The sequence below is a fragment of the Strongylocentrotus purpuratus genome, unplaced genomic scaffold (genome assembly GCF_000002235.5).
Source record: "Strongylocentrotus purpuratus isolate Spur 01 unplaced genomic scaffold, Spur_5.0 spur5_scaffold_1, whole genome shotgun sequence".
Classification (NCBI taxonomy): Eukaryota; Metazoa; Echinodermata; class Echinoidea; order Camarodonta; family Strongylocentrotidae; genus Strongylocentrotus; species Strongylocentrotus purpuratus.
Window position 1 is genome coordinate 31,462,522 of NW_022145594.1, and position 125,626 is coordinate 31,588,147.

General features: G+C 37.1%; 3 protein-coding genes and 1 long non-coding RNA gene across 6 annotated transcripts in view; 3 read left to right on the forward strand and 1 right to left on the reverse strand.

The window, feature by feature from the left end:
- LOC100891249 (zinc finger protein ZPR1) overlaps positions 1 to 646 on the forward strand; it is a 24,254-nt gene extending 23,608 nt beyond the window's left edge. For all 3 annotated transcript variants that reach the window (XR_004062713.1, XM_030978055.1, XM_030978056.1), the window contains one exon: positions 1 to 646. This exon is cut by the window's left edge. The gene's annotated coding sequence lies outside the window, so the exon portion shown is untranslated.
- Positions 647 to 42,168: 41,522 nt separating this feature from the next.
- LOC105440221 lies at positions 42,169 to 54,144 on the forward strand. Its single transcript, XR_004062898.1, has 4 exons — positions 42,169 to 42,296; positions 51,049 to 51,169; positions 51,965 to 52,203; positions 54,104 to 54,144. It is a non-coding gene; the product is annotated as an uncharacterized LOC105440221 (long non-coding RNA).
- Positions 54,145 to 56,331: 2,187 nt separating this feature from the next.
- On the forward strand, positions 56,332 to 79,120 carry LOC100892938. The gene is made up of 9 exons (XM_030978688.1): positions 56,332 to 56,512; positions 57,216 to 57,401; positions 57,757 to 57,921; positions 59,468 to 59,602; positions 60,395 to 60,549; positions 61,464 to 61,611; positions 65,925 to 67,016; positions 67,945 to 68,097; positions 78,992 to 79,120. Exons 1-9 carry the CDS (start codon positions 56,404 to 56,406, stop codon positions 79,006 to 79,008), a joined length of 2,160 nt encoding a protein of 719 aa, XP_030834548.1. The 5' UTR covers positions 56,332 to 56,403; the 3' UTR covers positions 79,009 to 79,120.
- Positions 79,121 to 89,557: 10,437 nt separating this feature from the next.
- Positions 89,558 to 119,691, reverse strand: LOC105439348 (MAM domain-containing glycosylphosphatidylinositol anchor protein 1). Its single transcript, XM_030978057.1, has 12 exons — positions 119,276 to 119,691; positions 114,282 to 114,366; positions 112,377 to 112,502; positions 111,446 to 111,646; positions 102,531 to 102,725; positions 100,698 to 100,820; positions 99,775 to 99,937; positions 93,243 to 93,343; positions 92,534 to 92,697; positions 91,589 to 91,775; positions 91,133 to 91,186; positions 89,558 to 90,064 (listed from the first exon to the last, which is right to left on the reverse strand). The coding sequence occupies exons 2-12, from the start codon at positions 114,355 to 114,357 to the stop codon at positions 89,952 to 89,954; spliced, it is 1,503 nt and encodes a 500-aa protein (XP_030833917.1). The 5' UTR covers positions 114,358 to 114,366; positions 119,276 to 119,691; the 3' UTR covers positions 89,558 to 89,951.
- Between the last annotated feature and the right edge of the window lie 5,935 nt (positions 119,692 to 125,626).

The following is a 125,626-nucleotide window of genomic DNA, read 5'->3' on the forward strand; positions in this document are numbered from 1 at the left end:
TACTTACAATCTCCATTTTGAAAATAGAAAAAGGTATTACTATTATTTACATTTTGTTTGTCTTCTCTCTTTTTGTCATGGCCGTAACATTTAAGATAATAGTAATGATTTTGTGTTATTGTGTCAAAATGTATTGTTTAAATTTCATGATCTGCTTAGAATCTATTTATTGCCATTTCATTGGCCTTCTGCAAAGCAAAAGCTCATTGCATAGTAATGTTTAAATAAAAGACAATTTTCTTATGAACAAAACAAAACAAAATCCTCATTTTGTTAATTCATATTTCAAATCACTTTGTTCTCGATTCGGATATTTGCGACCCTGTACTTTTACAAAGCACATTTAAGACAATATAGAATTTTGGTAAGGCCCCCACATTTTCAGGCTACCAAAATTTATCGTATGGCTATACAAAATCATTTCATTATGTTAAAAGCAATTAAAAAAATTTCTGGTCTGAAGATGGTACATCATGTATAAAGAATCATGGCATAACAAAATGCATGTGTGAGCATTGTTTTGAACAAAAACCTCTATTGAATATCAGGGTCAAGCGCTAGTCTGAATGCTGTATCGTACAAAAATCGGGGCGCTGCTTATCGACTCATGATTTGCCAGTTGTCTTAAAAAACGTCCTCTTCAAAAATAGTTTCTTTATATGATGTTTCTTTATTCAGTGTTTTTGTCTAGTCTGAATGCCCCTTCCGCTATACGATGATTCTATAAAAAAAAAACGCTTCTTTGTACGATTTTTCATATGAACTTCCTATAATGTGAACAGGCTATTACATGTAGTTGGAAAAGGGGATAGCTGAAAATCATGGAAAACCTGAAACATGAAAGTTCCTGTCTTCCAGTCGGGGTTAAGTCCAGGAATTTGTGAAAAGCCACCCAAACAAGGGAAAAATTAGGAAGTTTAAAAAAGAAAGTCGTTGCTCTCCTATATTTTGTTGCATGTCCGAACATCATTTCCAATATATAATTGGCTATTGTGTCTTTATATGGAGTGTTAAATGCCCCCTTGAGTGATCCTGGAATTTTAAAAACTCCATCAGGGAAAAATCTGGGAAAATTGAAGAAATTTTGTTTTTTTATGAAGCACTGGGAACCCTGAATACCTCTTTATGTATGCATTTTAATTCATATTATGGCCAGTAAATTCTCTAACAATTGTTTATACATTTATTAAGAGTTATAAGTCCTAAAATACCTAAGAGTTTATTTGAAGTGGTTGTTTAGAGGGTTGAAGTGTACTAATCACTTTAAAAAATAGCTTATGTCCAACTAGAATGTTTAAACTTAACAGAAAAGAACTTAACCTGTCATTCTGAGGGTCAACGGTTAACTCATATCCTGCCATAAGGCTGAATGCACGCTACCGTTATAGTGCTTTGTACACACGAGCGCGCTATCGATTGGCTGCTTAATTCACGCGAGCGTGCCACAGCTTAGCTGCTTTATGCATGCATGCTCGCATTCGTAATAGCAGTTATTGTTCATGCTCATTATACTTTCCCGAATGTTTTGCACGCGATATTGATCGCACCATCAGATTACCGGTATCTCAAAATAAACTTGGCACAGGGGGGATTTGTGGCTTGGCACAACGGGGATTAGCCCTGTGGCACTGGTCTGTATTCATTATGGCAGGATGACAATAAAGAATAACATTAAACAATATGCACAGAACCCAACTCAATGTTGTTTCTGTGCAGGCCCTTTATATATGCGAGTACGTACGGATACGTCCACTAGTCTACTCACAAGTCACCTTAATTTTAATTGAGAGTGTATTCAAAATTTTAATATCTATAGATTGAAGTACATGTAATATTTGGAGCTCATCTCTTCAGTAAAGTATGGTGACGTGTAACCCCTCACATGCAGAGCAAAATTTTTGTGGTGATTGGTTAATGGTACACTTTAATTAAAATACATATGTATATCACAAGCAATCTATGTAAGTTCTGAGAATGATGAATCGTGAAGCTACACCATGAATCGTAAGATTGAAGTTGTTTGTCTTCTTAAAAAGTTAATTGTTGACTATTGAATTCCCCTTTTCTCATAGCCATAATACAGGTATCACATGATTAAAGTCAATATAGGTCAAATAGATATTTGTTCAAAAAGTATTGGTCAAGTGAAAGAATTTTCCTCAATCTCCTTTCAAATGGTCAACAAAAAAGTTTCTTTCTTATTATTTTGTCCCATATTCTAATTTTGGGTCATCATTACACATGATATACTTGTAGTATATGATGCTGTTCTTCAGAATACATTCAAATTGGTATTATGTATTAAAAGCTTGGCCTTTAATCTCATCTTTAGTCTGTGACTTGGGTGTTGAGTTTATAATTAGATCTACAATGTAGTTACTCATGGAATTTTACATTTTAATCTTCATCATCATCCTCCTCATTATCCTCATCATGTCTGTCATTGTTGCCATCATCATCATCATCTTCATTCTCACCATGATCATCACTTTCATAATCGTCATCACTTTCGTCGTAATCATATCTTGGACATCTCCATATCAATTATCATATTTATTTTCATCTTCATTTTCATCAACATCTTCATCTTCATCATCATTATCATCATCATCATCTTGCATCATCATCATCATCATCATCATCATCATCATCATCATCATCATCATCATCTTTATCATCATCATCTTTGTAATGTTTGATCACCTTAATCCCCATATCTTTAAGATCATCATCATCACCACAGTCTTCATTATCACCATCGTCATCATCGTTGTCCTTTTTCATCATTTGTATGATCAACATCTTCATCTTTATCTTCATCAGCTCCATTTATATTTTCTTTTTCTTGCGCACACACACACACACGAACGCACATACGCTCGCGCACATAATAATCGCTTATGATACCCTATTTTCCCCAATGATAGAGACAAAGAGTGAGCAATTCTACATGAACAATTTTCTATTTAGCACATAACTTCTTCCAATTTTTGGAAAAATTGAACGGCACTTGAAATCCATGGCAACAATATGTAATCCATATTTCGACCTCAAACTGAACTAACCTTCATTATAAATGAATTGAATTGAATGCACTTGAGTTTAATTGACCTTCGTGACCATATATACAAAATTGAAGCAGACATTTTTGAGTCCAGCTTTGGAACAAATCTTTGACGGTGTGAGATATTTCTAGTGACGGGTGCCGGCAACCAAATCTACCGATTTTATGAGTAATTTTATAATATCAAGAGGGGGGAAGGGAAGGGGGTTAATACATGGGGAATATTTTCTGATTCATAACCCGTAATCTGGAGTCTGATCAATCACAGAATGAAGCTCTAAACACGAAGGAGGTGCATTTAAGTACCGTTGGATCTCTTCAAATTCTTTGCTCTTTATCAGGAGCAGAAGAAGAAGGACTTCTTCTTATTCTCCTTCTTCTTCTTCTTCTTTTATTTCTTCTTCTTCTTCTTCTTCTTCTTCTTCTTCTTCTTCTTCTTCTTTTTCTTCTTCTCTTTCTTCTACTTCTCCTCTCCTCTCTCTTTGAATACTGTTATACAAGGTAGCCAGGTGCGTCGGTGGTTACTACTCATTCCCCGCGCCATATATCAAAGAGCTTGCCTGGCCTGGGGATCTGGATCCAATGCAGGGGGCGTTGTAATTCTAACTCATAATTTGTAGGTCTTCGTCATCATAATTTTGACCTTTCCCTCCGAATCTCGACATAGAAGATCATAATTTTTTCTTGATATCTTGAATTAATTTACATTCATCGATCATCATCATTTCCGGAATATGAACATAATGATGAATGAATGAATGTTTTCCGAAAGAATTTATGCACGAGATATTAAAGGTCTATACATTGAATCATAAGGCGGGACAATTATTGTTATGAAAATGTCCCAGGCCATCGAAGGAGACTATTTCTATTGACACAAAACTAACATAAACACACAAACAAACAGCAATTAAATCAAACTGTTAAATTAGAAACCAAATTTATCCCAACAAGAATTCAAGGGTCAAGTTTTGGAGTTTACAATCCCGGCACCGTTTCACTCTGGATCATGTCCAGTCAGTCACACCAGGCGCGGATCCAGGATCCGAAAAGTCGCTCAGTGGGGGGGGGGGGGGGGTAGTGAGCACATTTTTTTTTTTTTTTGATCCTCAATTTTTTTTTTTTTTTTTTTTTTTTTTTTTTTTTTGCTCCCGAAAATTTGAAAAACGCTCAGTGGGGGGGGGGGGGGGGGGGGGGGGGGGGGGGGGGGGGGGGGGGGGGGGGGGGGGGTAGTGATCGCATTTTTTTTTTTTGATCCTCAAAAAAATTTCAATTTGCACCCCCCCCCTTGAGCGCCAGGGGGGGGGGGGGGCCCAACCCCCAAAAAAGGTAAAAATCACGTGATTTTACATGATTTTTTTCTCAAGGGGGGGGGGGGGGGGCCCGGGCCCCCCGGGCCCCCCCCTGGATCCGCCACTGAGTCACACAAGCCGTGTTCCAACCAATTCACACTCTACCAAAGTTATATCTCGGTGCAGTGTCTGGGCTCGAACCAACGACCTTCGCATCCCCGAGTAAAGTCAGAGTTGGACAAGACAGTTGACTAGACAGTGCGCCCCAGAAAAAAAAACGAAACCGCATGAGTGATTAAAATCAATTTGAAGAGAGGGAACCAGAAAGTCATTTGGCGGACGGTATCTGAATTTCAAAGAGAAAATCACATTTCTAGAAAGTCTAGTTTCTGACCTTTCATATGACACCTCAATCAAGAAAAATGAGCGAGGAATACAAAAGTTATGTTTGTTTAAAGTGATGCTTGCATTTCCATAATTTTGATTAAACGAATTCGTTTTCACTGGCTGCTGCCGTAGCAACAAACGGAATTGACAAAAAACTTAACTCCTTTTGTTAAAGATCAGCAATAGACGAAAGACTTCATGCATGGTCGATTGTCACCGGAACGGAGTTGAGCTTTTTGTCAATTCTGCTTGTTGCAACGGCAGGCAGCCAATGAAAACGAACTTAAGATCAATACTATCGGCGAGTAAAAAGAGCCAAGCCATCGTCTTAGTCGCAATACCACCGGATTATTAAAAGAGTAATATTAGGAAAAATGCAATTATTTAAATGAATTAGGAATAAAAAAAAAATTGAAAATGATACCAGGAAATAAGAGATGCAATATCCTATAAAATGTGTGTATATTATACAATAGAAGTACATTTAAAATATAATTGTGAGTATTTCATTATACGACCGGTAAATCAGTTTTGTTCTTGAGATGCATGGGTACCCCCCGGATATTTTCATTTGATAGTTTATAAAAATACACCCTTATATTATTCTTTGAAAAATACGATGTAATGAAATTTGTGTTCAGTTTTTTGGCGTCAGCACCAGGGCTCAAATTAATTTTTTTTTCCACGGGGGCTCTTCCAAAAAAAGAGCCCTCGTGAGCCTTCTCACGGGGGCTGTTTTAGTACTGACGGGCAGGGACGTAGCCAGAGTTTGATGTTTGGGGGGGGGGGGGGCACATACATGTAATCGATCGACGACCTGGGGAGGGGTCTACAAAAGTTCAACCGATCTTGGAAAAAAATTGGGGGGGCACGTGCCCCCCCCCCTTGGTTACGTGCCTGCTGACGGGGGGCTCTTTTTATAAAAATTTCCATTGACTAAGTAGTTATGACGCCTCTGACACCGTCATATCTCTGTCATAACTATTTAGTCGATGGGCAGCGCCATCACATGTCATTTATTGGGTAGACTATGGCTGGCAAAAAAGGACAATAAATCCTCCAACTATGATTTTTCTACACACTCACTTAAACAATGAGTTATCGTTTTTTTTAAATATTTGATAACCTTTTGAAAATATGTCTTGTTTATATCTAAGGATTTTCCCACTTAAATAAACTGATTACACGCCTCTATTTCCACAATGTAAAATCCTCGAAAGGGGGTATTCTGTCACGGCAAGCAAACCATAGTCAGAAGTGTATTCTCTAGTTTTCAGACCCATATTAATGTCGAGATGATTTCTATCTTCAAATGTGTAAAGTGAATGGTTTAAACATATGTTTTAACGTTTGGAATGTTGAATTTTTGTAATTCTGATAATGTGCTGACGTCTAAAACATTGGACACAAATTTCATTACATCGTATTCTTCTAAGAATAATATATTGGTGTATATTTTTTTTATAAACTATCAAATGAAAATATCTGGAGAGGTACCCATCTTAAGAACAAAACTGATTCACCGGTCATGTAATGAAATACTCGCAATTATATTTTACAAGTACTTCTATGGTATAATCTAAACAAATTTGGAAGTATATCGCATCTCTTATTTCGTGGTATCATTTTCAATCTTTTTTTTAATTCCTAATTCATTTAAATAATTGCATTTTTCCTAATATTACTTTTTTTTAATAATCAGGTGGTATTGCGACTAAGGCTATGGCTAGACTCTTTTTACTCGCCGGTAGTATCGATTTCACGAGATACTAGCTAGTAAGCTCTTCGTGAAACAGTTTAGGAAGATCAGAGACATCTCCGTAGTTGGCGGATAAAGTTATGACTGTCTTGTCGTTGGTTTCTAGGAACGGGCCCCGGGTGCATTTAGCTAGAGTGGAGGGCGAGGAGTTGTGGTATCACTTTCAGCTTAGCCAGGTAAGGGTTGTTTTACAATCAGGGTACACACTTTTTTCTCACTTGGGGTGAAAACAAAGTTCCTTTGATTATTCTGAATTTTTGTTTGTGTGTGGCATACATGTTACTGGTAAAGTCTGTACAATTTCAGGGCTACAAGTGTCAAACTTTTTTTTCCAACTATGAAACATGTCATCAATGACAAAAATAGAGTCAAGTGTCACCTGATGACATTATGCAATTTTGTTTTTCTTTGGGTGAATATGAATGACATAGTTTGATAACCTGATGATATGAAATCAGAATACAACTCAATTGTTTAAGTGGAAAATGGTTTCATTCATGTAAAATTAAGTTTTGCATCTTTTCATACCACAAAATGATGGACTGACAGCATGAAGTTACTGATTAAAAAAAAAACACAGAGCTGTTCGACCCTGTATTTTGTTCTGCACAGCTACGCATGGTTAGGATGCTTTTGCATACCAACTTCCAGAATAAAAGGATAAACAATTCTTGATATATGTGGCGTCAGAAAATTATTCGGAGAGGACAATTTTTTAATTCGGAGAGGACTTTATTTTTGACATGCAGTTGGAACTGCCTGATACAAATATAATTCATTATTTTATAGCATTGATGAAACTGGATATTTATGTAAGATTTATTAGAACATATTTTATTACTGTTAGCACCGATTTGTGATCTGCATATACATCTTCAATCACCCATCGTAGAGAAATTATCTTCTTCCTCACTTTAAGACTTACCAGTACTAAAAACTTGATTCACATTGAACTAAATATTGTCAGAAGGTAGCTGGACAATACTGTGATTCTAAAGTTACAAGTTTTTTAGGAATAGTTAACCATATATCAGAGTTTTGGAGATTTTTACATGATTTATACTAAAATTAGAAGAGGACTTTATTTTTCGACATATGATTGGTTTATGCTCGTAATCCATCTTTGCTGCATCTTTCATTATAAACACAACCATTCTATGTGTGCAATTTATGTAGAATCTCAGACAAAAGTTTTATGTCTCATGAACATTTATGTTTAAAGGGGACCTAACCTCAAAGAATAAGTGTAGGTATTCTGAAAATCGAGATGAATTCTTGCCTGTTGATGTACAATAAATCTTACAAACGTGTACATGTGCAAGCGATGTATAAATGAAGATTTCTTGGCATGATGTAATGCCTTTTAGCATGACATGGGCGCAGCCATTTTCCTTGAAAATGCGACACACCAGGCGGAGTTGTACATGCATCATGCACAAAGCTTTAATTGGAGAGACTTTTTAATTTAGTAACAAAACATTTACTTTTCAATGAGGAAAACCATACCCGAGAAGGTAAAATGACATGCCTACATCATAATCCAAGATGGCGGCTCGCATGTTTTGCCTCTTCTCTTAGACAAATCTTAACAATATCAACAAACATGGTCTACAACAACTCCAAATGACAAAATAATTCCAGCTACTCATGTTTTTTTTAAGCATTTGATAGCCAAAAACTTGAACATTTTTGGCATTAAAACAAAACTATGCCGATTTTTTTCCCCCGATCATTTTTGTTGATCGCGTATTAGCTATCAGAAATTATTATCCGATCTCACCTGATCGGCCAACGATCGGCCCCCGATCCAATGATCGATTTAAGAAGCCTCTATCTTTATACCATTTTAAAGCTTATGAATGACAAGTATTTTTGAGCTTTGGTAAAGTGCATTGGATTGGTAAGACTATTGCATGAGGCAGTGATTTTACTCATGACAAACCAGCTGTAACAACACAACAATGCATCATTCAATGCTAACAGTCAAATTTAACATACTATACAACATAATGTTAACAATACTACCTTAGAAGGTACCTAACTTTTAGGCTAATACATTAAAACACAACTAGTGAGAACCTAAACAATCTCATTATATGTATCAAGAACATTCTTGTACTGCAACAGATGAAAACTACTACCTTCATTATAATGAACGTACGTAAATCAACTACAAGCTCTTGAACACTTGCTGAACTGCATCATAAAAATCGTCATTGAAGCGGTAATGTCGAAGGGTTATGGGCTTTGGTGGTGTATGAGGACTAGGACAAAGCATCCCCACACCCAATAGTAACAGCAACAAATTACCAACTTCAATGTAATTAACCTGAATATGAGGACTTTTGACGGAAGCAAAACCAAAGAGACTATGTATATAGATGGTAATCATAGTATCATTTCATCAGTGTATTGTTGATTAACAGTACTGATAATGTGGAAAGGTATAAATACACACAATAAATGCAATTATATGGATGGAAAGTTTAATTATTCAAGATATACATTACATCATGGAATGATAGGGGGTGAATGTAGGTTGTGAATGGATAGAATTTAAAAAAAACTCCCATTAAATAACAGGAAGATGTTAGATAGTTAATACCCATCTCTTAATGAATTAAAATCAGGCTATTTTTTAATTCATGCACTTGTACACTGTTGTTTCAGTCATTTATCCTTCTACTGATTATGGGTCGGAGAGGATATTTTGTTTTGACACCTACAACATCAGTGTGAATATTAAACTAAAGAAACATTTTCTTTTGCACATGATAAAACAATGGTTGGTCTACTAATAACATAAGTTGGTTTCAAAATGTGGCTCTTCTTGAAGGAGTGCTGATAAAAAATGTCACTTTTTCGGAGAGGACACTTTTTGGCACACCCCCGACAAATAACTTTCAAAAGCGCATTTACCAAAATCTGAGTAAGTGTGGGAAAAGTTAATATCATAATTGTGTAGGATATTAGTGACTCTTTTCAAGGAGGAAAATATAATTCATTGAGTGCAGTCTTACTTAAAATTATAACGCTGGTTTCGGAAAGGACATTTTTTGACACATTTTGAACCTCTTTTTTGTTGCACAGTCAAAATTTGTTGATTTGCCAAAATCTTAGACCCAATCTAGATCTTAAATAGACTTATTGGAAGAGTTGATTCTGATAGTTGATAATGTTTATTGGGTACCTATGTCGGAAATGCACATGTTCAAATTTGGCAAAAATTGAAATGAGACAGTGAAAATGCGAAAAATGGCATATAATTACGTACTTTAAAAAGTAGTTGCTTGTTTCAAACAATTTCTTCGCTATTGTAGGTTGATGTAATGGTACCGAATTTTTTTTTTTTTTTTTTTTTTTAGTTTTTTTTAAAGTTTTTTTTAAAGTTTTTGTTTAAACGACCATCAAAGTAACTTTTTCTATTGTGCTGTAGGCCTACCTTGATTGTAATGTAAACCCACTCAGCATACTGTATATATTTATTTTGTTTTATGAAGTTACCCCCTTATTAAAACCTGAAGATGTACAAGTATGATCTATTTCATGAAGATGTGATCTAGCCTAAAAGCAAAAAGGCCTCTAAGTCTCTAAGTCTAACTAAGGGCTTGATGAAAATATAAAATAAAGTAGTTAGTTCAGTTTTGTATAGCGCATAATACGTTATGAAATAACATCTCTATGCGCTTCCAAAGAGCTTTGGACTGTACCCTACCTTTAGCTCCGGCAGCCTTATCAGCGCACAATGCATTTCAAGGAATAATCCTACCAGGTACCCATTTACCTTACCTGTCAATAACATTTTTCATTTGATCTTAGACATGTAAATATACATTTCGACCGCTAGATTTTAGATGGTGTGTTATAGATATGTTAATTTAGTTTACTAAAAAACAAGGTGTTACCTTTAAGTAGTAGGCTCTTGGTAATGTTGGTATGTTGTATTTCATTTTTTCATATATTTCTCTCACCACTTTTCCAAGGGGGAAATCACTATATACGTTCATTACTGTCTTGTGGGAATGCTGTTTTTGATTTTTACACACTTCAAACAATTTTTATGGTTTCACAAAGAGTTCAGATTTGCTTATCTTACATAACTTGTGCAACACCTGTTGAACTTTGAAGCCTCTTTCCAAGTAAAGGTACCAGTATTGTTTGACTGATTAGGGATATACAGAGAGAATGAGAAAGGAGATATAAAGAGAACAATTAAAGATAAACTTTCTAATATTTCTTCATTTTTCTTTCATTTTTAAAACATTATTTTGATGTCATATGACTGTCAGTCTGATCACATTAATGAGCGATAAGTGTGAATAAAAATTGTTAAATGGCTAGAAAGTATGGAAGACTCATTCATGAATCCTGTAGGCCTATACTAAGGCTTATGGTGTAAACCTAATGAAACATGTAGGGCTCTTGTTTTATTCTAATGGATGAATAGTACAAATATTTTTTCATTAACTTAAATAATTGTACAAATTCATTTCAGAAGAAAAGAAAAAGAACCCTCTTTCAAATTAAAATGCACTATGCTATGTAATGAACACCCAAACAATAATAAAGAGTTACATATGAAGTAAATTATAATGAAACATGTAGGGCTCTTGTTTTATTCTAATGGATGAATAGTACACATATTTTTTCATTAACTTAAATAATTGTACAAATTCATTTCAGAAGAAAAGAAAAAGAACCCTCTTTCAAATTAAAATGCACTATGCTATGTAATGAACACCCAAACAATAATAAAGAGTTACATATGAAGTAAATTATAAAAAAAGAGGAAATCTCTACAAATGCTCATTTTTATATATTTCTACAATGCTAAATACAATATTTACATCATTGTGATATCTTAACTTCAAAGTCCAAACATAATTTCTCTTGTGTTCAGAGTCAGAGGTGCATTAATCGTTTTTAAGTATTTCTGATACCCTTCTTGATACCCTTCTGGCTCCAAACATTTGGATGGGTCAAATATAAAAGCGGGGCAAGGTAAACCCATGATGTATCCATTCAACAAGGATTAAAACAATGTTCTTTAGTTTCCCTTAACTAACGCGGTTTAACCTTGAAAATTTCAATTAAAAATTAATGTAATAGATTTATAAATACAACAATACCACATTCTCTTTCCTTGATCATAAATGATTCAATGATCACAAGTGCTTATAAAGTGAGTAATAAAAGAATTATAGAACATGATTGGCTCTGTCCATGATCACAAATGAGTCATTGCTATAACTCAGGCAAATGGGCCCCTTACCTAAATGCTATGACTATAATAATATGACCCGTCTATGATGGCATTCGTGTACTGTGCATGTAGGTTTGCATTGTATGTGCTTGGCCTAATAGTTTATATGATATTATGCCAATGTAACATGTCCTTTACTTGCTTTTTAAATTTGCATAACTCATGCCCTTTCATTGAATATTCAATACCTAATATGAATCATCCATTTATTGTTGGATGTAACATCTGGACACCCTGCAATCAAAATTTACAGGGTAGTAGATTTGAGATGTTTACTGGTTAAGTGGTAAGGCATGAAATAGACAAAGAACAACCATTTGTTGTATTAGGCCCCATGCATGGGGAGGGAATGGGGAGAATTGAAATTTCAAGTATTTACCCTTAAATAGCATGTTTACCGTACATAAAGTAGTAAATGGAAGGTTTTACACTGACATGTATTTGTCACAATAGCAGAATAACTTCTGAAGAGAATAGTAATGATGGTAACTTTGATATCTTTATCCTTCCCATTGTGTCCTGATTTTTATTCCAACATCTCTTAAAGGCATCGTTAACAATGTTAAATCTGAGATGCACGGCCCTACATGTTATCAGTGTCTGTAATGTGGTGTTATATTGAAGCCCTAAAAAATGCGCTTCAAAATGATCAAGAAGTGCCTCGAAAAAGTAAAAAATCTTTGAGTGACCGGTTTTACCATACTCGTTTTCCGAGTAGTGTTATGAAAACCGTTAGGAAACCACAAATTTGGTTTCGATTTCCAATCAGAAATATCTTGATAATCAGACAGGCGATCGGCTTGTAAAAGTCATGGGGTTCCTGACGGACCTAAAGGTTTGTAATTATTATTGTAGCATGAGCTAAATCCTGGATTTTGTTTCAGAATCTGAGACAAAGTTACTGGATCCCTTAAATTTATTATAAAGCAGTAATAATAATAATAATAATAATAATAATAATAATAATAATAATAATAATAATAATAATAATAATAATAATAATAATAATAATAATATTTAGCTTTAATAGAGCGCTTAATACAATGTCTCTAAGCGCTTTACAAATATACTATTATCACGGTCATTGGATTCAGTGCTTGCCCGCACACACTGTGTGCACAATCTCCACTCACTTACTTGACGCTCAAAAACTGGCCAGCAATGACGGTCCTATCCTACCGGGTACCCATTTAACACCTGGGTGGAGAGTAGTAAGTGCAGGTTAATATCTTGCCGAAGAATATTAGTACATATTCTATTGTAAACATGCAAGCCCTATCTACATAATTTCATAACTAGCCTATACCAAAATAGCTATTAAATTTAATAATATCTAACAAGATAGCCTACTTTATCTCCATTGTGTAGGTTAATCAATTTCACACAAGTGCATGTGCCCGATAGGTTGACAAATGAATCATACAAATTAGTTTGTTTAATTATGTCTAACATTGTACTACCCTTATATAACTTGTATTACTGTAATATACATTGTATTGTATTGTATTATTGCAAATTATGTCCTGAAGTATGTTAAACTGTAACTTATATGTATTTTACTTTCTGTCTTGAATTACTTGCCCACAATTATACAACTTCCACACAACTGCGCCAGGAGTGTCATTTTTGACAGACATGGCGCATTATAAATGTTCACTATTATTATTATTAAGAATAACGTGAACTCTAGGCACTACATTCTCCCTTCCCATTTTTTCTCACAGGTGGCTGTAGGAACAGTCAGGTTCAATTTGGTTAGGAATCGCCACCACGGCCCTTCTAATGGAGTTATGGAATAGTATCATGTGGAGAGGCTCAGCGGTGCTACTGGTTCTGACAGCCTTGTATTTTACGACAGGAGATGCTAACCTGTCATTGGATGTGGATGGTAGCCATGTCTGTACAATAACGGAGAGGTGCGCAGTTTACAGGATCTTCCCATTTGACCCTGGATGTGGATATTTGAAGGATTCAGAAAGTTAGGGATAACAAAATTAGGGATTAAAAACAATTTGTGTATTTTCTCATGAATTTTCTCATGAAATTTGGCAATTTGTTGAAAATTGCGAAAGTTCCCAATGGAGAGTTATATGAATTAGCAGCATTGAATACCTTGTTAATTATGCCTTAATGTCTCTGAAGGAGATGATAATATTTGTATGAATATTATGATGTATTAAAGTGATCGTTAAACAATGTTAAATCTGAGATGCACGGCCCTACGTGTTATCAGTGTCTGTGATATGGTGTTTATTGAAGCCCTAAAATGTTCAAGAAGTGCCTCAAAAAAGTAAAAACCTTTGAGTGACCGGTTTTACCAAACTCGTTTTCCGAGTAGTGTTATGAAAACTGTTTGGCAAACCCAAAATTTGATTTCGATTTTCAATCATAAATATCTTGATAATCAGACAGGCGATCGGCTTGTAAAAGTCATGGGGTTCCTGACTGACCTAAATGTTTATAATTATCATTGCAGCATGAGCTAATTGAAAGATTTTTTAAAAAGGATTTAAGACAAAGTTACTGGATTCCTTTTAGTATGTGCATTTACTATAAATGCAGGCCTATAGTGTTCGATCCACTTTAATTACAAAATATTCATGTGATTTCTTTGAATGCTGATAAATTATAATTATTAGTGGTGTAAAATGACCGATAGTTTTCATCTGCTAAATTGCTCTGGCATCTCACTTTTGAAGTTAGCTCTTTGGTATTGGCTGCTAATCTCCTTACTTCCCTTCAACGCCTCCCCAGGGCTGCTTGTTTTACCCTCATTCCTCTCCCTGTCCTGTCTGGGTATTATCCCTCCTGGCCCTGCCCTCCTCTTGTTCGGAGTAAAACCCCGTCTTAACCGGAAAATAAAGTCGCGGTGTCGTCCGGACGTTGTCCGGATGACATTCTACCCCGTTCCTGTTAAGACGCGTCAATCGGGGTAATTTCCGGACAATATCGAGGTGACATCGAGTTGAGTTTCAACCTAGTCGGGCCAGGGTGATATCCGGATGACATCCTGATAAACGGTCCGTTAAGACGCGCGCGGAACTCTACCCGGGTAGAATGACGTCAGGGTCGTGAAAAAATTTATACATGTACACAGCGCGCGCCAGCTAATCGCGATGAGGGAGGTGCGGTTGTTATGGTAACCTACCCGGGTGGGGTTTTTGCGGATGGCTAGTTAAGACGGTGTCCATGAGCCTGGGAAAAGCTCACCCCGTGTTTTACGATTAGACCCCCAATGTTTCTCATCCACATGTCGCTCGGGTGAGATCTTCTTGTAGCTACTTGCTTCCTCTATATAGACAACTTCCCCAATCGGTGCATGTTGACCCCCCATGATCCTCTTTTCTTATGTTAGTTGAGAGCTGAGTTAATGAGACAGCCACTTGTCAGTGACCTGGCTGGGTAGTCTAATCCCTTCTGGCCCAGTAGTATTGACGGTCTTTAAGACGGGGCTTAAGAAGCAAAGAAAAGGATCTCTTTAGTACCTTCAGTAGCACATTATAAAGTTCATGTTCTATGAGAGGTCTAATATTAGACAATGTGTATTATGTGGCGTGAGTGTGTGTGAGTCAAGTTTTGTCCAGACCCCATGCTGTGTATAATATCATCATATTCCATGTAATAATCATTGGCATCAATTCATCTTTGACAGATTTCTTCTGCTTACCTGTTAGTCGTCCACTATTAATATGTATTAGCATTTAGTAGTAGAAACATTCATCTCTTTAATTACTGATTACCATACCTATTACTGTACTCACTCAGCTCTTGACAGTACATGTACTTGATATGAAACAAATTAATTGGTGAGCTAGTAAGCTGCATGAGGAAGATGCTCAACAGGTGCAGTTTGTGAAATGTAGTTAAAATGTTGATACATATTAATGGTAACTTTTTGACCCTGAAGATGATGTACATGTACTTTCACATTTCTATGAAGTATGAATGTAAAGGAATTGTATGGGGAAAGATCGGAATATGACCCATGATTGCAAGGGTGTCGATTTGTATCCTCGGTTGGGGGGATGATAGGTGCCAAAATATTTTCGGCAATGGATCAAAGCAACCAAGAGGTAGAGGCGTGTGGCAGGTTGCACCCCCACCCTTCCAAGTTATTAACTTTTTCAAGTCACCCTGAATAAAGATAACATTTTAGAGAATATGGGACCCATGAGGGTCCCACATGGGCTTGCCACCTGGGTTATTATCCTATCGAGCATATAGGTAGGATTTTAATTTAGGGGGGGGGGGGGCGGTAGTGAGCACCTCCTAGGGGATGGGTGCAGGGAGGCGTTTTTTTTTTTTGGGGGGGGGGGGGGTGGGGGGGGATGACCGCCCCTACCACCCCTGGCTACGCGCCTGTATCCTCTCTGTCTCTCATTATCTTCTTTTTTTGCACTTTTGCGCTTCGCGTTTAACATTTATTAAGCTCGTTGCTTTTTAACGCTGCGGCTTTGCATTTGGCGCACTGCATTTCTATGATGCTGTTGATTGAATAAATTGAATAAATTGATAAATTCCTGATGAAGCCGTATGAGCGAGAATTCAATTTATTCTTGTTTCATATACGGTCGTCTCATTTACTTCGTTTTCTATTTATATATGTATGTATTATGAAAATGAGATAGCAAAATGTGTATATTGATGGTCATCTTGCGAGTAATAACCATTGAATTATTGGGGGGGGGGGTGATGATTGTACATGCCACCCCCCCCCCCCCCCCACCTGAAAATATGCATGATTGACAGGAAAGAACCTAGGGTTGACATTACACATCATTTTCATTTTGATTTCTCTAATTCGCATGTAGCAAAATAGTAACTAAGTTCTCAATATATGTTTTGATTTCTTTTGACAGTTATTTCCAGACTATGACAGCGTCCTACAGTGTGCCGTATTATCAGACTTACTATGCTAGCTGTTCAGACGTCACAAGCTGGTTCAGGTGTGCCAGGAGAAGGTAAAATTAATAGATCATAATAAAATGATGTTGTGACAATATATGGTTGTCATTTACGATGTAGTGATAATTATCAAGATTCAAAAACAAACATGAGGAATAAATTGCCCTTTTTTGTTTAATTTTCTTAAATTTATTATAAATGTAAATTCAGTTTAATTCATCTACAGGGTGTACATCTCAATGAAAAGCTCTTCAACCCCACCCTCATTTTTCCAACCAATTATTGATGAATTAACTGTGCCTATCTCACATGATCTACAAGGATTTGTCCTGGAGAGATGTTGTCCCTGAACTACAGCTTTGTACAAGATATTAATGATAATGATCATTGTCAGAGAAGATACACATCAAAGAATATCAGAGTGTGACTTTCTGCGGTTCTGTGGTATAGTAGTTTATAGTTGCACTTGTGAGGTTGAGGGTCCAAATTTCAGCCCAGCACAAACGTTCTTTAGCAGCACTCCTGATATGCCTGGGTGTGACCTATTGACTTTAAGACTATATCCTGGGTATCAAAAGTGGAGCACCAGGAACTTCACTCCATAAACATAAACACTGTTAAAGAAGACACCATTATTATTATTATTATTTTATTAAAAACCTGGTAAATATAGAAATTTAAAGTTTTACAAGCCTAAAAGAATGATATAATTTTCCTTCATGTAGTTCCATCGAACCAACAATTTAGTAATTTGAATGATCATTTACAAATTCTACAGCTAGTACTTGTTATCAAATGTTGAATAGTTGTAATTGAAATTCACTTTTAGTATGAAATGTACCTGACTTGTACCCTTAAACTACACAGACATGTACATATACATCACACAGTGATATACAGTGTGAGTCAAAAAAAAGTTTACACCTAGAAAATTGCTAATTTTTATAAAAATCATCTATGAACAGTAAATTATTATACATTTTACGAAAGAGTGTTTTATCCCGAATCAATTGGTATCCACTAACTATGGCTGCTCCAGGAAGGTTGTGCATTTATAAATTACATTCTCTTAATGTTCGTTTACTTATATTTATATTGTTATATTTTTTGTGAATTGCCGAATAAATGATAAATAAATAACAAATAAAGAGAATCAGGATAGCTAGGGCTCCTAATTCTTCAGTGCAGAAGCCTTTCCTACTCCATATAAACAAGAAACGGTGTCACATCCAGTCAATGCATGGGCTCCAAGTAGATTGGGGATGATTTTCTTGTTTTTCTTGATAACCTCATTGATATCTATGACTGGTCGAGTGGGATATGTTGATTCCATTAGCCATTATTTTCGAAATGTAGATGGTGTGCAAGAACGAACAGAATATATGTGTCATCGCACACAACTTTTATAGGTGATTGACCATTCTTAGCCTCCTTTATCATGTGGTAGGCCATTATTACATCTGCTTCTTCTTCATGTGCCCCAACACCAACAACTAGTGGATGCGGATCAGGTTCAGTTACGATCAATCGTTTGCCATCTTTTGCTTGCATGGAACACTACTGATCTACGATCATCTTGATGACTTGTTGCTTGTTTGCAGTTGCATTTAGGATGACGTTCTGTTTTGGCAGATGATACTCACTCTTCAGCTACAGGGCTGCAATCTTTTGCAAGTGCTGTTCAGAAAACGGACTCGATGCCGCTCTCGTAGTATCTGTCAAAAACCACATGAATAACTGGACATCTGACATATTGCATGACCTTTGCTGGAGAAGCAGGCCAAGGAATGGTCCAAAGAAGAGCACATCCATCAATAATGATAACATCATATCATATTTAAAAAACTGGTTCGGGCACTTTCCTATGGGGCCTAGCCTGGACTATTTGTCAACAAAGTCGGTCCTTAGGTCCACTCATATTCTTGTACATGTAGATCAGTATGTACACTAACATACAGAGTTCTCTTGAGACAGAAATATGCTGTAATTGTAAGCTGTCATACTGAATGATGTGGCGTGAGATAAAAGAGCACAATCATTTTAGATAATATATAAAAAGGACTTATCTCATTTTCTGGGTTAATAGTTTTGTCACATTTTGATATGTATTCAGTTATCTCACATGATAAAGAGTACCCTGTTTTACCTTTTTTGGGTTCCGCATTGTATTTAAATTTTTGATGACTTTGATTTTAATAGTTAGTTCTTGCCATGAAATTTAGTGAATCTATACAATTAAACTAAAGCTTATTAAAATATTTTTCTTCTTTTTCAGACTTGACCACATGCATCCACAGATATTCATGTATGGGAATGGGGTACATTATAAAAGAACCCTTATCAGGAAAATCCAGGCTTAGAATAATGAAGGAAGGAAATAGAAGTGCCAGTGAACTAAACAATTTTTCTTTCGAAACTCCCACAAATCCTGCTAGACATGAAGTGATAGGATATCCGTTTAAAAACTGTTTCACTCTGTTTCATTATTTTTTTTAGCCTTTGCATTCAACTGGAAATATCATCACCATTATAATTATGATAGTTACTTATGATAGCATAACATTTCCGGGTATTTGTTATAAATGACTAGGCATTTGAGAACAAAGAATTTATAGGGTTATAGATATAAAGAATGGAATAATTGGGTTAGAAAAAAGAAACATGCTGAGACCTTCAGCGATGCAGTTCCACAGCACCCAATACTCGTAAATCAATTCACATGTTCTATGACTACTGGTATATGTTCCTGTTTGTTGTAAGTCTGTTTAAAGGTAATACAAAGTTTTGGTAAGGGGTGATGAATTTGGTTCAAATGAACATGTTAGAAGCATATTATGTGATTTTACAATATTCAATGATCGTTGTCGCGGTTGAAATCGAGTCTTAAGTGATGAAATTGTAAATAATAAACTCTCTACATGTATGTTGTATAGCTCCCTGTCAAGACTGATATTACTTTAGCTTCAAAACAATGTTTCTTGACTACAATCGAACGATTTGCTTTCCGGTTTGGAAATCATGTATCAGAACTCCATATTCTGAGATTTTCATGGACGCAGCTACCATGGAATTTCCGAAAGCGCTATTCTAAATATTTGAAATTTATCGGGAGCACCGGTAAATTTTTGATTATTCAACTTCTCGAAAGCAGAAGTGTTTTAGGGGCCACTGTAAACTGAAGCCCTGCACGGGATGAGCGCGTCTTTGCCTACAAAACATCCACAGGGGCATCCAAATATATATTTTAAAAAATTATAGAATTACTTACCATCCATTTTTCTAAATTTCCCAAAACTTTGCATTACCTTTAATTTGGTCTGAAAGTGTTACCCCCCAAAAAGAAAGCCCATTGAGAGGGCTTTTGAAATAATTTGACATAATGTGATAAAATTATTATCAAGAAGATCATATGATTAAAACTTTATATGATAATATAGAGGACTATTTTGTATATGAAAAGCTTAATTCCAAAAGGAGCTAAATCCACTTTTGATGAAAATAGAGTTATTGATATCACAACATTGTTCACTTCAGTACCCGTCTTTGAAAAAATTATTTACTTAAATTTTTGGAGTAATTATGAAAAAAATGCAACTTCTAATATCACTTTTCCATAGACGCCTGTACAAAATCTGGTAAACAATGGCTTTTTTCTCCGAAGTTATACAAACATGGATTTAGCTCCTTTTGGAATGAAACTCTTCATATGTAGATGATAAGAATTCCTTATACTCAGGCACTGCCAGTTTTAGCGATACAACTTGAATGATCTATTAGTATAAAATGAGATGGAAAATTTGTGAGAAGACTCTTGGGACAGACTTTTAACCTGACCTGCCCTTAGTACTGGGCGTATTGGTTCACAGTCTGCTTGTGTTTGATGTCTTCATTGTGAGAGTATTTGAGGGAAGAAGCCTACATTTCCAGATACAATGTTTTTTATATTGAGAAGTAACATAATTATATGCGAAATATCTGCTAAGAATTATTAACAATGTGTACATTTGTGAACAAGTGCAGATCTAGGACCTTGTTATAGAGGAGGAACAATATTTCAAGAAATCTCCAATAATCAAAATAATTGAAGCGTCATCAAAATTCAGAATTTGAAAGATTTTTTGTTTTGAAAAAACTGAGAAAAAAAAAGAAAATGGAAAGAAAAGATATCCACATTTTTTAAATTGTGCAAAAGTAGTATTTTCGACAAAAGAGAAGAAGATTATATTCTTGAAAATATTAAAGATTGTGAATGTATGGTAACATCAAGTGTTTTTGTTTCCCAGGACAATATACAGGGTTGGGTATCGTCGAGAGGTGAGGACTCGCTATCGCAAGATGAGACTGTGCTGTAGTGGGTACAGTCAGAGAGACAATATGTGCATACGTGAGTAGAACCTTCTATTAACATACCTACATGTAGGATGGTTTAGGGCTATCATGCTATTAGTCATACAACAGCTGTACACAATATATTTTCAGTTGCCACAGATTTCTTGAGGCAAAATTTGAAAAAAAACTGAGAGAGGAGCCATCCAATGATTATTCCTTAAATAGAGCATGAGAAAACTTTGTTTTTCAGTATGATATATTTCTCTAGGGCAATACTTTTTCTTCTTGACTTACATGTAAATGCACATCTGCACCCTAAGTTTTGGTCAATCCTATGCAGTTTATCATCTGTGATGCAAGCCTTTTATTCCATCAAGAAATAGAAAATGTTGTGATATGCCTATGGGTTGACGTTTCGTTTTTTGTATCACTACCACTAGCCAATCGTTATATTTAGAGATTTTTCATTTTTCATGAAGAAAAAAAATGGATTAAAAGACGTATGCATATGGGACATATTACCTTTCAGTGACTTATGCTTTTCAATTCACAAGAAGGGCAGTGTAAGCATGACTGTGCAAGCGACTCTGGAATTATTCATTTATCTTCACCATTGGAGACGGTCCACGTCTTTTTAAAGACACCACAAATAGTCTGCAGAGTGCAGAAATCAATGCCAAGGCGCTCTTACGTTATGGTGTGAATTTAAGATTTGACAGCCTTGAATGAAATAGTCATTTCTTGATATAATTATTCTTCGGATAAAAAATTCAAAACAATTTTCCAAGGGTTCGGTTAATAGGAAATACTTTTAACCAGCGCTAAAAATACACGGGGGCGGTGGGCAATTCACCCCCGTGAGCTCCATAATCGCCCCCGTCAGGTTGCTCACAGGGGCGATTGCAAAATTAAAAATCGCCCCCGTGGAATTATAAAATAAAGATTATCTTTTCTGATTTTCAATTTTCAAACCTTAAACCAATGAAATGGAACTTATATGGCGCTTTCTCTACCATCTCTACTCTACGAGTATTACCGATACAAACAACGGAAGCTCGCGGTGGGGCCGTCAGCACAGTGGCTATACTGCGCTGGTAGTACCGGTGTGCACACAGACGCCCAATATCTGCTGGAGCTGGATATCGACGATCGCGCAAGGACTGAAACATGGAGAAGTTTCCCCCCCCCCCCCATTCAGGGTCGGAATGACCGCATGCGTGTTGCCAAAATGTCCGGTAAAGGGGTACTTTTCGTGCGACAAAGTCCGGCCCGAGAATTGTAAAAAAAGGGGTGTATTTGACTTTTCACCCGGAATTTTTTTTTAAAAGGGGGTGTTTTTTCTTTTTTTTCTCTCATCTCTTTGGACTCCTCAGAAATTATTCCGAATTTAGGGGGGTACATTGAGCATTTTTCCTGATTTAGGGGGGTCTCCAAGGCAGGAAAAGCCTGCAAAAAGCCCGCGAAAGGGGGGTTCGAAAATGTTGGCAGTTCTCAGATAGGGGGGGGGGGGAGGGCTTTCAAAAAGAGGGAACGAGCATATGCGTACCCTAAATAACACAGAGTGGGGGGGGGGGGGCGGGAGTTTTGTGAAAAGTTTGAATCCTCTAATATCTGGTGATTCTTAAAGACCAGCAAATAATGTAACTCGACCAGTAAATCAATATTGAGAAAAAGAAAAAGGCATAAGATGTTGCAGGGGCGGATCTAGGCGGTTTAGGGGTTTAACCCCCCCCCTCCCCCTTGGGCTGCCAAGGAAAAATGTGGCCGCATGTTAGTAGATGCCAGGAAAACACCACTTACGGGGGTTCAAAATAGCAACAACAAAAATCGCCTCGCCGCTACGCGGCTCATGAACGATGCTCCACATCATATTTGGGGTGGCCCCACCCTTAGCAAAAAGCTTGATCCGCCCCTGTGTTTTAGAAGGATATGGTAAAGACTAAAAGTAATGAAAGAATGTAAATAAGGTTGCCCTGAATAATGAGGAGGAAATTATGTGCAGAACGGGAAGAAATGTCCTCACGGGGATAAAAGTCAATAACAGCTATGTAACAAGTAAATTTCTAAGAGGGAAAATACCGACTTAAACAAATGACATAGATAAAATACCAAGGAGTTTCACGGGTACCAATTCAATGGAAATTTGTATGAAATAAGAGCCCCTGTCAGCACTAAAAGAGCCCCCGTGAGAAGGCTCACGGGAGCTCTTTTTTTTTTGGAAGAGCCCCCGTGGGCAAAAAATTAATATTGAGCCCTGCTTCTAACTTTTAATAATCATTTAACTTTGGGTCTGTAAGTCAGACTAATACATGCCTGGCGGCGTAAATATTCATAATTGAATGATAAACGCCAATAAAACTAAAACAAAACAACAACAACAAGGTATTCAACATTTTGGTTTCAAACCAAAGGTTTTTTTTATAGGGATATTGTCCTCTTCTATTGAAGTTTGAAATGTAAGTTCAAGTGCTGTTTTAATTATAGTGGCTACTTGTATAGCGCACAGGTCCACCTTTCGGTGCTCATGGCGCTTTGAGAAATGGACATGTAACAGACATAAGAAAGAAAAACATCAATAAACCGAAAAACAAAATTCGAAATTCTCCTAGACATGGTTAATTATAATATTACAATATTTACAACGAAAGAAACAAATAAGTTTTCAGTTGTAGTTTGAATGTTTATGTTGACGACAGTTGGCGTATTTGTAGAGCGAGCTTATTCCAGAGTTTTGGACCCATTGCAGAGAAAGCCCGATCGCCCCAAGCAAGTTTTATTCTGGGTGTATTAAGTAATAGCGTGTCTGATGAGGAGCGAGGACTTCGTGTGGGGTTGTATTTTGGAACAGAGTTGCTGAGTTTTGTATTGAGTTGCACAGAGTGATGATAAGATTGAATTGCCATGCGTACACACCGAAATGAAAATGATAATCGCTAACCATCCAAGATTTAAAAAAGTCATATTACATCCTCATGTCAATATGACAACGTAACAGTAATTTGCCTTTATATATACATAAATGAACATTATATGGTCTTGACAACGCATTTCAAGGCCATTGTATTCCTTGGTGTTTACATAATAAGATACATGTGTGTATATTGAGAGGAATTTGTAAAGAAGGAAAGTAACGAGATATGTGACATCAATAGCTCCTATTGTCATCGTGGAAAGCCCAGGTTTATTTCTGTTAATGTTCTATTCAGATAATATTGTTAGAAGTATTATTTCCTGAATGGCTGTTTACTTCCAAAGGTTGGAGCGATGTCTACTTTGAAATTTGACCCTATATTTCCTTGAAAGAAAGAGGAAATGTAATCAATAAAAAGGATTTTGACCCTATTAAGAATAACGTTGAATTCATTGCCAATTTTCCAATTTCTTTTTAAGGGTTTGGGAAATGGGTTTGTAATTCAGAGGGGTTGAAGGCTATATATCCAATAATTCCATATGGTCAGTCATTAAAATATTTTCTGCCAGAACTCTTTATTGATGTTAGATACACAATAGTCAGAAATATAAAGTGTATAAACTGTATTATCATTGCATGCATGTACAGACAATGTCAATCGCTCTCTCGATCTCTTTATTCCCTAAATCTTTATATCATATTAGTGAAGAACTTTCTGATATTCTGTTACTCTCTTTTCCATATTATTTCTTTCAGCCATTTGCTCCAATCCTTGTGTCCATGGGACATGTTCTGCTCCAGATGTCTGCACATGTGGGGCTGGATACAGGGGAGACACATGTGAACGTAGTAAGTACATCTAGTTAACTTGGGTGTATCTTTGAAAAATTCGCATAGAATACAATGCAAAACAAATTAAAGAGTGTTAGTTTCATGCAAGCAAGCTTGAAAAGCAGCCCCGAAATTTTGTAGATATCTTTTTCTTTGGTAGTGACATGGATTCCCTAGCATACAAAGCAAAGCATGTTTCTGTTATTTGTGTTAGTATCCTACAGTGAGGGGAAAAAATGAATTTACGTAGACTGTCTTCAATACTGATGAGGAGTAATTGTTTCAGCAAATACGTTCTCATAATACATTCAGAAAGCTCTTTTACATTGGGGATGTTTTATTTAGAGTTAAACAAAATTAAATCCCATGAATGTGTTCAAGGGGGAAATCTCTCATCAATTAAATCAAATCTATTTATCTCCAGCAAATCATACCTCTGTATGAAATCCTGCATGTGCAATCAAGTTTTTTTTTTCTTCTTGTTTTGAAGTGTATCAACTATGAAGCAGGCTTGAGGGTACCTTCTATATCTTCTTGTACTGATTATCTATCTAGAAAACAAATTTAAAGGTCAAACAAAACAAATTTAAAGGTCACTATTCATTAACTATTTATTGCTTTCACAGTGACTGTTAAATCAATTCCCTAAGGCCCTGCTTCTAAAACTTAAACTTGATGCTGTGCCAAAGCTTGGTCTAAAGTCAAGTTTAGACTGAATAATCCTTTTGACAATTTAAAGGTGCCGTGTTGACCAAGTTGTGGGATTAACTGAATTAGTACTTTAGTAGACTAGGCCTGTGTTCAAGTGTAAAAAGCGAGAATAAAAAAGGAGAAAATAGCAAAAACATTAGACGCACAGTTTTTTCTTTGTTACATGTATTTCCATTTAAGATTTCATTTAACCTTATCTCAGAAATTGATAGTCACTTTGTATTAAGATTTGTGGTGAGGTGCTTTAAGGTTTATGTAGGCAATCATAACAACATCCGAACACCCCATGTCCATACACCTCACAACCTTTCATGAATATTATTTGTAACCATGACAGGCATACCACAGTGTTGCATGCAGTAAGACAGACCTGTGTTAGGAGGAGGTATTGTGGGAAAAATCTATTACACTGTACACTACACTAGAACACATGTTGTTGCTGATAGTGTTTTTATGTAGAAAATTCAATTTCTTCATATTCAGAAATAGTCTGATATATAATTACTTTCAGTGTAATTTTTTTTAACACTCAACTGATTTGTTTTGTATTATTTTTGTTGTCTTTTTAAAAATCAATCTGTTTTACTACTTCTGTTATTACTCTTTCTTGGGTTAACAAAGTGACATATCAACATCCCTGTAGGCCTAGATTGGTCAAGCAGTGAGCCAATAGCACACAAGCCTGAGAGCTGATTCCAAGTTATCCACACTGATCCACCTAAAGAGAATGATATGGTTACCAAGAGTGAAGGAATGTGTGATATTCATGGGGGAGATATTTTCTTAGGGACCATTAATAATACAATCTGGTCATCATATACACCCACAACAAAAAGTGAGTCACCCTTACTCAAATTGATGAGTCACTGGTTTGTCCGTACAGTGAAACACTTGAAGGATCGTGTGAGTCACTATGACTCGATACAAATGAGTATTGTATCGAGTCATAGTGACTCACACGATCCTTCAAGTGTTTCGCTGTACGGACAAACCAGTGACTCATCAATTTGAGTAAGGGTGACTCACTTTTTGTTGTGGGTGCATCATGACATAGACCCCCCTACTCCCTAGGCCTATCACACACATACCATACCATGCCAGAGTCACTGTCCACATTTGCAATGGAAAATATATCCTAAAATATCACATTTTAGCGATGTAATAGGTGGTCTCGCTACCCGAATCTGAAAAATCTACTTTGTACGCACTAAATTAAGCCTTAACTTGAGATTTATTTGTCACCCATACTGTCACGAAACAATCTTGAATTGATTCGTTTTACATCAAATAACAAGGATCTAGGAGTTTCGTTGTATAAAACAATGATGCAAGATCATGCATGTTTTCATTCGACACGGCTTCGTGCGATACAGTAGAATCTATACACTATGAACATGACTGACAATGAGAGCGGACAAAATATACAGTTCCTCAGGTAGACAAAGTAACATCCCTTCACAGCTATTATGTGTTCTACACATTTTTACATAATAGCAGTGAAGGGATGTTCCTTTGTCTACCTGAGGAACTGTATATTTTGTCCGCTCTCATTGTCAGTCATGTTCATAGTGATAGTTAAGTTACACACAGCCTCATCAACTCGAGTGCGGATATCGTAAAATGAACGCATGCATCATTTGTATAATAAGCCCACGAATCCAGTCATAAAAAGCATCGTTTAAAACCATATGAATAATTATGCGTACCAATTTTTCACTAGCTGCAGTCAAAACTCTTCTGAATCCAAGATATAAGATGGCGACGTCGCGTCGTCGACCGGGAATTCAAATATGGCTCGAGAATGCGCATTTTGGATGACGTAACGAAAGCATGCGCGCGCATGCATACAGCCTCACTTTCAAGTTGACTCACTTTTTTCTTCTAAAATGCTCTTATGTCGATCTTGACTCATTTTTTACGACCATGTGAGTCAGTCGAAGCATTTTGCAAATGCTTCAGCTCATGATTGACAAACTGGTGAAATATAAATGAGTCAATAGAGACTCATTGGTTGTTACTAATGAGTCAATTTACACCTGACTCACGAAAATTATGCTTAAATGTGTCAAATGACTCACTTTTTGTTGTGGGTGTATTCTGCCTCACCAGACTCAAACTCGTCAATCATAGTTTGAGGAGAGATGAGTTTAAAGAAAGATGCGTTAGTCTTAGGGTCTAGTCCCATCTATTAAACTGAAATATGACTATATATACTTGATTAATGGTAGGCCCTAGTATTCAACTTTTCAATAGTACAAATAAAAGTGGTTGAAATTATCAACATTAATTCATATTAGACAGCTTAAAATATATATAAAAAAAGATTCAGCACTTGATATCATGTTTTAACTTTGTAAAATAAGAAATTTAAATCTTTTATATTTCTTTAGCTCCTGAGTGCATTTTTGGAAAGACGTGTGTAAAATACCCAAAGCCTTTCAAAATGTATTTGTTATAAAGATAACCCCAAACTTTTGTATCAGGTATTTTATATTAGTCCAAGTCTTCAAGGATAGTTATCTTTATCATTTAGGTGAGATCGACTAGGCCTTAACTTTGTCATCCTGTAGTGATGATCAGGTAGTGCATGAAGATGCAGACAAGTGGAGAAGTGAAAGTGAAGAGTCAAATTGGCCATCTGCATTCAGGAATTCTCACCATATAAAAATCTGTTTTTCGAAATATGGACATGACTTTAAACTTTGTGTGTGTGTGGTTATTTGTGAAGGTTGGAAGTAATTGGAAGGATGGTTGAGGCATGAACCAACTCAATTCAGAAAGATAATATCTATAGTAATACACACATTTTGTGTACTGTTGCTGACAATTAAAATGATGAAAACATTGTAACAGGATTTTTTTATTTTTATTTATTTATTTATTTATTTATTTTTTTTTTTTGGGGGGGGGGGGGAGGGTTGATGTACATGTATAACAAATTCGAATTATACAGTTTCTCTAATAAATTACAGAGAGTTAAATAATTTGAATTTTATTTATTCATTTAAAAACGGTAACTCTCTCAGCCTAAAACTGTTGTTTTTGAGAAAGTCTGTGTTGACTGAATAAAAAAATAAACAAATTATATCACAAACAAAATCCAGTAACAAAAGATAACAAAACATAAAAATATGCAAAATAATCGAATCAAATCAACAACAAAAAACAAACGAAAAGGAAACATGAATTATTATAATGTACAAAATAAAAATTAACAATAATGAATAAAAAGTAAATAATTAACAGAGAAGTGTATTGTAAACCGAGAGTCGGATTGACATATTGCTCCGATTGTCTCATTTTCGCTCGCTGGAACATTGCCAACACAAACCACTGACCTCTACCTCCTGGACGGATCATCGCCCATACCCATTTACTATACGTTACGTACTAAAAGGCTGTATTGTCTGATCGTTCATGAATATTCATATTTTTGCTTACCTCGGCAAAATGTTTGCTTTTACTAAATGGAAAAATGACGGTGGGTGGTTGGATGAAATTGACATAATGAACCAAGTAGAAGTGATCTACGATAATTCATGCTTCTTATCCTTCGTGTGCTTGACCTATAATCTTAAAATCGCTTGGCAAACTGAGTCCAAAGTTCGACTTGTTTCACATGTGCATTATAGGCAATGACGAGCTTGCAACCTATTTTGATCAAATTACGATGGGTGAACTTTCAAAAGTCAATGGGACATGAGGGTTCCGATGAAAGAGCTAGTAATAACGTAAGTTGGGGTGGATGTGCTTTTCGTTTAAACAAAAAAAATGATTTTTTAACAATTTGTGTGTACCATTCCATAGGCTAACATGTATGGCTGCTGACTCTGACGATAGGGGGCGTTGTGAAATGAGACAAAACGGAGCTATATGCTCTCCTCCCAAGGGTCAGCCCCCCCGCTACCTAAGTGGTGACATGATGTTTGTTTTTTTATATATAATTCTCTATGTTTTTTAGTTCCTGTAAAATTGTGTTCCAGCATTTCGCCCCTCTATAACTTAAACTCCTTATTTATAATTCGTTTGGCCTTTAGGTAATGCGAAATTATGAAAAGAGTGTCGGGTATTATACACAGGTTGCGCTTTTCAAAGAAACGTAGAATAGGTTTTGGTGGATTATTATAAAATATTTGGAGCATCCCTATTAATGTCCTTAAAAATAAAATCTTTCTAAAATGTTATCTAAATTCAAAAGTAGGAACAACTGATCTGTTGGGAATCTTGGGTCTTTCTTCAAAACAATTTTTAGCGCTTTATTTTGTAAAGTTTGAAGTTTTCTTAAGTTCGTGACCCCTGTATTTGCATAGACTATATCACAGTATTCAAAATGACATTGTATCATGGATTTATAGAACAATTATGCCTGGTGTTGTGTAATAATCGGACGAATTCTCCTTAATATATATAATTCAAACAAAACTTTTCTTCTTATTTTGTTGATATGTAGGTTCCAACTTAGATTCTCGTCTAGAATTATGCCAAGATACACGATGAAACTCTCAGAATGGGTTTACTCTCTACTAGTAAATGTATTTTAGGATCAGGTCTGTTTAACTTACTCCTGGTATCTACAACAAGAAACTCACATTTCTTAACATTTAATTTCAGCTTGTTGCATTTTAGATATTCACATACGGATTCTAGGTCTTTGTTTAAGGTCGTTGTCAAATCTTGAACGTTGTTACTACTGAAATATAAACACGTATCGTCAGCATACATCAATACCTTAGAATGCTTCACTGCAGTTGGTAGGTCGTTATCATATATTGAATTCCGCATGTAAGCTCCTTAGTATTCGAGCTTATACCATTCATTGTAATGAATTGCTTTCTCCCCATCAGATAACCTTCAAACCATTTGGTAACCTTTTCAGACACACCAATGGAACGTAATTTTTGCAGAAGGATGTGATGATCAATGCAGTCAAATCCTTTTTGTAAATCGATCATAATAATCCCTGTTGTGCACCCTTTGTCTATATTATCAAATAAATCTTCTGTTCAGGGGCGGATCCACGTAGCGATTATTCCGGCCCGCCCCCCCCCCTAGCCCCCCAAAACGATAAAAAAAAATAGGATAATAACGTAAAGTTAACCTTTATAAAACGAAAAACAAAAGCGCGCCCCCCCCCGCTTATTCGCCGGCCGGCTGAGTAGGCACTAAATTTTGTATTAAGATTTGGCTACCCCCCCCCCCCTTGACGCCGTCTGGATCCTCTGCAGGCGCGGATCCACGGGGGGGGGGGGGAGGGGAGCTGACAGGTCAACAACAACAAAATTAAAAAAAAAATTCTCACGAATTAGGTTAAAAAACAAAAAGACAGTGCCTCCTACCCACTACCCCCCCCCGCTTATTCACCGGTGGCTGAGTCTCAACTAGTATTTTCTCACAGATTGCCCCCCCCCCCCCCCCCCATCTTCCCGCCGGCTGGATCCGCCACTGCTTCTGTTGATATTTAAAAGTGCAGTAGTCGTTGAGTGATTTGGCCGAAAACATGAATGATTATCACATAGTAAGTTGTTGTTATTTAAAAATTCATATATCTGCTTGAAAACTATTTTTTGTCACTTTTGCTAGTACTGGAATAACAAATATTTGTCTGTAATTGCTTTTTTCTTGTTTATCTCCCTTTTTATGAGTTACACGTGTCATTTTCCATTGAACCGGAACAATTCCTTGAGTCAAGGACATATTTATAATATGACACATTGGTTTGGCAAAAATTTTGAGAAATCATCTTTATAAACAATGCTGGGATCTCATCTGGCCCTGTAGCCTTTTTGACAGAAATGTCTTTTAATTCCTATAAAACAGTGCTTTAGGAAAAATATGCAAAATTGAATTCGCCAGCGGAAACATCAGAACAATAATGTTTAAACGTCTGGAGAAGGACAAATTTTGTGGGCTTGTATATGTTTACCTACTGAAACGAAATAGTAATTTAATTCATTCAAAATTTGTTTATGGTCATAAATAATTTCTTCATTGATAAGTAACTGTGGAATATTATTGCAGACTTTCTTCTTAGTAGGTAAGAATTGCTGCATAAATGAAAGAAGAGTATTGCTATCAGAGCTGTTTTCAAAACAATTTCCAATATACTCACGTTTTGCTTTCCTAATAACAGCAGTGACTTTATTTTTAAGGATTTGTAAACGCGCCAGTAAACGTCATCTTTTGACTTTTTGGCAGTCTGTTAATAGCAGCATTTTTCTCTTCAATCGAATCTAGGATGTTTTGATTAATCCATTTTTATGTTTAATCCTTGATTCTCATTCGTTTTATGGGTGCTATATCATCTAATATAGAATTCAATTTATTCTCGAATGCTCGATACGCCTTTTGGGGGCAAACATATTCTTGTACTCAATCAAAATTAATACGTTCAATGCCATTTTGCACAATGTCGGGCTTCAGTTTCTTTTTATTCCTCATAATTCTATATTTATGCATTACATTACAATTAGGAAGTTCACTCTATTACGAGCTTCATGAAATTTAGTTTTATTTGTGTTTGATCTCACTTTACAATATCTTCTATACAGTTTAATTTTGCCTTCAATTAATTTTAATAATTCAAAATTAAACCAAGGTTTTTTACATTTCTTTTACTTTTGTTTGGAATTAGTGTTAAGTTTTTTTTCATAATATAAGGTAAATTTGGTTTTAAATTTCCTGTAATCAATTTCTGCATCGTTAGAAAAAATGTCACTTATCCAGTCTTCGGTCATCAAATCTAATTTCAAGTTTTTCATGATGTTATCATTAATCAGCCGCTTTTTTACATTCTGCACAGGCATATTAGATAAACATGTAGCATGATTGGTAATTTGAAAAATTGGTAAGTGATCCGTGGCATTGTTGTAAAAAATCCCAGAAGTAATGAAGGAATTGATATTATTGGTAAATATATTATCTATCAATGTTGCACTACGAGCAGAAAGACGAGTGGGCTTGTCAATTAATGGCAAGAGTTGTGACGAGTATAAAACTTGTAAAAAGTCAACACTATTTTTATCATTAGATTTTAAAATATCATTATTAAAGTCACCCATAATGTAAATTAGTTTATTTTCTGTATTAAGCTCCGGCAAACATGTGTCAAAGTCACTTATGAAACTATCGATTCTGTTCTTTGGTTGCCTGTAAGGGTTCCCCTGATTGAACAATTATTTAGATTTTAAAATATCATTATTAAAGTCACCCATAATGTAAATTAGTTTATTTTCTGTATTAAGCTCCTGCAAACATGTGTCAAAGTCACTTATGAAACTATCGATTCTGTTCTTTGGTTGCCTGTAAGGGTTCCCCCTGATTGAACAATTATTTCAATTAAAAGAAATCCAATGCCATCAACATTGAAATCAATATCTTTTCTAATTTTAAAATTGAGAGTATTTGAAACAAATAATGCTACTCCACCTCCTCTGCCATCAATGCGATCAGAATGTATGAACGAATATCCCTCTAAATTAAAAAGCATAGGTGTTTGAGAATGAATCCATGTTTCTGAGAAACCATACACAGAAAATAAAAAGGACAATGAAGAAATACAATTTCACAAAAGTTCTTATTTAAGCTACGTGCATTGAAATGTAACATACTAACATTATTATTATCTGATTTAGGCAAGTGTATGAATTCAGTTTCAATATAATATTTACATTCATTCATTTCTCCTTGTAGATCATACTCATCAATATTGCTTATATTATGTTCAGTTTGTCTTTTAAAGAGACTTTTCAATTCATTGACATTAATTTGTTTAATTGTACCAGACAATGAAAGAGTATCAATAAATTCGTCATTGTTTAAGCTATAAAAAGAGCTATAAAAATATAAAGACAGAGAAGATTCAATACATACATGTTTGAACAAGCAATAAATCTGCATATCATCGGCATAGTTCATTGTTGATAAGCCTTGAGAATTGATCACTTTTTTCTGGTAGTTGAGTGAACATTGAAAATACCAGCGGCCCAAACGTAGTCAAATGTGGGGGCAAATGAATCAGAATTAATTAATAGGATGAATCGGGGTTTAATAAAAAGACAAAACAGACTGATGAAATTTTGGTCATTGAACCGAAGTATTCTAATTATAAATTTATTTTGATGCTAACTGTTTTTATTCCTGGCTTTAGGGGTTAATGTCCGTTTCTGGTCCATTTTTAGGCCTTTCTTTCTTCCTTCCTATCTCCACTATCCTAGATCCTACAAACTTCTAATACATTCCTTTAGATAGTCTAAGAGATGTTCTTTCATCTGCGACGTGTAACCTGACCTTCAAAATGCCATCTTCGTACTCAAAATTCAAATCCGAAACCGACTCCATCAAAAATCTCTCAAATTCTTGAAAAATTGACCCGTATAAATCTAAAACTGCCATAAATTTATCATATAAATTCCGTTTTGTTTTTAAATCTCACCGTATCCTTATGTTACAAATGCGCATAGTCATGCTTAATTTCACGCTCCAATAACTATGCAAAACATAAATAGCGCCCTCTAAAGTTCTGGGACTTGGCTTTCTTTCTGTGGCCGTATCTCTATTGTGTCTTGGCAATCCCGTACCTTTTTTTGGATTTAGATACTTGAACATATGCCCTTTCCAGCCATATACAAAATTAAATACCCTAATATTGACCAAATTTGAGAAAATTGCCCTCAAAATTCGCCATTTTCAAGAAAATTGCGAAATAACTTCAACTTGTTCTAAGATTGCGATCATTATACCCACAACAATGAAATTTAGCAGACACATGTATCAATATACGTGACAACTGTCCATTAAGTTGTGTACATTTTAATGACGTCAGCGCAAAGTTATCGCTAAAAATGATGAATTTACTATGCATTACGTAATAGCGTGTTAAATGCGTGCAATACATTGCGTGCCAATGACAATGGTGTCAACCTGACTGCAATGAAGTGCCCTTTCGATTGATATCAAGTATGGTATATGTTCACACAGAAAATTTAGATTAAATCGCATTTGAACAAGGGTCACTATACGAATTCCGCCGAGTTTCCGCCCAATTATAACACGTATCGACTATGACGTCATTTTCCAGACTGATTTTCGCCCCCTAAACGTTCTTTCTTTTCCTTGAAAATTTGCAGTGACATTTCGAGTTGCAATACGCAGGGCACCTTAAAGCCCGATTTTTAAAATTGGTCAAGGGGGTCATTTTGTCCTATAAATCTTTTTTTGCATCTTTTTTGCATCACGTGTTTCGATAGGATTATCATAGCAAAAAACTAAGTGGTTTACAAAAACCACCATGAAATTCTCTTTACAATAATACTTAATACGGTCCATAAAAAGACATAAAGAGAGAGCCGTTACAAAAAATGTACCATGGTAACCATGGTACTTTTGTCCAAATTACCATCCACCATGGTAACCATGGTTATCATGGTACCAAAACAATGAAATACATTGTTTAATGACCCAATTTATTTCATTGTTTTGGTCCCATGATAATCATGGTTACCATGGTGGATGGTAATTTGGGCAAAAGTACCATGGTTACCATGGTACATTTTTGTAAGGGAGAGAACAAAACAATTTAAATCCGGTCATAATACAGATCCTGTACGTTTTCCGCCCATGCATTACACGCATTGTCTATGGGGCAAATCGGGTTCAAGCTTTTGGCCCCCAGAACGATCTATGCGAGTTAATCGCATTTTAGACACCATATTATACTGTTTATGATTATGTTAGTATAGACGACCGTTAGTGCCAGATCGCCCGTCATTGCACGCATATCGTTGTGCCACGATTGCAGGTCTAGTTTATGTTCAGATGTTAGTGGCCACTTACCCATTTTCTAGTCTCTACTTAAAAAGCTCTAATAATAATAATACTTATCAACCTTGCTCATTTCGCTTTACTCGGAAATACTCAGATGATGATATAAGAAATTTTCAATATGATCTTTATCATGACGAATGGACTAATATTTATATTATGACAAATGCTAATGATGCATATTCCTTTTTTATTAACTGTTTTACTTAATTTTTTGACAAGAATTTTCCTCTGTCAAAAACTATACTAAAAGACGCATGAAAAAACCTTGGATTACAAAGTATTTATTCAGATACATAAAGAAGAAAAATCGTTATTATAAACACTTTCTTCAAAACAATACATTGGATAATGAAAGAAAGTACACAAAAATCATACTTTTCTAACAGTTTAAAATAAAATGAAATAAAACTAAACAGACTCGGTCAGTAATAAACTCATTACTAAATAAGCCTAAAAAATCTTTACCTGAATAATTTTTTTAATGGAACTGAGAAAGTTTGTGATCCACAACATGTACACTGTTGGTCACATTGGTGGAATAATTATTTTTACCCCAATTTATTGAATGATTTTGACAATGATTTATTCAATAATAGATCTAGATAATAGTATACATTCTCAGATTTTATTAAATGGCAATTGGGGAGTGTTTGTTTTGCGTGACTGCTTAAAGCATGTGTGTGCTACAATGCTAATCAACTAGGGGACCTACGTCCTTAAGTCATAACTGACAGTAATGGGGATTAATACCTCATAAAAGGGCACTAATATAGCACATCGACACGGTTTTGATCCTGGGGGCTCACAGGGGCTCACAGGGGCTCACAGTAACGAGGCCATTGCTTAGTCAATGAATCAATTAATTATAGGCCAATATCTATTCTGCCGTCTATATCAAAGTTGTTAGAAAAATTTATCTATAACCGATTGTATTCATTTTGTTTTAAAAACGAAATTCTCACAGATTCACAATATGGCTTTAGGAAAAATCACTCTACTACATATGCTTTGATAGAATAACAAGATAAAGTTTTGTCAGCAATTCATACCAATACATTTTGCATTGGAATTTTCATGGACCTTTCTAAGGCCTTTGATATTGTTAATCATAGAATATTTTTATCCAAATTAGGACACTATGGGATTAGGGGTTTACCAAAATCTTGGTTTGAAAGTTATATTTCTAATAGATCTCAATATGCAGTTTATAATAACAGTTCCTCAAATTCTTTTTCTCTATTACACACGGCATACCACAAGGTTCTATCCTAGGTCCTCTACTGTTTTTAATTTATATGAATGATCTTACATATTCTTCTGATAAATTGAATTACATTATGTACGCTGACGATACTATTTTAATTTACACCCAACCTAACACTCATAACTTACAAAATTATATCAATACCGAATTACACAAAGTAACAAAATGGTTCAAATCAAATAGATTGTTGATAAATCCTAGTAAAAATAAAATACATTACTTTCTTCCATAGGCAGTCAAATTCCACTATTTCGCTTGATAATTTGTTTATAAAAATAGATGACGTTCCATTAAATGAGGTTGAAAGTGTTAATTTTTTTATTGATTTTAATATGCAATGTCAATAAAGTCACTCAAAAGGGATCTAAATTTGTTGGTATATTATACAGATTAAAAGACTCGTTTCCACCTTCAGCGTTATTACTACTTTATAATTCATTCATTCATGCTCTCATATTTAAATTGCAAAAAAGCCCTTCGCGTTTGCCTTGGATGTCATTATCGTGCCCATTCTGCCCCAGCGTTTAGAAAATTGAAATCTGTTAATATTTTTGATTTGTACTTAGTAAAAGAAACCGAGGAGTGCAATGGAGTAATAGTCTATTACTCCATTGCACTCCTTGGTTTCTTTTACTTTCAAAATAAATTACCTGTTAATATTTTTTCAGATGTTCACTCTTAATTACCAGATACATAATCACAATACCCGTTTTAAGGATTCCTTTCACGTATGGCCAGTAAAAACAAATAAGGTTATGAAATCAGTACGACATAATTTCCCTGTGATTTGGAATTCCATCCTCAAAGATGGTTCTGATTGCAAGTCAGCTAATTCCTTTGAAACAAATTTGAAGCAGTTTCTTTTTTTCAAATATGTATAGATGTTTATCTTATGTTTATATTTGTGTTATTTGTTTTTTGTTTATTTTGTTATTAATGTTTTGTTTTTATCTTTGTTTTTGTTTATCATGCTATGAATGCTTTGGGAACTATGCTTGTACAAGGCATAAGGGCCTTTTTTTATGTAGTTCCCCATTTCATTTTCTTAATTTGTTTATCTTTTGTATCAATGTAATTTTTAATCGAGAATAAAATAAATGCGAATTAAAATTGAATTGAAATTGAATTGAAATTCATAGCGTGATCTGTGACTATAGTTGGGGGTTCACTGCTAGAACATGAGGCACAAATGGTGATTAAAGCTCTAGTGGGAGTGGTAGGCTTAGAGATTAGATGGGATGAAAATAGACAAATGAATCATACAATGGGAGGGATTTTATGAAAATGTGCCCGACTCTGCTAATAAGCTTGTTTCATCATAAACTGACAATTCACCAAAGTTAGTGTCAATGCCTTACGACTAACATGGATTTATTAATTTCTCTCGTGTGACATACGTGTACTGTAGATGGCAAGGATCTTCAAGGATGGTCACCATCTAAGGTTTTTTTTTTCTCTCCGAGCCTACATGCAGTAGCTAGCCTATATGAAATCAGTAAAAAGGAAAATATAAAGCTCTCCTTTTTGTCGATAAAAAAAGTGATCTTGTTATTCCTGTATTAGAAAAAAAAAATTACCACAAATCGAAGCCTACATGTTCAATCATACAAACAAGTTGTGAAAGTTACTAGGCGATTCTATCAGGGTTTTTTAAAATTTAAATCAGTGATCACTCGGAGTGAATCGTTTTTGGATAACCTTGAAAATACAGAAATGTTGTATATTTTGTTTTTAATAGAACAGTTGTTGTTGTTTTTTTGTTGTAATGGCAATCCTGTCTATTATCACCAACGCCTTTCTTTTTAATATTAATTTCTTTCTTTCTTTTTTAAAAATAAAAGTATCAAAAATAAAAATTAAATATAGGATTCTCTCTTTTTTTCTTTTTCTTTTTTCCCCCTTAAAATGAAATGAAAGAGAAAATAGATGAAGAAAAAAAAATACAACAAAATGTAGATTTTTGTATCCTGTAGGTTACCGCGTAGTCCTGTCCGTTCTAAGACACCGTCCAGACACCGTCCTGTCTCTCGGGTGTAAACAGGTGGCTCCCTTTGGGATACATAACGTTCCTGCTTTTATATACACCCGATGGTCAACTCTGCAGTGAAAGTTTTTTTCCGGTGACCTGGCATAGTTTTAAGATGCTGTTTGTTTTGCTTATCTGATACCGGATCCCTATATTTATTTAAATCTTAGTTTTCTGTATCTACCTAGGCGGAAATATATTTGACCAAATATGGATGTTAATGGCCATGATGTAGATCATAGATAGTAGAGTTATATTTTCTTCTTGTGTCCTAAAATATTTGTACAATATACATTTTCATTGCATTAAAAAAAATATTGCATGCACTTTAGAAATTATCAAACCATAGAGATTCTCCTCTCTATGTTTTTTCTTAATTTGGGGGAATTTTCTTTGTTTCTTTCGCACTCTTCTAGACCAGGGCCCCGTCTTACAAAGAGTTACGATTGATCCAAATCCATTGCGAGTCCTCCAATCAATCGCAAGTTGCAGTCTCCTATCTCTTATGTACATAGTTGCGATTGATATCAATCGCAAATAAGTTACGATTGATATCAATCTTTGTAAGACGGGGCCCTGTCTTTCGTTATTCTAATATTATTGCCTTGTCTTTCTTCTACTCTTGATTTTATGTTTGTATATCCCTGAGCTCTTACTTTGTTGTAATTTCCTTATGTTTACTTGAAAAATCAAATCAAAAGAAAAAGAAGAAATTTTACTAAGATAAAAGTAGGGTCAATAATAATCATATCAGCAGTAATCTAACTCTATTAATATCTCAATATCTCAACTTTCAATGGTTCTGCATATTGTAAGAAAATATTATTGTTTTATCTTTTACCAGCTTGCCCAGATCAGATGTGGGGCAGTAAATGTCTTAAACTTTGTGGGTGCTCTAACGGAGCATCATGTGACCCTACGGACGGAAGCTGTACCTGTCAAGCAGGTTTCTCAGGTAACCCATTTATTAACTATCAGAAATGACAATTACCCTAAACTAATATTTATCATTGATGCATATTGTTTATATTATTTCTATTGAATTTAGATACATCTCTTCTTTTAATCATAACTCTATTGTAAAAACAAAATTGTGCAGAGTTTTACTTTAGTAAATTGAAGTTAAATGCTCAAATAAGAATCGAGTTTGGCGAATTTAAAAAACGAATGCAATACTTATACTGTGTACACACAGTCATAAATAATTTCATTACATACAAATGGCTCAAGATATTACTGACACTAAAGAAAACATTAAGTCTAATAATAATAATAATAATGTGCCATAGTTAAGTAGTGCATATCACAAATATGTCAGTATGCGCTGTAGGTTATTTATGTTATTCCTCAGATACTACGTGTCTGCCATCCCATCTGCGGTGAGCCTCACACCTCAAGTTCAGTACATCTCATTTGATGCAACCAGGTCCTACTGGGCTTTTCAAACTAAATTACCATCATTAATAATAGAGCACTCCCTAGAGTGTAGCATGCATGCATTGGTAATGCATTATTAATAAATTGCTTTGTGTTAAATGGTAATGAGATGGTGATGAAGCTCCATCCAATTGAGTGAAATTTTATTTAAATATGAATCATAAAATTTTAGCAGATACATGTCTGTCGTTTTGTAATGATTTTTACTTCCGTTGTAGACTGACGCTGGGCTAATGACCATTGTACACCTTATGATGTGACTATAACTGTACAACTAGAATTGGAAAGTTAAATTTGGCATTTTAAATATGGATTATTGTATCCAACTGAGGTCCCCAACGGTCTTTTACAAATTGCATGTTATTGAAGCCTTGCAGTAGGAAAGATATGTTTATTTTGCTTATGTGCTGCATGATTTGCTGCAGATCATGAAGGACTTTTCTCTAACCGGAAGGCTTGCAGTACCCTGAAATTGCAATTTGACAGTTCGGGACACCTGTTATAGGAAGAATATACATTTGTAAAATATTATATCTCATCTAATTTCAATTATTTTATTAATCTGATTTTGGAGGGATCTTACAGCAATAATAAGGTGATGTTGTGGTCATTATGACAAATTTCAGCTGACAGTCCTGTTGCATGGTTGAACAGATATATGTCAATTAATTTAATTTGTATAGATGATTTTGTAGTAGTGCTTCATCATTATCAATAGTGATCTGTCAGTTTATTCCAGGTTCAGTGACCCAATCAAAATTTTATATCAATTGTCTCTCCAAGTTCCTCGGTTTTGATCCATCCGTTTCAGCATTTCATACCCTGTTGCTCCACATTCTGTAATTACATCGTCTAGAAAGCCTTTACGAGGTCTTCCCCTCTTCTTTTTTTCCATGAAAACGACCTTCTATGACTCTGAGCATCAAGCCCTCATCATGCCGCATTATGTTTCCAAGCCATTTCTTCTGTCTCTCTCTAATCGTTTGAATCAGCACCCGCTTTTCTTGAGCTCGACGCAACACCTCTTCATTCGAAACTCTGTCCCTCCAAGGGCGTGTTTATGCTTAACTTTTTTCCGGCCGGAATCAGGCATCTTCTTACGCGTTTAGTTTAAAACACGGCTGCGTCCTTTCTCACTTTTGTAGAATCACCGAAAAACGGCGATCACGATCGCCGATCGTAAACTCACAAAAAGATGCGTTTACAATTCGTAAACGCGTTTAAATGGGGTCAAAGCACTGATCTTTAGTGGGTCAACGTAGCATGCACAGTGCAGATTTGCGAATCCCGCTGCAAGGCCAATTAAGGCCACCCAGGGAGAATTGCCTGGAGGAGCCAGAGAAGTGAGCATAAACAGTACACCGTGGAACTGCGGTTACGTACGATGAGCGTTACAAATCGCTCATTCTGCCTTCAAAATTTAAACTTAAACGCACCCATTTGCGCCAGCACCACATTTCGACCGCCTCCAATCGCTGCATGTCCCTTTTAGTGAGTGTCCACGCCTCCCCTATACAACAGTACACTCCATACTAGAGACTTCACAAGACGCTTTCTCAAACTAAGGTAACACCTTTATCAATAATTTTGAAGCATGTGATACCAGGCTGATAGTGCGGTGATCCTCGCATCTGATTGCCTTTGTAGTCTTATTAACTGGCTTCTTGTCCAATTATATGGCCAGATTCCCTGTTCATATATATGTTGACATAGTTCAGTCAGTGCCGTTATTCAGCTTCCCCCATATTCTTGAGCAATTCAGCCGTAATGTTATCTTCACCAGCCGCCTTTTTCTCCTTTAACTGACAGACTACAGCATGCACCTCTTCTCATCCGCCATGACATAATCTTCCCTTTCCAAGGGCAGGGCGACTGGTTTATTGTTCCTTGCATACAGCTCCTCTACGTACTGGCGCCATCTCTCCTCTATGTCCCGTTGGTTGGTTAGCAGTTCTCCATTCACATCCAGAACCCCTAATGTGTTGTTCTTTCCTTTCCCTTTATTGATATCGAATTTTCCTTTTATTGAACATAAGGTCTGTTCTTCCCCTGCGGTGTAGATCCTCTAATTCCTTGCATTGTTGTTCCCACCATCTAGTTCGTGCTGTGTCTGTAGCTCATCTTAGTAGTGCTTATCATTATCTTATTTCCACTTGTAGGTCCCACCTGTTCTGACCCATGTCCAGCTAACACCTATGGCTCAAGGTGCCTCTTGGAGTGTCAGTGTGAGAACGGGGGTAGATGTGACTCTGTAACAGGTGCATGCTCTTGCCCCCCTGGATATCGACTGCCTCTGTAAGTACATCTATTAACATATTTCATATTTTATGTCTAGCATATACTTACGAATTTATATTTTGTTTTATGAGATTGATCTATGTTCGTTTGATTTTTTGGTAGTCAGGGTTATAATTTACATTCATCGCAAGTTATAACAAGTTCAGGAATAATATCTTCAAAAACAGTTAAAGGGTTTGTACTTAGTCTTACCGTCTTCATGGAGATTTATAGACAATGAGGCATTAATTAATGTGTTATTTATTAAAAGGACCTCTTCCTAAGAAAGCTTTTAGTTGTGTTTGAAAATTTCTGAACGACATACAAATGCATGTATGCAGTACTTATCAGGAAAGATTCACATGCTCTGGTTGATTGTATCCACCATTTCATCAACGGAAGCATTCCAAAATGTATTTTTAAAGAACGAAAATGACATGTCAATAACTGCATGGTCATCGTAGAAACAATACCAGCATGAAGGTGAAAAATGATATCAGGTATCTGAGGAACATTGATGCGAATCATATGATACCTTTGTAGCTGCAATGATGGTCACGTCTTCTGAATTTACAGTGACTGTCATGATTTCTTTGTTTCAATACCTCAAAGCAATTTTCTGGCTTCGAAATTAAATCAGGATGGGTTTTACCATGCAGGGTTAAGATTCATTAGTGTTCGTAAAAGCTATTGATATTTCATCAACAATTATACCTGAACGACATTTGAATTTATAACAATTCGCACAGCATAATTTCATGCACTGGGGGGTTTATAAGAAATGGTCTTGGAACGCTATCCAGTATCCATTTCCCATTCTGAAGTTGATTGTTACTCGGGGGGGGGGGGGGTTCTTGAAGGGATACTACCTGGTACATAAAGAAAGCCTGGCACAATCGGTGTCCCCTCGGTTATTCCTGTTGATATTGAAGTACGATAGTTTCATGATGTTTGCAGGTATGATTAAGATTTTAAGATGTAAGGAGTATTATGCAAAAGAATCGGGAGATTATAAATTTTAGTCCAAGTATCGTCACTACTTTGGGCTTTCAACTCAGGGGCTCATGAGAGATCATGTGATATACATACAGTTCAAGGGTATTGAATGAACACTAAAACAGTTATTGGATTTAGAGAGACTGTCGGAAACACACTGAAGATGGTTAAAGCAGATGATACTGGTAGTGATGGGATTGATGATGTGGTGAGACAGGTATGTACATAGGCCAGGGATGTTGAATAAAACATGTGCGAACTATGATCTGTCTTTGTTTACCAGAGCCAGAACCATTGAGAGTATTATAGGCCCGACATTGCTCAAGCTTGTTGTAGAATTCCTGGAAAAGTCATATTCCATGTTTTCAGGCTTCCAGCATTAAGATTAGCAACATTATTACATATTGCACATATATGCTTGTTAGATTATTATGCTGCTAATTAGGCTAATTATACTACATCTACATGGAATCTTCTCATGAATTAATGATTAGTCTTTCAAAAGTGATTTACAATGTTGCATTGCACCATTATTAGGCTTTATAGATGAACAATGACACATGTAAACAATGCGTATTAGCTCATTATGCTAATTATGCTATTTAAGAAAATTGCATTACTTGGAATAAATAAACTGTTGTCGTAAATGAATTCCTCATCATAGAAAACCCTTGAAAGGTCGTATTATCCATGTTTTTAGGCTTCCTGGATTGAGATTAGCAACATTATTACATGATATTACACATATGCTAATTAGATGATTATGCTAATATAGCTATTTAAAAAGTTGCTCTAGGTTGCCAAGCTGGCAACCAAGCTGAATTTACTTCAAAACCCATCTAGAACACAAATCAACAAAAAAAACTTGAACTTTTCCAGGTCTGAAAAATTCTACTGGACTACATCAGAGATTCATCCGGATAGAGAGTAATAAAATCTGAAGTTTTCTGCATTGTTATACAGATGTCAGGTTTAAGCCTTTAAGGTACTTTGTGTTGTAATAATGTACATCTGAAGACACTACACATTGTGCTAGGTCACATGACATAACAATTGAAATGTATGTAGATAATTTACATACATGGTATTGTGAAACAAGTTTCTCTCCTGTTGTTGCCAGAGACCAGCTCCCTTGCGGACTCATATTACATATGGGTCTATCCTTGGTTTTTCCTGGGTTTTTCCCAGGCTGATGAAGTGAAAGTTTTGTGTCGTGTCAGGTCATATGGCCACCCTGTCATGTAATTTGATCAATATCTGTACCAAACCAGTGACATTTTCTGATCTAAGAGTCAAGGACATTACATATGTGGGGCATATATACAAGGGACATGACATATTATGCAGTAGACTGTCAAACAGAGAAGATAACATATGGGAATGTGTAATATATGTGATATGTGACAAATCACATGGTTGTTAATCCAGTTATTAAACTTTATGCCATTCATTTTTACAAAAAGGGTACACCTGTTGTCCAAAACAATTTCACAAAAGTGTTGGTATATCTATGGAGGATTTAGGAAAAGGACTGCATGAGAGAAAATGTATTTCTCGCAATACCAACTTATCTATCAGAAAATGTTTTGCAACAATTTTGCCAATCTTCTTGAATGCATGTGGTACAGTAGAATAAATCTAAACATTTGAATTACTTCACAGACAGTCTGTGAAGTATTCTTCTTACCGCTTATCTTTGAAGAATGAAAAGATAAATCTTAAAACGGTATGTTTGGGGCAAAAAAGTGACTTTTAGACATTTCATATGTTCCCTAGTTACATTTATCTTCACATGATGATCGAGAGTTAAGCATGATGTGATTTTTGTTAGATATCCTTGATTTTCTCAGGGTATGGTTCTATTGTATCTTGTTTGTCTTCTCACTATATAAACTTCTTCAAATAACCCTCTCAGAAGCTTGGGTTTCCCCGAGCAATCGACTGGTCTATGAAAGAAAAGTGAAAGGTACACAAATGGGTGGGAATAGTTTCCTGCACTGAATGTTTTTATCTCTCAATCTTTCTTTACACATTGTTTTATGGTACCATGTTGATGTTGCCATGGAATTGTTTAGTTTTCCTTGGTTGTGCTGCTCCAACGTGATGATTCACTTTATTATGGGAGGATAACTCTATAAAAACATATCATGAAACCCATGATTACATATTCATACTTCAAACAATACAACTTTTTAACAATTTATGAAAAGGTGAAACAAAACATTCTTCTTGTGTCAAAATGTCCTTCCCCTCTTTCCGAGTCCTAGAAATATTATCTAATCTTACTCGAAGAAGGAAATATGTTAGCTCACTCACTATCCCTAATGAAATGAAATAAATTTGAACTTCGTGTGAGGTAGAAGACACCTTGGTGAGATATACAAAGTGAGTCAGAAAAAATGTCCCACTTTTTAAAAGTTGTATTGTTTGAAGTATGAATATGTAATCATGGGTTTCATGATATGTTTTTATAGAGTTATCCTCCCTGTATATTTAGGTACCATTTTCATTTAAATCTCTGCATGCATGAATGAACATTAGACAATCTTTACAAGACTGTCAGATCTCACTTGCGCCAAGTTACTGGTTGAGGAATAAAACAGTGCATTGAACAAAGACAGTCAGACAAACAGACACACACACACACACTCACACACACAAACGCACACGCACACATGTAAACACACACATACACACACACACACACACAAAACACACACGGTGACAATTGTTTCATAATCTTCCCTTTTCTGATTAAGTATTGATTTTTTATCAAGATCGCTGAATGTCTTAGGGTGCGTTCAATCGACACATTTTCACCCTAGAATCACGATTTCATGACCAGTTATGGTCATGCGATTGCATTGTGAAAGAAACGTTGTGGAATCGATCAGAAAAGGTTGATCATCTAGCATCTAGCATCTGCAAAGTTCTGGAATCGTCAAAATGATAAGAAATTTGGCCCATTCTTCGTAAAGTTACAAGCACTATACACAGAAAGATGTATATGGGACTACTCTATATCTCTCACAGACCAGGCGGTTTCCCGGCAATTTTTTTTTATCATCATGTATTAGTCAAAACATATTCTTTCACATGATTGGTAATGAGAGCTTCCATTTCATTTTTTGAAATTGGGGCGTTTCTAATACTGGTCTTTACCTTTAAAACACGTTGTGTTCGAGCGATTCTTTCGTCGGTCGCAAAAATAAACGTGTTTAAAAACACAAACATGAAACGCTGAAAAAGATGCGTTTTCAGTGTATCATTATTCTGCAGAATCACTGTCGCTAAAGTTCGATTGAACGAACGGAGATCTCAATCATGATTCTATGGCGTCATTATCGTAGCCCGTTCCGGTTTGGGTAAAAACCACGCGCCTGCTTTTCATGCAATGTGCGTACACATGCCTGTTCCGTTATGTTATTCCTTGTTTTCGTTCTATCATTTTCTCCTTCTGTTTTTATTATGCTATTCTTCGTTTTTCCATTTTTCTTCGTCTCTTTTATCTTTCCATTATAAATTCTTTATCGTTTTCTCTTTCTGTCTTTCCTTATGTTATTTTTTGTTTCTTCCTTGTATCACCTTCTCTTATGTTATTCTTTGTTTCATTATTGCGATCTATGCTCAAAACAGCAACCGACAGTCGGCCATAAACAATTCCAGAAGGCGCGCCGAATTCGACCTATACTTCCTTGGTCACACTGCGAAGTGTGATGCGCAGTGGCTGGGCTCGAAATGAGCTAGAATCAGTGTTGATGAAAAATAGCTTGAACGTTATCCCGCAGTAACCGTGTTTTGTAACGGCGTTTTGATTTGTGATTCATGTTTGTGATTCTAGCTTCAAAAAAATCGCTTGAACGCACCCTAAGTGGCATAATCCTGACAAGGTTCCCTTTAGTACACATTTACTACCACCATCATGACATCATAATCATCATTGTCAACATCATAATCTTCATCATCATCATCATCATCATGAAGCACAACATCCGCTAATAGGGACTTTAGAATGAGTGGACGAGAACACGACGAACGCCAACTGACCATGCGTGTCAACGTACTCAACTGCCCATGACTGTTGACTACAATAAGAAATCTTTTAGATTGCACTCAACGATATACATGCATGTAGGAAGTAACACTATATGAACATGACAGACAAAGAAAGAGGACAAAATATACAGTTCCTCATTCTACTCTCAACAATAGGCCATTTTCGTAATGTAACCAAATTTAATGCATAGGTCTTTGTGAAGTGCCTCAATACAAATTATTTAATTCACCTGATAGGAATAATAGTATTTCAATAGTCAGAATGCAACTGCATATATTAAGTGTTGCTAGGTAGGTCAAGCCATAATGTTTGGCCAACCTAGCTGGCAACAACTATAATGTATGCAGTTAGGATTCTATCTATTGAAATACTATTATTCCTATCGGGTGAATGAAATAGTTTGTATTGAGGCACTTCACAAAGACCTGTGCATTAATTTTGGTTACATTACGAAAATGGCCTATTGCTACGTGGTAGAACATCCCTTCACTGATATTATGTAAAAATGTGTAGAACAGGTGAACATGCATGTGACACCTGTTTTACACATTTTTACATAATAGCAGGGAAGGGATGTTCCTTTGTCTACCTGAGGAACTGTATATTTTATGCGCACGCGGCATATACTAGTACCGTACTATATTTAGGAAAATCAAGGTTGACGCATTTTCGATCGCCGACTGAGACGATGTGACGCATGCGCAGTGCCTTAAAATGACGTCACACGTTGCAGTCAAGGCTGTCAACGTGCAATTCTAAAAGTCCCTAATACGCACCAAGAGGACAACGGCCACTCAACTTTTCGTACGAGAAGAAGAATTCCCGACAAAAAGTAACAGTTTGGGTGGGCCTTGTCGGGAATGGAACGCTCATTTGTGTGCGTGTGCCTGTATCTGTGTATGTATGCGTGTGCGTGTGCGTGTGTTTTTGTCTGTCTGGCTGTCTTTGTTTAAAACACTTTTTTATTCCTCACCTAGCAACTTGGCGCAAATGAGATCTGGCAGTCTTGTAAAGATTGTCTGATGTTCAGTCATGCATGCAAAGATTCAATGAAAATGATACCTAAATGTACTGGGAGGATAACTCTATCAAGACATAATCATGAAACCCATGATAAAACATTCATACTTCAAATAATACAACTTTTAAAAAGTGGGACATGTTTTCTGACTCACTCTGTATTATGTCTATTAAGAGCTATGCCCTACTTAGATTTTGGAGCAGTTTTGTTCATGCCTTTGTGCTGCATTTAATGTAGCTTTATAATTATCATCTACAGGTAGGGTTTAACTTCACAGATTGATTATTGACAAAAACGTAATCCTCAATTGATGTGCAGATTGTTTTATTATTTGTATGGTTGTCTGTTATCATGGCAATTACAGACATTTAGAGCAATATGACACTTCCACATTTCAGCTCAGTTCACACATCATCTTGTCACCTGTTCCTCAAGCCTAGCTCATACACCTAAATTCCAAATCAACATGAATTATTTTGAGGCAGAACATCTTTATCTCTAAACTGGCGGCTGTCTGTATGGCATTTCGCTCTAATATGTAGTGTGGAAGGGGTAGAGAAGCCGATTGAGTCTGAAGTTTTCATTCCTCCCAGCCTGTTTCTCCCATTTGTTCGGAAACTCTGCAATGACTATAGACAGTCGGAGGGAATGAATTATGTATTAAATCGGTCTACCTTCTGCTGAGGATCCTTTCAAATTAAAGCTATGCAAGACAAGATTGAGCGCCTTATCATAACTTTATGCACACGGTTTAACAAATGTATACATGTATATTTAATATGGGGCCTTCAATAGTAGGCTTTACTACATGAAGATATCAATCAAAACATACTAAAGCATTTTTACTGATTCTTGAAACAATTGTTTAAAGTATCAGTATTACCTTAATCCATGTGCTTCATAATTATGGGGCACCTCCACACATTTTGCCTTTTGTAAAAAGTAATGGTGAAACCTTATTGTATGGCCGTAATGGTTAAATCTTGTGTTCGTTGTTTTAAATGACAATGATTAATGGACACTATATTCGTACTTGTAGATTTATGTTGCCTGGGACATATTACACAGGAATGACAAAACGATCATCCATTTAAGAAATACATTAATATGATCTGCAGTAATTGACTTCATCAAGACCATCGCTATCACTATCATTTCATACATACATATTGATATTTATATAGCGCTTTTACATAAATATGCTCAAAGCGCTTTACATTAGTAAATAAAACAGAATAATTATTTTGCTCTTGGTAGGGAAAATCACAAAAAAAGACAAAGTTCGTTCTTGTGATTTCCTTTGTTTCAATGCCAAACTTTATATACTTTACTAAATCTAACATGTAGTTCAGGAAATGTTTAAGTGGTGAAAGTTTCTCTACTTGTGGCATCCACCTTCCGAAACTTCCTTCCTATCCTAAGAGCAAACTCTTACTTTTTCTCTCTTATATTTTTACTTTCACATTATTAAGTTTAGTAAAATTTCCTCCATTGTTACATGAAATCTGACCTGAGATATGCTCTTGAATCATTTAGACCAAGTGATCAATCAGTAGGATATGAGACTTTCCTTTCCAATAAAATAATAATAACAGTTTATCGTTTGCCTAGAAAATTTACTCGACAAGATCATTGTTGTTTAAACGAAAATTTGGGGGTAGGCAAAGACACCGACTATGTATTCTAAACATTTTACATTTTGCTTAGATTTATCATCTGTTCAGAGCTAGAAGGGCGATAACTCCTGTCATTTAGTACAGACCGAACACCCTTTTAGCTCTTTAATACCAGACAGATATTCTATGAGTCCTCTTATCAATTAAAAATGATATTGATTACACAAATAATATGTGTGTTTTAGTTTAAACTTTCAACTGTTTATATGAGGCTATGCATATAAACAACTTTCATTTCCGTGTCTATTTCCTGTCTTGCCTGGTGATCGCTATCCCCAGGATTTGTTACTATCTTGCGCAATTTCATTCTGTCCATTTAAAAAAAGAGCTGAATTGTAAAATTATTTTTGTGGTTACATTTGAGTCACCAACATTTAACCTTAATTTTTTGTAACATGCTGACCAATAGATGTAACAGATGTACTAATTATTAATCTTATGATGGTATCAAACAAGTACTTGAAGTATTATCCTTATTTAGGCCTAAACATTGAATGTAATTGAAATTGAAATGTGAAGTGTGAAAATACAATAACGTGTATCTTTAAGATCAAACATGATTAGTATTTTAAACATGGAAATCTTTTACCTATCTTTTTACCTAAGTAAATATCTATTAGACTATATAATAATGACAGGCTCTCCCACTGTCCTCGTTTCCTTTCCTTGTTTAAAATTGGTATACAAAATTGTGGTAACTTTTAAAACACCAATATGCAAGGAATTTAAGTGTCAATTATGGAACAAAAAGTACCATTAAGTTTGCATATTTTGCCTGATACTATTCTTAGATGAAGGGCTAGACTTGTACACTTCATTGTACAATTATCATAGAATCTGAATTGAGAAATATAAAAGATCCATTGCAGTCTTGGCTTGGCATTTACCGAGAGATTCATTTATTGGAATATTTCAGAAGCCAGACATGTACGTTTCTTTGTATATAGTGTAATTCTGCAGCTTAAACAGGCTAAATGTCACTCGTAATGATTTGCATATGAACATTTTATACTGATGCAGGTGCCATGATTATTGTCCCGAGGGTACATATGGACCAAACTGTGCCAGCCAATGTCAATGTCAGAACAATGGTGTCTGCAACCCAGCTACAGGCAAATGTACATGTAAACCAGGATGGAAGGTATGAAGAAATGTAGCAGTATAATCTAAGGAAGTTTCATGGGAAAGAAAAGTATATATACCAATGTTTAATGTCTGTGTACACGGTATGTCCCTTGCCAGAGATACCCTTTCTGTGAAGTATCCAATTAATTGTGTAACATTTGAATGGAAAGAAGATTTTTCTTCTTCTTCAGAACTGGATAACAAAATGAATGATTTGGGACCTACACAATAATGTTGAAGACTGATTTTGTAAATTTGTTTGTTCTGATTTGTCTTTAATTTAGTTAATTCCATTACTCAGATTGATAAAAATAGTGGACTTGAACTGTTGAAAGCAACACATTACATATTTGTACATGTACAAAATCTCTGTACATGGGTAGATTCTGGCATTGCCTGAAATTAAATTGATCAAAACAAGAGCTTTGATCACCAACTCTGCTTAACTGTTAGAATAAGTAAAAAGGATTCATAACAAACAGCAAGTTCAAAAATTGTATTACAGAGCCTGTATCACTTGAATATATAACAGATGAATTTCAAACTTGTTTTTCCGTCGTGAATCGTGATAAATATATTTTTTGATACTGTAATATAGATAAATCTTTTCTGAGAGGGAGAGTTATGCTCCATATTAACATGTATTCTGTGATTTATTGAATTTCTGACTGTCGTATTTAATTATGATGCCAAATGTACTGTAGTTGATTAATTTCCAACTTAGATAGAGTTACAGCTATACTCCATTTTATAGTAACACATTCATTCATCTCCTGACTGTGTACATTAATTGTAACTGTTTGCTCTGTAGGGCGGGGTGTGTGCTGTGCCTTGTCGCTGGGGCCGGTATGGCCGGGAATGCTTGAGCCGTTGTGCATGCTTCCATGGTGCCTCCTGTAACCCTGTCAATGGCACGTGTCAATGCCCTGTGGGATTCCAAGGAGACCAATGTGAACTGCAGTGCCTGTCAGGAACCTATGGAGTCAACTGCAATCTGCAGTGCCAGTGCCAGAACGACGGACGCTGTTCTTCGGTCGATGGCAGCTGCAGGTAAGGCGAGGCGTCAAAAATATCGATACCAGCAGGCTGCCGCCTCACGTATTGGCGCATCGAGGCTGCAATTACGGCCGAAGCCTGGCTGGGGCAATTATTTTTCACTTATGAGCCCAGTCGGCTTGCGCCAGGCTGGGATCTAAGGCTCGGTTTCCATTCGAAAGGCGGCAGCCGGCGCATGCTTTTGAATGCCACTTCCTACCGCCAGCGGTAGCCGGCTGAGCTAATTTAAAAAATGCAGCCAGGACGCACAAGTGCAGTTAGCTGCCGCTGGCTGGTATATTTATTTTTGACGCTTCGCCTAAGCAGAAACTAAATTAATGTGTTAAGATTGTGATCAAGAAAGAACATAGATGATTGTGAACAGTTGTCATGGCATCTTTTTTTCAAAGATATTGCTTTGTTATAAAACACCTGCTTGCACATCCAAAGGACAAAAGATGGTGACATTGATAGGAGAACTTCTTGATCTCATGCGTACTTTCCTTGAGACATCTGTTTTGACAGAACAGTGTAGAGCAGAGCATGATCAACCATAAGGGTGCTCATGTGCATCAGTGACCATTATCTATTACAGTCTGTGCCGCGTTCATAAAGCTTAGATCGGTAGCATGGTAATGGAGCCTAAGCTTTAGGGATTGAATGATGATTATATTTCTAAACACTTGCTTGCAGATGAATTATATATATACCTATTTGTGTTACAAATACTGCTACTTAGGGCACTTTTATTCATCAGTGTCTTCATGTGGTCACGAAAAATAATTTGCTTACAAGATATTTAACCAATTTGCTATTTGCTATTCGTTTCAATGGATGTTTATGAACCAGTAGTGGAAAATCCTGCTTTGAACACTTTGTGTTTTAGGCATTCTTGTGGTATCTTTTAATATTGGAATTCACAATTTTGTATCAGTGATTTACAGTAGGTACTTCAGAACTAATTATGTGGTCTATGTGATGATGTTTAAAGCAAATCTTTATCTTACTATCAAACAAACTAAAATATAGATGGTAATTGTGTTTAGTCTATAGTTCGAACATAATACTGAAAATGGTGAAGAAAACTTAGTATGAGGGAGGAAAGTAAACTAAGGAAGAATTCTTTGGCATAGATTACAACACAAATCTGCCTCTCTTAAAATGACATCATTTTCCCTCTTGAGATAGGGGAAATTCACATGCATGTACCATACACAACCGCAAACATGTTTACAGCCACCAATATTTCATATTGCATCACAAAAAAGTGTTTAAGTGAAAGGATTGAGTCTTCGGTCAGCATTCATATCTAGGTCAACCACAACTCTATGTAACAATGTATGAGCAGGGATATGTGAGTAATGTCCTTGATATGCTCTCATTCTGACAGCACTTGGGATGATGTCTACGTCATGCATGCACCAACCATTCTCTCATCTTTCGACCTACATTTACCATATAAGTCTATATTACTCACTCTTTTGCCCTCTTTATAAATATAATTCTATGCCATCTTATCTAATTTCATGATTTCTCATTTTACAAATTTGATCATCCTATAACTGTACTATCTGTCCTGACATCTGTCAGTTTCTCTTGCTCACTATGCTGTCTTTGCACTCTCTCTATCTCTCTCTTTTCTTTATTTTCTATCTCTTCTATTTCTTTTCTGTTCTTCCGCTGTTCTCTTTATTCTGTTTCCTCCCTCCTCTCTCTCTCTCTCCATTCCTCTCTCCCTCCCCTCTCCCCCATTTCTCTCCCTCCCCTATCTCTCTCTCCGCCCCCTCTCTCCCTATCTCTCTCTCCCTCCCGCTCTCCCTCATTTTTCTTTAGTTCACTTGACCTAAGAGAAATCAAATACATATTACCATAATTAATGTATTTTGTATTTCTCCATGTATTCTATTTATTACAGTTGTCAAGAGGGCTTCATTGGAAAGTACTGTGGAGAGAGTGGTAATTATTGAACTATTTTGTAAACTGTTAGTCTTAATGAACTTACCTAGAAAACCAGTGATAATGTAGTATTTAGAATTTATTAGATTGATTGCTACTTTTTAATTTAAGCATCAAAAACATGATTTATACTTCCAGGGATTCAGTGCAGTTCTTTGTCATTGAGCTTTAATACAACAACAACAACTACTACTACTACTACTACTACTACTACTACTATTAATACTACTACTTCTACAACAACTACTACTACTACTACAACAACAACAACAACAACAACTACTACTACTACTACAACAACAACAACAACAACAACTACTACTACTACTACTACTACTACTAATACTATTTATTATTATGATAAATATAATAATACTCCTTTTAGACATTTTTATTCCTCAATCTACCCAGAAATTCTATTACGAAGCGCACAAAGAAAAATTATGAGAAATAAGAGTCCTAGTGAATGACATATCCTCGGGTCGTGGATTGCTAAAATCTGTAAATTATAAATTGCGATAATTTGAAAGCGGTTTGAAGGAAATTGTCCAAGGGGTAGTTTCCATGTATGATAGCCGTCTGAAAATAATTTTCCTAGGGGTATTTTCCATGAATGATAGCCGTCTGACGATAAGTGTCCTAGGGGTAGTTTCCATGTATAGGGGTAGTTTCCAAGTATGATAATCGTCTGACGGTAATTGTCCTAGGGGTAGTTTCCATGCATGATAGCCGTCTGAAGGTAATTGTCCTAGGGATAGTTTCCATGTATGATAGCCGTCTGAAGGTAATTGTCCTAGGGGTAGTTTTCATGTATGATAACCGTCTGACGGTAATTGTCCTAGGGGTAGTTTCATGTATGATAGCCGTCTGACGGTAATTGTCCCAGCGGTAGTTTCCATGTATGATAGCCGTCTGAAGGTAATTGTCCTAGGGGTAGTTTCCATGAATGATAGCCGTCTGACGGTAATTATCCTAGGGGTAGTTTCCTTGAATGATAGCCGTCTGACGTTAATTGTCCTAGGGGTAGTTTCCATGTATAGGGGTAGTTTCCAAGTATGATAGCCGTCTGAAGGTAATTGTCCTAGGTGTTGTTTCATGTATGATAACCGTCTGACGTTAATTGTCCTAGGGGTAGTTTCCATGTATAGGGGTAGTTTCCAAGTATGATAGCCGTCTGAAGGTAATTGTCCTAGGGATAGTTTCCATGTATGATAGCTGTCTGAAGGTAATTGTCCTAGGGGTAGTTTCCATTTATGATAACCGTCTGACGGTAATTGTCCTAGGGGTGGTTTCATGTATGATAGCCGCCTGACGGTAATTGTCCTAGCGGTAGTTTCATGTATAATAGCCATCTGACGGTAATTGTCCTAGGGGTAGTTTCCATGTATAGGGGGAGTTTCCATGTATGATAGCCATCCGAATGTAATTGTCCTAGGTGTTGTTTCATGTATGATAGCCATATCTGAATGTAATTTTCCTAGGGGTAGTTTCCATGTATGATAGCCGTCTAAATGTAGTTGTCCTATGGGTAGTTTCCATGTATAATAGCCATCTGAATGTAATTGTCCTAGGTGTAGTTTCATGTATGATAGCTGTCTAAAGGTACATGTAACTGTCCTAGGGGTAATTTTCATGGATGATAGCTGTCTGAAGGTACATGTAACTGTCCTAGGGGTATTTTTCATGCATGAAAGCGATCTGAAGGTAATTGTCCTAGAGGTAGTTTCCATGTATGATAGCCGTCTGAAGGTTATTGTCCTAAGGGTAGTTTTCATGTATGATAGCTGTCTGAAGGTAACTGTCCTAGGGATATTTTTCATGCATGAAAGCGATCTGAAGGTAATTGTCCTAGAGGTAGTTTCCATGTATGATAGCCGTCTGAAGGTTATTGTCCTAAGGGTAGTTTTCATGTATGATAGCCGTCTGAAGGTAACTGTCCTATTGATAGTTTCCATATATGAAAGCGGTCTGAAGGTAATTGTCCTCGGGGTAGTTGACCCTTGGATTAGTTGTTTGAGAATCATTGTTCTTAGTCAGGGCTAAATTTCCAGGAAGAGGGCTTCGAGAATAACAACCCACTAGGTACTGGTCCCAAGAATAATGGCCATATAATAGTTCAGACCCCAACCTTAAATATTTTTCATTTTATAATTTCATATTGATTTCATCATTTTCTCGTCAGTCATACAGTGTCGTCGACTCGAAACACCACCTCACGCTCTCCCCGGACCGTGCTCTCCTCCTTACAACACCGGCAAGATGTGCACATATTCTTGCATGGCAGGATACATGAAGATTGAAGGAAATGACAGCAGAGTGTGTGACGAGCATGGTGAATGGATTGGGACTCCTATACGCTGTGAGCAGGGTTAGTTTTTCAATTCCTAGTCATAGATAGCGACCTCAATTTCAAAGATATACGTGCCGAGTTGCATGCAGTGACAATGTGAACTTCTGGCAAACCAAACCAAACAAGGAGAATTGCATTAACGACTTGCCTGGTTTCTCTTTCATCGCTTCGCTGTTATGAGACATCTTTTAATGTCATATATCTTGAATGAAACATTGACATTAAATAATAGCGCAATGCCTTGAATTTCTAAATATTTGGTTGAAGGAAAAAATGTTAATGGCTATAAAAAACTGTCCTAGGGGTATTTTTCATCCATGAAAGCAATCTGAAGGTAATTGTCCTAGAGGTAGTTTCCATGTATGTTAGCCGTCTGAAGGTAATTGTCCTAAGGGTAGTTTCCGTGTATGATGGCCGACTGAATGTTATTGTCCTAGGGGTAGTTTTCATACGTTAGCCGTCTGAAGGTAACTGTCCTATTGATAGTTTCCATGTATGAAAGCGGTCTGAAGGTAAATGTCCTCGGGGTAGTTGACCCTAATTGGATTAGTTGTTTGAGAATCATTGTTTTTAGTAAGGGCTACATTTCCAGGAAGAGGGCTTCTAGAATAACAACCCAAAGGTAATTGTCCCAAGAATAATGGCCATATAATAGTTCAGACACCAACCTAATTATTTTTCATTTTATAATTTCATTTTGATTTCATAATTTTCTCGTCAGTCATACAGTGTCGTCGACTCGAAACACCACCGCACGCTCTCCCCGGGCCGTGCTCTCCTCCTTACAACACCGGCAAGATGTGCACATATTCTTGCATGGCAGGATACATGAAGATTGAAGGAAATGACAGCAGAGTGTGTGACGAGCATGGTGAATGGATTGGGACTCCTATACGCTGTGAGCAGGGTTAGTTTTTCAATTCCTAGTCATAGATAGCGACCTCAATTTCAAAGATATACGTGCCGAGTTGCATGCAGTGACAACGTGAACTTCTGGCAAACCAAACCAAACAAAGAGAATTACATTGATGCCTCGTCTGGTTTCTCTTTCATCGTTTCGCTGTTATGAGACATCTTTTGATGTCATATCTTGAATGAAACATTGACATTAAAAAATTAGCGAATGCCTTCAATTTCTAAAGATTTGGCTAAAGGAAAAAGTGTTAATGGCTAAAAACGGAATCATATTTGCATGATTGTGATGATTTTAATTTTGTTTATCAACTCACGTACTTAATCTATTGATAATTTATCATCTGCAGATTCTGGGACTCGAGCCCCTTCATCTTGTAATCCCGACCTGGCTTTCCTTGAAGAACCTCATAATTTAGAAGCAGCTGAAGGAGATCTATTAGAGCCAAAGTGCCGGGTCAGCGACCAAGATGCGACCTTGACATGGTTCAAAGACAGGCAAACGTTGGATTCAGGTGGGGACATCATCCAAAACCGATTTTAAAAAAGTAACATGGTACAAGACGGTATTCCAGAGACTACATTTAATGATAGCAAATAAAAAGTAAATCGTTGGTTATCCTCAAGAAGGCCTTAAAGGTATAGACCAGTTTTGAAAACGCCCCCTCTCAAAAAATGACATGGAAGCTCTTATTACCAATCAGGTGAAATTATATTTTTTGACTAATACGTCATGATACAAATTTTGCCGGGAAACCGCTTACTAATTGATATAATTGGTAAATTATGATATCTATCCGGACCGGATAGATATCGCGCACGTGTCGCGTAGTCCCATATACATCTTTATGTGTACAGTGCTTGTAAATTTAACAAAACTGGGCCTAATTTCTTATCATTTTGATGATTCTTATGATACTTATATGCTTGACGACCGACCTTTTGTGATCGAGTCCGCAACGTTTCTTTCACAATGCAATTGCATGGGTATATAATAGAGGGCAGCACACGGACGTACGCACGGATCGGAGTGTAGTGTTATGAAGTGAACGCCCAGTTGCCTACTTCACGAACGACTATATCTTTAAAGATAAACTTGAGTTCTGGTAAAATAATAATTCTCACAGAATCAAACGAAACTTACACTAAATGTTCAAGATTACAAATCATTTGCCAAACAATTTTGGTAGAAAATGTATACTGGCTGAGTAATGAGCATAAAAAGATAAGGAAATCAAGGTATAAATAGCCCCAACACTATTTGAGTAATCCCATATACATCTTTCTGTATAAAGTGCTTGTTACTTAACTAAGACTGGGCCAAATGTATTATGATTTTGATGACTCCAGAACCTTGCAGTATACACCAATACTTACATGCTACATGATCAACTTTTTCTGATCTATTGCACACCTTTTCTTTCACAATGCAATCGCATGACCAGAGTTCAACTTTATTTTTAAGTCCCTGTATTTTCCATGAAACGTACGGCCTTCTTGTGGGAAGCCGACGAAATGAACAGAACAAAAAATAATAGTAAAATTATGAATTGAATCAGTGAATAGTAACATTTTGCATTGCATAATTTCAATGAAATTAACTAGATAGGTTATAAATCGAACGAACATATTATTGCAAGCACTGTTTCGTAAGTTCGAGTACTTTAGAACGAAGAGGAAAAACACCCCCACAAGAGAGACAGAGAGAAGCACACCACTGAAAGCCCGAGAAAAATTAAATAAGGGCAAGACAAATTGTAACAATAATAGTCCCAGATAATTCTGGAGTGGAGATTTTGCACACAGTGTGTGCGGGAAAGCACTGAAACCAAAGACCAGGGTAATAGTATATTTTGTAAAGCGCTTAGAGACATTTGTATTAAGCGCTATATAAAAGTTAAATATTATTATGGAGTCGATTTGGCGGCGTCACTAGGTGTTATGTGTTTATTTTGCTTTCTTGCCAATCTGGTAAAGATGTAACATAGTGATACATTTTCAAGAAATTTCAACCCCCCCAAAAAGCATAACGTGGTTAGTTTCTATCAAATCCGCCCTAAGGTGCTGTGAATGGTATCTTCGTCGACCAATACAACCAACTAATCATTCCAAGCTTCAATGCACGACACGCAGGACTCTACTCATGCGTTGTATTCTCCGGGGACAGGGAATGCATAAGATCTGAGGCCAATATAAGTAAGTCCCTTGTTCTCAAATATCGATATGATAGAATGATTGCCTTAGAATGATAAAGTATTAAGTTGGTTTATCGATACTAAAAGTAAAGTTTATTGTTCATACAAAAAGAGGTGAATTGAATGAATTGTCTCTTTTCTACCTCCTTCACACAAGCGCATTTGAAGTGGCAAAGGGAGAGCCACCCCAGAAACACATCAAAATTAGGAAAGAAAAAAAAAGAATGATCACATTTACTGTCATATGATAATAATAATTATATTGGATATTTATATATCGCACATATCCACCATGCATGGTGCTCGAGTCGCTCCAACTACTACCCTGGCTCTGCTATAGGCAGCCGAATTCGGCGCTCACAACATTCAAGGAATTCCTTCCTACTGGTACGATATCGTCGATCTCGTCAATCTCGTCGAGAAATAATTGGCGATAAAATTCACGACGTCGTCAAAAGACGAAATCGCGAATTATTCCATTTAACACCTGGGTGGAGAGTGGCAAATGTAGATTAATATCATGGGTGTCGATCCGTAACTGATACCTATTCATCAGGGGGATGATCTATTCATTCATCCCCCTGATGAATAGGTATTACGTAAGTATCGACACCCATGATTAATATCTTGCCAAAGGACATTAGTACATAACATTTTACAAATCAAAATGGACCATCTTTGTTTTTGGAACCTTTCCGAATCCTCCCCCCCCCCCTCCCCGACGCCAATGTCTAGATACGCCGCTGTTCCTTCGTTTCATGCCATTCTTTGCTTTCATGTACATTGCTGACAGCTTTCAACCCCCGGAGCTACTTCGAATTCGTTCCCGAGAATGCGTATGTCAATTTTGGTGACGATCATCAGTTCCAGTGCTCTCCCATAGAAATCGCATGGAGTGTCATCTGGGAGAAGGATGGGCGACCGCTGGAACAAGGAGACGTTTTCATCGTGAGTTGCTAATTTTCTAAATTAATGACAGTTGCAGACTGGGGTTTCATGCATTCAATAGTATAGATATAATGACTGCTATAATTAGAGGAACAGTTGTTTTATAGGCTCAAGGGGATGTCACATCCTGATATAGCAAGATGCAACGTTCCCGAGTGCCTATAAAACGACTATTACTCGAATATTAAAGCAGTCATTATATATTTTATATACCGTAAAAAGGGTCATAGAATACATGTGCGATTGTGCTCCTGTAGAACAGGAAACAAGGAAAATGAACAAAGTTCAGTAACTTTTGTCATAAAACTCCATAAAACTCCAAATTCGCAACATATTAACACAGACTGCGAGAGTCTAGACTAGTTGTTGTAAATGTTTACAATGCAGTTCAGGGTATTGAATGTAGGCCTAGGGGCTTGGACCTGCTGGCTTGAAACGAGGTCTGTGTTGAAAACTTGTTTTAAGCCCGTCACAATTTTTCGGTCAAGAAAAAAAAAAATACGTGTATTACGTGTACGACCAAAAATAATTCATATTCATGAATTAAACAATATATTTCCTTGCATCACTTATTCCGTGGATGTGAATACATTCTTCTTTTTTTTTTAAACTTATCTTGAAATATTTTGTATATAAATATGTATATATATATAAAATGTTTTAAATGAATTTGGGCCCCTCTTCCTCTCATGAATTCAGTTAGGCCTGTACATATAGGCCCAAATTCACAAAGGAGGTTTGTCGACAAACCTTGGTTTTCGTACGTCATATGACGCGTTTTTACGCGTATTTTACAAACCTGGTTTGTTAAGAACAAAAGGAGGTTTGTCGACAAACCACCTTTGTGAATTCGGGCCAAGATGTATTTCCATAGATTCAAGTGCTTCTATTTATTTTATTCTTCTATCTTGCAGCGTCGAGGAAACCTCTATCTGATAGATATAAGGGAGGGAAATGAAGGGCAGTACACTTGCGTTGCTCGTGACCAGTTCGGGCGAACCAAGGGTCGAGTACATGCCTGGCTTTATTTGACTGATCCACCTCAGATTGACATTTCTACAGGTAGGGCTTAGGATCAAATCCTCTGATACATGTCGACAGTCGCCATCGTCGTAGTAGTTATCGGCTGCGACACCCCTGGATAATTAACCTTCGGAAATCACCCCGAGGACAATTACCCTCGGAAAATACCCACTAGAAGAGTTACCGGCCGTGGACAATACCACCCCCCCCCTCCAGGCCAATTACCGAAAAATGTTCTGCTTTCATTAAAATCAACTTATCATCAGGGTGGACTTTCCCTGTAAGAATAGGGTCTATTCGCTATTCATAAGGACCGCTATTCACAATACGAAATCGAGGTAGCTATTCATAAAACGAGAAAAGGGTCGCTATTCATAATTTATATTAGGGGTCACTACTCATAAGGGCCGCTATTCATAACACGAAATGAGGGTTTTTTATTCAGAATACGAGGATAGGGTCGCTATTCATAAAACGAAGAGTTCAAGTTCATTTTATTCAAAACCACACAAAACATGATAATCTTTTACATTAAAAAGAGACTGGTAAAAGTACATTAATCAACATATATTAACTTGATTATATCATAAAATGAATGGTGTTAGGACCCTGTAGACGCTAAGCTTGTGAGCGGGGCCCCATAGTCAACAAAATACATACACTACATGTATATACAAGTGATGGAAAAAAACTCAAGTAAGCTACAGAATATAGAGCACACAAATACCCACACACACGTGCGCGCGCACACACACACACGCCCACACACACAACAAACACACTAATGAGTAGGTCGATCCTTAGTGGTCTATGAGCATTTGAGACTGAGAAATTATTAAGATTATGTCAGTCTTCCAAGTAGGTACGTTTTAGATAACCTTCTAAGCCTATAAAGAAATTTACTATTTTTTTTTTATATCATCAGGCAAGCTGTTCCATTCTTTGATGCAAGAGATATGGACAGAGGTCAGGGCCCGTATTCAATAAACTTCTAAGACATTTTTCTTAAGTCTAAGAAAATGTCTAAGAATTTGTCTAGGTTAAGAAAGTTGCCTTAGCCGTATTCTAAACACGTAAAGCAGTTTGTCTTAGCTAAGACGAAAGATAAGACAAATTCTTAGACCCGATGACGTCATGTTGGAAAGTTGATGTGGTCGACTCGAGCGAATTAATTGCAACTCGATTTGCCTATGTAATTTGCGTGTTAAAATAAAAATCGCACCGCACGAAAATTATACACTAACATGTATGGGAGAGCGTAAGGGAGGAACGATGCTCACATAATTATTTCGGGATTGACCAACTGACACTAAAACAGTCTAGTCAAGACCACCTGAGGCTAGATCTAACATCCACTGTAGGCTTTTTATACTTTTCTGTCAAACAACTCCGAGGAGCCCAACCGGGCTTACTTATGTCGCAGCACCGCAGGGTCTGTGAGTATGAAGGGAGCGCCGTCGCTAGCCGGCCGACCAGCGCTAGCATTGGATTTGGAGCTAGATCTACCCTTTCAATTGTTTTACATCGTCTACTGTTATGATATGGCCTAAAATTAATCAAATGGCTAGATGTAACCTTTATCAGACTCATACTATAACAAATTTTGTCTCACCTAATATTATGCCGATTGCACATTATTCCCTGTTTCCATACTTTAGCGCCAAAGACTAATAAAGTAAGAGACGGTTTCTTTATATACGACAGCCATGTCATGATTTAGTGTTATGCATGTGCCACTACTATACTCGTACAAACAAACATACATAAGTACAAGTACACAGAGCCTATGGCGCTCCTGCGCGCTGCGCCGTCGACGCTGTATTACGCGCGCGAAGCTTACGTTGTTATATAGGTCAACTGATAACCTGCGCTCGCGCTGCATGCATTGTTTTTATTCCATTTGATCGAAACCCGAAGCGGTTGAGCTGCCGGTGCCAAAGCCCCATTTAAGCATCCTCGTAGTATGCTTAAATATAGGGTAGATTTCTTACTTATCTTAGATATCTCGATTGTATTAGAATACGACATGCTACTTAAGTCCTTTTTCTTAGATAAAATCTAAGAATCCTTCTTAATCTTAAGGCAAATTTCTTAAGTCCCCATTGCTGTTATAGAATACGATTTTTGGCTAAGATTTTTTCTTAGCCAAAATTTAAGAAAAAGTACTTAGATTTCAAGCTTAAGAAGTTTATTGAATACGGGCCCAGAGTGATATTTGTTCTTGCAAAAGGCTGAAGAATAAGACCCCTTTGGCGTGTATCATAATCATGAATTTGTTAGTTTTGACGGAATAAATCTTTTAACGTACATTCATGAAGCATAGACTGAGTTTAAACATAAACAATATGCAATTGAATGACACGAGTCCACCTAGTGGTAATATTAGGGACTTTTAGATTTGCGTGGACTGAAACGTGTGACGTCCATTCAAGACAGTGCATTAAAAGGACGTTGATCATAGCAATCCGCATTGTCTTCGTGCGAATCTAAAAGTCCCTATTCTAAGTCGAATGAACAATGGAGAACTTGGATGTCTATAATTAGTATTAGTAATAAGCCTTATTGCCTTCTTCTGCAATACTCTGAACTAATCAAGATATGGCTTACAAGGGTTTCCCCGAGCAACATTACAATATGTCAAATAGGGAAGAATAATTATATAATGTTATCAGCACTCTTTCAGGTAAAATGAATTTTAATCTAAAAATGACACCTACACTTCGGGACAACTTAGTCCAGCATCTAAATGATAGTTCAAGATAAATGCTCATCCATAGTTAACCCTAAGAACTGAACATCTTCACTTTGCGCAACATCATAGCCGCCAACATTAAGAAATGTAATACCATCTGGAAGCTTTTTACCCTTTGATGCTTTTTCAACATTCAATAGAGGGTCACTATTCATAATACAAGGAGAGGGTCGGTATTTATAATATGAGATGAGGTTCGCTATTCATAAAACGAAAAGGGGATCGCTATTCATCATACCAAATGATGGTCGCTATTCATACAACGAAATGAGGGTCGCTATTCATAATAGGAGTAGAGGGTCATTATTAATAAAACGAAATGGGTGTCGCTATTCATAAAACGGGAAGAGGGTCGCGATGCATAATACGAAATGAGGGTCGCTATTCATAATACAAGGAGAGGGTCGCTATTCATAATACAAAATGAGGGTTGCTATTCATAATAGGAGATTTATAATAGGAGTAGAGGGTCGCTATTCATTATACGAAAATAGGGTCGCTATTCATTATAGTAGAAATGGGTCGCTTTACTACTAGTAGTACTACTACCACTGCCAAACCGTTTTCTGCTGCTACTTTCTCCTCCCACTACTTCTACTACTGCTATACTACTAGTACTACTGCTACTGTTTACTGCTTCTACTACTACTACTACTCCCGCTACTGCTACTACTACTACTTCTACCATTTCTACTACTTCTACTCCCTACCAGCCTCTACTATTATTAACTTATACATGGTTAAGGAAAACTGATATTATGTAGGCCTAAATATAATATATCGGTGTATTTGTTTCACTCAATGGGAATATAGTAGGAGACCAGCCTGTAGGTTCCGTGACCAATCTCTGGGAACAAAGGTTTGAAAGTGTTTTTGTGTTCCCTGATGAATATCGAACAATTTTGACTTGGGCTGCCCCCTTGAAAATCCCAGGCATTTTCGTGAGGGGTCAACACATTAAAGGTCAAACAGGGGTGGAAATTACATATATTCCAATCGTGTCGATATGCATATCAAATTACTCGTCCAAAAATGTATAGTTTGCTATACCTCCGACCTTAAATGAGGGCGCTATGGTCAAAAAGGGCAATGCACTTTAGAAATTCACCAACACAGTTAACATCGTCCGATTCTAATGATTTTAGGGTCTAATAATATGTTTTCTGACATAACAAATTCAACTAGGCAACTTTTAAAAGTAAAAGTGCTTACCTTGACCATGTACATTCAAAATGGCTGCCGTTTCGGTGACAAACATTTAACAACTTCTTATCTATGGGTTTGGAGGAAATTTCAAGGTTATGGCAACCATTTTGTTATTTTAAATGTTGCTTAGTTGAATTTGTTATGTCAAAAACATATTATTAGACACTAAAATCATTAGAATCGGACGACGTTAACTGTGTTGGTGAATTCATCGGGGAACACAAAAACTCTTTCAAACCTTTGTTCCCAGAGATTAGTCACGGGACCTACAGGCTGGTCTCCTACTAATAACCCGCTACTAATTTCACGTATTGAAATACTGAAAAGAGCTTCATTGCTCACTACTTTTACTAAAATGACCATAAATACTTTCTTTTTGTTGTTTTATTTCTAGTTTGCGGCACGATTACGTACTGGAAAGAGAGCAAAGCTCAAACCACTCCCTCACCAGCGATAGTTGCTAGCACCGAGGCCGCCGGTATCGACGAAGATTCAAGCAACTGGAGCAGCGAAAGTATGAACGTAGCAGGCAGAAGCTCAGGCCGTGTGACCGGAGGAAATATAGCAAATCGTGGTTCGGCGCCCTATATGGTCCGGATCTGGGAAAACAAACCTGAGAAATGGGATCCATGGACCTTTACCTGCGGCGCGACACTCCTGGACCAGAGGTGGATTTTGACTGCTGCGCATTGCATGTTTGACAAGCACGGAAACTTGATTACAAAGGAAAATATGAATTTATTTTTCGGAGATTATGACTCAAACGTACTAGAAGAGTCGGAAAAGAGCCGACAGCCAGCGGAAATGATTGTGCATGAGGATTATGACAAGACGAACTATGATAATGACATTGCCCTGATACGTATCGACCCACCACTGTGGGAGTTCACTCCTTACATTCGTCCTATTTGCCTGGCTCCTGGGGTTCTGGCCAGTCGTATCATGGAGACCAATATCAACGGACGTGTGACCGGATGGGGACAAGAGTCTCTCAAAAGTCAAACCAATCAGTTTATGAAGGAGGTGGAGTTACCTATTGTTGACCGGCAAACTTGCGAGGAGAGTGTTGACGAGGATGAAGGAGAGTTTACTGACAACATGTTCTGTGCTGGTTACCACAGTGCGCTGCAGGATGCCTGCAGTGGTGACAGTGGGGGTCCATTTGCTTTTCGTCATGATGATGGACGGTGGTATCAAGTTGGTATTGTAAGCTGGGGCGTCGGGTGTGCTAAGGAGGGAGAATACGGGTTCTACACAAGCATCTCTAGATATCTTCATTGGTTACGTTCTAAGAATGTAACAGTTGCATATTCTCTGAAAGTAGAGAGACAGTTCAACGAGAGTCAACTCAGTGAGACACTGTTCTTTACAGTGAGATCTCCTAGCAATTTTACTGTTGCAGCAGGTAGCGTGGTCGACCTAGAGTGTTTCCCTAACAGATTTGATGCGTCCGTTCAGTGGTTCATAGGGAATAGCATCAGACCAGGTAAAATGTTACTCGATCTCTACGTAAATAATATTTCTTGTCAGAATGACATGTTTTGATTCCAAGCAGTATTAGATGGGTGGTAACAACAAACACGGGTTATCTGACATTTGGTCCTTTCAACGACATGTTCGTCTAATATTGAGGGTAATGCCGACACCACACTAGACCGACACCAGCTAGACCAAATGCAGACGAAAAAAGCAATTAAATGTAACCCAATTAGCCCCAAAGTGGTCGGTTTGGAGTCAGTGACAGTGTGAAGTCGTTTTTGTTATAGCATCAAGTCAAGATGTACAGTGACAAATTCGTCTAATATGCCAAAAATGTGACGTACTCCCATTAACGTTTACAGTCATTTTGTGTTAGTTTTAGAGAAGTTTTATGTTTTGTTTTGTTTCTTTAAGGCCTGGAAGTTCCTGTCAAAGTGAGAAAGGCGTTTCGGAGCTTTTCTCATTTGTTTATCCCTATAAAGCAGTGGATTTGAAGTGTATTCATGCGTCGAATATGACTAGAAATAAGTCACAATAATTTTGGATCAGAGGCTGATGCTACATAATGTATAGTCCCAGGTACCCATGTCTGTGGCCATTGATTTCAAATGTTTATGATTTTAGTCAATCTGTCATAACTTGATGATTCTAAAATTCATGCCCCACAATTGTTTGTTTTTACAACATTATTAACCGCCTTGTCCGCCCAAAATAACTTCTAGATTTTCATGACAGGTACTCAACTTTGTCTTTAAAGTTTGACACAAAATCATGATGCCTTTTATACTTTATAGTATATTACCGGAAAATTAATTGAACCTTGATATTATGCCCATTGAACCTTGTGGTGTTAAATGTTGTTTCTAAACATTTGTGGTTCCAATCTGACTTTAAAACTCCTAAAATCCTTTTAATTACTCTCTTGTTATTCGCAGTGAGAAACCTTGTGGAAGGAGTGCGCATCCTACCTCCTGGACTAGTCTTACACTTTGACGCCGTAGAGGATCGTTTCTCTGGAATATACTCGTGCGAGGCCAGGGTCGATGATGAGGAGGGGGAGCAAGTCATCAGGGCAACCTTCCAACTACGTAAGTGGCTTGGTGGAACCATATCGCCGAATACAAACAGATAGTTGTGATACGCGCGCGCGGTCATAGGTTAAATCATTAAAGGGAAAGTTGAGTTTTTGTTTAAGACTACAAATGCCTTCAAAGTTCATGGTTATCGCTCTTATTCTTATTTATGACATTTCTAGTGTCTTTTTAGGACCTAAAATTGCTATGAAGGTTATTTTAGACCCCGAAATGTGAGAAATTTAGATTAAATCTAATCATACTAATTCAGCTCCACTTGAAAAAAATATGGTTTACCGTTAATCTATAATCTATAATAGTAATACGCTAAGGCTCCGCGGGGGGCGCGACGTCTCCGCCGGCCTTTGTATTCTATTGTTTTTTAATGAGATCGCCGACCCAAGTTGGTGCGGCTATCTCCTCCTGAACCCTGCCCTCGGGGTACCGGTGACCGGTGCCGTCGTCCGCGGGAGAGTCTACTCTAGCGAATTGGCTATACTCCGCCCGAGGTCCTCCTCCGTGTCGACGTCCAGGGCGAAAACAGACGCGACATGCATAATGCAGGATATGCGTGACGACAGAGCTACCTCATGGATATTCAACATGACATCCGTAGACACACGACCGATGACTGTCCACTCACATTAAGTTGCGTATTAAATGCACGACGCACAGGGTCGGGCTTACCCGAGTAAAGCATCTTTCTATAGGATATCCATTGTATAGTAGCTGCACGAGCCACAGAGATACACACGAAGCTTCCCGTCCACGTCCAAACTTAGGGACCTATTTCCATCATTATTGCCGCGATTTTTATATAGGTGTCGTGAATGGAGGTATGAAATGAAAGCTTATTTTGTGATTATTACGGCCATGCTACTAAATTTTGATTATCACTTTCTAAAGGAAAGTTTTCACAAGAAAACCATTGGACTGACGGTTGCAGTCGCAAGCTGCCTTCAGTCCTCACACACAGTGCAGTGTAACACCGGCACCGCGCTCCACAGGCTTCCGAGGCCTGCGGCGTCGGTGTTCGAGCTTCATGGAGTTACGCTGGAGTGTGTGCGAGTTCGATCAGCTGAGCTGAGCTCGAGTCGAAGAGATTTGACACTTTGAAATTGTTATCTGTCGGTTTGCATCACGATTTCAATATAGTTTCGTGAATAGATTTACGAAACCTGAGCTTAGAATTAGTAAAAGTATTACTAATGTCTACGTTTTTAAACGACTGTCTGATTTTCTTGTGAAAATTTTACTTTGAAAAATGATTATCGAAATTCATGGTCAGAAATAATCACAATCTAGATCTATTAATTAGATCTATGTTACAGTTCTTGCATCAAAGCAATGCATGAAAACTTAGTTATTGAACTAGAAAAATGTTGTTTTTTTAAATAGGCAATTAGACCTATGAAGTATTAAGCCTGAAACCTTCGCCTACTAAACAAATCTCAACAAAGTGTAGGCCTATCCTTTTATGAATTAATGAAAAAGTAGCCCCAGAAAAGAGAGCCCCCGAAAGTTGAAAAAGTAGCCCCAGAAAATTTCCCAAAAATTTGAAATGGAGCCCCCGAAATGAAAAAACTTAATTTTTTGCCTGCGCACCCCCTCTATAATCCCGCAGATTTCCGCGGGTCCTGAGTTGAGTGTATATATAATATAGGCGTGGGGTCCACGGGTTTCAAGGGGCCTTAAACCCCCAAAAGCTCGGGGGTTACGTTTTTCAAAGTTTGGGGGGGGGGGGGGGGGGGGGAGAGATCAGATCGCAGCGAGTTGAGTGTATATATAATATAGGCGTGGGGTCCACGGGTTTCAAGGGGCCATAAACCCCCAAAAGCTCGGGGGTTTTAGGCGTATAGGGTCAGATGAGCATATTTTTAATACTTTATTTTTGACACTTGCGGGTCACTAATTGGAGTGGGGTCAATACGTAGAGTTGCGTAGTGTTGCGTAACAACTACGCTGGCCTACATTACTATATGCTGAGGGACGGAACTGGGTACGCAAGATGAACGAAAACAATTCAACATGTTTAATTTTTTTCGCGTACTTTCGGCGTAGAAACTTGACGTAGAAAGTACGCCTTTTTACATACGCAACACTACGCTACATGCCTACGCAACAGTATGCTACCCTACGCCAGATCGACAAAGCAGTAAAAGCTTTCCACACAGTAAGCAACCATAAGCAAACCTGTACGCCAGCCTACGCATAACCTACGCAGGGACTATTTTCTCATTAATACGTGGCCTAATTTCTGCGTAGTCGGTACGCCACACTACGGAACTCTACGCAGTTCCAGTGGCTTGAAGAATAACTACCGGTACAGTTGGATCGTTTTTTAAATTTTTATATAAGGCCAGATTTAAAAAAAAACATGTTTAGCGTCCTGTTTTTTTCGAAAAATGGGAATGAGGAGGCCCTTTTTTTTTTCTTCTTTCAAAATGGCCGCTCCATACATTTTCCCTGACATTCGGGCTTTTTTTCAAGATGGCGGCCGACAATTGTTTTTTTTTTTCTTTTTTAATATCAGAAATAATTTTAGCAGTGCTTTTCATGTTTTTTTTCTTTCAAAAAAAAAAAAAAAAAAAAAAAAAAAAAAAAAAAAATAGGAGGCGGCCCCCAAAAAGGAAACGGACAGGACACTGTTTTATTTTCTTTAAAAAAAACGACAAAAAAACAACAAAAAAAAATCAAAAAAATTTCAAAAAATAAATAAATAGGAGGCGGCCCCCAAAAAGGAAGCGGGCGGGGACGCTAAACATGTATATTTTATTTAATGGCCTGAATGGCAAATAAAGTTCTTGGTGGTTTTAATTTAAACACTCTCTATATATCTATTTACACCCCCCGCCCCCCTCTAGAATCCCGCGGATTTCCGCGGGTCCTGCTAGTCTATAATAGTAATACGCTAAGGCTCCGCGGGGGGCGCGACGTCTCCGCCGGCCTTTGTATTCTATTGTTTTTTAATGAGATCGCCGACCCAAGTTGGTGCAGCTATCTCCTCCTGAACCCTCCCCTCGGGGTCCCGGTGACCGGTGCCATCGTCCGCGGGAGAGTCTACTCTAGCGAATTGGCTATACTCCGCCCGAGGTCCTCCTCCGTGTCGACGTCCAGGGCGAAAACAGACGCGACATGCATAATGCAGGATATGCGTGACGACAGAGATACCTCATGGATATTCAACATATTGCATCCGTAGACACACAAAATTGTATACACAAAAATCGGTCGTAAAAAAACTCGAACCATATTCCATACCTTACCTGGCTTACCATGTCGCACGCAAGTACGCCAAAACACGTACATTTTCGCAGTTGCGAGATCGAGACGGAGCGTAGGGCTCGAGTTTTTGGCGGTCGATTTTGTTTCGGTAGAAGCTGAATCTAGACCATGAACCACTAAACATCGATCGCGAAACTGCAATCAATTTCCATCACGAATTCACGATTGCTGCAATATTATAAAGTTTCCATAAATAGAGGTATGAAATAAAAGCCTATTTTGTGATGTTCTCGCCATGTTTACGTAATTTTGATAATCATTTCTTCAAAGTAAAGAAAATCAGACAAAATCACCGTAACTGACAGTGCATTGCCACGTACTGTGTACTGTGTGAGATGAGCTGAGTTGCAGTTGAAAGTGTGTGAGTTGAATTCGAGTCGAAGAGATTTGACACTTTGAAATTGTTATCTGTTGGTTTGCATCATTATTGCCGCGATTTCAATATAGTTTCGTGAATAGATTTACGAAACCTGAGCTTAGAATTAGTAAAAGTATTACTAGACTCTAATGTCTACGTTTTTAAAAGACTGTTTGATTTTCCTGTGAAAATTTTACTTTGAAAAATGATTATCGAAATTCGTGGTCAGAAATAATCACGATCTAGGGTCTATTATGTTACAGTTCTTGCATCAAATCAATGCATGAAAACTTAGTTATTGAACTAGAAAAATGTTTTTTTTTTTTTAAATAGGCAATTATGAAGTAGGAAGCCTGAAACCTAATAGCCTACTAAACAAATCTCAACAAAGTGTAGGCCTATCCTTAGACCTATATGAATTAATGAAAAAGTAGCCCCAGAAAAAAGAGCCCCCGAAAATTTCCCTAAAATTTGAAATGGAGGCCCCGAAATGAAAAACTTAATTTTTTACCTGCGCACCCCCTCTAGAATCCCGCGGATTTCCGCGGGTCCTGAGTTGAGTGTATATATAATATAGGCGTGGGGTCCACGGGTTTCAAGGGGCCATAAACCCCCAAAAGCTCGGGGGTTACGTTTTTCAAAGTTGGGGGGGGGGGGGGGAGAGATCAGATCGCAGCGAGTTGAGTGTATATATATAATATAGGCGTGGGGTCCACGGGTTTCAAGGGGCCATAAACCCCCGAAAGCTCGGGGGTTTTAGGCGTATAGGGTCAGATGAGCATATTTTTAATACTTTATTTGTGACACTTGCGGGTCACTAATTGGCGTGTGGTCAATACGTAGAGTTGCGTAGTGTTGCGTAACAACTACGCTGGCCTACGTTACTATATGCTGAGGGACGGAAAGGGGTACGCAAGATGAAAGAAAACAATTCAACCTGTTTAATATTTTTTCGCCAGCCTACGCATAACCCACGCAGGGACTATTCCCCCATTAATACGCAGCCTAATTTCTGCGTAGTCGGTACGCCACACTACGGAACTCTACGCAGTTCCAGTGGCTTAAAGAATAACTACCGGTACAGTTGGATCGTTTTTTTGATTTAAAAAAAAAAACATGTTTAGCTTCCTGTTTTTTTTAAAAAAAGGGAAGGAGGAGGCCCTTTTTTTTCTTTTTATTTTCTTTCAAAATGGCCGCTCCGTACATTTTTCCTGACATTCCGGCTATTTTTCAAGATGGCGGCCGACAATTTTTTTTTTTTCTTTTTTAAAATCAGAAATACATTTTAGCACTGCTTTTCATGTTTTTTTTCTTTCAAAAAAAAAATAAATAAATAAATAAAAAAAAAAATAAAAAAAAATAGGAGGCGGCCCCCAAAAAGGAAGCAGGCGGGGACGCTGTTTTTTTTTCTTTAAAAAAAAAAAAAAACTTTTCAAAAAATTTCGGAAAAAAAAGTAGGAGGCGGCCCCCAAAAAGGAAGCGGGCGGGGACGCTTAACATGTATATTTCTTAATGGCCTGAATGGCAAATAAAGTTCTTGGTGGTTTTAATTTAGACAGTCTCTATATATCTATTTACACCCCCCGCCCCCCTCTAGGATCCCGCGGATTTCCGCGGGTCCTGCTAGTCCATATAATAATACGCTAAGGCGTCGAGGGGGGTATCCGGGCTCCATTTTACGGCGCCCAAATCTCCCCTCCCGCTCGCCCCCGGGCGCCGCCGGGCGGTCCCGCGGACGGACGGGGTTTCAATCTACGGAATTGGCCACGTCCCGGCCCGGTGCGACGTCCCGGTCGTCGTCGACGTCGTCGATGCGTCCGCACGTCCCACTTATCCGTCACGAATTTCATGCTTTAGCATGAAACGGAAGTGGACGAGCGGTCTGAGGCGCCGGTTGCGTTCGATTCGCCGGCAGCTCTTGCACTTTTTGCACGCACGGGTTCGATCCCGCCTCCGTCTCAAGTGTTTTTTTTTTCTTCCCCGTGTTTGTTTTGTATATTTTAGATGTTGTAATCTTTACCATTTTTTTATTTTAATTAAAATGTAGACCTCATATTTAAAATTTAAACGAGTCGAGTCTTTATTTGATATTTATTAGCTTATTTCATGATCAGCGCAACAGATGTCTTCCCATCCACGTCCAACTTAGAGACCTATTTCCATCATTATTGCCGGGATTTTTATATAGTTTTCGTGAGTGGAGGTATGAAATCAAAGCTTATTTTGTGATTATTCTGGCCATGTTTACTCAGTTTTGATTATCATTTATTAAAGGAAAGTTTTCACAAGAAAATCAGAGAAAAACATCGTTCAGTTTCAAGAGCTCTGCCGTACGCGTACAGTGTGTAGTGCAGTGCAGCTGCGCTGGCTGCTCGACTGAGCTGAGTGAGTGAGCTAGCTATTCAGAGTCGAAGAGACTATGAAGGGCCAAACATGCCAATATTCGACAACTATACGCTATATTATGTATCCATCCATGCGACTATTTATGTCTATCCATTCATTGAAGTAGGCCTACACGTGAACACAACAGCGGGCAGGCCGAAGTGCCATAAGATCGTTGGGGGGGGGGGGGGCAAAATATTTTTTTTGCATCTTACATGTTACAAAAAAAATCTGCATCTTACATGTTACATGCAGACCCCACAAAACATTTTTCAAAGTGTGGGGGGGGGGGTCAGGTAGATAGAAGCGAGTTGAGTGTAGGCGTGGGGTCCACGGGTTGTGGGGGGGGGCGAGGGGGATCAGGTAGATCGAAGCGAGTTGAGTGTAGGCGTGGGGTCCACGGGTTTCAAGGGGCCATAAACCCCCGAAAGCTCGGGGGGTTTAGGCGTTTAATTAGGGTCAGATGAGCATATTTTCAATACTTTATTTGGCGTGGGGTCAATACGTAGAGTTGCGTAGTGTTGCGTACCAACTACGCTGGCCTACGTTACTATATGCTGGGGGACGGAAAGGGGTACGCAAGATGAACGAAAACAATTCAACATGTTTAATTTTTTTCGCGTACTTTCGGCGTAGAAACTTGACGCAGAAAGTACGCCTTTTTACGCAACACTACGCTACATGACTACGCAACAGTACGCTACCCTACGCCAGATTGACAAAGCAGTAAAAGCTTTCCACACAGTAAGCAACCATAAGCAAACCTGTACGTCGGCCTACGCATAACCTACGCAGGGACTATTTTCCCATTAATACGCAGCCTAATTTCTGCGTAGTCGGTACGCCACACTACGGAACTCTACGCAGTTCCAGTGGCTTAAAGAATAACTACCGGTATAGTTGAATCGTTTTTTTTTTTTTATATAAGGCCAAATTAAAAAAAAAACATGTTTAGCGTCCTGTTTTTTTGAAAAATGGGAAGGAGGCCCTTTTTTTCTTTTTTTTTTCTTTCAAAATGGCCGCTCCGTACATTTTCCCTGACATTCAGGCTATTTTTCAAGATGGCGGCCGACAATTTTTTTTTTTCTTTTTTAAAATCAGAAATACATTTTAGCAGTGCTTTTCATGTTTTTTTTCTTTCAAAAAAAAAAAAATAAATAAATAAATAAAATAAATAAATAAAAAAAAAAATAGGAGGCGGCCCCCACAAAGGAAGCAGGCGGGAACGCTGTTTTTTTCTTTCAAAAATATTTTTTAAAAAAATTTTAAAAAAATATTTAAAAAAAAGCGGGCGGGGACGCTAAACATGTATATTTTTTTAATGGCCTGAATGGCAAATAAAGTTCTTGGTGGTTTTAATTTAGACAGTCTCTATATATCTATTTACACCCCCCGCCCCCCTCTAGAATCCCGCGGATTTCCGCGGGTCCTGCTAGTATAATAATAATAATACGCTAAGGCTCCGCGGGGGCGCGACGTCTCCGCCAGCCTTTGTATTCTATTGTTTTTTAATGAGATCGCCGACCCAAGTTGGTGCGGCTATCTCCTCCTGAACCCTCCCCTCGGGGTCCCGGTGCCCGGTGCCATCGTCCGGGGGAGAGTCTACTCTGTGGAATTGGCTATACTCCGCCCGAGTTCCTCCTCCGTGTCGACGTCCAGGGCGAAAACAGACGCGATATGCATAATGCAGGATATGCGTGACGACAGAGACACCTCATGGATATTCAACATGACATCCGTAGACACACGACAGACGACGAGCAACTCACATTAAGTTGCGTATTAAATGCACGATGCACACGGTCGGGCTTACCCGAGTAAAGCATCTTTGTATAGGATATCCTTTGTAGTAGCTGCACAAGCCGCAGAGATACACACGAAGCTTCGATCCCGTCCACGTCCAAACTTAGAGACCTATTTCCATCATGATTGCCGCGATTTTGATATAGTTTTCGTGAATGGAGGTATGAAATCAAAGCTTATTTTGTGATTACTACGGCCATATAGTCTAGACCTATACTAAATTTTTATTATCATTTTCTAAAGGAAAGTTTTCACAAGAAAACCATTGGACTGACAGTTTAGTCGCAAGCTGCTTTCATACAGTGCAGGGCTTCTGTTCAGTGTGTGTGAGTTGAGACGAGCTTGCAGGAAGCTCCAACACCGGCACCGAGCACCGCAGGCGTCCGACGCCTGCGGCGCCGGTGTTCGAGCTATGGAGTTACGCTGTAGTGTGTGTGAGTTAAGCTGAGCTGAGCTCGAGTCGAAGAGATTTGACACTTTGAAATTGTTATCTGTTGGTTTGCATCATTATTGCCGCGATTTCAATATAGTTTCGTGAATAGATTTACGAAACCTGAGCTTAGAATTAGTAAAAGTATTACTCATGTCTACGTTTTTAAACGACTACCTGATTTTCTTGTGAAAATTTTACTTTGAAGAATGATTATCGAAATTCATGGTCAGAAATAATCACAATCTAGAGTATATTATGTTACAGTTCTTGCATCAAATCAATGCATGAAAACTTAGTTATTGAACTAGAATTTTTTTTTTTTTTTTAAAATAGGCAATTATGAAGTAGGTAGCCTGAAACCTGAGCCTTCTAAACAAATCTCAACAAAGTGAAGGCCTATATCCTTTGATGAATTAATGAAAAAGTAACCCCAGAAAAAAGAGCCCCCGAAAGTTGAAAAAAGTAGCCCACGAAAATTTTTCCAAAAATTTGAAATAGAGCCCCCGAAATGAAAATCTTAATTTTCTGCCTGCGCCCCCCTCTAGAATCCCGCGATTTCCGCGGGTCCTGAGTTGAGTGTATATATAATATAGGCGTGGGGTCCCCGGGTTTCAAGGGGCCATAAACCCCAAAAAGCTCAGGGGTTACGTTCTTCAAAGTTGGTGGGGGGGGGGGGGGAGAGATCAGATTGCAGCGAGTTGAGTGTATAGGCGTGGGGTCCACGGGTTTCAAGGGTCCATAAACCCCCGAAAGCTCAGGGGTTTTAGGCGTTTAATTAGGGTCAGATGAGCATATTTTTAATACTTTATTTGTGACACTTGCGGGTCACTAATTGGCGTGGGGTCAATACCTAGAGTTGCATAGTGTTGCGTACCAACTACGCTGGCCTACATTACTATATGCTGAGGGACGGAACTGGGTACGCAAGATGAACGAAAACAATTCAACATGTTTAATTTTTTTCGCGTACTTTCGGCGTAGAAACTTGACGTAGAAAGTACGCCTTTTTACATACGCAACACTACGCTATATGCCTACGCAACAGTATGCTACCCTACGCCAGATCGACAAAGCAGTAAAAGCTTTCCACATAGTAAGCAACCATAAGCAAACCTGTACGCCAGCCTACGCATAACCTACGCAGGGACTATTTTCTCATTAATACGTAGCCTAATTTCTGCGTAGTCGGTACGCCACACTACGGAACTCTACGCAGTTCCAGTGGCTTGAAGAATAACTACCGGTACAGTTGGATCGTTTTTTAAATTTTTATAAAGGGCCAGATTTAAAAAAAAACATGTTTAGCGTCCTGTTTTTTTCGAAAAATGGGAATGAGGAGGCCCTTTTTTTTTTCTTCTTTCAAAATGGCCGCTCCATACATTTTCCCTGACATTCGGGCTTTTTTTCAAGATGGCGGCCGACAATTGTTTTTTTTTCTTTTTTAATATCAGAAATAATTTTAGCAGTGCTTTTCATGTTTTTTTTCTTTCAAAAAAAAAAAAAAATAGGAGGCGGCCCCCAAAAAGGAAACGGACAGGACACTGTTTTATTTTCTTTAAAAAAAAAAAAAAAAAAAAAAAAAAAAAAATCAAAAAAATTTCAAAAAATAAATAAATAGGAGGCGGCCCCCAAAAAGGAAGCGGGCGGGGACGCTAAACATGTATATTTTATTTAATGGCCTGAATGGCAAATAAAGTTCTTGGTGGTTTTAATTTAAACACTCTCTATATATGTATTTACACCCCCCGCCCCCCTCTAGAATCCCGCGGATTTCCGCGGGTCCTGCTAGTTTAATAATAATAACACTACACGAGCCAGCTGGTTGTGCGTATCATAACCAACATGGCAAATTCAACTATACAACTTTCAAAATTTAAAGTGCTTACCTTGACCACGTACATTCAAAATTGCTGCCGTTTCCGTCACAAACATCTAACAACTTCTTATCCATGGGTTTTGGGGAAATTTCAAGATTATGGCAATCACATTTGATTTTAAAAGTTGCTCAGTTGAACTTGTTATGTCGGAAAACAAATTATTAGACACTAAAATCATTAGAATTGGACGATGTTAACTGTGTTGGTGAATTTCTAAAGTGCAATGACCTTTTTGACCATAGCGCCCTCATTTAAGGTCGGAGGTATAACAACCTACACATTTTTTTGAATCCTTATGACCAGACGAGTAATTTGATATGCAATTTAATAAGGTTCAATGTGTTGGTGAATTTGACCACCAGTCAAAAGTGTATTGACCTTTTCACGTTTTTTACCATAGCGCCCTCATTTATGGTCGGAGGTATAGCAAACTATAAATTTCTGGAATCCTCATGACCAGACGAGTAATTTGATATGCATATTGACACGATTGGAGCTATTTGAATTTCTATCCCTGTGTGACCTTTGTTGACCCCTCACGAAAATGCCTGGGATTTATTTCCTGCAGCCCAAGTCAAAATTGTCCGGTATTCATCAGGGAACACAAAAACACTTTCAAACCTTTGTTCCAAGAGATAGGTCACGGGACCTACTGGCTGGTCTCCTACTAATTAGAAGAGAACTAAATCTAAAACTGTGTTTCAAGCAGGAAATCAAATTGTATGCTAACTTCTAATTACTGTATATTTATCTTTTGTTTTTATTCAGAGGTTACTGCAGCTTGATGGTGTTAAGTCCAAACCAACTCGACAATGCAATCATGGTTGAAAGGAGAGATGTTGTGTTTTTCTTCTTCTATTTCTTAAACGGCCACTCTAACCAAAACGGGCTAAAAAATAAAAAAAAAAGACATGTAGAATAATTTTTGAGGGACATTCCGAACATGATAATGATTTTTTTAAATAGAAATCAGCAATAATTCTGTAATCCAGGTTTACAAATTACGACTCAGAACGCTCAGAAAAGACCCAGTTTCGGAGCTGTATTGCGCAATAGCATATGACGTCCCTGCATGAGACTTCTAGGTAAAAAGGAGGTGGTTTAGGCATTAAAATGTCTTAGGCAAACTATGATATCAATTGAGAAGAAAAAAAATATTTATCCGAAAAATAATATGCACTTGATAATCCCAGTACGTTTCTGGCAATTTCGTCACTCCTAATTATGAATAACAATGAGATTGTAAGATCTTTAGTTGTAGGACAAATACAAGGACATTCCCGCAATGACGTCAACTGCGCCATCAAGCCACGTGACCGTATTACCTTTTTCGAGGGCGTAGCCAAGCAAGCGTGAGATCTGTAAAATGGATGGTTATTATCATTTTTTGGTCAATTTAGAGATATTCTGAAAAATCGGAGGCTGGAATATTAATAAGTAGAGGTGTATTCATGTTTGGAAAGGCTATGTTAGTTGGGTTACATTGGCCCTTCAAACGTCTACTTATACTTCGAATACTGTATGCATGGTGTGATCAACAACTGTAGGAAATAACGATTAGTGATTTATTTATAGATGTATGCCCACGATTATTCTGTTTATCTCACAATTTCACAAATTACACATTTTCACTACTATATATCATTTTTACTACTACGACTATATATTGATTTTTTTCTTCTTTTTTCTACCTCTCAAACCAAAAAATAAATCAAAATGTATCTTTCTCGTGATTGTCTTTTCTTACCCTCAAATGATTTTGGATAATAAGAACGTTCGATGTTTTCTCAAAAAGTGATATCAATTAAAAGTAACACGATTATTTATTGATCTCAGATTATTAAATCCCAATTATGTATTGAATTCCTATTCAGTTTATCATAGATCTCTCTTATTAGCTTTTTCAAATTTGTATACTATTGATGTTACACGTATGTATCTATATAGAAAGAATCTGTCTTTTAAAAAAAAAATGTTTGAAATACATAAATAAATAGACGATTACGTGATAAAAGAATTTATGATCAAACATGTATATAGATTGCTTGCCTCATATATATGAAACCTGCGTCAGTTGTAGTTTTGATAGAATATATACTCAAGTAAAGTTGTGCATAACAACATACTCATGTATGCAATACTCTATGAAATCTTGTATCGTGTATTTCAAGAGTGTAATACAGTGCGTTGTTTTACTGGTGTCGTAATATGTAATAAAACACACTGTTAAAGTGATATATGATGAAACTGTAAACCTACTTACCTATGGCAGGCTATATATATAAACAGTAACAAAAACTATGTATGCATGCAACTATAACTCTGTGTTTCAATTATGAATAAAAGCAGTATTTTAAAACATAACATCAAAATATTTCCCGTGAACAGCTGGTAAAGTTTTTATAACAATGTACCTTCACACGCGGACATTTAAAAGCAAAGTACCCAGTACTTGTGACATTTTGTTCGATATCATATTTAGTTCAATTTTCTCTAAAATAAAATTGTTTTATTTTAATGTCATTGTGGTATTTTAAAGTTTGTATAATGATGAGAAGAATGAAATGCGTGTGGGTGTGTGGGAGGGGTGGGGCGGGGAGGGGATGGAGGGGGGTAACGGACGAAAAGGAGATATGGTGTGAAAAAAACCCGCGAGCAGGAGGAAGTAAATATGGACAATCAATGGAACTTCTAGGTCTTTGCTTGCATAAAACTGATTATCTGCGACAGCATGACGCTAATATTGATCAGTGACTTGCTAGCAAACGCTTCTCCAGACTAGAAATGGTATCCATGGCTATTCGGAAAACGACAACCTTGTTTTTAATCTTTAATTGTCCTCACGTAATTAGTATTTCTCTTCTACTAATATAAAGGGTTTGAAAATACCTTGAAGTAACCAATTTCTTTGCCGTATTGAACAATAATGTGATCATATTGTTAATATTCGTCAAGTGTGCGGGGAGAAACTGTTGGCACTGATTACTATCTTATGTATATTTACACTCTTTGAAAATGATATAGGTATAACTAGCTTAGCCTAAATATTTGCGTGTGGTGGGTGAAAAGAGAGAGAGAGAGAGAGAGAGCTTTAACTTGTGACTGTACATTACATTGCTCAAAGTCCATTTAACTTCAGTATTGCATGTAAAATAGATATCCTTTTTTCTATGACTTTATCATTTAAAAGTTGATTCATGTTTTGATGCTTTTTACAAAATATTTTTTTGGAAAAAGACATTTGCATTTTAGATACAAGCACTACTGAAGTTAATTTGAGGCTTTCGGGAAAGGCGCCTGATAAGATATTCGGTTCGTTGACCCTAAATGCGTACGACGCTGGGGATGAGGGACTGCAGCCCCCCCCCCCCCCCCCCCCGCATTTTGAATTCACTAATTTCGAGCAACCGTCCGCTTTCACAGGGGCAACGAGTTTGTTTCTCATCCGGTACATTTTCTATGACGACATAACTCAGTTATGATTAAGTCTCGTTTCATGCAGGCCCTGCGGAAAGTTTTTTCAAAGTGTGTGTGTTGGGGGGGGGGGGTGTGCTTAAGTATTGACGATCAGGTAGAGCGTAGCGTAAATTGGGATGGGATCTAGGGGCAAAGCACTGCAGGGGTCGAGATCAGGGGTTTTAGGCATTTGATTACGGTCAGATGAGCAAATTTTGATATCTTATCTGTGACACTGGCAGGTCACTAATTGGCGTGGGGTCCAGAGGGCTGAGCCCCGTGAAGCTTAAGGGTTTTGGCATTTGATTATGGTCAAATGAGCATTCAGGGGCCCGCCTTAAGGCTCCTGGTAGGGTCCAGGGCGCAGAGCCCCCGCAAGCTCAGGGGTTTTAGGCTTTGAATTAAGGTCAGATGAGCATATTTTGATAACTCATTTGTGACACTGGCATGTCACTATTCTTTCTTTCTTTCTTAATCTCCTCAATATACTTTTTCAAAAGGTGGGGGAGCTCGAGCTCCCCGAGACCCGCCGTTCTGCAGGCCCTGACATGTAGGCTTCTAAATAGGCATATTTTTTGCCTGACTATTAATGTGGGAATTTGTCATTTTCCCACAAACGCATACAAAAAGTATAGTTTACAAAAAAGAGGACAAAATGCAAGTGAAAATGCCTAATACATATTATAGAATGAGATATAAACATCATTTTTGAAATGAAGATATGTTATTCACCTCTTTCAGACCTGACGATTTTGCAATGGTTCATGCCTGTACACCCATTGAATTTCGTCTGTCTGAAATCAGTCGCTGATGACTCCCATGAAAAGCCTATACAAATACCGATGAAAATCTGAAAAAAAATTCCTCGCCCGATATAACGCTTACTTCCAGAGCTGAAACGGTAAGTTGCGATTTTGATTTTTTTTTCTTCTTCTTGTTTTACATCAGCGTGTTAACGTTTACTTTATTAGACATTTAATTAAAGCAGGAATAACACAATATTATAACAAAACCATGTTCATAAAACAGGTTCTTATCAGCTTATTTTCCCCTTGTATGCATGATCTGAACTCAAACGTGCTGTACTGTTATATTAGCAGATTATGGATAGCGGATAGCGAACATACGACTACATATCTACGCCTTTGGTTATGGGGAAGGGGAACGGAAACTTGCGCCCCTTCACAGGAAATTAAAATTAAAATCGAGAAAGGAAGAGAGAGAGAGGGGGGAGAGAGAGAGAAAGAGAGGGGAAAGAGAGAGAAGAAATGTGGGGGAGGGGCTTTGTATGGAAGAGAATGACACAGTAATTTGTTCTCTATATTATGACGATAAACAGATTTCAGTAAACCAACTTAAGTACTTGATGATTTAGTAAGATCAGCCCCCCCCCCCTCTCTCCACAGAATGGACACAAGATAATAATCATGAACCCAAACCAATATCCATTTTCAAATGTAAAAATACAGGGCGCCATTATCATATGTTCATATATTTATTTGAAAGAATATATGGGGGACATTAATCATTTCAAAGTATATATTTTGGCAATTTGACACACATACCAGGAATGTAGAAAAGGGTGATGACAACAATGTGGTGCACCTCCTCACACACACACATCCACCCACACACACGCACAAACACGTACACACACTCACGCACGCGCACACACACACACCCTTTACAAACACCCACATACCTCTGAATAGAGAGAAGAGAGGAAACGGCAGTCCTCGTAGATAGTCCTATGCATTTCCGATTTTTGTATACCCAAGAAACCATGTTGTCCTCAACTCATCATATCCCAGAATACAAACTGTGAGTGTTATTATATCTGATGTTATATCTTATATATTTTGTAGATACTATTGCATCCCGAAATCCCTTAATCATGGGTACCGTTAAAATCTGTCACTCTAATAATAATTCCACACTGAAGATTACTGGCTTTTGAAATTACGCTACGATTGTGATTAGGTTTTGGTACACCAAAATTGTAGCAAATGAATTTATAAACGAATAATTAGGTTAATAGAAAATAAAATAAACAGGTAGATAAAGCACTGAATAGTTAAAATTAATAAATAGATTATAAATAAACATGATTACTGAACAAATGAAAACAAATACAAATAAATAGATGAATTAATGAGATAATGAAAACTTGTGTAAATATGTGAATAAATTATTGAAGTGAATGAATATGAAAATTGAAACAACACTACCGCGGTAAAATGCAATTAATAACGCGTGGCGATCTTTGAAAATCTGTATTACTTTGAAATTCTTAAGTGCGTGTTTTTTTTTCATCCCACGTGTCATTCATGTACACACGATCTTTTTTCTTTCTCTTACCGCGGCAGGTTTCTGAGGTGCTTTACGAGGATTTGCAATGCTGCATGATCATCATAGGGCCCGTGCGATATTTCGCAGACGGCATGACTCGGTCGAAATTTATCGCAATCACTACAAATTGCATCGCCATCAGCATGGTCGAACCGGAGACTTCCCGCTTTCAGCTTGTCGACGACGATGGTCTGAAAGACTTCGTCAGCAAAATCGACAGCGAAAACACCAGAAAACAAGTGAAATACTCCTTGAACATATTTGGGGAATATCTCGAAGCAACGCAGTCTAAACTCGACTCCGTGGAGAAAATGCCGAATTCTGAGCTGGATGAAGTTCTCGCAAAGTTTTACGTTTCCTCGCGGCAGAAAAATGGATCGCTTTACTGCAAGAAGTCGATGATGGCGATTAGATTCGGCCTGCAGCGCCATTTTCTGAGCTCCAGAAAAGTGGATATTATCAAAAACGAAGATTTTATTAAATCAAAGAGAATTTTCAAGTCCTTCACGGCAACATTGAAAAGGAAAGGTAAGATTGTAAAACTGCAGTATGACCTACAACATCTACATTTTGTATTTATTCAGGCTCTGCTTAAAATTCCTTTTTCTGATCTGCAAAGGATGCAATTTCACTATTCCTAATGTATACACAAAAATAATTCGATCGTTTAGACTTTCAAGAAATAAATTTGAGGCCAATTTCAATTCAATAAACTAATGGAATGCTATAGAAATCATGTTCAGATTACGTAATATGTTATTGTCATGTTTCTACATTTGGATAGGTGACGCACAAGGCTCCTGAATTTATCATACCGTAGGTTCAATTCAATTCAATATAATTCAATTCAATATAATTCAATTCAAGGTTTATTAAAAACATCTGTCGCAGCCCAATTGCTGAATTGGTCATGTGTACGATTAAAAGACTCATTGCATATTTCAAACATAAAATACATTTACAGTTGAATTTTGAAAGTCCAGAAAGCGACACTGCTTAAATTTACCTTAAAACTGATCTAATAAATATGTATTACGAATGTTTAAGCTTTCAAAAAATGTATTTGTGGATGAAGCAATTTCTTCCGAGCTATTAATAAGACGATAGCAACTAGTTTCTAAAAATCAACCTGACGCAATTTCAGAACGTATTACGTAATCTATTATGATGATTTTTGTGGGGCATTAGATAGGCATTTGAAATTGCCGTTGAGTTGACTTTTAGAAAGTAGCTGCCATCATGTTTATAATTGCCCTCTTGTTCCTCGTACTTTACGTTACATGCAGGCATTGCCCTTGTGACGTTCCCACATCAGATGAGGGGGGGGGGCAATATGTAAAGGAGATTTGAAATAAACTTCCAAAACACATTATACTGGATATTTATGTATATTTTCTATTTCAAAACTTTAAACCATGTAAAATGTATTATATTGTTCAATGATGAATTGTATATCTGATTTCCTTTCAAAATTACTGTTCTGTTTGAAATGAAAAATCAAACTGAACTGAACTAGGGCTGATTGCTTTTGCATAGAATTAAAATATATTGCATTTATTTTTTGATATTTTGTGGCATTTTTAAAACGTGAAAATATGGTTCTGATGAAAATTTCATTCGACAATTCGACCCATCCTCTATCGGAGAGAATTTTGCTTCGAGCCTGGTAGAACTACGTGTTCTAGCTGGTATATACGCTGCATATATACGCATACAGAACTCCAATTTTTACTATTGTTAAACACGGTTGAGACTATATAACTATTTACATTGTGATCTCGATATTGTACTATGCACTTTGTCTGTATTAGCATAGCGAAATCTCCAGATCAGGGAAAGGGTCATAGTCTAAACCATGCCATTAAAATCAGTCAATATTTGCGCAAGGCGAACTGAGGGTTGAAAGGGTCAATCCAAAGTTCATAGCCGCGTTCATACTACAACAAAGTCCTCGAAATATAATTTCAGGAAGTTTTTTTTTTCTTAAAAAATAGCGAGAAAGAAGTTAATTAAAAACTTTCGAAATTGTTTTTTGAAAACTTCTTGAAGTCATATGGCGTGGTAGACAGAGAAAATAATATTCCTACTTTTAAGGTGCACGTTCTTGCATAATACCTGTAGTACAGGCATTTGAAGTCGGAAACATCGAAGAGGAAAAAATCACAAGCTTTTTTTAAAATAAAAGATAGTTAAACAAAATGAAGTAAGTTATTGAAACCTTCTTGGCAATACGGTGTGGAGCGTGTAGCCCTAGTTACATATTGGGGTAGGCCTATCGGCGGTATGGCTAGCATTTAGTGCCATAAGTATCGATGAGAACGATTAGTAGTTTTACAGTATTCCTGAGAAAGAATTACATTTTTGGATAGGAGAGAGTTTGACCAATCGGAGAGAATTAATGAGCCATCACACGTAACCCGACATGTATCTTACATGTGTATGAGAAGTGAAGGGTTATATAGCTGGCGGCTTAATGCCATAGAGATCTATGTCAAAAAGCAATATTTTTAAGCAAACAAAACAGAGAGAAAAGTAAAACGTGAATACCAAAGATCAATCATTACGAATTAAAGATAGGGGCAGTTGATTTTTGTTCATCGATTGATGGTGATAAATATAAATAAAAATTAAAAAAACAAACGACGCTGTTAAATGAATTTAATTCCCCAAAAATCCATTTTGGGTGTGTGTGTGTGCGTAAGGGGGTTGGGTGGGCGAAGACAGTTCTCAGATTGGATTCTGTTGCATTCCATTTCAACGTCAAGTGCTAGTGGTGAAATTAATAATGATATTGATAATAATTAGATAATAATATTAATAATGTTAATAATGATTATAATAATATTGATGATAATACAAATAACAATAATAACAGGAATACTACTACTACATTACTACTACTTCTTCTTCTTCAGACTCCCACATTACGCATTGTTCTTACGATCGATATGCATTCTATCTATTAATTGCAGGCAAAAAGAGCTGCATCAAAACGGAATCATTGACCCAGGATGTACTTCCGGCGAACCCTCCCTCAAAAAGGGGAAGAAAACTCCTTCAGCAATGACGATAGATGGCAGCATGGGATCCCAGATGCCGCGTCCTAAACCGATGAAGCAACCGAGAAACGTTGGATCCAGCTTGAGATCAAAGCTTAAGGAATTAGAAAGGGAACAAAAGGCACTCAGGAAAAGTGAGAGAGATGCGGAGAAGAGTAAGGAAGCTATTGTTAAGTTGAAGAGTGACGTATCTAGATTGCAAGAACTCGAGCGAATCAGATTGGAAAAGACTCTGGCAGAGACAAAGGCTAAATTGAATAAACTATGTGAAACACCATAGTAGTTTTGTTTTTGTAAAAAAAAAAACCCGTTGTATCGGACTATCGGTATTGCCTCTGTGACGTAGCGGCGGACAACCTTCTTATTTTTTTCCAACACACAGTGACAATTTTTTTTCTCCATTTTTCAAAAATGTATTTTTCAGGAAGGTCTTCCTCTTCAGGGGACCTGTTATAATCTGATATCCATAATATATTTTGAATAGTGCCCCAATCAAGGTAGAAGGCACTCAGGAGAAAAACATAAATTGATAATATGTTTGTACACAACAACCCGGTGAGTTATCCGCGACTACGTCACAATCCACTGACCAAATTGCCAATTTGAGATTCGAAGAGACCTAGCGATCTCGTATTGAAACATTAATGACTTTCTTAAACTTGGCCTGATTTAGTTTAAACTTTCGCCATTATTTTTCTGATTTCATACAAATTACCTTATTACCAGGGTTGGACTGCCCTTTAAATTCCAAATTAAAATGAGAATGTTCTTAAAAGGTTGCCAGTTTTGCTGTAGTTATATATTTTATTCATTTTTATTTATTTACACACGGTTAAAAGCCCAAACATTGAACAAAAATGCTTTTCATTGTAGCCATGTCAAATATCTGGCTGAAAAAGATTCTTTCATAAAATAATTCACGAACCACAAAACTGTAATTATACATAATATTTTGTATGAAAATTCTACTTACCATGTATATATACGTAATATGTACAAACCATAATATTTAGGAATTTTAGTACATTTAATAATACACATTACATCTTTTTTTGCATATATGGCATCTGTACAGTAATACTATATACAGTAATATTAAACTTCTAAGGCAGATGACATACAATAATATTATTCGTAGGCTGCATGTACATTTAGTTAAGATTTTTCTACACGTACTTAAATGGGAAAAGTTGTTTTCCACATTAATTTGGTGATGCAACCAGAAAATTGAATAATTAAATGTTAAATAAGTATTTGACTGAATAGGAAACGATTTCACTGATATCAAAAAAATAAACAACTACATTATGCTACGTTTTAGTTCAATGTGTAATAATAATAATAATGATAGAGGGTTCTTGTATAGCGCCCATGTCTGTCAGGCTTGACCAGTGGCGGATCCAGGGGGGGGGCCCGGGCCCCCCCCCCCCCTTGAGAAAAAAAATCATGTAAAATCACGTGATTTTTACCTTTTTGGGGGGGTGCAAATTGAATTTTTTTTTGAGGATCAAAAAAAAAAAAAATGTGCTCACTACACCCCCCCCCCCCCCCCCCCCCCCCCCCCCCCCACTGAGCGAATTTTTGGCCGGCGCGTTTTTTTCAAATTTTCGGGAGCAAAAAAAAAAAAAAAAAAAATTGTGCTCTGTACCCCCCCACCCCAAACCCCCCCCCCCCCCCCCCCCCCCCCCCCCCCCCCCCACTGAGCGACTTTTCGGCCGGCGCGATTTTCAAATTTTCGGGAGCAAAAAAAAAAAAAGTTGGGCCCCCTCCCCTAAGAAATCCTGGATCCGCGCCTGGACTTGACACTCCTGGCGCTCCCGATTATTACCCTGGCTTTAGCATGGCTGCCATTACGGCGCTCTAGCATTTCAAGGAATTAATTCCTGCCAGGTATCCATTTACATCACCTGGGTTGAGTGTAGAACAAAGTAACATAATCATCATAGTATTTCATCGCCGTTGAGTTCAGCATGCGTCATTGTAAAGAAACATGAAATATATTGCGACTGACAAATTTGCTAGTATATATTCCAATTTCGTAATGAAGAACATGTATACCGATATTTTTACAGCGAATGCGTAAAAAAAAAAAAGAGGGGAAGGGCAGAGCCCCTTTCGCATTATCGATTTGATCAGATTTTGTAGGGAAAACAGTCTGTCGGCAAAATAATTAACTTATACCTGAATTAAATTTGTCGACACTTTCGCTTGGGCCAACGCCTTTTCAGGAATTGCCACTCCAAATTATGATTTAAAAAAGTAAGGAAAGAAGTGACTCCAAATCACCGTAGACTAGAGAAGATTTTCAAAATTAAGTTGGGAGGTACAATCCCTCATTTTAAAGGCATCCTTTTTTTCCCCTTTTTGAACACGTTAGGTAGACGGCCATTATTAAGGGATAATGGATGTCTTTAATTAAAGAGAAAAGTTCTACATGAGTGAACATGACTGTGTTTAAAAAATTTCTGTCCCCTGTGTTACTACCAAGAATTTTATTTCCTATTACTAATTAAAAACACGTAAGCTCTGGTAATTAAACCCCGAACATTTGTGACCGCGATCTGCGATATTTGTAGTTTTCTAAAAATATAAAACAAGACCTTTAAGTTATTTTGAATTTTAAATGTTTAAAAAAGGTGACCCAAGTCAAATTGGACAAATCAAACAGGGCTAGATAGTCTCGATGCAGCCCTTCGACAAGCAGCACGGCTCGATGGTCAGGCGTATATTCCCGTATGCAAAACTCTTCCCTTTAATAGAGGACATTTATTGTCCCTCAATAACGGACATTTCACTAATTTCTAACATCAGAACGGCACATCACATCAGTACTGAGTCCATTAAAAGTTAAGGACCGATGACTATTACGTCAGTAACCACGACATGATGCCCGCTGTAAATGTCACCATGGCAACCGTTGAATGCCGCTCGGCACTCGATGAGGGCGGTGTCCACGTGCCAACGCACATACTAGGATCTGCAGAAAAATAAATTATTGAGGTACACAAAGGGATAATTTTGAGTAAAGATCGACTTTTGGGTCATTAATTTGACCTCCTATGCCTCTGAAGTGCCTAATCTTAACTCTGCCGAATAACGGTGAATCCTAATGATATCAATTGCAATTATTACCACTAGTAACAACAATAATAATTTACATTATCACTAATTCAGTGATTGTGATAATGTTAATAAAACTATATCCATATATTCATGTATATTGATAGTAGAATGTATTTCTACGTAAGCCCTCCCCCACCCCGAACAAAAACATACGAAGAACATGTTGTGTATTAAAACGTTTTTCATAGGATCGACGGTGTCATTGTTCTACCATCAACGTTCTGTCAGGAACAATGATTAGGCAAATACCTTATAATGAAATTATAATGAAAGACTTTATTGGGATGTGTTTAATTCTCTATTTGAAGAGTTTAATTCCAAAAGGAGCTAAATCCACTTTTGATGAAAATTGAGTTATTGATATCAGAACAATATTCATTTTATGTACCCGTCTTTCAACAAAAGTATTTCAACATAAGTATTTACCTTACTTTTGGGAGCAATTATGAAAAAATGCACTTTTTAATAACATTTTTCCATAGACGCCTGTACATAATCTGGTGAACAATTTTTTTCTTCTCCGAAGTTACAAAAAATGGATTTAGCCTTTTGGAATTAAAACAGTTCTCTAACATGCTTTAACAAAAAACGAAAAATACATGAGAATCTAACCTACTGCATGGGGGGGGGGGGGGTCTCGCCGTGCATCCCATGTGCGCCTCATGTATAGTTTATTCAAATGTATAAATGTTTTTATATATTGAGCTGTATTGATATTTCAATACAGATATTTTTCAAAGAACGAGACTGCATAGTGTAATTAAGGGAACGGATAGACTGAATCGTAAACTTTAAGATTAATTGTTTAACATCGTAAACAAGGAAAGTCATTGACAGACACAGAAAGAGAGAGAAATAAAGAGGGGGGGGGAGAGAAAGGAGATGAATTTGATATATTACACGTAAAGAGTATGATACTTACTCGAGCATTTGCCTGAATATCCAATTTCAGGGGAAGGTGGGGGTTGGAAGTCAACTGCAAGGTAGGAAGAAATGCACAAAAAGGGTAACAGATATTGTTAAAACTATTCAGATTAAGATTCTAAACATAAGTTGTTCGGCCAATGCTCATTTATCTTAAAAAGTGTATATTTCTCAGACTGCTATGAGGGGACTAAACAGTTTTGTCCCACATGAAGTGACAATCATGAGAGCCCTCACCGTCTGGAGGAGGGGGGGGGGGCAGATAAAGGTGTTCTGCCAGCTAGTTACGGCTCCCGACCAGTTGGTGTGACTTAACTGTAGTTATAATTTTACCATTATGTACTTCTATTTAACGTTGGTGTCCAACACAGCCAGCCATACTAGCCAAGAAAGCACCTCTAATAATGTAATAATGCCCTTTATGGCTAACCATACAAAATGTCACAGATGTTACCTGCAGATGTTGTGAATGTGTAGGACACACAGTCACCCCTTCCGTAGTCGCTCTCTGGACACACGCGTCCCACGTAGGAGCTGTTCTCCTTCAGATCTCGTAGCATAAGGTATTCTTGTATACCCTGGACTGTCTCCGATAAGGCTTCGTTGGGCCACAGGACGGTCACCATAGTGCCCATTCTATTCTGAAAAATACAAAAATAAAAGAGTTAAAGCCCCACTGCACGACTTATAGCTACTTGCGCCCTCTATATAGCAAACAATGCCTAATCGGTGCCTGTTGGTCACCCATTATCCCCTTTTTCTTATGTTAATTGAGAGCTGAGTTTATGAGATAACCACCTATCAATGAACTTGCAGGGTGATCTAATCTCCCATGACCAAACTAGTGCAGACGGGCTTTAAGATTATAGTGGAAATACATGAAATACCGGTATTAACTATAATAGATAAGACAAATTTTATTTGATAGTACGATTTTTTAAAGGACCGTACTAATGTGTTGTTGATGGTTATAATGATACATAATACATAAACATTCGACATTAGTGATCATGATTATAATCATTTATAGGCCTACAAGGATATCATTACTCTTCATGTTAACTAGATGTAAAATGAAAAGATTGACACAAATTTTGTTTTCATCTGATTATTTATTTTTCACTTTTCTCAATATTTTTCGTCAGCTGGATTCCCGATTCCCCCCCCCCTTCTCTCTCTCTCTGTCTCTCTCTCTCTTTCTCTCGCTGCATATATATATATATTTTAATAATTTTGATGGAGCTACGCGTCGTTATACTTGCTTACAAAATTATTATTATGCATATTCATTGCTGGTACAATTATTATATACACTTATACACGCGCACCCCCACATTCACGCACACGCACAACCGCCCACACATTATGTTATCATCCTTTTAATGTCTATAAATCTCACCTGTATGTCTTTTCTTTGGTACTTGATGATATACCGAGCAACAGGGATGTTGATGATTCGGCTGCTGTTTTCTCTCTTCGAAACAGGAGACCATGTAAGATTGTACGTGTGTCGATAGATGCCCTGTGGATCACTGTTCATTATCACCGGTGCCAGGGGGCGTCCTGCCGGGGAAACCAAAGGAATTTAAACAATCTCGATTTCTCATTTCCATGATCGATTCTTGTTGGTGTTCGATAAAGTCACACTTATGTAAGTTTGATGTAATACTATTTACATGATTTTACTCGAAATGATACATTCGTTAAAAAATATAGTATGTATGTTAAGTATAAAAAAAAAACATGATTAAAAATACCATTTATATAATATACGTTACATGTCAATTCTATTTAAAACAATCTAAACACTAGAGTGAAATAACTTCTGGAAACATAATTTGTTACTGTATGGTTTAAACGATAGCTGTCCGTAAACCTTGACACTTATTTGATGAATTCTTGCCGTTAGGGTTCAGATTTGCACCCCTTCTCTGGGGGTGCTGCAAATATATTGGGTTATGTAGCTATACTATTTCTCAAATGTAAAGACTCTTGGAATTTTATGTCAAAGATAGAACTTAAAAACTTGGATTGAAAAACAGTTATTTGAATTAGTAGAATACATATTCAATATTGCATTTTAAAACAGCAAACGAGACACCACTCACCGCTTACTTCTACCGTGGCTGAAGAAATACCAACTTGATTTGTCACCACACAGGTGTAATTACCATAGTCCGTCTTTGGGTCAAGCTTGAGAATAACAAACCTGCAGGGATATGGAGAACTTTAATGTTAATAGTAAACCTGGATTTATATAGCGTTTAATACGGAATACCGTCTTTAAACGCTTTGCAGATATTGTTATTACCCCGGTCATCAGATTCATTCACGCACACCGTATGCACCGCCTCCACTCGAGAGGAGTATTCTTACTACTACTATTATGCTGGTCACCATGAGGGTATATGCCAATCTCTATCACAAAGACTTACGTCATCATACCAGGTCCCCAATTCCCTTCTGAGTATGGTGTGGAAAATGTAGATTAATGCCTTGCATGAACCGTGTCATGAATCGAACCAAATACCTATGAATTTCAAGTCAAGTGCTTAAAGATAAAGGTGAGTTCTGGTCATCCGATTGCGTTGTGAAAGAAAAGGTGTAGAATGGATCAGAAAAGATGATCATGTAGCATGCAAATATTGGTGTGTACTGCAAAGTTCTGGAGTCACCAAAATCATAATAAATTTGGCCCAGTCTTGGTAAAGTAACAAGCACTGTACACAGAAAGATGTATATGGGACTACACAAATGGTGTCGGGGCTACTGACCTTGATTTCCTAATCAAGTTCTACCACAATTGTTTGGCAAATGACATTTATTTGTAATCTTGAACATTCAGTGTAATTTTCGTTTGATTCTGTGAGAATTCCTTTTCTTTTTTTAAAAAACCAGAACTCACCTTTATCTTTAAGCCGCTCGACTACGACACCTCTTTTATTATTAAGGGTTATAAGAACCAGACCCAGGGGAATGACGAGTGTGATAGGTGCGACGACATTCCCTTTTTTGACTAAAAACCTGCACTCAAAAAGCCAATGATTGGAACGAATGTAAGGTAAGAAATCTTGGGTACACCATGTCACATAATTTATCTTCGCTTCAGTACTCTCTAAGCAGCAGACAGCAAGAAAATATATACAGAGTTACGTGGTTTGAGGAAAGTCCACAAAGTGAATGGAAGCTTGCTGCTTCATTTGAAGGTTGGTAGAAGCTTATTTCTTTCTAAAGGATATATTCCTATGAAAATGTTGATAGTTCAGTGCTAAACAAGTGGTCTAGTGTTCGGCGTTGAAACCAAGTTATAGTCCATAGTAGTCCCTCGGATAGGAATCAAAGCCCTAAGTTACCCTGGGTACTCTGTCTCCAGTAAAACTGGCTAACATATAGTAGACATGTAAACTAAAGTCATTATCGTCACAGTATGAAAATTGTAATACATATTCATATTTCTCACGAATTATATATAACTCCAAAAGGGTACTTAACTTAAGCGGGACTGCATTACTTGTAGCTACTCGCGCCCTCTATATAGCAAACAATGCCTATTAAGCGACACCCGTTTTTCAGGTGGGCTGTATACCGTATTTATCATTATAATCTTGGTACACAAGCCAGTTTATGTAAGAAAACATTACTATTTTTACATTACTATTTGTTTCTCACCTGATGTTTACATAGAATTTATGGAATACAAAGTTAATTGAATAGATAACACATAGCAATTACACAAAATGTATTTATAATTAATGACCGGTAGGAGCCAACCGCAAAGCTGAAAAATAATAATATATATATGGGGAACAAAGCGCAAAGGTCTAAATACATCTGCGAAATTCATCATGCATTTATCAGTTTTAATGGTGGGTACAATACCATAAAACAAATCTACACGTTTAAATATAATACAAACTTAGAAGTGTAGATATCATGATTAATAACTTTTTACAGATTTGTGCACACATTGACTAAAGCATGGCGGTATGAAGCCAAGCAGTTTTATGTCTTTTTATAAATGTATAAACGAATCATGCAGATGCATGCCTGACATAGCCACTAGATGTAAGGTTTGATCCTAAGGGGAACTCGTGCAATGGAGCTGAAAAACAGAGAAAATTACATTTGACAATCTATATTTAAATTCACGTTTTACTACATGTTCTATTAACAAGTGCTAAATGACCATGCAATGAGGGGTAAATGATTGAACTGTAATGAGTGTATAAATTAATTTACTGTGAGGCGGACCATTCATGCACTAAATGCATACCATATTTTGCATATAGCAATTGAATAAGATGAATAAGAGACAATGAAAATCATGTTCGATGAATACTTATAATGATTATATATCAAAAGTATAAACGGAGAGAAAATGAAGGGTAAAAAGGGTTTTGACGAGGGGAAGGAAGGAAGAAGAAAAAGAAACAGAACAACAATAACGAGGAGAACAGAAGTAAGAAGAAGAATGAAAAAGAAGAAGAGGCAGAAGAAGAAGAAGAAGAAGAAGAAGAAGAAGAAGAAGAAGAAATAGACAAAGACAAAGAAGAAGGAGAACAAAAGTAAGAAGAAGAGAGAGGAAAAAGGTAGAGAGAGAGAGAGAGAGAGAAAGAGAGAGAGGAGAGGGGGGAGAGAGAGGGGGGACGTGGTAAAGAGACAGCAAGACATTATAGTACAAACACAATCAGGTGAGAATATCGGGTTATACCTTTTCACGAACTTGAATGTAAACATAATCAGGGAGTCATATTTCCTCGGCATCAATTGTTTATACAAGAATATCACATTCAGATTTATGGTAATAGAGGAGCTCTCACGAAGATTTGGACTTTTTCAAACGATTTCTTGTTTTAAAATATCTTAAATGCATTACTTCTGACTTGTGGAAGAAGCACTACGTCAAAAATTAGAAGAACGAAAAGGATTGCCATGCTTAAATGAGAAAGGCATCTCCGCAGTGAATACAACAACAGAAATCAAACTTGCCTAGTGAAATTCGAGAAACACGTAAGGGAGATCCTGATGATGTTAGTACATAAAACAAAAACAACAAATGACAGCATGAATTATTCATGTGAGGGGTGAAATAGGTCTTGTGACACATGCTCCAGCAAAAATTGCTCCTCGGTAATTTCCTGCGCTTGTAAAAATGAAGCCTGGCTGGAATGCTCCCCAGGGAGTGGAGAATGTGCATACATTGTGTGCGTGCAAGCCTGAATCCGATGACCGGGGTAATAATATATTTATCTGTAAAGCGTTTTGAGAGGGCCTTCGGTCCTGAAAAGCGCTATATAAGAACTAGCTATTATTATCATTATTAACCAAACTCCAAACTTTGTTCTGGTTGGTTTGTTTAACCTGACAGCTAAGAAAGCATACGTATATTTGTAAGTAAAGCAATTAGGGGAACGATGGCTTTTAGTCCTCACCAATGCAATTGGTAATGATTGTCGATGCCTTAGCAAAGGGCAATAGTGCATCGAGTGGGTTTCGAACTTCGGACCTCTCGGTTACGTCGTTACGAGACCACTGCTCTACCACGAGATATCGCGTCTCCTTATGACTCATCGTACTCAGCACTAAACCTCATCATATCCTAACCTTAAACATATTCCTAAACCCCGATTGGAACCCTAACCCTGGACTTGTGATGAACTAAAGCCCGGAGCAACTGTCGCAGGAGCATATGTCAGATGCACAGGGTTTAATGGTGAGTGAATACATAAAACGCAAGCGCCAACTAGATAGTAAATCGTTAGCTCTGGAGATGGAAATGAATTTTGTTCGAAAATATTTAAGATCGCATTAGTAATGACAATTTCCTAACACATAAGAAGAGATTTGCGTTTTTTTTTTTTATATGCGTTCTTTAACCAGAAACCTTTTACAGAAAGTAGGGCATATTGCCTTAAATTTGCATTAAGCAAAATCGCGAACACTTTCAAAAAATTATCTTGATTACGATTTTAATAGTCTATTGCATTTCCAATATAAATCATGTCCAGATATTGCAATAGGTATATATTCCCTTTTATAAGTAAGCAATTTTGTGATTATTATTTGTTCGTTTCCCCACTGGCTCAATATGTTATACTCTTGTTAAGTGCTCTTAGAAGAAGCTTTTTTTTAAATCTGTGAAACAAATTTTACGATTCAACCTTATGGCTGCGAGACAGATTTTCAATTAATATCCCATTACTCTTCATCTTCATGTGCTCATTAATCTGCCCTAGCCTTTTAAAGCTTGCTTTGTTTATCAACATGACTTTACACACAAATATTATTTAATAAAAATGACCTTTCGTCATCACCAGAACTGTGGATTACGTTTCATATGAATGGCTTACAGACTGTACTATGATTGGTTGTTATGATGACAACACAATAATGGAAAATAATTATAATTAAACTATGATTCGATGTTTTCATTCTTAATTAATTTCGAACAATAACCAGTTCTGATACCAACGGATTCTTATTGACCGCTGGTCACTCCAACCGCAGTCCCTGCCTAAGAAGAGCCCTATTAATAGACCAATCGGATTTGAAGTGTATTTTTAACAGAACTGCACCCATAATATTTTACAAATTGAATTTCAAAGGGTTTTTTGACATCGAAAATTGATAATCGAATGATCTTTAAAACCAAAATAATTACATTTCATTACAACTTATACTAAAAGGTTGAAAGTGCTAGCTATTGGAAACCGCAGAAAAGAATATATTACAGATTCTGTTTTAAGCACTTGTACACCTATTACATTTTGGTAACCATACAATTTGTAATTTGAAAACCAGCTTTCCTGAATACACTATCGCCTGACCACTGGTTGTAAAGACTGCATTCCCGCAATAAGGAAGGAAAGCGATTGAGTAGCCCATGCATAACGTGCATGCCACATATGCATTGTACAAATTAAAACAAGAATTTTCGAACAATAATCAAATGAAGACGTGCATTAATAATGCATGAAACATTTACATCCCCTGTGAACGTGCAAAACATGCATTTACAAAACCATAATGATCATGCTTTAAAGTTTTATTCAGCTCCAAAGCCATCTATCTATTCACAGAGTTTGGCCAACTCCCTTTCCGATTGCCAATATCTGGCTCCTGTTACTATATGTCTGATAAGAATACAACATCAAAATATGCTCCATATAGTGCGCCGAACCTACACCAAGATGCTCAAAATTTATGTATAGATAGTTTGGCTCAGCGCTATCACGGGAATTCGGGATAGTATTTTCTTTCACGACAGTGGATGTGATTGGAATGACGAAGAACTATTATTTTTAATAACAAAACCCGCCCAGTATTTCTTCCCGCTTTTTGAAATAAATAGGTGAATAAATGATTTCCAGTTGACCAAAAGGCTATTGTACTTTGTTTGCGAATTTTCATCAGTGTGTAATTCTTTAGCTCTTGCGGTATAAATAAAAGCTAATACAAAATATGCTAAGGAATAGCAGTGATAATAACTTCAAAGTTAATATGAATTCATCATTTAACGTGCTTTAAAAAAACAAAAAACTATTTGACTATTAAACTTCATTGCATATCTTATTGGGAGGAATATGTTTTGAACTCATGTTTTTATTTTACATGTTTTTTTTGTATGTGAATGCAGGGCTCTCTGGAGGAGCAGGTCCAGAAATGGACTTGAAATGAGACCACCCTGTTGAAATGAAACTATAATAAATGAATAAATAAATGAATATATGATGGATTAATCTGCACATTTTTAAAAGTAATGCAGTTATGTGTCAAATGTTAATTCGTCCTACTGTCAATAGAATAATTATAAACGACAAGTAATGTAGACGAATATAAAGTGCATTACATATAATTATATCATGCATATCAAATATCGCCAAGATGCTGGTCAAAATGCTTGAGGTAACGGATCACAAATAATCTATCCGGAATATAATCACATAACAATGCACGAAATGCGATGAAATTTAATTAGTAACATGCCAAATGCTGTTGGGAAACAAGCAATACAGATGCAGATGATAAGTTGCTTATGGTGCGGTGACGCAGCCAGGGTGCATGAAGATAGCTTTAAATATATTAAAGACGAACACGACACATACTCATTCGTGCAGGCTAGAATATCACACCTTTTCTGTTCATCTATAACGTACGTTTGCATTTAGAAATCCCAAGAGTAGTCTAACCAATAAATAACCTCAGAATCGGGTGATCTAGAACGTGTATTCTTTTAAAGAAAATACAACGATTTGTCTATTGTACTCGATTGATATTCTATCATTTACTCCTGAAACTCGAATGGTTCAAATATCACTACATCATTTTGGGGGAAAATTATTCAGGATTTGGAAATCCGAAATAGTAATCATATTACGGAAATTCTACTTGATTAATAAAGGAAAAACTTTTATTGAATATAAAATAAACTAAACTGCTGCAATTAAGTGTAACTTACCATGCATGCACATCTATCTCTAAAATAAATGTATCGTAATTCATTAATGATTGGAAAGTTGCGACTGATTTAAGGAGGTACGATTAATTTGGGAAAAAATATACGATCATTGGTTGTAACTCTTATGTTAAACGGCTCTTAAGATATCAAAACGAATAAATATGAACAATAAAAAGACTTACGTGTTAGGTGTGGGATTTGTGCCATCTTGACTTAATTTTAAGCCATCTTTCATCCAGTAGAAGTCGAAGGGTTTGGGATTAGCAATGACGTCACACCCGAAGGTTACCGAAGCGCCCGGAGCAGCCCGAATGTCCGATGGAAGACCCGTCAGTTCGGGTACGTCTGCACAATATCAACAGCGAAAATAAAGAACTTTAGAAAATTGAAAGAAAAAGAGTTAAAGTTCCTAAAGCATGCTACATCTATGAACTCTGAGAAATGAAGAAGGATTGTGAATCTGACTTTAATACAAAAATTGTAGTTAGTCATATCTTGTCCTAGGCGGATGATCAGCAAAATTTATAGCAAATAATACTAAATATAAGAATAAACTTACATTTACTGAAACATGCATGATTTTAATTTATAGGGGAATTATACTTACTCTTTACAGGTTAATTAGATTATCATTATCAAAAATAACATATGAAGTCTGTTTATCCTCTTTGTTGTTAATTGGATGTTGTTGGTGCCACAACTAGGGAATAGACTATCATATTGACAATGATATTTGAGTGCATGACTTCTTTTCCCATAAGACATGAGGCTGTACTGCCATCTACGTAATCACATCACCCTCGTCTACGACTCGTACAACAGGAATATACTTGGGCAATACCTCATAAGGTCAGTGAGTATTAGTAGTCATCCCTGGCGTAGTCCGACATGTTGAACGGAGGGGGGGGGGGGGGGGGGGGCAGTGACACAAAATCACAGAATCACTCTAAACACTTGCGGGAGGTTTGAGATCATGACCCCTAGGTTCCGTGGATGACCTATATTTAAACGTCTTTGGGCATAACCCCCTTGTGCATCCTTTGTGCGCCCATGCTACGCATATGATTATAAATAAGAATATAATTATGAACACAAATATACGTACATTGCACGACCAATTCCACGTAACCAAAGTTGGGGCCGATGCGATTGGTCGCCTGACAGCGGTAGTCTCCACTCTGTGTCCTTGATACATTAGTGATCATGAAAACACCGTGCTTTGTATCTTCTGCAATATAGAAGAAAAGAGGAGAGTTACTAAATAGTCAACCTTCGAAGAACACGACATTGATGCTGTATTCAATCACTAGAAACATAGGTCCACGATTCATAAAACTGCTATCAATAACACCTGCCACGCCATAAATCTACGACAAATTGCTCTTTGCCAAATGTAAGGTTTTTAGTAGCTCGTTACAATTGTTTTATCAAGTTATTGATAACAATTTTTATGAAACAGAGCTCTGATGTAAGAGTGGAACCGAGTAGAGGTTCCGAGGTACAGTGGATAATTTACTTGACTCTCATTCCTAGGATTGAGGGTTCAAATCCCGGCCGAACACCAATAACATCCTTTTGATTTAATCCACATTTACCGATCTCCATCTAGGTGTAAATCATTCTGGTGATTGGTGCGGTCATTATAACAAATTTACAGGGCCATCAGGAAAAATTTCATTAATGCCGATGAGGCTTACCCGGGTCAAAAAATATTATTACATGTATTACTTTTATCATTATTATTATCATCATCATTACTATTTGCTAAATCGTCTTCCTGAAATAACAGTTCCTGCATATTTTCCCTCTTATTTTGACATTATTTCTATGATGATATTGCAAACGTGTAATCTCCCACTATGTTAGGATCCTATTACGACCGGAAATTGTTTTCTGTCATAATTATTATGTGCCAATCAGAAACTACGACAAGTAAAGGGTTAATTAAAGCCGACCTGATGCCGAGGTGGACTACGTCGTTTGATAGACGTGACCTCCTCATGAAATCATGCCCGATTCCACATTAGTAAAAGCGGCGGCAGCGGTGGGATGCCTTGCATTATAAAGAGCTGAACAGGGGTGTATAATGTGTGTGGGTCACGTGTATATAGATCCTCAGGGACTCATTTCTATCAGGTGCACTTTACCAACCATCCTCCACCTTTCCACCGTGCATGACGCTCATTCTAAATTTGTTGGTTTGGCTCAATAACTTTTGCTTCAGATCCCTAAAAATATGCCAGGGGGGTGTTTCACAAAGATCCTAAGTTGAACTTGTCTCTAAGTTGGACTTAAAAATCATGGAGAGCCATTAGCATCTATGAAAATATTTTGAAAAAGTTGTTTTAAAAGGCATAAAATGTTGATTCAAATCATTCATATTTTTCGATTATCAAGAAAATTTTATGTTCTAGATGTGGAATTTATAAAAAGTTGAAAATACTTGAATTTACGCTTTTGAATATATTTTATTTTTAGACAACAAATGGCTCTCCATAACTTTTAACTCCAACTTAGAGTTAAGTTCGACTTACGATCTTTGTGAAACACCTCCCAGATGTATGAGTAGAAAAGTCTATCATTCCGCACAATCTGCATCCACTTTTGTTTCACGAGCATCTGGCGTTTGATACCAGGAATTTTTAAAACGAAATTAAGATTTAATATCTTTAAATTGGCAACACTTGAGGGATTAAAACTCCTTTTTCAATAGACATTGGCAATTTTTTAACTTTCAGGCTCATGTATATAATTTTAGCAAATATTACATTTCATTTTAACAATAAAGCAATAAAAGAAATATGAATTCCCTAAGCTCTGTGTTATAGCATCCAAATATGAGAAGTGTAAAACATTTACGTGGTCATAAAAAACACACCTCATCTCTGAACGAGACTTGAACGAAACATTTAATTTGAACTAAAATTGAACAAATTACCTGTTCCCGCCGACAGTTCTTCAGGCTCAGGCTGGTTGGGTATCATTTTTACCCAGGTAAAGAAGGGGGCGGGTCTACCGCTGGCGTTGCATCTTAAAGTGATGTTGTATGTCTCGTTCACGAATATTCTGTCTGGTTCATCGATACTCCAAAATGGCGGCTCTCGGGGTCCAATATAGTACACGACAGGTGCATCTGAGGACGAACCAAAAAAGAATTCAATTATAAAGCATTTAACGCATGTTAAGCGGTTTCACAGCGCACAACAGAGTTCTTTATTCCACAGAGTTTTGCTCTCCTTTGAGAAATTAGAAGTAGCGAATCGGTCATGATCAGAGAAAGCGTTAAAAACATGAAATGAAAAAAGCATCTGTTTGTCATGATACTATTACATCTTGTAATGTTTTATCCTACTCAGACATACTTTTGTGTAGCTCTAGTGCTTTTATGTGATTTCATCTTTTGCATGAGTGCTCCTTGACATAATTTAGTCGTAAACTGTAGATGCAAGAAAATGTTTAATACATTGAGATTTTTACAATATCTTGTCTTGATCGATAAAAGCCTTTTTTTTCGTAATTTTCGCCTTCTGTACTAATATCTTCGTTTACCACATGTTATTAATAACGGAAAGGAAATAGATCTTAATCTCAATTGAAAATCATATGTGGGTGTGCGTGTGCGGAGTGTGTGCTTGAGTGTTAACCTCGGTGAATGAGAATGAAAAGGGTTGTAGGTATGTGAAAACGGCTTTCGACTTTCAGCTAAACTGCACGTTGTTATTATTATTAATGATAGTTATATTATCGAGAATTTAGGGGCGCTAAAACAAAAACTGTAACAGTGCTTACGAAATGTCAGAAACAGAAACATAAAATACATAAATTCATAAAAATAGGTAAAACACATTATGCTACTGAGGGAAGAAGTGTGTTTTGAGAGACCTTTTGAAAGAGGCAAGACAGGTTAACTTTCTGATGGAAAGAAGGATATAATCCTTCGTTGCCTCTCGATACCTAGCTCTCCATTAAAATGCCAGCCCTTCTCCGCCATTTTGAATTCGTAACACGTGCACGTCATATCCACCGGGGCGTCATATAAACATGGGATGAAACGTGTAGCGAACACCCAACGGTGGATTATTTACCAGAACCTTAACGGATGGAATACATCGACCTCTTTTGGGGAGGCATTACGCATCAGTGCTTATGCAAGAGGACTACGTATCCAAGGAAGATTGTTACCCACCGGTATATACAAAATCATCGTTTTCTTGAATATTTCATTAAACGTTGATTAAGTCCCCAGTACTGTTCCCCGGGTATGAGAAGTTAACGAGTTGCAAATTAAGGAGGAACTGGAGAGAATATTCTGGCATTAGTGGTTGTATATACCCTAATGGATAGGATGAAAGGGAATTTCGTAGTAAAGGCGATTTTTGTTTGGTCTGAATTTTGTTTGTTTTTGGAATTAACGATACATTATCAGGTTGTAAAAAGTATGATATTTCGACACAAAGTATAGTGTGATTAATAAACGTGCATTGACTTGAGATGATCCTATCATATGTTATTGAATTGAGTTAATGAAGAAACATGAAATGATTCTATTCATTAGCTAAAAACCAAAGCGAACCGACAATTTATATGCCTATTGTTATGTGGTTGAATTCAATTTGTGAAGAAGGGACACAGAATTACTCCCACACAACAAAACATAATAAGAAATATCTTAATGACTTATTGGTAGATTCTAAATCTTATTTGAAAGAGGGTCATTGTCTTTGTAGAAAAAAATCGAAACGATGCGGTGATTCTTGGACAGAGTTTTTCAAGACCAGAATTCCGAGAATTACGGCACAAGGTGCATAACTTTGACGAACGTCAATAGTACAAAGTAAATCATTGTTTACGACCCACTGGGTACTTTTGATATGGTATACATGCGACTGAAATGAATAATTCACAATTATGCCTTATTTCAACATCTGCAATCTTCAACTCCATTCCATTTCTTAGCTACATATTTTTTCTATTTATTGATTTTCTAAGCATATCTAAACCATCTAGACAGCATCTGAGGAACTAACACTTCAACAAGCTCTGCTTCCAGTAAGTTCCTCTTTTCTCGTGCTTTTTCTATCATATTTGTCGTTTAATTGCATATTTTTGTAATGTAATTATTCATTGTATTATGTTTTGCATGAGAAATAAAATCATTTGAATCATTATTGCTCGCCACGGACAGTATTAATTTCAGCTTGTATTTTCATCTTGCATGGATACTCAATAGTAAGTGCATTACAGGATTCATTATCTGCTATCGCTCACGATTAAAGTTTGAAGCACTCTTCCCCTTTTGGGAGTGAGATGACGTCACAATGGTGTCTAGTCGTAGCGAGTCACTTTAGTTTATACGGACATCATGAATATAATAACATCCCAAATGATTACGTACACCATGACGCTGGGTGAAAAACATGATTAACTATGCCAATATGGAATTTGATAATATAACAAGTGTTATTAGCTGTTCGCAATTAAAGAGAAGGATTAAAAAGAGAAATTAAACAGAGTTTCTGGTTAAGATTAAAAACGAGTTGTGCTCTCTAAAATAAAAAATGGTGAATATTCACTCCTGTGTTTTTCACTCTCCTGGGAGTCACGTCAGTAATTAGGAGTGAATATTGATTGTTTCGAGTGCTCTCAAAAAGCAAGTTACCCTTTTAACCCTCTACTTTCGCTATATGTTCACTCTCGAGAAGAGTCACGTCATTGATGACCCTCGATTCTTGTTTATAGAGTAATTATTTTTCTTCTCTTGACTTCAACGTAAAAGAACAACATGATAGAAATGTCCCACCCCCCCAAAAAAAAAAAAGAGGATTAACCTTAAAATGCCCGCATGTTGGAAATATGACAAGAACTAGCTAGAACATTTTGATCAAGTTCAAGCCACCTTTGTATGTAATCCCATATACGGTGCATGTAATTTTAAGCAAGTTTGTGTTAATATGTCCCTCTATTTTGATCATTACTTTGATAAGCCCACAGCAGCCTATAAATCAACGGTGGTGCACTACATTATCATCCTTTCCCTTTTTTCAGTCATTTATTTGTTTGCGTTTCCGAGAATTCAGTTAACTATTTCTCTTTCAGATATTTCCTAATACAGAAAAGAATTACATCCGTCATATTTTCCTGTCCTAAACATGATGAAATGAAATATGATGTTTTGGGCAGGTATCACACGTTGAAAATACCCGCTGAAATATTTACCGGGTAATTCGAAGAGTCATTTAAGGCTTACGGTATTCCCGCATGAGTATTGAATTATTTGACTTCAATACGACGAGACAACTATAAGGTGAACAGACAAAATCCAGCTGAAAGAAATAGCATCAAGGAATTATATGTACTGTGGGCAACTTGTGATTGAAACTTATGCCTAGTTACTTTGTAGTAATAACACATTTTCCAAATTTTAGTAAAATTTCTAGAAAGGTGCATACTTTAAATGTCACATCGAAAATGTCAAAAAAAATGTCGTAGGAGCGAAAATCGCGTGTATACTGTATAAAGATAAGGAAATATGTTCCCGCACAGGGCACTTAATGTTGCAAATGAAAATCTTGTATGTTAAGATGATAGCTCAACACAACACATAATAATGTGATATTCTGAGTTTATATAGCATTTAATACATTTTGACGATGTATCCAAGCACTTTACAAATTCATCACGTCTCCGGTCATCAGATTCAGGCTGTCCTGCCCACAATGTATGCACATACTCCACTCCATGTGGAGCATTCCAGGCAAGCGCCACTTACAGACGCTCACAGTGCTTATCAAACTGACTTTTTCTGGGACACCGTGTCCTCTACCACTTGCTCTAATCGGCTATTAATGGAGGGACGCACACAATGTATGCACATACTCCACTCCTTGGGGAGCATTCCAGCCACGCGCCACTTACAGACGCTCACAGTACTTATCAAACTGACCTTTTCTGGGACACCGTGTCCTCTACTACTCGCCCTAATCGGCTATTAATGGAGGGACAACCCACGGCCGATTGGCGGCGACGTATGATTGAATTTCATTATTCATCGATGCCAAAATTAATTTCTGGCATCAATGCAATGACGGACACACCTTCCATACCAATATCATGTGTTTTATGTCTGGCTGGTGTGCAGGTCATGTAGATATATTTTCAAGATCAACTTTGAAGTCTGTTTCAAGAGGCATATGTACAGCCAATGGGAGGGCACTGGAATCATTGGAGGTGGGGGGGGGGGGAGGGGGCTGAGGCCATAGATAGCAAAATTAACTGCTAGCACCAATTCAATGGCGGGTACAACGTCTGACTGGTGTGCAGATCATGACTGACTTCTTCAAGATCAAACTTGAAGTCTGTTTCAAGTAGCGTATTTCCAGCCATTTGGAGGGCACTGTACTGGAATCATTGGCAGGGGGGGGGGGGGATAAGGGAGATAGATAGCAAAATTATCTTCTGGCATCAATGAATTATTCAATGACGAAATCAACTTACGTTTCAAGCACCTAAGTCTGATTGATTAACAGGGCATGTAGATGTATTTTAAAACTTTGAAAAAAAGCGTTTTAGCCCTCCACAGGCTATTTATTTAGTCAAACAAAACATTTTACAATTCAATGAAATGAAGTCATTTCTCTCCTTGTTAATATAAACAAATGTTGTAGTGACTGCCATTTAGTAAAAAGAATTGTTATACATACCAGATATAGAAATAAATATATCTCTCGTCTTCATAATAATGAATAGGCCTAATTTTCTTCTTCAAAGAATTAAAATTTGGAAATTTGTTTGTACGAATAGTTAATGCTTAATCAAAGTCACCATGCAATTTAAATCATCATTTTTTTTTGTCTTCAAATCCAAAAATTACATTTTCTAAATTACACTCTATCTGTTCTTGGGAACCTTCGTTTATCTATTTCAACGTTTAATTCCAGATTGATTTTAAATCTTAACTGTGAAGTCTATATCCAATCGCGTTGCAAAGGTGCTGGAAACTGGGAGGGGGGGGGCTTGTTTATATTTCCCTTTCCCTCTCCATTTTCTTTTCCCCCTTCTCCCCCCCCCCCTGCCTTTCGATTGTGGTGGGGGCGATTTTCTGTGTTCCTGCATCCATGCCACTGTCTTTTCCAACGATACTATGATCTTTTAAATTTGTGTTTTCATCACGTCTTGTTTTCCAATCACCTGTAGATAATACGTGCCAGTGATGTATGCGGAAATCGATAAACAGGGGTGCTAGAGGTGAATTTTTAGCGGACTGAAAAGGGGCGCTGGTGGGTGAGTGTAGGTGGGGGGGGGGGGGGTAGGGGGATAAATGAATCTGACACACCTGCATGCAGTTTAACTATGCCATGGTATTACGTATGAGTGCTATATACAGTTTAAGTGAGAGCGCCACTGACTCCACCCATGTGTTGGCTTCAATATTTGCTGTTTGAATGGATTTTCAAACCCAAGATCTGATCGAAGTGCTTCCGAGTTAAGAAGCTGTCGACAGCTCAAACATGGCGTCGCTTCCTCTTTTAATCCCACCGTTACATTCTTGATAGTAATACTATTACTAATACCGTGCAGATATGAAGTTATTAAAGCTATTTTTCTCGTTTCTTAGTGTCAAACTCAAGAATAGTCTTAATGTTCTTATTTTTATTTTTTTAGAGTACTTGCCCTCCATGATATCGAAAAAGGTGCACAGGAAAAGGTTATGCAACGCTGTGCTATATTTAAAAAACTTTCTTCGAAGAACTTTACAAAAAATTATTTATTTTGCACCCACAAGTAATATTCTATTACATATATCTGTATTAAAAAGTAATACATTTCCCTTTTTCGAAGGGCGACCCTGTTATCTTTCTGTTGCAGGTACAACAAACACTGACAATATATCCAAGTATACGTCGTTATAGTACTCCGGTTGATGGCAATACAGGCAACCCTGTTTCAGAGATCTTCGTAATTACCAAGCTGTTACTGAATGGCGACGTTAACAAAGCGGCTTGTGATTACCCAGGACCTTAGAGACTCTCCCCCTAATGGGGAGAGCAATGATGCAGTCTTATACTTCGCGTCATTACATATTTTATATCCAATTGAAATCAATTTAAGCTGGCGTGAGACACGAAAAGGGAACACACGACATTAAATTGGTATGACTTTCATGCATAAGATTATGTGGTGATAAGCCATATACGTGTAGCTACTCCTGTATTGGTTAACGAGCATTGAGAAGTTATACAATCAACGTAACCCCATTGCACTCGAGCGTCATTTTGCTGACGTAGGGTTGCGTCAGGGATTTTTGACGCGCATCGTAAAAGTAATATCGCACAAAAATAAAAATGGAAATGCAACGTGCAAACAATGCTGTGCAGAGGCTTTATAACGCAACATGTCGTGTTTATTGCAGCCTGGCGTCATTTTGCTACGCCAATAGTATTGTATCGTATTGTATTGCTTCATTAACTCAGCCGAACATACACTACTTGCATGTTCTGTATTACTAACATGATTTATTCACATAATTGCGACTTAATCAATATTTCCTATTGGCATTACAGTTGAACTAGGTACAATATATATGATTATCTTGCAAACGAGTATTCGTTTGTACCACGTCTATTATTGCTGTGTTATATCTTTCTAAAGGTACGATTACATTTTATTTTATCTGTTCTGTATAAACGTTATGATTTTTGATGTAAATATGTTCATGATAATTCAGGGCCCCATGGAAGACTACTACTTATTGGTGAATGGGCTGCCCTGACAAAAGATTATAAATAAATAAATGGATAGAAATGTCTTTCACACACGAGGCGCCATTCCACTTTGCCAATCGGTTCATTGCGCTATTGAAATAATTCAAATTACACCAAACCTCACGGCTACAATTAAGATATCAAATCAATATTCTTAGATTTTTTGCATAAAAAGATGCAATTCAACGCAACCCCCAAAATCAAACACAGTTCAAATTTCAATCAATCAGGATCGCGTATTTATGACTTGCGTTTAAGTTGTTTGAGTTATGTTAAAGCGAATCCGTTATGCAAGAAGACCCTAACCGCACACATCAACGATTTTCGACGTAGACTTTTAGCCCATGCGTCAGATAGTTGCGTTGGTGCATATTTAGGCGTCAAGGCCTGTGATATTTATGTACACTGTCGCTCATAAAGTTGGAATATTTTCGTTTTACCCAAATTTATGAAATTATTTCAAAAATGATTTAAAAATAATAGATTTTGATGATAGTAAACATTCTCAGATGTTATTGAAAAATAATTTGACAATGTGTGTTTTGCATGACAGCTAACGCATGTGTATGCTACTATGCTTATCAACTAGGGAACCTACACCCTTAAGTCATAAATGACAGTAATGAGGATTAATGTCCCAAAAAGGGCACTAATATAGCACATCGACACGGTTTTGATCCTAGGGCCTCACAGTTACGAGGCCATTGCTTTGTCACTGAACCATGACTGTACGCAGCGGGGGCTAGGGTAGGGGGCACTTTCAATAAATAAAAAAACCTAATAAATACGGCAATAAATTATTGAAAATTTATTGCATTTTCTGTGTTTTTTTATTTATGGAAAATGCCCCCTACCCTAGCCCCCGCTGCGAACAGTCATGGTTCAATGACAAAGCAATGGCCTCGTAACTGTGAGGCCCTAGGATCAAAACCGTGTCGATGTGCTATATTAGTGCCCTTTTGTGGGGCATTAATCCTCATTACTGTCATGTATGACTTAAGGGCGTAGGTCCCCTAGTTGTTAAGCATAGTAGCATCCACATGCTTTAGCAGTCACGCAAAACACACATTGTCAAATTATTATTCAATAAAATCTGAGAATGTATACTATTATCTAGATCTATTATTTTTTAATTATTTTTAAAATAATTCCATAAATTGGGGTAAAACAAAAATATTCCAACTTTATGAGCGACAGTGTATATGCCTGACCAGCCTTGGACGGGCCGTATCCAAGGGGCATTAGGGACTTTTAGATTTGCACGTGTGCCTTCAAAGGACGTCACACATAGCAGTCCACTATGTCGACGTGCAAATCTAAAAGTCCCTAATATTACAATTCATCAACTCCTATTTCCCCAAGGGTCACGTAATGGGATCTACATATCGCCCCTCACAGGCTAATTCACGTTGCATGGTCTGTATACTGAAACACTTGTTTTCAAATTGAATTCTACAAGCCAAGCAAATTTCCATTTGGTAACGAATTTCTTTACTACACGCTAGAGGCATCGCGTAACGACGTATTTATGCTCTCCCTAAAAATGCTGAATAATTCAAATTATTAAGTTGAAAATAATGATAAATAACCCTCATGGGTCAAGGGCATAGATGTATTACTTTCCAAGGCGCATGTGCTTAATATCAGATAAAGTTCTAGTACTCCAGGGGCACTATCTAAGTGGGAAATGTCTGTAAGAAATTAAATGCCACTTTTTATTCCATCTGAAATTTGCTCCAGGAAGAAGCTGTTGCAAAAATGTATTCGAAATTAATAAAGTTAACTTACTAACGAGTTATTGCACTCACCTGTTATCTATTATAATTGTATTTCGATAGTCAGAATGCGAACTGTATATATTAGCTGTTGCTAGGTAGGATACACATCAAGGCTTGCCCTACCTAGCAACACGAAATGTATGCCATTTCCATTCTGACTACTGAAATACAATTATTCGTAACAGGTGAATGAAATACTAATTTATCTCAAAATACATGTATTATCTTTTCATAACAAATCATAAACTTCTTTGATGGAGTTAGGTCTTTCTTCCAATTAAACATTTATTTGAATTGAACATATCTATACTCACAATTGACGATAACGTTAAACTCTGCCTGGACCTTGCATTCACTTGCACTCACTCGACATTTATACGTCATAGAGTCGTAAGTACTTAAAACTTTGATCGTCAAATTTGAGCTTCTGGTTGGATTTGTGGGGCTGTAATCAATATCGTAATTAACAGAACCCGTCTGGGGACTATCGTTCCAGTATATGTTCTGAGTCCCGGCTAAAGAGAGAGAGAGAGACAGAGAGAGGCAGAGAGAGAAAGAAAGAGAAAGAGAGAGAGAAAGAGGGAGAGAGAGAGAGGGGGAGATAGGAGGGGTAGGGGAGGTAGTGAAGAAGGGAAAGATGAGGAGAGAGATGAAGAGAGAGAGAGAGAGAGAGAGAGAGAGAGGGAGAGGAAGATGGATACAGGAGGGAGGGAGGGAGGGAGAGGGAGAGGGGGATGAGAGAGAGAGGAATACTAATAAAATATACAGGCATTATAATAGCTGTATATTAGACATATAATACAGTTGCCTATAATACTTAACTATTGTGACAATATTGTTTATTCTTGATTGATAAAGTGTTTTTTTTTAAGAACTTAATTTATCAATCTTTATGACATTCCAGATTGATCAAACTTTATAATATATTGAAAAAAATAATCATGTCATGAAAAGAGGAAAGGAAAATTATTCCAACTCCATGTGCTAGAGTGTACATAATTAATGATAGTACAAAATACATTTCATGTTAATAATAGAACATAATTAAAAGAATGTTAACGATAATAGAGATTTACTTTTATATTGATAATGCAGTTAACTAAGTATAAAAACAAATATTGCATCCATACCAATATCCGTAAATCAGTTACTTTATCTCATTTTAGTAAGAGATTGCCTTGTACCAACTAGTTTAAACAAAAAACATTTTTGTTTTTATGGGGGGGGGGTGGGGGATATACTTACCATACCAATATATTTGGAAATCCCCGGTGACATTGTAAAAGACACATGGTAAAGTAAGTGATTTTTTCTCATCTGCTTCGAGCTCTGTTTCGGTAGACATAAAGACTGGCTTGGGTGTCCTTGAGCCTGCGATGATAGTAATATCACCAACAATGATAATAATTGTGATAATGATAATATTTTGATTTGATTTGATATGGTTTATGATTAAAAAAACATTCAAATAGCAGCCAGAGGCTGAAACAAATTTAATCTACATACAAAAGCATAAGATATAAATATAAATGGTAATTCACAATAAATAATCAAGGATATGATCAAAGTAAAGAAAGATAAACAAGAGAAGAGATTGAAACGGATGACTAGAGGATAATTAAAGGAGAACGATCGCGTAACAGAAGGCAGTAAGACAAATGTAATAGAAGATTAGAAGGACTGGTAAGACAATAAAAGAGAGAGAGAGAGAGCGTAGAGAAATGTAAATCTCTATTATATCTGTAATAATAACAACGGCAATAACTACATTGATAATAATAACAATAATGACAATATTTGAATGACGAAAATATTATAATTAATAATGATGACGATGATGATTATAAAGATATTAATAATGTTAATGATAATGATAATGATAAAAAAAAAAAGAATATTAAAGGTAAAGACCAGTATTGGAAACGCCCCAATTTCAAAAAATGAAATGGAAGCTCTCATCACCAATCATGTGAAAGAATATGTTTTGACTAATACATGATGATAAAAAATTTGCCGGTAAACCGCCTACTAATTCATATATTTTGTAAATTTGTTTCTCTCGTGGTCTGTGAGAGATATAGGGTAGTCCCATATACATCTTTCTGTGTATAGTGCTTGTAACTTTACGAAGAATGGGCCAAATTTCTTATCATTTTGATGATTCCAGAACCTTGCAGATGCTAGATGCTAGATGATCAACCTTTTCTGATCGATTCCACAACGTTTCTTTCACAATGCAATCGCATGACCATAACTGGTCTTTACCTTTAACGATATTAATCATCATCATCATCATCATCATCATCATCATTATCAGTATCATCATCAATAACATGATCCTCATAATAATATTAACAACAATAATGATGATACTATAATAATGACAAATTTGATAACAAAAATGAAACATTACTATCAATCCAAATAGACTACGACTCTTTTATCATATTTCATTAGAAGATGGAAAATTATCTAACACACATCGAGAGATATATAATTGAAGATTGTGTTTACAAATATGCCAAAAAACCCTAGCTGCGTCCTATTATTCGGTAGTTTTCAAAGAGTGGGATGTCCAGGGGTGTAGTCCTAGGGGGGTAGTTGCCCTAGAAAATCATCATTAAACCCTACTTTACTATCCAGAGTATACAAATACGTGTATGCAACAACAGAACAGGACCCAGTTTCATAAAACTTGTTTTCAACGGAGTTAAGTCTTTTGTCAATTCTGCTTGTTGCTACGGCAGGCAGCCAGTGAAAAGAATTCTTTTGATAAAATTATGGAAATGCAAGCACTACTTTAAACAAACAGAACTTTGTCATTCCTTGCTCATTTTTCCTGATTGAGGTGTCATAGAAAAGGGCAGAAACTCAACTTTCTAGAAATGTGATTTTCTCTTTGAAGTTCAGATACCGTCCGCCAAATAACTTTTTGGTTTCCTGTCTTCAAATTAATTTTAATCACTCATGCGTGAAATATGCATCATATAAGTTGCATCAATTGAAAGAAGAGGATCTACGCTTTCCAAATATGTGTCATTTATTCATTATAAATGTGACTAAGTTATGATAAAACATCGATAATTCTCGGTTTCGTTTTTTTCTGGGACGCACTGTATAACAAATTGTATGAAACAGGTCCGCACTTACATTCAAGCTGCCCCGCTACGAGATTCAAGAGGAAACAAGAGAGCGCGATCCAGAAGTAGAGAAACACGGCCGCCATCTTGAAAACCTAGGGGTAAAGGAAACGACGAGGAATATTTAAAAAGAAATACTCGGAAGCAATGAACTGTGGCGTAGCGTGAGTGGGTCGCCCCTTGAAGGGACACAAGAACGATGAAGGAGGAAGGGGCGGAGGGGGAGGGGCGCATCAGTCGTGCTCGGTTAGTGAAAATAATACGAATTTACAAGGTGAGCAATTCAGAGGAGCGTGCGGGAGAAGGTCTTCTTCTCTCATTCTGTTCCCCATTCTCTCTTTCAATTTCTCTCTCTGCTCGCTTTTTCTTTCTTTGTATTCTTTTTCACCACTTGATTGCTCCAGTGCCCGGCTTACTTCGAATCATTGGATCATCACGTCCGGTCTGGTGCTCGCATTTGGCAACCTTTCGTGAAACGAAACGAAAGCGGAAGATGACGCGATTTGCTATAGTGTCTTCACAGAGTGTAGGGTAAATTGGACCAGACCGTGGCATTGGCATTTGTAGGTGATAGGAGTTTATTTCACAAAAATTGCCCCCAAGATTTCGTCAACAAAGGGACGTGTTTGGAAAAGGTCGGTAACGCGAACACCCGACTCAACGCGATGACCCGATGATACGTAGTAAGCCTGTGCCCCTGTACACTGTAAAAAGTGAAATGTTAAATAACCATTTAAGAGGGTTGAGGAGTGACCACTCTTTCAAAATGTCAGATGGATACTTTTAAACTGTATAATGTTGGATCCAGCATGTTTAAAGTGTTAATCTTCCATTTTGAAAAAGTGGTCACTCCTCGGCCCTTTTAAATAATTAGTTAACATTTTAATTGTTAGAGTGTAGCTACGCCAAGGGCCATGGGAATCGCCAGAACTTGATGACATATTGAGGATGTCGCTCAAAGATGTGCGCAGATGTAACATCCATTCCAAAGTTTTCATTTTGTTAATGGGGGGGGGGGGAGGGTTCTTAAACGTGTTCTGCTCAGTCACGTCACGGTTGAACGAAACATTATTAGGCAAGGTTTTTTTCCGCGATCAATTTCCTAGATTTACCGAATTCAATATGTTATTCTGAGCACGTGTCATGCAACCGTCTTTTGAATGAGCACATATCAAGCCCCCGATCCCCGCCCCCTTTTGAAATTGCCTGACACAAATTCGAATAGATGATATATATGCATATAACCTTTAGAAATAATTTCCTTAACTGTATTCCTTGTAATCCTAGACTAAATACCACTATCAAAAGCTAACGCTAACCTTAAAACCCAACCCTATCAACTCTACATCTGTGACGAAAGGAAGCCCGGAGCAATTGTCGCCGGAGAGAATGTGGGATCAGGACATCGCGATCTTGACTGTCACTTTCATCCATCAGCTATTACACTCTTTCATACAGGATTTGAAAAAATGCGAAAAGAAAATATCATCCGTATTCCGTCTGTTTTTATATATCTATGATATCGGTTGTTTTCAATCTCGTTAAAGCCCCACTGTCCTACTTGTAGCTACTTGCTCCCTCTATATAGAAAACTTCCCTAATCGGTGCCTGTTGGTTCCCCATGATCCTCTTTTTCTTATGTTAAATGAGAGCTGAGTTAATGAGATAGCCACCTGTCTCAGTGACCTCGCTGGCTCGCTGGGTAGTCTAATCCCTTCTAGCTGAAGAAGTAAAGCCTGTCTTTAAAACTAACTAACCAAACTTCTTTAACTGTAATCCTGGACCAATATCATATCAAAAGCTAACCCTAACCTTAAAACCGAACCCTATCAACTCTACATTTTTGACGAAAGGAAGCCCGGAGCAATCGTAGCCAAGCAAATGTCGGATCAGGACATCGCGATCATAACTGTCACTTTCATCCATTTTTAAAATGTGAAGAGAAAATATAATCCATGTTCCGTCTGTTTTTACATATCTATGCTAACGGTTATTTTCAATCTCGTGAAAATAATGTACTATTCAGACACTTTCTACTGTAACAAAGTACATTAGGTGTAAATGGGTTTAGTCTTGTTTCACGCGGAAAACGTTTACACCGCTAGTATTAACACCTCGGAATCAAAAGGTCTCGAGGATTGAAATGTATATATTCGAAAAGGTGATGAACACGGTGTTCCCGAAAACCTGAACCACCTAAATATTAATGGAATGAATAGATATAGTTCAAGAAGGATGTTCAAATTCATCATGCAGTTTCAAAATAGATCGCCTTCTCAATTTGCCTGATTACTGCAAATTAAATGAATATACACAGTGACGTAAAATGGGTTCAGACCCAGGACACTGGAGTGTGTGTGGGTGTATGTGCGCGTAAATGTGTGTGTGTGTTTAGGGAGGAGGCAACAATTTTGCCAGTTGAATTAAATGCTATGGAAAATAAGGCCATGAGATGAAAGAGTATCCCTTCCCTCTCTTACACGCTCTCTCTCTCTCTCTCTCTCTCGCTCTCTCTCTCTCTCTCTGTCCCTCTCTCTCGTTATGCACTCATTCTCTTTCAATGATAGTAATGATAACATTAATGATGATAATAATAATAACAATAATAATATTAACAATGATAATGATGTTAATGATACTGACACTACTACTATACTACTACTATACTACTACTATACTACTACTACTACTACTACTTCTACTACTACTACTGATAACACCGGTTTCTCATATATAGCGCTTAACTATTAACTGATCAGAGCGCTTACAGTATGATCATTACAGTCGGTCACTGGATTAAATTACTATTCTGTGCATTGCACGGTGCACATTCTCCACCCCCTGTTGAACATTCCGGCTAGTCGCCTTTTGCGCACATGCTTATCCAACCACAATGACGTTCGCATCCTACCAGATACTCAATTAACACCTGGATGAAGAGGAGCAATGTAGTTAAAATGCCTTGTTCAATGCCAAAAGTGCCGTGCTGGGGCTCGACCCATCACCTTCGCAATTTAAGTGTTTAAACCACTGGACTATGACAACTCTACATTAAAAAGGTTGAATGGCCCTTTAAGATTGCCCTCTTGACGTCCATGAATAAAACAATAACCGTGACCTTGAGCGTAATAATATATGTGAGGGATTGGCAGACATCACGAAGGTTTAATAGGGTATCATCTTTCGCACCAGAGATGGTCATTCATTGATAATTTAATCTTAAGTGTATTTCAGAGTCTTGAATTGGTAGCAGTATTACAAGTATAGTAGTAGTAGACGTAGTAGTAGTAGTAGTAGTAGTAGTAGTGCTAGAAGTAGTAGTAGTAGTAGTAGTAGTAGTAGTAGTAGTAGTAGTAGTAGGACTCCTACTAGTAGTAGTAATGGTGGTGACTGTGGTGATAGTATTATTATAAGTAGTGGTAGAAGTAGTAGTAGTAGTAGTAGTAGTAGTGGTGGTGGTGGTGGTGGTGGTGGTAGTAGTAGTAGTAGTAGTAGTAGTTTTAGTAGTAGTAGTTGTATGATTTTTTTTTTTAGGGGGGGAGGGGGGCGATGAGGAAATATATGACTGATTCCTCGGACCGTCATTACAAAGCCTCTACATGTCCCACAAACAAAGGGATGTGTACAATAGAGGTAGTTGCCAAGGTTTAGAGACACTCAGTTTTACATAGCTGACGGCAGTAATGCACCTTCCTCTTTGATGTATACTCAAATATTCGTGGCATATTACAAGCAACAGTCATAATATTGATTACATCAATATTAGAATGCAGTTGAGTTCTGGTCAGGGCGAACATTCACCGATTGGAAGCGTTTGAATGTTGCCTTCTCTCAAGACAGTATTTGGCAGTGAATTCTGCTTAATCCTTTTTTTTCCTTCTATATTCCAAACCAATCGCAAAGGCTTTCGAAAATAACTTATGGCAATCTGATAGCTCTGTGCCCCACCTATGGATAATGTAGAGTGTGAACAGGTTGGGCAATACTTTCCAACACTTTGCCAATAGTCAACCCAACCATCTATTGAGCAATATTTTCGTATTTTGCCCAACAGTTGGTCAAGATTTTCCCAACAAGTAGGCTACCGTAGTTGGGCAGTTGAAGGGTCATATCTTTGCCCCAATTTTGGTCAAAATACGAAACAATAATATGCACGTGTTAAGTAGGGTACTAACGTTTACCAATACCACTGGGCAAATATTGCCCAATAGATGGTTGGGTTGACTATTGGCACAACGTTGGGCAAAGTGTTGACAAAATATTGCCCAACCTTTTCACAGTGTAAGGACAATAGAATGAGGGATATAGTACGTAATCCGACTGTTATTTATAACGATGGGAACACAATAGGGTATTGAAGCTGCCCTTTTGATATTAGTTGATTTCGTGAAAGTCTATGCGATCGCATTTTTTCAGAGGAAATACTGTTTCATTAAATTTGTTTTCAATAACAAATGCTAAATATCTATGACAACTTAGCTCTCAGTTAATCAAATGCCATCATGTCGGTAGCTGTTATTAGTTATTGCAACTTGTTATCATAATTGATAATAAGTTTTACAAAACAGGAACCTGATAATTTAATATGTTTTGTTGTTGTTGAAATATAGCATTGTAAAATACATGAAGCATCGCAATAGGAAAGCGCTCGTGGCAGAAACAATCCACAATATTATGGGCAATTAGATGACAAACACATACAAACAAGGACTAAAAGAAAGAAAGAAAGAAAGAAAGAAAAAAAGGAAGTAGCGGAAGGAGAAGAAGAAGAAGACAACAGATAAAAAGAAGAAAAAGAAGGAGAAGAAAGAGAAGAAGAAGAAGAAGAAGAAGAAGAAGAAGAAGAAGAGGGGGAAAGGTGGAGGAAGAAATCCATAAATGGAATTTACAGTACAGCAGGTGAAATTTGTCACACATATAACATGAATGTAACATGCACGCCAAGCAATGTTGGAGTCTGTGGCTTAGAGCCACGGCGGATATAGAGTTGACATGAATACTTACCACAAATTCCGAATTGATATAAAGTGGAAAGTCAAGTCGATTGGATATACCACACAATCAATCAGTAACCGAGTAAAGCATCATTTGAAGATTACCGAATTTTGCTATCCGAACGATTTACAGTTTGATTTCTTGGCTGATGATGTAAAAGCGGCTTTCAACAAGTCTCCGTCGGTACTGGATATGGAAGTACGATATGATGGATGTCCGAAAAGCACTAGACTCGCGCTTGAGTGAGATGTATTATTTAGTCAACCTTGGTCAACCTTCGTTCCTGAATGCGCTCGAGAAGCATTACCCAACATTCGCAACGAGTCCATAAGTCATGAATGGTGTGCGACGAACACACACACACACACGCGCACCGAACACACTGAGGAGGAATGTACGGGCGGTACGTTGACAGGTTTTGGCGCCGTTTAGGGCATTTCTGGTACATCATTGGCGCCTTTTTACGAACGGAACCTCCCCGTTGCTTATAGAACGTCAAAGTTTTGAAGTGTCGTAATAACACGCACAGCGTTCTGAATACTTTATGAGATTAAAGCCTCACCGTCCTACTTGTAGCTACTTGCTCCCTATATATAGAAAACTTCCCCAATCAGTGCCTGTTGGTAACCCGTGATCCTCTATATCTTGTGTTATTTGAGAGCTGAGTTGATGTGATAGCTACCTGTCAGTGACCTCGCTGTGTGGTCTAATCCCTCCTAGCCAAACTAGTGCAGAAAATCTTTAAAACTGCTCATTTCGCTGTACCCAATATTAAAGTAGCTGTATTCTGTACAGTGCACAAAATAGACGAGACTTTGACTTTTGATGGGGCACAGCATACTGAGCACGTCATGCCATGCGTAACTCCTTTGGGTACCGAACAAAATAGATGGGGGAATCGTCAATGATCGTTAAGGAGACGAAACCTTTCTCCAAAGTAAAAGTATATCAAGGAATACTAATTCTTCTTCTTTAAAATGCCGTTATTTAGTGTAAAAATGGAAACATCGAACTATGAAATAGTAGTCCAATAGGCGGGATAAAGATATAGTTACTATTGACTGTTTGATTCTGTTTTCAGTTGATTTGATTTGATTTGATTTTAGAAAAAAATGTCTGTGGAGTAATTGGAATCTTGACGCTCATGATTTAATTTGATTTTTGATGTGGTTTGATTTTCTTCTGTATTCATTTAAGTACGCAGTTTTTCAATAACAATAGTAATATATAATATATTACGCATTTTTGCTGATAGTGAATCATAAATAAGCAAATAATTATATATATATCATTTTCAAAAAACGAAATGATAAACTTTCATAAATACTGAATTTCATCAAACATTATACAATTATTTACAGAAGAAGGATTGTCATTAAGAAGTATTGGCAACTGTTGTAATGACATTGTCTGCTGGATACTATACATTCTATTTAATATCCAGAGAAAGAGGAAGAACGAGAATAATATGTGCATGTAGAAAGTTGTTATGAAAGTATTAAACCGTGTAGGCATGTTTATGTTACTTAGTGTGTAAAATCAAGAATGTTTGAACGGGGATCCGAGAGGGAATTAATGATTGCGGTGTTTAGTTAAAAGTTTTTATTCATTTGTTCTTCTTCCAAAAAACGCTTTGGTTTGAATCATTGTCATCTAAATTTGGAGGAAAAGAGACCAATGTAGACTCAATAGCTTAAACTGGCTGGTGTCTCTGATTGAATATAAATGAGGCAAAAGCTTGAAACGTAGCAGAATGTAGGAAGGGAATCGTTCACGGATTGTTAATGTTTTACAAAATAAGAAGAGCAGAGTATGAAGGAAAAATAGGGGAAGAATATGATGAAGGATAAAGTGTTGAAAAAAAGTATATAATAATAATATCTCCTAAAGATCACGAAGAAGGAAGGCCATGGTATGCACCACCAATTTGCCAAAGGGTATTAAAATCAACATTAATTACATCAGACTACACAATGAAGTCAAATACAAAAGGGATTTTTTTTTTTTTTTTTGGGGGGGGGGGGTACCTTTGACATTCTGCCTTTTGGCCGCGCATAATTATATTGTAAATAGGTGGTTTAGACCATGTTTTTATGTGCGGTTGGTTTGTTTGCTAGTTGATTTATTTGTGTAAACCACCTTTATGAAATCAGGTTAAACAGTAATGTGTCCCCTTTAATAATGACTGTTATTCGCATAGCCTAGATAGACAAGACGAATAAACACAATATAGGGAATGTCTCAAAGACTATCATCGAACTCTTGGAGGACGGGAGTACTGTCTTTGGATACACCAATCAAATATTCATTGCAACTCATATCACATCACGAGTTGGGTGGAGAGTTGCCATTAATTGGAAAGGCCCAAAGGCGCGTGATTGCGACACGCTCGAGCGGCACAGCGGCAAGCAACTCCCCCTAAACTCCTCGGTCGGGTCTCAAGAGAGAGGCCCACTACAGCCCAAGCGTATAACCTTCATAATTTGGAAATATCTAGATAATACCTCCAGCTCTAAAATGATACCGTCCGCATATTAAGCACTTCACCCTGAGATTAAATGAAGCAGGATTTTGCTGGGATCACTGGATCAGAATATGGATATGAATTAATTCATCCGTTACCTTAATTGCCCGACATTCCTTAAGACAGTGTGAAAAAGGTTCTATTGATATTTTGGAGGCGGGTGGGTGAGTGGTGTGCCGAGCTGATGCCTATTGTGGAAATATGAGTTTCAAATGTTTGAATTATGCGAGTCAGAGAAAATGAAATTTTTGTATAGCAAAATATTGTTTCCTCATTGGAATACACTTAAAACATTACGATACTCTCTTCACTAGCTGAATATTATGCTTACTCTCTAAGAAGAAAAGAGTTAATGTTAACGCTTTTTTCACTACATTTCTACCCTGCAGCGGAGTCACGTTAGTGGCCACTCGATTTTTTTTTCTTCGATATAGTAGGCCTATACTCGGGTATGATTTTAGCGAGATGCCTATAAATAGATAATCAATATATTTCATTAAGTGTATTTGGATGACGAAATAATATTTTTAAATCATTTTCGGACACCCCTCTCCTCGAGTATGCAGCTTTCATAACTCTTGGGGGGGGGGGTAGCCCCGAGCCCCCCTCCCCGACGCCTCGTAATCCTATAAGAGTATTGCTTAACATAGATCTGCAACATTTCTCGGGCATTTCTCATAATGTTTTCAGTAGTAATACTGCTAATGGCGACCAACTGATTTGCAATTCAGTCCATCACAATTATATTCCTTACCCACCTCAAGTGATATTAACATGTAATTGGTTCGTTCGATGGCGCGAAAGACCATTTCAAGACACTATACGTACGTGTCTTTTAACAGAAATAACACGTTGGGACTTTTTACATCCCCAAGGAAATCAGACTAGAGATTAAAATTTGAAGTCGGCTTGAAATCAATTAGTGCGTCGGTCTTTAACCTTATACCACGTGCAGAAAACTTATACCCCAGTCATACTATGGGTGGGGGGGGGGGTATGATGGATCAGTGGTAGAGCAGTGATCTTCTATTAAACCAGGATCGAGGTCTCGAGTTCGAAACCAAGTCACTGTGCTCTTGCCCTTTGGCTTTGGTAAGCGGCATTAATCCTCATATCCAAGTCCCTCGGAAAGGATGTATACATCCGTGGGTCTCCTTGTAGCCTACCTACATGCATTCACCAACGTTCATGTGACAATCGTCAATCAATAAAGTGCTTGGTTCAACACCAGACCGAGAACGGACCGAATGAGATAATAGTGTGGGGTATTGTATAGCGCTCATGTCTGTCAAACTTGATACTCCTGGCGCTCGTCAATAACATTACCCCCGGCTCTAGCATGGCTGTCATCATGGCGCTCTAGCATGATTCCTACCAGGTTCCCATTTACATCACCTGGGTTGAGTGTGGCAAATGTAGATCACTGTCTTGCCAAAGGACATTGGTTTCGTGGCGGGACTCGAACCGCGGACCTTGTGATCCATAGTCTGTGGCGTATCCACTAGACCACGACACCTCCACACATTACGGTCTATAAATTAATTTGGAGACTGTTAGGCGGTGTGACTGAGGTTTGAAAAGAATTTATGATTGGCTGTGTTTAACTTCGTCATAATTATGTCATGTCGCCAGAGTGCCCGTGACGCTTTTACGCTGATCAAAGAGGGAATGGAAGCAAGAAAGAGAGAGAGAGAGAGAGAGAGAGAAAGGGTGAGAGAAAGGGTGAGAGAGAGAGAGAGAGAGAGAGAGAGAGAGAGAGAGAGGGAGGGATATTAAAGCGGGAGACAGATAAATGGATATAGTAAGGGGTAGGCATATAGATAGAGAAGAGAGAGAGAGAGAGAGAGAGAGAGATAGAGAGAGAGAGAGGGGGGGTTATTTGAACGAGAGAAAAAAAAAAGAAAATCATGTATACGAAACACGAAACAAATCCAAATACTACACACAATAATATCATTTTTAAATGAAATACCGAAAATTGTAAGCTAATATTATTGTTTGAAGCATGTTAATCTGAAGGACTGACTTTTCCCTCTTCACGGATGAACAGGGGGATAAAGAAGGTCCCTGTGGTTTTCAATTCATATTATTCATTTACAATTATGACAGGAGAGATAAATGTCGAGAGAGGGAGAGGGAGGTAGATAGAGAGGGAGAGAGAGAGAGAGAGAGAGAGAGAGAGCAAGAGATGCTGTAAAGATCTATGTTCAAAATTAATTTAGATGCACCGTCTCTTGCCCATAACGTTTAAATATGTTTTATTACCACTTTTCATGAAACGATTGTGACAATATACATATAGTTAATATATTTTTAGAACTTTATTGATCAATCTCACGACCCTTTAAATTTATCAACAAAGCTCAGAGAAGATATAAACTTTATCTATCACGAATAAACCATATTGTCTGTCACAATCATACTTGAAAATAGATGTGAGAAAAAGTGATTCCACATTCATGGGTAACAGTATATATTCGAGAATTCGTTCAAAACGCTTGAGATGATAAATCATCTTGTCGAATGATCCATATTAGAATTCCGTGCATTAAATTGAGTAGGCCATTTTTGTAATGAAACGAATAATGCATATGCCTATGTAAAGCGCCTCGAATACGAATTATTTCAGTCACGTGTTACAGCATAAAGTAAATGTATCTTAATAGTCTGAACTCAAAGTGCAGTAGTACGAACATTATGGCTTGCCCTACCTAACAACACGTAATGCATGCAGTTCAGTGCATTCTGATTCGCTTCTATTTCTCTATACAGAAGTAGTTGAAATCAAAACAAATATAATTCCGTAGCTAAATCCTTCACAAGTAAAAAACTAAATTCGTACATTTTTTCTTTTTTTATCTAAAAAAGAATACAGAAGAACAATATTTAAAATCTATAAATTGTTTTAAAACTTTTTTTTAAATATCAAACAATACTTTGTACATGAAATAATAATACTCTTTTAATAAATCAACTACCCATGAAGAGAATTACCACCCCCGCCGTCTTTTCCACCAGATATTTTAAAAATATTTATAAGGTGTTTTATTTTCTCAATACCAGAGGCAGTACATATATTGATCAAAATCATGCAATTTACATCATACTGACTTGACATTACATTCAGAATAATCAAAATACAATTCAAAAATATTATTGTTAATTAACATCAATTGTTAAACTAAACTCTTTCATACATTTTCCTTATTTTTTTAAAACAATAATAGTAATAATAAAAATGATAGAATACTTATTTATTTCATGTTCATTTTTGTTCTTTAAAACAAAAAACAAACAAACAAACAATATTTTTTTTGTTTTTTTTTGTTAAAGAAAACAAAAATACAGTACTACCTCTGAAAAGAGAAAACCTCCCCCAGAGAGAGATAAAGATAAAAAAAAAAAACATGAAAACAAACAAACAAACATGCATAATTTTTTTATTTTCATAGATTTTTACTCTCTTTTCTCATAAAGAAAATTTCACATAATTTATAACATTTTATACAACATTACAAATAATCTTCACATATAGGCCTAAATAATTTTTCAAATGAACTTTAATATTTCCCTACAAGGTTACAAATAAATTTTCATATAGAATATATTTGCAAATGAAGTTACACATTTACAGAAGAAAAATATTCACATAAACAAAATTATAGTTTCACTTTTTAAACAAATCGCACACACAATTTCCTCGTCTAGCTTGCATATCATTATCAATTTTCAATTATTTCTAGTCTATTCCACAATAATTTTTCAAAATTTCTCTCAAAGAGAAAAAAAGGATTATGATAGAGAAGATAAAGATATATCATAATGATAAAAGAAGA

Bases quoted from the DNA above. Each gene is read 5' to 3' on its own strand.
- LOC105439348 (XM_030978057.1), bottom strand. From the start codon at position 114,357: ATGGCGGCCGTGTTTCTCTACTTCTGGATCGCGCTCTCTTGTTTCCTC. The intron at 102,726-111,445 runs GTGAGTATAGAT...GTTCGTCCTCAG, and splicing joins GTTTAACGTTATCGTCAATT to ATGCACCTGTCGTGTACTAT. The intron at 99,938-100,697 runs GTACGTATATTT...GATATTGTGCAG, and splicing joins CGTGGAATTGGTCGTGCAAT to ACGTACCCGAACTGACGGGT.
- LOC100892938 (XM_030978688.1), top strand. From the start codon at position 56,404: ATGTGCACATATTCTTGCATGGCAGGATACATGAAGATTGAAGGAAAT. The intron at 57,402-57,756 runs GTTAGTTTTTCA...TATCATCTGCAG, and splicing joins TCCTATACGCTGTGAGCAGG to ATTCTGGGACTCGAGCCCCT. The intron at 60,550-61,463 runs GTGAGTTGCTAA...TCTATCTTGCAG, and splicing joins AACAAGGAGACGTTTTCATC to CGTCGAGGAAACCTCTATCT.